Consider the following 144179-nt stretch of genomic DNA (forward strand, 5'->3'; position numbering starts at 1 on the left):
CGACTCCCACAGCTACCTGGATTACACCTCTTCCCAACCTACCTCTTGCAAAAATGCCACCCCGTATTCCCAATTCCTCCGCCTCCGCCGAATCTGCTCCCAGGAGGACCAGTTCCACCACAGAACACACCAGATGGCCTCCTTCTTTAGAGACCGCAATTTCCCTTCCCACGTAGTTAAAGATGCCCTCCAACGCATCTCGTCCACATTCCACACCTCCGCCCTCAGACCCCACCCCTCCAACCGTAACAAGGACAGAACGTCCCTGGTGCTCACCTTCCACCCTACCAACTTTCGCAAAAACCAAATTATCCACCGACATTTCCGCCAGCTCCAAACAGACCCCACCACCAGGGATCTATTTCCCTCCCCACCCCTTTCCACCTTCCGCAAAGACCGTTCCCTCCGTGACTACCTGGTCAGGTCCATGCCCCCCTACAACCCATCCTCCCATCCTGGCACTTTCCCCTGCCACCGCAGGAACTGTAAAACCTGCGCCCACACCTCCTCCCTCACCTCTATCCAAGGCCCTAAAGGAACCTTCCACTTCCATCAAAGTTTTACTTGCATATCCACTAATATCATTTATTGCATCCGTTGCGCCCGATGCGGTCTCCTCTACATTGGGGAGACTGGGCGCCTCCTAGCAGAGCGCTTTAGGGAACATCTCCGGGACACCCGCACCAATCAACCACACCGCCCCGTGGCCCAACATTTCAACTCCCCCTCCCACTCTGCCGAGGACATGGAGGTCCTCGGCCTCCTTCACCGCTGCTCCCTCACCACCAGACGCCTGGAGGAAGAACGCCTCATCTTCCGCCTCGGAGCATTTCAACCGCAGGGCATCAGTGTGGACTTCAACAGTTTCCTCATTTCCCCTTCCCCCACCTCACCCTAGTTCTAAACTTCCAGCTCAGCACTGTCCCCATGACTTGTCCGACCTGCCTATCTCCTTTTCCACCTATCCACTCCACCCTCTCCTCCCTGACTTATCACCTTCATCCCCTCCCCCACTCACCCATTGTACTCTATGCTACTCTCTCCCCACCCCCACCCTCCTCTAGCTTATCTCTCCACGCTTCAGGCTCACTGCCTTTATTCCTGATGAAGGGCTTTTGCCCGAAACATTGATTTTGAAGCTCCTTGGATGCTGCCTGAACTGTTGTGCTCTTCCAGCACCACTAATCCAGAATCTGAATTTAACTGTTCCAAGTGCACTATTACAAAACAGATTGTGATGTTTCGAATTGAACTCAGTTATTGCGAAGGACAAATTTTCACTCCAACATTTTTTGGTTTAAGCTAATCACACTAGCTGGCAGACTTCACTCAAGGATTTGTCTTTTTGATCACACATTTCCACACGATTTCCTTCACCCAGCCTCTCCTGTCAACCTAGCACGTACACGAGTTGATTTTGTCATTCCCCCAAGATTAGAAAGCTGCCACAAGGGCCATGTTTTGAGCCAGCTACTCACCAGCGAAAAACAAATGAGACTGTGCAATCAATCTGATATGCCTTATTGCCAGCCTCATTACACAGCTAGTGCTCTTGGATCACATCCCAACTCACCTGCAGTCGAATTTCTAGGCCAAGGGTAAAGCTTTATGTCACATTTTGTTTGCTTCAACCCTCCACCCCCAGCATTTCCTGAAGCATCCAAGGAGCAGGAGACTCGACGTTTCGGGCATAAGCTCTTCTTCAGGAATGAGGCTGGTGTGCCAGGCGGGCTGAGATAAAAGGTAGGGGGGAGGGGATTTGGGGGAGGGCCGCTGGGAATATGATAGGTGGAAGGAGGTGAGGGTGAGGGTGATAGGCCAGAGAGGGTGTGGGTGCAGAGAGGTCAGGAAGAAGATTGTAGGTCAAGAGGGCAGTGCTGAATCTGGGGGTTGGGACTGAGATAAGGTGAGGGGAGGGGAACTGAGGAAGCTGGAGAAATCTACATTCATTCCGTGTGGTTGGACGTCCCTCACCACATTTTCATAACGTGGTTCCATTTCTATGATCTAGAAGGATCCAGAGAACTGATTTGAAAAATGTGATGCTGGAAAAACACAGCAGGCCAGGAAGCATCCAAGGAGCAGGAGACTCGACGTTTCGGGCATAAGCTCTTCTTCAGGAATGAGGCTGGTGTGCCAGGCGGGCTGAGATAAAAGGTAGGGGGGAGGGGATTTGGGGGAGGGCCGCTGGGAATATGATAGGTGGAAGGAGGTGAGGGTGAGGGTGATAGGCCAGAGAGGGTGTGGGTGCAGAGAGGTCAGGAAGAAGATTGTAGGTCAAGAGGGCAGTGCTGAATCTGGGGGTTGGGACTGAGATAAGGTGAGGGGAGGGGAACTGAGGAAGCTGGAGAAATCTACATTCATTCCGTGTGGTTGGAGAGTTCCTAGGCAGAAGATGAGGTACTGTTCCTCCAGGCGTCGTGTGGTCAGGGTCTGGCGATGGAGGAGGCCAAGGACCTGAATGTCCTTGGCGGAGTGGGAGGGGGAGTTAAACTGTTCAGCCACGGGACAGTTGGGTTGGTTGGTGCGGGTGTCCCAGGGGTGTTCCCTGAAACGTTCCACAAGTAGGCGGCCTGTCTCCCCAATGTAGAGGAGACTACATCGGGTGCAACGGATACAGTAAGTGATGTGTGTGGAGGTGCAGGTGAATTTGCGACGGATATGGAAGGATCCATTGGGGCCTTGGAGGGAGGTGAGGGGGGAGGTGTGGGTGCAAGTTTTGCACTTCTTGTGGTTGCAGAGGAAGATGCCGGGAGTGGAGATTGGGTTGGTGGAGGGTGTGGGCCTGACAAGGGAGTCATGGAGGGAGTGGTCTCTCCAGTACGCTGATAGGGGTGGGGAGGGAAATACATCCCTGGTGGTGGGGTCTGTTTGGAGGTGGTGGAAATGAGGGAGGATGATACGATGTATCCAGAGGTTGGTGGGGTGGAAGGTGAGGACCAGTGGGGTTCTGTCCTGGTGGCGATTGGAGGGGCGGGGTTCAAGGGCGGAGGTGCGGGAAGTGGAGAAGATGCGGTGGAGAGCATCGTCGACCACGTCGGAGGGGAAAGTGCATCTCCTCCTGTGGTCGACGATACTCTCCACTGCATCACCTCCACTTCTTGAACCCCGCCCCTCCAATCACCACCAGGACAGAACCCCACTGGTCCTCACCTTCCACCCCACCAACCTCTGGATACATCATATCATCCTCCCTCATTTCCGCCACCTCCAAACAGACCCCACCACCCTCCCCACCCCTATCAGCGTACCAGAGAGACCACTCCCTCTGTGACTCCCTCGTCAGGTCCACACCACCCACCAACCCAACCTCCACTCCTGGCACCTTCCTCTGCAACCACAAGAAGTGCAAACCTTGCGCCCACACCTCCCCCTCACCTCCCTCCAAGGCCCCAATGGATCCTTCCATGTCCATCGCAAATTCACCTGCACCTCCACACACATCATTTACTGTATCCATTGCACCCGATGTGGTCTCCTCTATATTGGGGAGACAGGCTGCCTACTTGTGGAACGTTTCAGGGAACACCTCTGGGACACCCGCACCAACCAACCCAACCACCCCGTGGCTTAACATTTTAACTCCCCTTCTCACTCCTTGGCCTCCTCCATTGCCAGACCCTGACCACATGACGGCTGGAGGAAGAGCGCCTCATCTTCTGCCTAGGAACCCTCCAACCACACGGGATGAATTTAGATTTCTCCAGCTTCCTCATTTCCCCTCCCCCCATCTTATCTCAGTCCCAACCCCCGGATTCAGCGCCGCCCTCTTGACCTACAATCTTCTTCCTGACCTCTCCGCCCCCACCCCCTCTCCAGCCTATCACCCTCACCCTCACTTCTTTCCCCCTAAGGTATTCCCAGCGCCCCTCCCCCCTACTTTTACCTCAGCCCGCTTGGCACACCAGCCTCATTCCTGAAGAAGGGCTTATGCCCGAATCGTCGATTCTCCTGCTCTCGGATGCTGCCTGACCTGCTGTGTTTTTCTAGCATCACATTTTTCAGCTCTGGTCTCCAGCATCTGCAGTCGTCACTTTCTCCTAGGAACCAACAAACTTTCCATTTCATATCTGGTAATGAGGAATGAGGCTAAGTTTATTCTTGATTTCATAGTAAAGGATCCTTTTAGTAAGAATGATCAAAACAAATTCATGAGCAGGTTATCTCAACAAGAGCTCTGTTCAATTGCTGTTGACTTTGCTTGATTGACGTCTTTAAGTTATTAGAAGAAAGTGAGGACTGAAGATGCTGGAGATCAGAGTCAAGATTAGAGTGGTGCTGGAAAAGCACAGCAGGTCAAGCAGCATCCGAGGAGCAGGAGAATCAACATTTCAGGCATAAGCCCTTCATCAGGAATGTGTTCATCCATTCCTGATGAAGGGCTTATGCCCAAAACGTTGATTCTCCTGCTCCTCGGATGCTGCCTGACCTGCTGTGCTTTCCCAGCACCACGCTCTTGTCTTTAAGTTATTGTAATAAAGTATTCCTATGGTGCTGCAATACTGCTCTGATTCTGTAAATCTGTTCGCACCAATTTGGATCTCTTTTTTTTTCATTTGATGACCGATTCCATGAGAATATTTGTAGACCTTACCTCGGTGCAGCATCTATTGATCCATGTCTCAGCTTCCATTTCAGCATTGGCAGATACCCATCAAATATCTGAGTGGAAGTTCAGACTAGGTCTGCAAAATTGGTGCATATTGCCACACAAGCCCAGATTGGTGGAATTCAGTTCCAGATACTACCATCATGGATGTGAATAAAAGGTCTCAAGGGGCTCTCACGTGTTCTAAGATTTGTCTTCCAGCAGATTATTAGGATTGTTGAAGTGCTACACCATGGAAGAAGAATTGACTGCCATCTCTCAGGATTAAAAGTCACACAACACCAGGTTATAGTCCAACAAGTTTATTTGGAAGCACTAGCTTTCGGAGCTCTGCTCCTTCAGCAGGTGGTTCACAACCACCTGCTGAAGGAGCAGCACTCCGAAAGCTAGTGCTTCCAAATAAACATTTTGGACAGTACCCCAGTGTTGTGTGATTTTTAACTTTGTACACCCCAGTCCAACACCAGCATCTCCAAATCATCTGTCAGGATGACTGCATTTTGGGCTCCAACCATTGCCATTCCTTCGGTACCCTCGCTGATCAGCCAGCCATTTTACTGCAAATATGTTGAGTTTGCAAGTTCCACTGGATCAAGGGCACCCTGCAGTGCCACCTATAGTTTCTCCAACCATCAGCAGCCTCCCTCTGACCATCTTGCAGCCATGGAATAACACTAAATAAAAACCGACAGAACTGCAAATTCTTTAAATCAGAAACAAAACTAGAAATTGCTGGAAAAGCTCTGGCAGCATCTGTGGAGAGAAATCAGAGTTAACGTTTTTGGCCGAGTGACCCTTCCTCAGTTCTGACCCATGACCTCCAGGAATATAATAGAAATATTGACGGTATTTTCTTGAGCATAGATTAAAAACTCGAAATGTGGAAGCCAACTTTAAATCTAGGCAGATTCTGCAATTTGCAAACTGCAGAGTGGAACAGACGGTGTTTTTGTAGCCAGGTCTTGAATAATCAAAACCAGACAGGACTGACACTACCTGGCCAGTGCTAATGGCCACATTGTTTCAGAACAAACTGTTGTTTACATCTCCAGTGAACCTCTTATGTTCAAAAAATGTTAAACAGATTTGTGGCATCAGGTCAGGGGGTGTCCAAAGGCTTGATAAGGCTTGACAGTTGAAGGTTCAAAACCATGTTTCGTGACCTCTAAATATGGAAAATATTCACCTCAATGGATCTTCCAGTCCCCACTCAATGGCTACAGAATCTTTGAGAAAGGTGTGAAGAGAGGGATAAAAGGGATAACCTGCAGCCTCAGCTCACTCTGCTTTTTCCACTTTCTTCAACAGTATCGCCAGAGAGCACCTTCAACTGGCAGCTGAGCCGCACAGGATCTCCACCTCCTGACCAGGCCCAGAAGAACACCTCAGTGAGATCACCTTGGTGAGATCACCTGAAGACCAGGACCAGCCCTGGACCAGAGAGGAAGCACAAATCAACAACTGGATATCCTGAAAATTCATCCTCAAAGACCAAGGAGCAGCCTATCCCAACCTTATCTAATGATTATTACTAATATTTTCAGATGAACAATTTAGATACAGTGGTAGGGACCTGTAGATAGAATATAGCAAATCCACAAAACCACATAACAGACCTTTCAGTCCAACTTGTCCATGTCGACTGGATATCCCAACCCAATCTAGTCCCACCTGCCAGCAATTGGCCCATATCCCTCCAAACCCTTCCTATTCATATTCCCATCCAAATGCCCCTAAAATGTTGCAATTGTACCAGCCTCCATCACTTCCTCTGGCAGTTCATTCTAAACACATACCACCCACTGCGTGAAAACATTGCCCCTTAGGTCTCTGCTATATCTTCCCCCCCTCACCCTAAACCTATGACTCTAGTTCTGGACTCCCCCACCCCACAGAAGAGACATGGTCTATTTATGCTATCCATGCCACTCATGATTGTATAAACCTCTATAGGTCACCTCTCAGCCTCCGATAGCTAGTATAGATTTGAAACTGTTTACTTTGAGATTTAAGATTTAAGATTTAAGATGAAAAATCCTGTGAAGAAATTCATTGAGTTTAATTAAAGTACAATAGTACAGACTGACAGATATAGTTTTTCATTGATAAAGTGTTTAATAAAGTTGTGTTGGACCTTTCCCTGCCTCTTGTCCCCTTCATCTATCTCACTGAGTAAACAGTTGCTCCTGAGAAAGAGAGAAGGCAGCTTAGAGTTGTTCAATGAGGATTACCTCAGAAGAAGGAGTTTAGTAGTAATTTCAGAATAGAAGCAGTTGAGCATAGGGGTTATTTAAAGCTGGGAAATTGTTAATGTCAATTTTAATGAAGACTCCAGGAAAGAGGCTATCAGATACTCAAGACTGGGGTTTAAGCCACAGTTAAATTAAACTCCACTGGATACAGCCTGTTACCACTATTAGTCTGTAATCTTCCCTAAACTGTTTCCAACACATTTGCATCCTTCCTTAAATATGGTGACTAGAACTCCAGATGTGGCTCCGTATAACCAACGTAGAGCTTCTCTACCATTGTATCCAATTGCCCTCATAACAAGTTATAATATTCTGTTAATTTTCCTAATTACTTGCCTTACCTGCAATTCCTCAGCCTCCGCCGTATCTGATCCAAGGAGGACCAGTTCCACCACAGAACACACCAGATGGCCTCCTTCTTTAGAGACCGCAATTTCCCTTCCCACGTGGTTAAAAATGCCCTCCAATGCATCTCGTCCACATCCCGCACCTCCGCCCTCAGATCCCACCCCTCCAACCGTAACAACAGAATGCCCCTGGTGCTCACCTTCCACCCTACCAACCTCGGCATAAACCAAATCATCCGCCAACATTTCCGCCACCTCCAAAAAGACCCCACCACCAGGGATATATTTCCTTCCCCACCCCTTTCCATCTTCCGCAAAGACCGTTCCCTCCGTGACTACCTGGTCAGGTCCACGCCCCCCTACAACCCACCCTCCCATCCTGGCACCTTCCCCTGCCACTGCAGGAACTGTAAAACCTGCGCCCACACTTCCTCCCTCACCTCTATCCAAGGCCCTAAAGGAGCCTTCCACATCCATCAAAGTTTTACTTGCACATCCACTAATATCATTTATTGCATCCATTGCTCCCGATGCGGTCTCCTCTACATTGGGGAGACTGGGCGCCTCCTAGCAGAGCGCTTTAGGGAACATCTCCGGGACACCCGCACCAATCAACCACACCGCCCCGTGGCCCAACATTTCAACTCCCCCTCCCACTCTGCCGAGGACATGGAGGTCCTGGGCCTCCTTCACTGCTGCTCCCTCACCACCAGACGTCTGGAGGAAGAACGCCTCATCTTCCGCCTCGGAACACTTCAACCCCAGGGCATCAGTGTGGATTTCAACAGTTTCCTCATTTCCCCTTCCCCCACCTCACCCTAGTTCCAAACTTCCAGCTCAGCACTGTCCCCATGACTTGTCCGGACTTGTCCGACCGGCCTATCTCCTTTTCCACCTATCCACTCCACCCTCTCCTCCCTGACCTATCACCTTCATCCCCTCCCCCACTCACCCATTGTACCCAATGCTACTTTCTCCCCACCCCCACCCTCTTCTAGCTTATCTCTCCACGCTTCAGGCTCACTGCCTTTATTCCTGATGAAGGGCTTTTGCCCGAAACGTCGATTTCGCTGCTCCTTGGATGCTGCCTGAACTGCTGTGCTCTTCCAGCACCACTAATCCAGAATCTGGTTTACAGCATCTGCAGTCATTGTTTTTACCTGAATACTAACCTTCTGCAACTTATCACTATGACATCAAAGAAAGCTCAGCACAGGCTGGGAGAACCACACCTCATTTCCCACTTGTGGGACCCTGCAACCTTCTGGGCTCAATATTGAGTTCAACAATTTTAGGGCCTGAACATCCTCTTCCATGTCCTTATCCCAAGCCCCACACACCACACCTTTACATCACATGGGTTGCTACCATAAACAATCCATTATTCGCTAGTTATGGTCCCCATTAGCAACTATACATTCTCCCAGGCTGACCCTTATCCATCCTTTTGTCTTCCCAGAGACAGAACAAAACTGCAGATGCTGGAATTCAAAACAGACAAACAGAAAGTTGGAAGAACACAGCAAACCAGGCAGCAGCTCAAGGTGGAGAAGTCAGTGTCTCGGATATTAACCCTTCTTCAGGACTAGATGTGAGGTAGGGGGAGTTACAATAATTGGGGGGGGGGGATTAGGGTGGGGAGAGTAGTGGGATGGTAAGATAGTGATAGGTGGACACAGGTAGTGGGTACAACCTGGTTGGTCGATGGGAGGGATGAATCCAGCTGGTGGCTAGAAGGAAGGGTTGTTCAGAGGAATAGAAGGGAGGCGAGTCTAGAAAGGGCGACAGGGGATGGGTGAGAAGGTTATTTGAAATTAGAGAACTCAACATTAAGCCCTCCAGGCTGAGGCCTACAGCAATTTCTGAATTATATATACTTTTTATTTATGTGTGGGTAACCAGGAGATTGCACGTTTGTCACCTGTGGAGGTCTGGAATGACCTGATGATGCAGCAGCTCAATGCTGAAGGAAGTGTTAAGGTCACTGGAATAGATTCCAGTTCCATGTGGGGATGTGGCTTTTCCTGTCATTGCATCCTGAGTCATCTTTGTTATTGCCTTTCTAACATTCACAGATGGTTATACTGCCTGTAGTATTTCCAATTAATTTTGGTGTCACACTGGCCTCAGTTGGTAGCATCCTCAGTTGCATCCTCTGCCCGATTATTACACTGGAACATTGACGTTAGGGACAGGGATAGGCCAATTGATTTTTCAAACCTCCTGCACCATTCAATAAAATCATGGTTGATTTGATTATGAATTTAACTTCACTTTCCCACCTGCCCCCTAACCCTTAATCCCCTCGTTTATCAAGAAGCTACCTAACTAAGCCTTGAATAAATTCAAAGTCCCATCCTCTCTCAAGGGAAGAGAATTCTACACACTGTGTCCCTGAGTTTTAGACTGGTCCTTCAGAGGAAACATCCACACTCTTAAGTCCCCTCAGGGTCTTATACACTTCAGTATGTTAATCCATCATTCTTCTAAATCCTAATGGTTATAGGCTCAGCCTATACAAACATTTGTCTGAAGCTCAGCTCTTCATCTGGCCTAGATTATCCTGATGCTCCCAACCCCCATCATTAAACTGCCATCAGTACTCTATTATGCTTGATCTGCTTTTGGTAGGATCTGATCTTCCATGTTGTTCAGCTCCCCCTTTCTATCTCCCATGACTCCTTCTTAGCACTCTCATGAACTGACCTCCCTCCCTCGGTCATGCATTCTCTAACCTCACAAGCAGCAGATACCCTCACTCCAAGATGTCTCAATCTCCCTGGACATCCCTGTCAAACCAGCTCAGCATCCTCATCATTGGTCCAAAAATAAATGCCCTTAAAACAAAGCCAACTTCTACTCAGTCCAGGAAGACTACCTCACATATTGCACACTACTTTTAACCAGCCATGAACCTGAAAATTTACATTTTTCATGTGCTGCTGATTTGATAGCAAAGCAATCATTTAATGTGGTGACCGTGTGTTTTAATGAGTGCGCATTACATGTTAATGTCTTAAAACTAGGTTCCTAGTGACTGCAATTAAGAACCATGATTTCCTATTAATATGTTGCCAACTTCATTCCCAACTTTCATCCTGCCATTGGAAAACTGATATTTTGCTTTTCACAAAATTAAGTGCCCCTACCCACTTTTGTTTCCTGCTCCCAGATTCAGCATTGCATTTAGCCTAATGTGTTTGAAATAATTAACTAAATGGAGGCGAATACCGACCTTTAGCCATTTTTCCACATGAAATTAGATTCACGGCACGGTGGCACAGTGGTTAGCACTGCTGCCTCACTGCGCCGGAGACCCGGGTTCAATTCCTGCCTCAGGCGACTGACTGTGTGGAGTTTGCACGTTCTCCCCGTGTCTGCGTGGGTTTCCTCCGGGTGCTCCGGTTTCCTCCCACAGTCCAAAGATGTGCAGGTCAGGTGAATTGGCCATGCTAAATTGCCCGTAGTGTTAGGTAAGGGGTCGATGTAGATGTAGGGGTATGGGTGGGTACGCTTCGGCGGGGCGGTGTGGACTTGTTGGGCCGAAGGGCCTGTTTCCACACTGTAAGTAATCTAATCTAATCTAATCTAAATAAGTACACTTTAAGAGTTCACATTCAGTTGAGCCTGCAGAAAACCGTTGTTACTGAACCACATAGAGGCTGAATCCTATGCCTGCAGAATAGTATTTAGAAAGTAAAATTACTGTATTTGTTCAAATTGCTTTTGATATATGATGAAAGGTGTGGTTTTTGGGATTCACAAAAGGATATTGCTTGTTCATTTTCATTTCTATTTATGATAATAAAATTTCAAAAGTTCATTCTAAAATCTGTAAATTCCAAAATGTATATCCCTTACCAAAGAAGAGATAGCATGATATCTTTTTCTTGAGACAGGTCAACGATCCAAAGGCAAATAGCAGATATTTCCAGGAAAGTTTTCTGTGCATCTTAGCTGTGAGTGTGAACAATGTGCTGCTCATTTTCATCTGAAAGATGCTTGGCAGCTGAATATCGATGTATTTTAATTCTACATTGAAATATTGAGAACGTTAAACAGATACATATGTAAACAAAGGTTATTTTATGGAACATTGGTGGAGTGTAATTTTTATTTCTCGGAGTTCAGGTCAATTTCCCAAACAAATAAAAGTCATAATTCACATTCCCTTTTTGGCATGTGATCCTCTGAGTGATATGTTATAATGAATGCTTTCTAAAAGAGATAGTTTCCAAGCTGTTCTAATGTGAAGAAATCCTGACTGGAACTTAACATTTACTGAGTGAGCCTTTGTGAAGTTATGCTTGTGAACAGTGCAATCTATGATATGACTGAATTTTCCATCTGAAAAGTAATTAAGGACAATTAGTAAAGATAATCCCTTAATCTACTAAAAAACAGATCACAATGCATTTACACCTCAAAATTAACATCTTGCCATATTTTTTGTAATTGGCCTCTTTTATTCCATTCTGTTTTCATTTCTTTTTAAATTTCTGGTTTTAACACAGATCTGATTTCCATTTTCCAAGTTTTATTTTCATATGGGCTGGTCCTCTGTTTGAACATGAATAGGGAAGGCTTCTACAGACTAGTTAATGATGCGGGAGAGAAATTATCCCTGATTATTATATTTACCAATAAAAATGCTTCCAGATGAGATATATCAGATGTAAAAATTCAGTTTGCCATTACAATTTTGCTGAACTGTCCATTAATTATAGTGATTACCAGTGATTTCATTTACTTTAAAAAGATATAAAATTACTTAAAATACTGTGAAAAGTTATGAAGAAAATTGCAAGCAACTTGCCTTGCTGACTTCCTAGTACCATATTACCAGCCAAATCTCTTTGTAACACAGCAGCATATGGCTCAGAACAATGAGACTTCACCCAGCTAATAGGGTTAAATTTAATTTTAAGATTTTTTTTATTCTAATGCATTCTTAATAAGGGTGATTACAATGTAGAGGGCACTTTACTCCTCGCCATATATAACACCCAAATGTATTCACTTTCGTGTGGAGATAACAGAGACATGCTGTCTCACTGAAAGACCCAGTAATCACCATCTCCCTCTTGATTTCAATTCCCACAGTATTCTGTGTAACCACTGAGCCTGCTCAAACTCATTTGTGAAACCAACAGGACCATTGTATAATTAAGGCCCATAAATGGAACATGGACAAGACTATTAGATCTTTTTTAAGGGGGTCAAAAAGGAAAGCTGGATAATCAACTAATGGAGTTGAACACTGCCATCTTGTGGGCAAACTTTAATTTCTATGATGCTGAGTAGTTTTTTTCATTGATTAAGGAATTTTCAAGGTTCACATTTAATACAGAAATTTCCTCTCAATTTTTAAATGCATACAGACATTATAAATCTTCTCAGTTTCTTCTTGTCACATTATTCAAGTTAATAAGCATATTTTTGTATTTTTTGTCATTACACTGAATGTCTTACTAAATTCTAAATTGAATACATTTAATCCCTTTGCCCATTTTATTCTAATATTCTAAAATGTCTCTTTCTGCTTCCTTCTACCTCTTAGGTACGCTAAGTTTAATCCAATTCCCCAATTCAGCAGGCATGTCCTTATTTTACAGCGGAGTAAATTGCTGTGCTTAACTTACTTGCTCTTAGCTAAGGATATGAACATACAAACACATGAATTAAGAGCTTGAGTAGGCCACTTGGCCCCTTGAGCCTGCTGTGTTATCCAGTAAGATCATGATTGATCTGATTATTCCATGCCCTTCACTCCCTTGCTTATTGAGAATCTACATACCTTGTTCAAAGATTCTGCACCTTCAATGCCTTTTAAGGAAGTCTGCTCAAGAAACTATATGAAAAAAATTCTCCCCACTTCTATCTTAAATGGGTGACCTATTATTTTCAAATAGTGACCGCTAATTCCAGATTCTCTCACAACAGGAAGTAGTCTTCTATTCTTCCACAAAAATGCTGGAAAAACTCAGCAAGTCTGGCAGCATCTATAGTGTGAGAAAGAGAGGTAACATTTCAAGTCCAATTGTCTTACTTTCACCTAGTCCATCCTTGACTCTTTCCTTCCTTTCATTCCCTTCTCTGGTTTCATTTCTGGGAATGAGCTAACTCCACAGTTGCCTAAACTACATTTCTTCACACTCTGCTTCCTGCAAGGACTCCATTCGATTCTCCCAGTTTCTCCATCTCCACCGCATCTGTCCAGACGATACAGTCTACCACAGGGTTATTTCCAATATACCTTTGATTTTTTCTCAACTGAGGATTGCTCCCAGTATGGCTGACTGGGCCCTCAGCTATATCCAACCTATTTCCAGTTTTAATCCTCACCCCTTTCCCTCCCCACAAAGAATCAAAAGAGTTCCCTTTTTCCTCACTTTCACACAGCCCCCAGAGGAAAAACACAATTCAGAAAAAGGTCATATTACTGTACTTGTTAGTTTTACGGCATATGAGTCAGACCAGTACATGTCATTTGCAGATTTTCCTCTGTTTTCCCACCTGGGCAACATCTGCTTTCAAAGGAACATTCTCCACCATTTCAGGCACCTCCAGCAGTGTACCAGCACCAAATGCGTTCCCACCCCCCCGCCACTCCCCTGACAGAATTTCACAAGGACTGCTCCCTTCATGATACCCTTGCTTACTGCTCATGACTTCCAGCACTTTTTCACCCATCTTATCAATCAAAAGGTATAAAACATCCTCCATCGTCCTTTATATCTTCCATCCTCATTCTTAAGGCCCCAAATATAACTCTTGGTGAAGGGCATTTTACTACTTTTAATCTAGTCTACTATATTAGCTGTTCACAATGCAGTCTACACATTGGTGAGATCAAATGCAGACTGGGTAAATGCTTTGCAGAATACCTCTGCTCTGCCTGCAAGAATGATACTGACCATCCAGTTTCTTGCCATTTCAATACACCATTTTGCTTTCATGGTAACATTTCTATCCAGGTCTGCCATAGCGTTCCAATAAAGCCCAAAATACAACCTAGAGAAACAGCACCTTTCCTTCTGCTTCGGCACTTTACACCCTTTGGGACTTAGTATTGAGTTTGACAACTTCATACTATTGAACTATGACATGATTTTGACAAATATGGGGGCAAATACATGGCAGGACTTCAGTGTAATTGGGACAAGTTAAATAAGGGGGCAAATACATGGCAGAAGCAGTAATAATGTGGATAAATGTGAGGTTATCTACTTCGGCAGCAGAAACAGGCAGGCAGATTATAACTTAGATTGTGAACGAGGGAGGTGCAATGAGACCTGGCTATCCTGAAAGTAAGGAGAAAGTGAGGACTACAGATGCTGGAGATCCTGATAAAGGGCTTATGCCCAAAACATCAATTCTCCTGCTCCTTGGATGCTGCATGACCTGCTGTGCTCTTCCAGCACCACATTCTCTATCCTGAAAGTAAGCATGCCAATGCACCCGGAGGTGAAGAAGGAAAATTATATGTTAGCCTTCATAGTGAAAGGATTTGACTACAGGAGCAAGGATGTCTTGCTGCAACTGTAGGGCACTGATAAGACCACACCTGAAATGTTCTGTGCAGTTTTAGTCTCCTTACCTGAAGGAGGATGTTCTGGCTATTGAGGGAGTGCAAAGAAGGTTAACCAGAGTGATGCCTGGGATGGTGGGATTGACATATGAAGAGAGGCTGAATCAGTTATAACTATATTCACGAGGGAAGATCGCATAAAAAAAATACAATTCTGACAGGTTTAGACAGGAAAGATGCAGGAAGGATATTGTCAATGACCGGGGAGTCCAGAACCAGGGGTTAAGGACAACTGGTAGGCCTTCTGTGACTGAGATGAGAAGGAATTTCTTCACCCAGACAGAGCTGAGCCTGTGGAATTCTGAACCACAGAAAATTGTTGAGGCCAAAACATTGAAAATCTTCAGGAAAGGTGTAGATAAAGTTCTTAGGACTAAAGGGACCAAAAGGATATTGGGAGAAAGTGAAATAGGGTACTGAGTTGGATGACCGGCCATGATTATATTGAATGGTACAGCAAGCTCAGTGGGTTGAATGGCCTCCTCCTATTTTCTATGTTTCCATGAGGTCTGTCCTCCGTTTTGATTAACCACTTCCCCCAACCCTGTGCCTTGTTTACATTAATTTACTTTCAATAGAGCTGACCCATTTTCTATTAATACCAGTCATATATATCAACTTTTGGTTCTCATTTTTCTCTACTAACATAAGCATTCACTGTTTTTTCTTTGCTCTGACGCTCCTTTACCATCTGTTCCAATTGCCTCTCCTCCTCGATTCCACAGACTAGAAACCAAAACTTTACCACTCCCTTCATTTTTGAAGAAAAGTTATATTAGCCTCAAAACATTAACTCTGCTGTCTCTGCACAGATGCTGCACAGTCTCTCCAGAACTTGCAGTTTTAAAAAGTCTAGTAATCACTTTCTAAACTGTTTCCAGTGCATTTACATTCTTCTTTAAGGAGATTAATCCAGATATGGCCACATCAATGTCCTGTGTAACTTAAGCTAAATCTCCCTTCTTTCATTTTTTTATAGGTTTCCTAATTGTTTACTGTACCTTCATGCTGAAGTTTTGTGATTCGTGTACTAACACACTTAGATCTCAGACTTCAGAGCTCTGCAATCTTTCACTATTTAGATAATATACTTATTTTTTATTCTTCCTTCTCAAATGGACATATTTCACATTTTCCTACATTATATTCCACTTTTCAGGCTTTGGTCCATTCACCCAACCTACCTATATCCCTTTATAGCTTCCTTCTGTCCTCTCCACAACATACTTTCCAGACTATCTTTGTATCATCAGCAACACCAATTTAAATTCAATTCAATTAGGGAAGGGAATTCTTGGGTTCATTTCTTAAGGCAATGTCTTGGCCAATTAGATTTAACTTTCTTGATTTAAAATTTAACCAAAGCTTGGCAGTTAACCGTCAGTCATCATTAACTAGTGAATTACCAATGGCAAAATCTTCTGTAGAATCCACTTGTCAACCAGTCAGACCATTCCTCCTGTACAGTACAAATGCTGCTTTCCATTTACTTAGTAATTCTTATGAATTGCCCTGAGTACAAATTGAAAAGTCTCAACAAAGTGGGTTTATTTTTCAGCAAACCAACAACTATTTGCAACTAATATTAGTATTCAACGCATATGCAGAAAACTAGCTTGCAGGTAAAACAGGTAGTAAGGAGGGCAAGTGAAAATTATTGCTAAAGGAATGCAATCTAAGAGCAAGGGAGTATTGTTGCAATTGTGCAAGGCATTAGTGAGACTGCATCTGGAGTACTAAGTAGTTTTGGTCCCCTTACTTGAGGAAGGATGTAATTGTATTGGAGGCAGCTTAGAGGAGGCCCATCAGAATAATTCCAGAGATGAAAGGCTTATTTTATGAGGAGAGTTTAAGCAGTTGAGGCCTATACTTGCTAAAGTTTAGAAGACGAGGAGAAATCTACTTGAAGTATGCTAAAGGGGATTGAAAATGTCGACGTAAAGTGGATGTTTCCTATGGTGGAGAGTATGGTGCTTGGAAAAGCACAACAGCTCAGGCAGCATCCGAGGAGCAGGAGAATCAACATTTCAGGCAGAGGCCCTTCATCAGAAATTACTCCTGATGAAGGGCTTTTGCCCAAAAGTTTGATTCTCTTGCTCCTCAGATGCTGCCTGACCTGCTTGGCTTTTCTAGCACCACAGTCTTGACTCTAATCTCCAGCATCTGCAGTCCTCACATTCGCCTAGTTTCCTATGGTGAGACAATTTAGAATGAGAGATCATAGTTTTAGGATAAGGGGTGACAGATGTAAAACAGAGATGAGGAGGAATTACTTCTGTCAAAGGGTTGTGAATCTGTGGGATTTACTACTCCAGAGTATGCTGGACACCAGCATGCTGCAAAAATTTAAGGAGGACATAAACAGATTTTTATTAATAATGAGTTATAGGGTGGTAGGGAGTGGGCAGGAAAATGAACTGAGATGAGATCAGCTCTGATAGTATTAAATGGCAGAGCAGGCTCGAGCTTTGCTTCTAGTTGTTATGTTAATATTCTTTAGTAGCCTCATTATTTCCTCCTCACAACTTGCTTTCATAGCTCTCTTTGTGTTATCGACAAATTTAGCTACCACTCATCTAAGTTATTTACATAATGTGTAAAACATTGGAGCCCCAGCAGTGACTGCTGCAGCATATCATTTTTTGCATCCTGCCAGAAAATAATATATTTATGCCGGTTCTCTGTTTCCCGTTAATTAGACAATCTCTATCCATGCAATTGTGTCACCTCCCTAACTATGATCATTTACTTGCCACAATAAAATTTGATGTGGCACCTTATCCAATTATTTCTGAAAGTCTAGGTACAATATCCCCTGCTTTCCTGTTTAAAGCATGCTACTTCCTCAAAGAACTCAAACAGATTATTGAAACATGATTTCCCTTTCACAAAGTCACATTGACTCTGCCTGATTACTTAGAAGTTTTGAATTTTCCTGATGACAATTTAAATAATAGTATCTGGTATCTCTCTTCTGATAGACATTAAGCAGGTTGGCCTGTGTTTCCAACATTTTGCCTATCTCCCCTTTTGAATAAAGGAGTTATATCCACCATCTACCAATCTACTGAAACCTTCCCCAAAACTAGGGAATTTTGGAAAACTAAAACATTGATTATTCCCCTAGCCACCTCCTGTAAGACTCTAGGTGAGCTCTATCAGGGCTTGAGGACTTGTCAGTCTGCAGTTCCAACAATTTACGCAGTATCACCTGCCTGTTGGTTGTACTTTTCTTGAGTTCCTCCATCCCATCCATTTCCTGAGTTATAGTTATTTCTGCAATGTTGCTAATACACTCTAGAGAGAAAACCATTGCAAAATACTATTCAATTCATCTACTATATCTCCTTACCTTCCATTATCAGTTTCCCACACCCACTTTCTATAGAATCAATGCTCACTTTGTTAACACTGTTTTTTAAAAAATATTTATGAAAACTTATTATTTGTTATTATATTTCCTGCTGGCTTTCTCTCATAATCAATGTTTTGCTTAAATTTTAATCTTTTAGTTTTTTAATATATTTTATCCATGATACATTGTGATCATATTCTTTACTGTAATAACACAAATGGTTGCGACTTTATAAAACCCTTTGATTATGTTCCTACACTGATCTTTATTGTACTGATAAACTGATCCACTGTTATAAATGAATTTCTCCTATTGGGTACAAACTCTTGCTATACATAACAATTCCAGTATAATTATACCAGACTTTAGTACTTCAACAGTAGTCATGATTTGGAGATGCCGGTGTTGGACTGGGGTGTACAAAGTTAAAAATCACACAACACCAGGTTATAGTCCAACAGGTTTAACAGGAAGCACCAGCTTTCGAAGTGCTGCTCCTTCATCCACCTGATGAATCACTATCACCTGATGAAGGAGCGGCGCTCTGAAAGCTAGTGCTTCCAATTAAACCTGTTGGACTATAACCTGGTGTTGTGTGATTTTTAACTTTGAACTTCAATAGAGCATTAAATTTTGATGGTGCATTTTGAAACCACAACCTTTTAATATCTGGAATGGCAAGAATCTGAGATACTTTCCTAAAGTATTTAAGCAATGATGTTCTCTCTGCTAGCTCCTGTGTTCATAAATTAAACAAGTTTGGGAAATCTAAACCTCGTTTCAATTGGATGTAAACCTGCAGCACAAAATGCAATGTAACCTATCTCTGTCATTTGTTAGGTTCTTGTTTAGGACAGTAGACAGGAATGGCAGTTGGGAAATAATAAGGCAATCTGGTTGTGGAATCATAAACCTAGTGCATTATACTTGCATGTTGTGGATCTGAATTAGATTGTTCAATTATCATTGCAATAGCCCCATTATTGAAGCAACACTAAACTTTGCTAGATTGAGATGCAGATATTACGTTATGTGGCTATAAAAGTGGCTGCTTTTTGAGATAAGAATTAGACTGAGAAATCTTGATTAAAACAGAAATTTCCAAAAATTGATAATCCCAAATCAAAATGTGTAGTATGGACATAAATGGAGTAAGAGAACTTTCCTGATGCACAAATATGATGCACTGTTGAGATAAAGTAGAGGCAATGTTTTTGCACTTCCGGCTTACATTGTGTTCCTAAACTCAGACTACCTCCCACTAATATTGTACCTTCCAAATCTGCTGGCCCACCACATCTCATTTATAGTGACTCACAACAAAACACAAAACTTTCTGAATGTTCAAACAGAATATCAGAACAGTGCAGCTCGGAGATGAGTCTAGTCATCATAGATCCTCCCCAGTATTACAATTATATTATATAGAACACTAAAACGAACACAGAAAAAGCTGGAGAAACATAGCAGGTCTAGAAGTATCTACAGAGAGAGAGAAACAGAGTAAACATTTCAAATCTACTCCGGAACTTTTTTTTAAGTAATACTGCACAATTTATGACACAGATACGCCTGTTTAAGGTGTATTCTCATATCATACTTTGTTTCAGCTCAGTTTGTAAATTAGGGAAATTCCCTGAATAACACTCCCTGCATTTTTTTTTCTTTTAGTGTGTAACTGAACATGCCCATTCCTTTTTAAAACAAATCATCACTGTGTTCACCATCGCTCCCAATCTGCTTGCTCTATCACGTTCACTAGTTTCCTCTCAAAAACCTTCACTGCTTCCGGTTCATTGCTTTTGTCTGCTGAGCCCTTACTACTCATGAGAGCTGGGTAGTGGGTTGGAGAAATTGGTTTGGTTAGAAGAAGGAAGCAGGAAGCTGGATGGTCAGGCCATAGAGGCAGTAAGTGAGAGGATTAAGAAAGGAAAGTGATGTGTTCAGAGAGGGAGGCAGTGAGGAGAAGGGATGGGCAAGATGGTGAGTTCAGTGAGAGGGTCAATGAGCGGGAGGGAAGAAACAGCAAACAGGAGGTAAGTTACTAAGAATTAATGAGAAGACTTTTGAGCCTGTTAAGTTCCAGACAACTAATATTATTTTAATGTAAAAGTTGAAGTCTGGAACATAACCCATCTTTATTACATGTTTTATCATGGGAAAATGATTTTTATTTTAGCAAGATATTATTTAGCGCATTTTTTTTTAATGAACACATTGGGAATGTTTAACAAAGGATATCTGTAATTCAAGGATATTTATACTGTTTAGACTCTGTTAGTTCATGAATAATGAGGTGTTCCAGTGACCCATTTAAATGAACAATTAACAGTTCAGCAGCATCTGCAAAGGTAACAATTACAGCTATTAATCTCTATCTGAAATCAAAATAAACATTCTCTGGCAAAGAAAATCTTCACCTGTACGTGTGTGAATTGATTTGAATGGACACTTACAGGGCCTAGGAGCTAAAGCAGAAGCTATTTTCAAGGCCTTTTACAAATGCATATCACTGACCAGAAACACTTACAGTATGATAACTGACTAACTACTGGTACTTCCGTGAAGTTGCTTACATTAAGTGAGATGAGTTGTTGTGTTGGGCACCTAAAAAGTAAGAGCATAATTAGGCCATTTGGCCTTTCGATCATGCTTTGTCATTGAATATGACCTTGGCTCATCCTCTCAGTTCACAATTCCACCTGCCTCCAATAACCTTTGATTCTCTTCCCAACAAGAACTTATTTGCCTTCAACATATTTAATGACCCCTCCTTCCACTGCCTTCTGAAGCAGACAGTTGCAAAGTCGCACAATGCTATGAGAGAAAAACACTATCTTCATCTCTGGCCTTAAAGAATGAGCTTAATTTTAAAAACTTGCCTCCTAGCTCTGACTTCACTCACAAGAAGAAACATTGACCTTGTTGAGAGCGTTCAAGATCTTACACACGTCAGTCAGGTCATTAGTGTTCCCTGTAATATTTTTTCCATTGAGGTCCATGCACAGGAACAGTTTCTACAAATGGAAGCTAATTGTTCAGCACATGAACGAGCATGTGCAGAACCTCTCAGCAGCTGAGCAGCTTGACGGGCACATTCCCCCTCACTCTTAGAAACAGCTGGGAAAACAAACCCAGTCTGTCTAACCTATCCCCAAAAGACAACCCTTTCATTCTGGATATCAATTTACTAAACCTTCCCTGAATCACCTCTAATGCATTTGGATCATTCCATAAATACTGCACACCGTGTTTGAGATGTACTCTCACCAATGTCCTATATAACTGAAGCAATACATCTTTACTTTTATGTTCAACTCATCTTGTAATACATTGCAACACCACACTAGCCTTCTTGATTAAGTACTGGACCTACATACTAACGTATTGTGACTCATGCACTAGAACACCTCAGTCCCTCTGCAGCCTGGAAGTCCACAGTCATTTTGTAAGGTCAGCAGCATTTTTAAAGATCAAAAAACTCATTTTATATTTTTTCACAAAGAGAAAGTGTCATCAAATTTTATTTTGAAGTTCCAGTAGAAATCTCTGAATCCCAGGCAAAGGAGAGAATTTACCTTACTCAGTCCAAAGGTCCCAAAATCTTTGGAACAGTAAACACTTTGCATATCATATGTAAGGCTATGGGTTTTCCATATTCACAGAAAAAGAGATTAAATGCTGACATATGATTCCCAAACACCAGTGATGTTTTTAAACATCCCTGCAGCACAACAGAAAGCTGATTATTCAGTCAAAATGGAACAATATGGAAAATGTGAGGTTTTTCACTTTGGTTGGAAAAATATTTGTGTAGGGTACTTCTTAACTAGGAAGAGTTTGTAAAGTATACACAAACAGGGATACCAGGAGTCTTTGTCAATAAATAACCAAAAACTAATATTCAAGTGTAGCAAGGTATTAGGAAGTTGAAAGAAATGTTGATTTTGGTCATAAGAGATTCGAGTACAGGAGCAGTGAAGACCTGCTTCAATTGTATGGACCATGCTGGAATACTCTAAAAGTTTTGGTTCCTTATCTTAGAAGGATGTTATTCCCACTGAGGGAGTGTTACAAAGGTTCAGCAAAATTGTTCCCGGAATAGTGGGACTGTTCTATGAAGAGAGATTGTGCAAACTGGATATGTGTTCTCTAAAGTTTCTAAGAATAAGAGGTTATTTCATTGAAACCAACAAAATACTTTAATGGAGTGAGTAAATGCAGTTAAGATAGGTCCCATTGGTCAGGGAGTATAGAACCAGGATGCATAATTCAATAATGAGGGGATGCCACTCCAATCCAAAATAAGTAGGGAGTTTTTCACTCAGAGGGTTGTGAACCTTTTGGAATTCTCTATTATAGAGAATAGCAGGATGATGCTGTTTTATTTTACATGCATGTACACCTTCACCAGGTCAGTGTGGGAGTGGAAGGATGGGGATTGTGCAAGGGTGAGGTGGCAGGGTCGGGGTGGGCTGGACGGGGAGAACGTGATGGGTGGGGGTAATGTGGAGGAATGCATAAAATTCTCCTCACAATCACAAAAGTTCAGCAATTCCAACTCGCTTTGTATTGAGGCGTGTTTCAGCAATTCTCTGTTGGGTCACTAGATGGCGCAGTACACTGTGACTAATGTTACCTCTAAATGTTACTTCCCTGCTCTGTTTGAAGATTGTTTCTGTTTCTTTTGGAATACAGGTGAGCAGAAAATAAATTAAATAGATCCTTGAAAAACAGGATCTTACAAGTAGTGTCCCATAAGGCATCTTGAATCAGTGACCTGATTGGGATCAGGGGATGAGGGGGTTGGTTTGCTCAATGTGGCTGAATAAGAGCCATAATAGCACAGGTTAAATTCCTGCCCCAACTGAGGCTACTGTGAAAGTCCTGGCTTCTCAAACTCAGTCTATGCCCAAGGCTTAATGAGCCCCAGATTAGGCTCGTTACTCACTCAACCCAGTTGTCTCTCTCTGTCAAATTGGAGAGTGGTTTTCTGGATAAGGGGAGTAAAGGCATTAAATCTCTCTAGGAGACAAAGAACATGGACAATTTGTTGTGAAGAAGGCACAAGAAGTTTGTGGATGAGTACAGCTATGTTGAGTGGGCAAAAATTGAGCAGACACTTTGGCAAGAGAAACGAAAAAGCAGAGTATTATTTAACAGAGAACAACTGAGGAATCCCAAGTTGCGGAGAGATCATGATTTTCTCGCAAATGAGTCCTAAAAGGCTAGCTTGCAGGAGCAGTACATAACCAAGATTAATGGGATGCTAACCTTTATTATGAGAGGAATTGAACACCAAGGTGAAAATGTTATGCTTCAGTTTACAGGGTGTTGATGAGATCACATCTCGTGTACTATGTGCAGTGTTTCTGCCTCCCTATTTAAGGAAGGATGCAGATACACTGGAGGTGCTTCAGAGGACGTTCACCAGATTGATGCCTGGAATGAATGGGTTGTCTTATGGGAAAAGTTTAGACAAACTGGACGTGTTTCCAATGGAGTTTGGAAGAGTTGTGGATGACTTAATTGAAGTGTATAAGATCCTGAATGGTTTTGACGAGGTGGAGCATGGGAAGAATGTTTCCTCTTGAGTCCACAACCATGGGGTACTGTTTTGAAATTAGGGATGACTCTTTAAGGATGGAGACAAGATAATTTTTTTGCACTTAGTGAGTTATGTGACTTTAGAACTGCCTGCCACAGAAGACCAAAGTGGGATCATTGAATATATTTAAGGTCGAGGTAGATTAATTCTTGTTGGGCAGGGGAATCAATAGTTACGTTGTGTTCCAAACTAAAAGTTTCCAGATTTCTCTAATCTACCTCCAGAGGTTTGAGTACCAGTACTAGAAAAGATAGCAGCTCTCAAGGGAGTCCATTGTCCATGTGCGTGCAATATTTAAGGTGACTTGTGGCTCATGGAATTGTGCTGAAAATGTGTTGCTGGAAAAGCGCAGCAGATCAGGCATCATCCAAGGAACAGGAGAATCAACGTTTCGGGCATCAGCTGATTCTCTGATCTCCAGCATCTGCAGTCCTCACTTTCTGCTCATGGAATTGTGTCAATATCCAATGACATTGGCACTGATCACTATAGTATTGGCTTTCTATATATCCAGGGCGAAAGCGAGTACTGTAGATGTTGAAGATCAGAGTCAAGATTAGAGTGGTGCTGGAAAAGCACAGCAGGTCAGGCAGCATCCGAAGAGCAGGAAAAACGACGTTTCGGGCAAAAGCCCTTTCTGTATATCCAACTCTTTTCAGGAATCCAGTTGAGACATCTACAGGATATTTCAGGCAGTTGGTCACTGCTGCCTTCAGGACGTTACCAATGCCTAGTTCAAAGGGCTAGAAATTTCTTGTAGCTGATAGCTCGGCAGAGAGGTCTGTTAGCCTCAGGGCTATTGCCAACTTCCAACAGGAGTAATCATTTATGCTCACGTACTCAAAGCTCTCTTGGAGCAGCCTGTAGCCTTTGTAACCAGTAAAGGTACTACTCAATCATTGTCCACGTGGTCATCAACTCTCCACACAGTCATCCTAGAGATTTGGGAGGAAAAGTCTTCCCCACTCCCCCTGACATCAGGAAGGCTATCATCTTCAAGAATGGAGAAAAATCATGTTGTGGGTGAATATAAACGTTGCCATTTCTGACAGAAAAAAAAGCTGCATTCTATTTAAATGGAGAGCATTAGATTACTTACAGTGTGGAAACAGGCCCTTCGGCCCAACAAGTCCACACCGACCCGCTGAAGCGTAACCCACCCATTCCCGTACATTTACCCCTTTTACCTAACACTACAGGCAATTTAGCATGGCCAATTCACCTGACGTGCACATCTTTGGACTGTGGGAGGAAACCGGAGCACCCGGAGGAAACCCACGCAGACACGGGGAGAATGTGCAAACTCCACACAGTCAGTCGCCTAAGGTGGGAATTGAACCCAGGTCTCTGGCGCTGTGAGGCAGCAGTGCTAACCACTGTGCCGCCCACATTAGTATACCTTGAGGGATCTGGGTGTCCTTGTACATGAATAACAAGACTTTAGAGTGCAGGCACAACCAGTGATTATGACAGCAAATGTAATTTTATTGTTTATTGCAAGGGGATTGAAAATATAGGAGTGGGGAAGCTTTACAACAGACGTACAGGGTGTTGATGATAACACATATGGAGTACTATGTATCATTTTTGTCTCCTTATTTGAAAAATGCTTTCGAAGCAGTTTGGGAAAGTTCATTTTAGGAATTCTTGGAATGAAGGACTTATATTGTGAAGAAAGGTTGATTGGGGTAGGGGTATCCATTGGAGTTGAGAAAAATGAGAGATGATTTAACTGAAACATACAATAACTTAAGGGGGCTGATGGATACCTAGAGGATTTTTCCTCTTGTGAGGGAACTTGAAATTAGAGCACATAGTATAAGGTATAGATTAGGAGAGTTTTGTTTTCTCTGAGAAGGTTGGTAGAATGTGAAATTATCTTCCCAGAAGATAGGGAGACAGAAACTTTAGATTATTGATAAGACAATGGGGTCAATGTTTATGAAACTGAGAGCACCAGCCAGATCAGCCATGGTTTTCTTGAATGGTGGAGCAAGCTGAAGGTGCTAAATGGTCTACTTCTGCTCCAACGTACTTTGTTGTAATGGAAACTATTGAGGTTTTTCCCTCATGTCCATAGTAGGGAGAATCCTGACATACATTTGCTTGATCAGCCTACTTCCTCTGTCTGAGGAAATCCTCCTAGAGAGACAGTATGGTTTTTGACCTTCCAGAGGTTTTGTGGATTGAGCTGTAACAATATGGATGACCAAGAACTTTATCCTGTGAATGCTTCATGATGGTATACTTGCAAATGTTTCGAGTAAGAGATCTGAAAAAGATGCCTTCTAATTCAGGCTCAGGGTCAAGCAAAGCTGCATGAAAGCCCCCACACTACTTACAATCTACATGACAAAGGCTATTCGCCCAACCAAAGATTGTTCTCAAAACTGTTCTCAGGAGTGATAACTTTTGATTAGCTGAAAATAATACTCATGGAAGAAACAGTGCTTGTCACTCCTGGCTTCACTAAATCTTTCAAAATGGCGATTGATGCTCGTTCTTGGGTTTGGATACAGTCTTACTACAGAATGAATTGCAAAGCAAGAAACCAGTATGGGACCTTCCTAAGAAATTAAACTCATATTAGAAAATGTAAACTACTGTGGAAAAGGAGAAATTATGATTATTATTGGCTCTTCAACATTTTAAAATCTATGTTTGTCCCTGGTGCCAAGAACCACCAATTGACACTGACTAGAACCCATTAGATTTGTTAAAAAATGTGAAACTTGCATACATGATTGGTTTGATGGAACTCATTAATTAATGGATTTCATATAAAAACAATTCACATTGTGGGAAAAGATAATATATAATTATCAAGATTGTAGTTGTGCTGGATATCTTAAGAATTTGAAAGGAAAGCTCAGAGGTAATTGTATAAATCCTGCATAAGGAATGACTGAGGATGACAATAAATGCAATTATCTTGTGTCTTTTTGTCTTTATTCACTCATGGGATATGGGTGTCACAGGCTGGGCCAGCGTTTATTATCTATCTCTAGTTGCTCCTAGTGGTGAGCAGCCTTCTTGAACTTTTGCAATCTATTTGAATTAAGTACCCCCACACTGCAGTTAGTAATTGTATTTCAGGATTTGATCCACTGACACTGAAGGAGTGGTGATAAATTTATAAGTCAAGATGGTGAGTAGCTTGGGGTGGAAGTTTGTGGATGATTGTATTCCCATATGTCTGCTGCCATCATGTCCTGCTCATCTGACAAATGTCACTGGACTTTAGCTCAAGTTTCCCTATGGCTCCCTCTCTTGGACCAGTCCCTTTTTTTTAGTAAAAGACCAGACAGCGCCTCCTGCAAGGGTTAAGAACTTGGCTTTACTGCACTCAGGTAAAGCTGCAAGATTCTGCCAATCCATCTGTACGCTGCTAAAACTCGTGTATTTATACTAGTTGAAATTCCAATCTTCTGAGTAAGCTACTGCTGGCTGAGGAACCAATTCTAACTGTCACTACCTATCAGCGGGTAGGTTGTATCACTGACTAAAAGTGAAATGAACTACAATTTAATGTTTCAGTTAAATGTTAAATGCAAATGTGTCTAAATTCCGGAAAAACCAAACCCGACAATTTCCTCACTTACCAAAGTTGCAGAGTTAACAACTCTGCCTCATTGCACTCAGTCAAAGTTGACAAATGCTTATTGGCAAGGTCTACACACTTGACATGGCTGCTGATGCCAGTGAGGAACTCTCACCCTGCAGCTGAAGAAAACTGCAATGTCTGCCACACATCAATCTGATTCACAATAGAACAGATAACCAGCCTTCTAAAAACGAAATTCTATAGTCCAGACCACACTGCCGGAGCTTGATAATAGGGACAGGATGCCCCAATAAGGGTTTCTAAGTCATTCATTGTTTTCTGCCCAAGCTAACACAGTAAAGGGGGGAGGCCTTGCAGCCTTGCATATCAAGGAGGAACATCACTTCTCATCCGACAAGTTGTTATATGTGCAATCACTTTTAGATTTTATTGCCTAATCTGCAGAGGAACCATAAGATACAGGAGCAGAATTAGGCCATTTAGCCCAACAAGTCTGCGGAACCAACAACTGCCCAACAACTCGTGGCTGATATGTTTTTCAACCCCATTCTCCTCCCTTCTGCTCATAACCCTTGATTCCCTTAGTTCACGCCTCTATTCTTCCTACTAAAATGCATATCCTCACACTTGCTTACATATATTCCATACCACTTCTTTGCCCACTGTCATAGGCCTGGCCCAGATGCCTGCATGGAGTCAAGACTTAAGAGTCAATCATAGAATCCCTACAGTGTGGAAGCAGGCCATTTGGCCCATCGAGTCTACACTGACCCTCTGAAAAGCATCCCTCTCTGGCCCACCCTATCCCTGTAACCCTGCATTTTCCATGGCTAACTCAATTAATCCACACATCCCTGGTCACTATGGGCAATTTGGCATGGTCTGCACATTTTTGGACTCTGTGAGGAAACTGGAGTACCTGGAGGAAACTCATGCAGATAATATGCAAACACCACACAGACAGAGGTTGGAATCAAATGCGGGTTCCTACCACTGTGAGGCAGCAGTACTAACCACTGGGCCACCGTGTCATCCCATTTAGTCCCATTTGCCAGCATTTGGCATAATTTCCTCTAAATTCATGTAATCATTCATGTACCCATCCAGATGCCTTGTAAATGTTATAATTGTAGTAGCCTCCACAACCTACCTCCGGCAGCTCATTCCAAACATGCACCACCCTCAGTGTGAAAATGTTGCTGTTTGGTCCCTTTTAAATCTTTCCCCTTTCATCTTAAACCTATGCCCTCGAGTTTTGGACTCCCTCACCCTGAGGAAAAGACCTTGGCTATTCAACCTATCCAACTCCTTCATGGTTTTATAGACTTCTATAAGGTCACCCCTCAGCCTTTGACACTCCAGGGAAATTAGCCTCAGCTCAAATCCTCCACCTCTGGCAATATCCTTGTAAATCTTTTCTGAAACCTTTCAGTATTCACAATATCTTTCCTATAGCGGAGAGACCAGAATTGAATGCAGCATTCCAAAAACAGCCTAACCAATGTCCTGCACAGCTGCAACATGACCTCCCAACTCTTTTATTCAATACACTAACCATTAAAGGAAAGCATACCACACACTTTCTCTACTATCCTGACTACCTACCAACTTTCAAGGAACTGTGATCCTGCACTCCAAGGTCTTTTTGTTCAGCAACACTCCCCAGGACCTTATTATTAAGTGAATAAGTTCTGCCCTGGTTTCCAAAATGCAGCATCTCACATTTATCTAAGTCAAACTCCATCTGCCAATTCCTTGGCCCATCTGATCAAGGTCCTGTTGTACTCTGAGGTAACTTTCTTCACTGTCCACTTCACCATCCATTTTGGTGTCATCTGCAAACTTACTAACTCTACCTCCTACGTTCACATTCAAATCACTTATGAGAATGACAAAAAGCAGTGAACCCAGCACTAATTCTTGTGGCAAACTGCTGGTCACAAGCCTCCAGTCTGTAAAGCAACACTCCACCATCACCCTCTGTTTCCTATCTTTAAGTGTGTTGTTCTTAGCTGTCAAATCTCAGTTTTCCCATTAGTAAAACATTGTGCAGTTGCAGAACACCTTTCCTTTAGAAAACATTTTGATTTCAATTTTCAGGAAAGAGCTTCTGGTTTGTGTGAGCAGGCTGATGTTACTCTATGGTTCAGTAACAATCTTCAATTCAGATTTATGAGTATGGGCTCATTTCTCACCCTCTTCTTGATCTGATTCAGTGAGTCAATTTATTTGTTTTGGGTACTGCCATTTTATGTAGGTTTAAGTTTTTTATGTCGATGTGTTCTCAAATTGATCGACATGTTCCAGGATATGGATATTTTGCTTTCTTTCCCTTCTCATCTCTATCCCTGACAACTCATTTATTATCCTCATTCATTGTTGGGTACATCCTTCATCCACAAGCTCTGTAGTTTCATTCATTAAAAGGATATTTCTATCTGACTGTGAACTCTTGTGCTCATCCACAACTTCACATGTCTTTTTCTCTGTTTGTTGTGCATTTGTTAGTTGTTCTTCATCAATCCTGCTACCTTTATTTTGCCTTAGTTGAATACCCACTTAGGCAGCCAGAATTTTCAGCTGTCTACTCATAGCTTCATGTGTTCTGGCAGTGTCTACAGCCTGCTATATTGTGAACTTGTCCTTTCCAATCAATTTTTTTTTTATACTTCAGAATGTGTAGAACCCCAAATGAGCTGATCTATCAGCCTTTCGTCTGTTTCCAAAAATTAACATTTTCATGCTACATTTTTCAATGTGGCTCCTGCCTTCGGCTCTGAAATTTATATTGTAGGATCTATTGATTTGACTTTGGCTGGTGATGCATGCTGAAATTTTTAAACATTTTGTCTCGGTTCTAACTGTAATCTTCACTCAGTTCACAACTGTTAAAAGAATATTAACTCTTTCTATCCTGCCCACACAAAGATACAGTTGACACTTTCTTCTTCACTGGCAAATGGGATTAGATTAATTTAGGACATCTGGTCGGCATGGACTAGTTGGACTGAAGGGTCTGTTTCCGTGCTGTAAATCTCCATGGTTCTATGACTCTATGGTGACTTTTAAAAATTTCTCAAATGCTTCTTTCATATCGTCAGCTTCCCAATTCTTTATGACCTGGATTTGTGTGTTCATTTCTGCAAAGGCAAATGTTGATTTCATACAGTTCATTATGTTTTTTTTCCTCTCTGGCACTAATATGGGTTAATCATTTGTATAATCATGTTATTATTAGTAAATCCATCTGAATTCTTGCTTTTATTCACAAACATCCAACATCACCATTACCATCTTCTGGTTCTCTTAAGTTCAAAATAATCAGAGCTTTACTTCAAAATGGTGGAACTTCATCATTACCTGTCTTTTAGCTCTCTATGTGGCTGGTGAACTGATAAACTGTTGCTCAACGCCTGACTGCAGTGCAGTAGTAAACATGACATCACAGATGTATATTCAGTGATGAAATCTGTAGTTTCAAAGGCAAACTGAAATATAGAACAGAGAAAAGAAACTAAGCCTCCAGCTTCAAAGTAAACTGAGACTGAAACAGAGATTGGAAATCAAACTTTCTGATAAGTTTGGAAATGGTGGAAACCATGTAGAAGGAGAGCTTCTATAATAGAGTTTAGATGGCGATTCCAGTGTTTCAATGCAGGCAAGCTGAAGAAGCAAAAGGTGTGAACAAGAGGCTGCAAACAGGAAAACATTCAGATTCTGCTGCTGTTCTTGTTAACTGAAGATAAAATTGGTGACTACACCATCCAGACCATCACAAGCAATATTAAGTACATTCTGCAGAGATATGTATTTCTGGTGAAAACTCTGCCTGTGGAACTTGGGTTGTTGTGCATTGCTCTTGCCTCAGGATTGGAAGAAGTACTGAATTATTTGTGAGTAAGAGAGAATTTTGAAAGACTTTGGCTGAGATTGCTAACATATATGCTGAGCAGATTGCCAGGTCTGATCTTAGTAAGATCTATCTTATTTACATCTGCTACTTCATGTAAAACTTATAATTTATAATTGACCACAATTTGCCTGTTAGTATGTGTTTCACTCACATGAACTCTGGGTTTTAAGATACGGGTGGTTACCCATCATAGTAGTTAATGCTTATTTTGTTTGACTCTTGCACTATTAAAGATCTTTGTTTTGAACTATGGAATCTTGTGGCTTCATCATTTCAGTAACTAACTGGGATTTCAGATTGCCTATTTTTAAAAAAAGTTACCAGTCTTTACCAAGATTATAACAATTTGTATAACAATTAGTTTCTTGCTCTTTATGAATTATATTACAGTATAATACTATTTCATATTGATAGCCTCTAGTTTTCCTGTTTCCCTCAGGTGGAAACTGTTTCTCTAGCTACTCTATCAAAACATTTTATAATTCTGAAGACGTATCCTAAGTTTCCCCTCAGCTTTTTATTTCTAAATGAAAACAGACCTATCCTGTTAATCGATTCCTTAAAACTTTATAGTCGATTCCATTCTCATAAATCTTTATTTGCATTCTCTCTAGTGTCCCTACATCCCTTTTATAGAATGAAAGCCAGACTGCAGACAGTACACCAAGTGCAAGATAGTTAATTAAATAAGCCTGAATTAATGTTTTTATTTTGACTATATACTACACATTAATGTCAAGGCCACAATGAACATTGCTTAAAAGCACAAACATTCTCTGAAAGCATACCTGGTTATAAAGAACACACTGAGACATGTAGAAGTATTACATGAAAACTTGTTTGTGCATTTGAAACCCATTGAGATTAAAGGGGCAACAGTAACATGGATACAAAATTGCATAAGGGACAGAAAGTAGAAAATTATGCTGAATAATTGTTTTTCAGACTGGAGAAAATTACACAGTAGTTTGCTCAGCATCAGTACCACTGCTGTATAAAATATATGTTAATGATCTGGAGTTGGGTATACAAGGCACAATTGCCAATATTCAAAACTTGCAGATGGTAAGATGACAACATATTCTGGGAGTGGATATGCACAAATCTTTGAAGGTGGCAGGCCAAATTCTTTTTTTTAAAAAAGTGCTTTGAATCCTAGGTAAATAGTACTTAAAAACTATTACAACACAGGAGATGGCAATTAGGCAACTCCATGAGTACCACTACCTGCAGCCCTGTGAATATTTTCTCTTCCAATTCCTTTTCCAAAGCTAGGATTGAATCTGCCTCCACCATAGTTTCAGACAGTGTATTCCAGATCCTAGCCATTTGCTATATGAAACAGTTTTTCCTCAGTTTACTTTGATAACCATATCAAAACAATATCCTGTGGTTCTTGACACTTGTACCAACAAAAATAGTTTCTATTAACTCTGTTCAGTTCTATTGTTTTGGAAACATAGGCATGAACAAGGAAATCATGTACTAAATAAATCACTGATTAGGCCTTAACTGGAGTATTGTATACATTTTTGACCAACACAATTTAGGAAAGATATTAATTTTTTTTTAAAAATCACAAGGATACTGAATAAACTGGGGTGAGAAAGGTGGCAGTTGTAGGTGAAACAAGAGAATCCGGTGCAATCTCCTGAGAACTGTGAGGTTGATGACAGAATTAATAAAGGTGTTCAATGTTTTGAAAGGGGTTGACAAAATAAAGAAGAAACTGTTTGCAGTGACAGAAGGCTCCGTAATCACAACACATATATTTAAAGTAGCATTTTTTGTCTAGTTTTACACAATGAATTGCCAAATTCTGGAAATCACTGCTTGAAAGTGTGGTAGAAGTAGATTTGACATTACCTTGCAAAGGGTAAAAACAAGGACTGCAGATGCTGGAAACCAGAGTCTAGATTAGAGTGGTACTGGAAAAGCACAGCAGGTCAGGCAGCATCCGAGCAGTAGGAAAATCGATGTTTTAGGCAAAAGCCCTTCATCAGGAATAAAGCTCTATTCCTGATGAAGGGCTTTTGCCCGAAATGTTGATTTTCCTGTTCCTCAGATGCTGCCTGACCTGCTGTGCCTTTCCAGTACCACTCTAATCTAGACCCATTACCTTGCAAAGTTGAATTGTAAAATTTTTGGAGGGAGAAAATATGCAGGACTAGAGAAAGTGCAGACTGGGACTAACACAAAATGAGAATATTGCAGGTTGAGGAAAGGAGTACCAAAAAGGCTAGAAATGGAGTTAGTGCCTCAGGTTAATAAGAATCCTTGAGTCCAGTTCTGATGAAAGGTCATCATTGACACAAAGCATTAACTGCTTTTCTCTCCACAGAAGCTGCCTAACCTGCTGAGTATTTCCAGCATTTTCTGTTGTTATATAAGGGAGTGGGACAGTTGAATGGATCTTTCAAAGTACTAGCACAGGCATGGTTTCTTTTGAGCTAAACCATTCTATGGCTTGTCTGGTTTGTGATCACACTTTTATCTGATAAAATACAAACATGAAGAAGGTACTCAGGTAGTCCAATTAATGCATCACATCCAGCCCATTTAGATATGGCTTAATCAAATATGCCATTTTCCTTACCCACTAATCTTGTGATTTCCCAGAAAGATATCTGCAAGATATGTATTGATTTTCTCCTTTTTTTAGATTCACATAAAATTGAACTCTTACAAAAGGTGGTATGCCACAACTAGAGTTCTCTTGAGCAACTTTAATATCATTCCACAATTTCTCTTGTCTCTGAGAAACACTTGAGTCTGATGCTCCAACTCAGTCTTCCATTTCCTGAGGAGTTAGTAAGTTGGAAATCAAAGGTGGGAAGGAAGAATAGATGGTCAGATTAAAGTTTTTTTCTGAAGGAGGAATATATTACTTTCTTTTCATCAAAACTGCCCACGTATTCTTGGAGTGCCACACTGGAATACAAAGAAGGCTGGCCTTTGTTGTATTAAGCACTTTAGATGAGAACAAATATATTCTAGGTAGCTCTAGCCAATTTATCTAGAAAACAATTTTTAGTAAAAATATAAGGATAACTGCAAAGATATCTGTAAACAGAATGTTCTTTGATTTGTTTTTGAGGTTATAACACCACAAAAAGCACTACAAATCACCTCATCGGTGTCTGTAGACAAGTCCAACATGACACAAATCACGAATTAAAATGGAATAAATGTAACACATCTTAGCATGTGCATCTTGAATTCTGTGCTCTACTTCCTATTCATCAAGAGGCAGACGCAAAAAAAAGAATTCTGTTGCAGGTAAAACATGACAGATACTCGAAGCAGGAACTTGCGCATATTCATTCTCCCAAAAAGTGGGAGACTAATGAGTTAACTAATGAGTTAACATTAAAACTGAACAAAAATGGCATTTTGAAACAAGAATCATATAAAATGAATGTTGTACTCAATGGATTGAGAATATAGCTAGTTCTGCTATGACGCATTTTTCATTAACGCGAATTGGCTGTAATGTGATTAGATAAATGCGAAATGTTTGTATTAAAACGCGAACTTTTAAAGCGTGAGTTGGCTATAAGGTGATTACATCACCAACACTTTAAGTGTATTTGTATTGTGCAATTTTTGTATAGCGTGGGGTTGCACAAGACTGCAACTACCGCGTAATAGCAGAACCACCTGTTTTGGAAATATGTTATCTGTAAATCTGCAAATAGTCTATTCTTTATCATTGGGAGTTCCTCAAAACACAACCCAAAACATATGTTATCTGCAGTTCATGAAGTTGGTCTTCAATTTCTTCATGTTGTTTTGTTATACTACTCATGGAATTGCTATCCCATAAAAACTGATGACCTGATTCACGGAATTGCTATCCCATAGAACTGATGACCTGATTCATTAAAACATTTGTACGAACAAAGCAAGGCTCGGATGGGAACAACGTGAACAGGACTAGTTATGCTAATTTTCTGAAAGATAAAAATGGAATATAAATCACAAAACAATAAATCACAAAACAATAAATCTCCAGAGAAAAGAAACTTCTTATATTAAATCCAAAGTATATATTACAGGAAATTTTCCCTTGAATTATTAAAACACTTGTTATGAAGTAGTCAAACATTATTTGGTGAGAAAGACTCATATTATGTTGGCAATAATGAATAGAGTTGTTAAAATTTGCACATTTTGCTACATTCTCATTCGGTTTCCATTTCTCACACCCAGGCATATATCTACAAACAATGTTATCATTATGTAAACATCTAAAAAAGATGTAAATTGACTAATGGCCGAGAAACACATTGACTCTGAATTTCTCCAGACCAATCATTCAGTCCTAAGTTCCAAATGTAGCTGTTGGTTACCTTCAGTGCTAAACCATTTAAAGTATGTCAAATGAGGGGCATATTACCGAAAGATAATAGTTTAATACCTGAAGTAATACTGGCAAATAATGAATGCTGGTGTTACTATTCTGTATGTATTTCCTTGAGATTCCTAGCAAATGATCCCAAATCAGAAATACTGTTTAAATAGCTTATCAGCGCTTATTAATAGGGCAAGAAATTATGTTAATAGCTTATTATATTAATATTAAATCTGCAGAGATTTAAATCTATCAACTTCATGACCGAGGCCAGTACTCCAAGGTGGCCTCAACATCAACTCGGCACCAAATTTATCTTCATTCAGAGTCTGTGCTGCCTTTGATATGAAATTCATGTTAGGGTAGGAGGCCATTTTACCAAAAGAAAAGTGTAAATGGAAATTTATGGAGGAAATCAAGACTCACAGGAATTTTGTTAGTTCCAAAAAATGCAAAGATTGGCTGATTTGAGTGTCAGCTACGTGGCAGCCAGAATTTGGGATGGACAGAAGACAATCAGAAGGGATGTAAGCAATGATTGGTATTGGCTCCAAGTTAATTCAAAGCTTTAAGAAGTATTACTACTCATTCCAACTCCTCAATAATATAAGCAAAAAAACCCACTTATCTTTAGAGGGAAACCTCTAGCAGTAACTTAAAAATACTGAATTTACTGCCACACATCTAAGAATACTGACACATGCTGCAGTCAGTAAATAATAAATGTTTAGTTGAGGCTTCACCAAATCCCCTATTTTCACGTTTAAAGATCTAATATCTATTTCATAGATGACCCCCGAATGCTTATTCAAAGAAGTATTTGCAGTACAGAAAGTGGTGCACTTCCAGGACGTATCACATACAAATATAAGATCTGCCATATTGAATGCATAGTTAATGTCTCTTGGAATTTTTGTAAGCTTCTACTCTGTATTCAGTTGGCTGAATGGCTGATTTGTGATGCAGAGTAATGCAACAACTTAGGTTCAGCTTCCCATGGTAGCTGAGGTTACCATGAAGGACCTCTCCCCTTTCCTAATGTGTAGTGACTTTCTGGTTAAAACCATTACCAGTTGTCTTTCTCTAATGAGAGAAGAGCCCTATAGTCTGGTAGGACTATAACAACTTTATCTTAATTGTAGTTTTTTAATCCTTGCATTCATCCAAATACTGTTCATTTAATTCTATATACGTATACATTATGTATTAATTTCAACAAAATATTTACCTTTGCTAGATCAACAAAGCTCACACATTCAAGCCAGGTGTTCAGAAAGCTACGTTTACATACAGCGCACAAACTTGCATGAGCCAATATTTTTCTTGCTTCTGGATAATGTTCAAGAGATTCAGTGAGTGAATTACCATTCAGTCCATTCAAGATATACCGTGCTGTAATTTCCTTCAATTTCAAAAGAGAATACAGTTAGATAAGCAACTAGGAATGACATACTGATACTTTGCTAAAAAGACCAACATCAGAACCCAAGTCAAATTCCATAAGTGCTAGTTTTAATTCATGGTTCAAGCTCATAACTGTGAGAAATGGAAATGCTACATTAAGAATAAAGCTCTCTGCTGATTTCATCAAATAGCAAATGAGGTAAAATAGATTGGATAGATGAGACAGTATGAAGCATTTCCTCTAGGTTAGGTACGGGAGTAAAATCAACCAGAGTATATATCCTCAATTGTTACCTAATAATTTTTAGTCTGAATTCTTAGTGTTGATGTTGGAGTGAAAGGACCAGGCTTTATATGATGCCTATCAGGTAACCCATCAATTATGTTTAACTAGGCAGATGCTGGAAACCAGAGTCTAGATTAGAGTGGTACTGGAAAAGCCCTTCATCAGGAAGGGCTTTTGCCCGAAACATTGATTTTCCTGCTCCTCGAATGCTGCCTGACCTGCTGTGCTTTTCCAGCACCACTCTAACCTAGACATCAATTATGTTTGCCAACTTTCTTCATATATATTCTTTGAAACAGTCAAACATCTTGCTAGTCAAATACCATTTTATCCATGAGCTCAATTCTTTTTAACAAACAGCCAAAAATATTTTGAAAAATAATAAAACATTTATCCACTTGAGTTACATTTCAGTAGTGTCTTGACTTTCTAGAGATGAGGCGCTGACTACATTAACTAAAAAAAAACCCCACTTTACCGAGGTACAGTATAGTAGTCAACACTGGTGGCAGTATACTTGCACCTCAGTCAGGCTGCCACAGTGGCAAGGACACAAAATATGGTCTGGGTGAGGGACTCCAGTGTCCATCACCAAGAGTAGCTTGATAGCACCACCATACAGAGCTAATCTAATCCAAAAGGACATAGATACTAAACCTGGTTTGAGCAGGTGGAAAATCATGCTTGACCTTGTTCTCCCAAAATCTGCAACAGATGTGACCAATGGTATCATTAGGATTGATTGCCGCCAATTATTGTGAAGACTTAAAAATGAGATGTAAGTTAGAACACAAGACTATCTGTAGGTCAAACAGAATAAGTAGCGTGTGAAAGACGGAGGTAAAAGATCTCACAGCCAACAGATCAGATCTTCTATCGCCAATTAGTTATATAAATAGTAAAGGTCAATTAGGGATGGGAAACAAATATTAGATGAGCCAGCCATGTTCATATCATGTGAATGAATAAATATAAATGAGTCTAGTTGTTAAGGTGAGCAGGGAAGTGAGCCCTGTGTGTCAGTGCAGACTACAAATTTGTTTGAATCTAAATTTCACAAATTCATGATCATACAATCAGAATGCAAATAAAAGCATATTTTCATGTTAACAGAGTTAGCTTCTTAAGTCCAGTATGATTCTTTTGCAAGATTAGGCATATTGGACTTGAAATGATAATTCTATTGTTTGTTTTACAGATGCTGATAGACTAGATAAATTTATCCATTTTTTTTGTTCACCTTCAAAGCCTTGGACTGAAACTTAGAATATTATAGTTGTGTCATTTTCATCAAGTTTCATTGAATGTTTCTCTAGTGATAAGATCTAGTGACTTGTCTCACATTATTTTTGCAAACTCTCATTTACTTCCGACCATGCCATTGGCATCTACCAGACAATGTGGAAAATTGCCCAGGTATGTCCTGTACATAAAAAGCAAGACAACTCCAACCCAGCCTATTACGACCCTATCAGTCGACTCTCGTTCACCAATAAAGTGATGGAAGGTGTCATCAATAGTGCTATCAAACAGCACCTGCTCAGCAATAACCTGGTCAGTGATGCCTAGTGTGGGTTGCACCAGGGCAACTCAGCTCCTGACCTCATTACAGCCCAATGTTTTCACAGAGGGTGGTGCATGTGTGGAATGAGCCGCCAGAGGAAGTGGTGGAGGCTGGTATAATTACAACATATAAAAGGTTATATGAATAGGAAGGTTTAGAGAGATATGGGCCAAGTGGTGGCAGATGGGATTAGATTAGGTTAGGATACCTGGTCAGCATGAACGAGTTGAACTGAAGGGTCTGTTTCCATGCTGCACATCTCTGTGACTCAATAACTCTATGACTCTATGGACAAAAGAGCTGAATTCCAGAGGTGAGGTGAGAGTGTCAGTCCTTCACTTCAAGGCTCCCGAGCAAAACTGGAATCAATGGGTATCAGGGGGCAAATCTCTATTGGTTGGAGCCATTCCTAGCACATAGAAAGATATTCATGGGTGTTGGAGTTCAGTTATCTTAGCTCCAGAACATCTCTGCAGGAATTCCTCAGGGTAGTGTCCAATATCCAACTACCTTCACCAAAGCTTTATCAAATACCTTACCTCCATCCTAAGGTTAGAAATGGGAATGTTCACAGATGATTACACAATGTTCAATACCATACTCAACTCCTAAAATACTGAAACAGTCCATGTTCAAATGCAACAAGATCTAGACAATATCCAGACTTGGGCTGAGAAGTGGAAGTAACATTTGAGACGCACAAATGCCAAGTAACAACCATCTCCAATAAGAGATGATCTAACAACCATCTCTTGATATTTAATGGGATACCATCAATGAGTCCCTTACTATCAACATCTTGGGGGTAACCATTGGTCAGAAACTCAACTAGACCCAACTCAAAAAAAAGTATCTACAACAGCAGGCCAGAGAATAGGAATTATGCAGCATGTAGCTCACCTGACTTCCCAAAGCCATCTACCATCTACAAGGCACAAGTCAGGAGTGTAGGGGGCCATGATTTGAAGGCTGACACTCTTTTGTCTGAATCAAGGCTATAATGAGATCAGGAGGTGAGTGGCCCTAGTGGAACCCAAACTGGGCAGAAGTCTCTGGAATACTCCCCATTTGCCTTGATGATGCAGCTTCAACATCACTCAAGAAGGTTGACACTACTCAGGCCAAAGCAGTCTGCTTGACTGGCACCACACTCATAAGCATCCTTTCCCTCCACCACTAACATTCAGTAGCAGCAGCGTATAGTGTCTACAAGATGCACTGCAGAAATTCACCAAAGATCCTTAACCATCATCTTTCAAACCCACAATCACTTCCACCAAAATAGACAAAGGCAGAAGAAACATGGGAATATCACCACCTGCAACACCATTCCTTCATTCTCAATGGGTAAAATTCCTGGAATTCCCTTCCTCAGGACATTGTGGGTCAAACTACAGTACATGGAGTTCAGCAATTGAAGAATGCAGCTCCTCACCACCTTCTCAATGGTAAATAGGGACAAGCAATAAATGCTGGCCAGCCAGCATCCCACAGTGAATAAACAAAAACTGCATTACTTTCATCTCACTTACTCCTTCTTTTCCTCTCGGTCCAGAAAAAAACAATCTACAATAGAGTAGAAAGAGCCAAGATGAGTAGTAGGATGCCCAGCATTCAGCACTTCCACCCTTAGGAGAACAGGTTACTGACTGCCCAGAGTGACCATTTGGCAGTGACCAAGTAGCCGGACTGATTGTGGAGACTTTCCCGTGATTTGTTATGTTGGGACCCTCTGAGTGATAGATGTCTCCATGGACTTCACTGAGATTCTCTTCCCTTAGACTTTGAGATATGGCTGTCTGCTTGCTCCATATGCATGTTTACTATACATTAGCTTCTGGGACATGGTGACATTGTGGGATTAAGGCAGAAATGTAGCACATAGCAAGATGTCCACCCTCTTGACTGATGACTGCCAACTGACATGACAAGCTGTCTGGTTTTGTGTCTAGAATAAAATGTATAGAATATTGTTACAATGCTGGGTTGGAACCCCAAAAACTGCAGTGAGCTTTGCCCTTAGTTCCAAAATGTGTCTTTTGAAAAGAGGAGTGTATTAGACACAAAATTACTGTAGGTGTAAATTCAGTGGCTAACCACTCAGCCAATTCTAGATTCAATTAGCCAAATTTCCTTGGATGTCATGTACTCACTATCAGTTTCCCAAGTGGGACCTTATCAAAAGCCTTGTTGAAGTCATAATCATATAGTTATACAGCATGAAAACAGACCCTTCGGTCCAGCCAGTCCACGCTGAACATAATCTCAAAGTAAACTAGTCCCACTTGCCTCCTCCTGGCCCATATTCTTCCAAACTTTTCCTTACTAATGCAAAAGTCTTTTAGAAGTTGTAATTGTACCCACATCCACAACTTTCTCAGGAAGTTCATTCCACATGTGAGCCACTCTCTGTGTAAAACATTTGCCTCTCATGTCTTTTTTAAATCTCTCTCCTCTCTATGTCAAATATATTGCCCTCATTTACACACCTAGTCACCTCTTCGAGAAATTCCATCAAGTTGGTCACACAAGATCACTCTTACCAAAACAATGCCGGTTTTGATAAATCCTGCTATTTTCTCTGCCTCACTCAATGTGTCAAGAAAACTTCAAATAGAAGTGAGTGACTTGAGAGACCTAAGGTCTAACAATCCCCTACTCAGCAGCAAAGCCACCCTTTGTGGATTTTGACTTAAATTTCAGACATAGTTCCTGGTTTCTCTCTAAAGAATACATAAGGATAGGGGTTAAAAAGTCAGTTTAAACTTGACTGGAGTGTGCTGTTACGATTGAATGTTCTCATAGGTACCATTTGGATTTGAGTGTTAGTGAGCTATGAAGGCCAAATTTAAAGAACTATCTCCTATTCACTGCATGTTGCAGGAAACGAAGACCTCTCTCACTTTAAGTGCTGCAAATCAGAAAAAAAGAAACAAAGCAACAAGAGGACGCTCAGCCTGAATGCTGATATTCAATTACATATTAAGAGAATAAGAACTACAGAATCTCACCAAACTGCAAAATAAAGGTAATGAAACTGACTGTTTAACTACAGATGTCAAAGCTATTGGTGGCCTCCACTGCAATGGCCACAGCATTCAATTATCAGCTCTTCACAAACAACTCAGACAGAGTTCCGTGTAACCTTCTATTTACTTTTACCATTTTGATCCACCTCTTATTTTTAATCTCCATGTATGTGTGTTACATTAATAGTTATTCTTGTATATGGTAATTAATTAGTGTAACTCACTTGTTTTATTCATTCAAGCAAGACTATCTACATTAGCTCCTTTTTAAGTTTCATTTGGTCTGAGAGAAAGGCATACACAAGCGAAGGGATCCAACAACCAAGGGGGTTAATGACCAAGAAGCAGTGCCAGTTCATCCCTATTCACCCAAGAGCTTAATAGTTTGTGATGTCCTATCTAGAGCTGTAATGAATTGGAGAATCTCGCCCTGACATAATCATAACATTATACAGAGGAACCTCAATTACCCGAACATCAATTATCCGAAAATTGGATTATCTGAATAAGATCTGAAGGTCCCAGAAAACTGTTACAGCAAAGAAGTGTTACCGACAATGGTACAACAATTGCATCTTTTGTTTAAATGAGTTGTGAATTCGGATGACCTGCACATCAAAGAGGTGTTAATGACACTGGTGCAACAAACTCAGTCGGTCAATTGTGGCAGTGTTAAAATAATTTTAACACATTAAAATGACTGACATGCTGAAGGATTCAAATGCATGACAAAATCAGTGCTGTCTTCATTCCGTCTACGACTTTGCTCTGAGTGCATATCTGTTATAAGTGATTGAGTTTGTTGCACTGACCGTGTCTGTGAAGATAAAGCAGACAGCAGTGACAATTGAACAGAAATGCGAGATTTTACACCGTCTGGATTGTGGTGAAAAGGCATCAAAGATTGCACAAGAGTACAGCATCAGGACATCAGGAAAGCAAGACTGGCGATTGAGAAATTTATCAGCCAAAGCGACAGTTCAAATGCTTTAAAAAGAAAATCCATGAAGCCAGCGAAAAATGACCAACTCAATCAAAATATATTTTTGTGGTTTTCACAGCAGCGTGAAAAGGGGATTCCCGTATCTGGCCCGATGATACTAGAAAAAGCTGCCAGTTTCCATAGCGGTCACAGCGTATCATTGAGCTGGTTACAGCGTTTCAAACATTGTCATGGCATTATGCAACTCAGCATTCTTGGACAGCAGAAGTCCGTGGTTGACAGCACCATGGAAGCCTACTGACAGAAACTACAATCCATCATCTGTGACGGAAATTACGAACATGAGCAATTTACAATGCCGATGAAAGTAGGTTGTCTTGGCGTCACTGCCAGACAAAACACTTGCATCCAGCGCAGAAAAACTGGTGTCAGGACATAAAGTGCAGAAGGATTGCATTACAATTTTCCCTTGTGTCAACGCCACCGGCACTTATAAATTACTGCTTGTCTGCATCGGGCGTTAATCTAATTCACATTGCTTCAAGAACTGTGACAAGAAGTCATTTCCCGTGAAGTACAAATCACAAAATCCAATTTTTTCATCCTGGTTTCAAGAAGAATTTGTACCTGCCATTACTTAGCAAGCGCTGGGTTCCAGCAATATGTCCTTCTGCTTGTTGACAATGCAAGTTCATACATTATGAAAGGCAGCCAATTAGAATCACCAGACGAAGTTGTCAAGTGTTTGTTTTTACCACCAAACACCACCTCAAAGTTACAGCCGCTCGATCAGAGAATCATCGCAATAATAAAAAAAATTATCACCGTCACATGTTATGTGCCGTCCTTGGAGAAGACAATGCAGACAAAGGAGTGCAGGAAATTATGAAGGTATTCACAGTCAAGGAAACATTGTTTATGATTGCTGAATCTTGGGACTGCATCAAGCCATCGACAGTTGCGGAGTGTTGGTACAATGGCTTGCGTGTTGGTAGCCGTGACAGTGAAAAGGACACGCATCCAGATCAAAGGCAACCCACTGACATCACCAAAAACTGCAGACAGCTGGGATTACGAGTCTTCGTAGAGGCTGAGATCGATGCTTGGGTTAACTGTGACAAAGACATTAGCACAGAGACGCTCAGCAGTGATCAGATTATCAATGTAGTTACTGAAGAACAGCGGGAAAGTATGGACGCAGTGGATGGTAAGGAAAATCAGAAACTGATATCGTTTGCAGTGCCCATTAACGAAGCTATTGACAGTTTGCAACTTTTCACAGAGTGGTATGAAGCATAAGACAAAGTCGATGCCGTTAAGTTGATGCATCTTCGTCAAATGTTATTGTTCGCTAAAAAAGAGACAGCAGCACCTCAAGCAACAGCGGCTGGATATTTTCTTTGAAAAGTAATAACCGACCTCCACCTCAACAAATTTTATTTACACAAAAAGTGCTTTGATTTGTGAAATAACATGAATTTTTAAGTGATATCCAGTGTTTGTACAAATTTTAGCGATTGAATGAAATAAAAACTCAGTAAACATACTTTTTAACGCAATTATGCTCAGTATGGCTTCCTTTTATTATTCTAATAATCAATTATCCGAACAAAACACTGCCTGCCCATCGCCTTCGGATAATCGTATATTGGAAAGAAATATTTCTTGAATTTTGAGGCTTGAATTTATGTGAACCACCTGCCTTGTGTCTTTCTTCACATAATGGGCTCTATTTTTGTGCTATCAAATTAGATTTTAATGACAATGACTCAAATATGCTCTTGACAACCTAAAGGAAGAATGTGTGGGGCTATGGTAGCCATGATGTGGAAGAGCCGGTATTGGACTGGGCTGGACAAAGTTAAAAATCACACCACACCAGATTATAGTCCAACAGGTTTATTTGGAGCACTGGTCGTTCAGCAGGTAGCTGTGGAACAGGATCATAAGACAGAATTTATAGCAAAATATTACAGTGTCATGCAAGTGAAATGATATATTGAACAAACTTTCAGTTGCATGACACTGTAATCTTTGGCTATAAATTCTGTGTCTTATGATCCTGTTCCACAGCTACCTGATGAAACAGCAGCGGTCTGAAAGCTAGTGGTTCCAAATAAACCTGTTGGACTGTAACCTGGTGTTGTGTGATTTTTAACCTGGATCTATGGTGACAGGCTTTATAAAACCAACAAACCAAGTTGTCAGATGTGCAGAATAATTACAGCACAAATTCAGCCTATGGTGTCTGTGCTGTCCCTCCAAAGGAACTACTCACCAAGTGCCACTCCAACCCATGTCATCATGGCCCCACACATTCTTCCTTTTCAGATAATAATTTAATTCCCTCCTGCATCCACCATTCTTTCAGGAAGTTCATTCCACATCCTATCCACTCATTGCATGAAAACATTCACATGTTGCAATTGTTCCTTTCACTAAGGACCTTAAACCTGTGTTCTCTCATTTTCAATCATTCCACCAGTGGGAGTGGAACCAGTTTTTCCCTATTTACTCTGTCCAGACCACTCTTGATGTTGAATGAGTCTATCAGATCTCCTCTCAACACTCCCTTCTCCAAAAAATAACAGTGCCAATTTCTCCAATCTATCTACATGACTGAAGCCAAAAACAAAATACTGCAGATCCTGGAAATCACATTACCACTTTTAGATCAATGATCTTTCTGAAGAATTGATACCGACATACAGTTCTGGTGCAAGGTCACCAATTGGAAGCAGGAATTCATTTTCTGCCACAGATGTTTCCTAATTCCCAATATTTTGGTTTTAAATGAAAGTATCTGTTGAACAGATTTGTGCACCATTGTCCTTTTTCTCAGTGGCAACTTAAGATGAAAATTTGAAAGCAAATTGAACAGATGAAAAGTATCTAACTTAACAACTGCAATACAAAAAAAAGGTACAATTAAAGCAGAATGACAACATTGCAACTGTTGACTAACACACACAACTTATTTTAAAATTTGGCAGCTCATTAATAACTTTAAGTGGAACAAAATAAGAAACAGAAGCATTAAGGGTGAATCAATACATTAGGCAGGAAAATCATTTTGAATTCATGGTACATCTGTGAAAGGCAATAATAAAATAACAGATGTTGCAGCAAATTTCACTGCCAGCTGCCCACAATTCCTAACATATACTCTTGCCAGCTCACCAGTTGTACAGGAATTTTGCATTTAGGATGTCAGAAATGAGACCAGCTGATATAATGTTCTTTCGCTCTGTGAGGCAATAATATTATGGCATGTCTGCATTTACTCATAACACGTGCACTCGATTTAAAACAGCTGATAACACAAATATTATTGCCAGCTATTCGGCTACATACAAGTCCACGTTTCATTTATTCAAGATCTGCTTTTGTTGGCTGAATTCAAATCTATAATAGAAGAGCTGTAAGGCCTTTGGCTTTATTACAAGTTCCTACATTCAAAATGCTGCAATTTGTATCCAGTTTAGGCAAACATCAAAGGAGGATAGCCATAAGACTGACACCTGTATTGACTCATGCTGATATCTGTATGTACAATCAAAATAGTGAGGCATGATGAGTAACCATTTTATAAAGACATGAGGCCTTAGAAAAATCAAGGATGTTACATGTATTTGAATGCTGTGAAGCATCAAATATGCAACTTCTGTACATACATTTTGCGAGGTAATGCAGCTCTCATCATATTGCTTTGCACTGTATTTTGCATGCTTCCGCTGCTTGCCATGCAAGCATTTCTGTATTTTAGTTTTGCCAGGTGTACAGGAAGGAAGGGTTTCTGGACCTGAACTATTAACTCTGATTTTTCTTCACAGATGCTACCAGACCTGCTGAGCTTTCAAGCAATTTCTGTTTTTGTTTCTGATTTCCAGCATCTGCAGTTATTTCGGTTTTCATTTCTAGGTGTGTCTGGTGCTGCTCCTGGCATGTCCACCTGCATTCCTCACCAAACTAAGATCAATCTCCTGGTTTAATTATATTAGTAGAGTGAGAGATAACCTAGTTGTGAGGTTACAGATTGTGGTTGAATATAATGCCGTGTTGGTGGACTATAGTGCCTCATTGATATCCAGTTTTGAATTCAAAATCTGTCTGAAAATCAGGATCTGCCTGATTTAGCAAGCTGATAATATCACACAACATAGTGGAGGGCATCCTCAATATGAAGCTGGGACTTCTTCTCCACAAATACTTTGTGGTCCTTACTCTCACTGATAAAGTCAAGGACAGACACATCTGATGGACAGATTAATATGGAAAGCATACTTGGCATTTCCTTCAGACCAATAGGATATATGAGCAGAATCAAGCCATTCAGCCCATCAAGTTTGCTCTGCCATTCGATCACGATCCTTATGTGCCTTAACCTTACCTTCTCCCTGTAATGCTTTATCTACTTAATAAGCAACAAGCTATCTGTCTCTGTTTTAAATACTTGTTGTTCCTTCACCACCTGCCCCAGACCCAGAATTTGAGGAACGTCCTTTCTAACATAGCCTGCTCAATCAGTACTGATACTAGTGAGCTGCTCTTGATACTGACATGCCCCACATGAAGTACATTCCTCACTCAGTGCTTCCTGAAAGTGGTGTCTGACATCGAGGATTGCTGAGGGGGAGCAAGAGGTTATAGCCAGTAAGATGTTTACTTATCCACAGCATCTGGAGCCAATGTTGTGCACTTCCTGGGCAACTGTACGCCACTGTATCACCGACACTGGTGGGACTGTCCAACAGGTAGCATGGTCATTGAATGGTCAACAAGGCCGTGTTTGCTGTTGCCATTCAATCCATTCAGTTTTATTCCATTGTTTAGGATTCACTGTGGCTGTGTGGCTGGTTATACTGTCGCAGAGGGCAGTTAAGAGTCAACCATATTGCTGTGGCTCTTCAGTCACATATATGTCTGGCCAAGTAAGGCTGGCAGAATTCCTTCAGGGGAATTAGTGAACTAGATAGGTTTTATGATAATCAACTGTGGTCTTATTTTTGTCATTAGATAGGCATTTAATGGAGGGTTGATTAAACTCCTATCTCACCATTTGCTATGGTGGGATTTGAACCACAACGTTAGTCAGTGGTTCTGGATTACTACTCCAGTGACATTACCACTATGCCCATCGCCTCCCTCAATGGGTTGAGATGGTGTGAGTGGGGTGAGGGCACATTGGCATGGATAAAACTAAATTGTCTAACTAATAGGAGATAGTATGGAGGCAAAATAGGCATTTTTCTTCTGGTTTACAAGATGTAATGAGTAGTCTGCCACCAAGATTAGTGTTGGGCTCTCCTTTCAACAATACATATTGGATTTGGATGAATGAACAAAGGTATGGCTACTAACTTTTCTGAAGAAACAAAGATAGGTTGAAAAGTAAATTGTGAAGGAGACCAGAAAGTGATAGAGGTTGGTTAAGTGAGTGAGTAAAATTTGGAAAGTGGAGCATAATATGGGCAATTGTGAAATTGTCCACTTAGGTGGATGAATAAAAGTGCTTTCTACTTAAATGGTAAGAGATTGCAGAGCTCTGAGATGAACAGGGTCCTGGATTTATGATTCAATTATACATGACACTGAACATTTGAAATACTGAGTGTGTTATGTTGGCCTTCTTATTTAAAGAGGGATGTAACTACACAGGAAGCAGTTCAAAGATGGCATACTATACCAATACCTGGAATGGGCAGGTTGTCTTATTTAGAAAGGTTGGACAATCTGGGCTTAAATCTGCAGGAGTTTAGAAGAGTAAGAGGCAACTAGAGAGCTCTTGACAGGGTAAATGTGGAGAGAATGCTTCCTCTTGTGACAGAATCGAGAACTGGGGTCACTGTCTAAAAGTCAAACATTGCTCATTTAAGAAAAAGATATGACCTTTCTTTCTCTCATAAGGTCATAAGTCTGTAGAACTTTCTTCCAAACGTTTGGTGGAAACAGATTTGTTAAATATTTTTCACATGGGGCAGATAAATTCTTGGTAAGCAAAGGGGCAAAAGATTATCAGTGGAAAGTGGGGAATGTGGAATTGAGTTTACAACTGATCAAGCATCAGGCCCTCGTAACCAGGTGAGATTGGCATCAAAAAGAATAAATAAAATATTAAATCAATTGCTGCAATATTTTAATTACTTTGATCTCCTGTAATAAACATAATTCTTAAAATGCATTTTTGGTAAGTAAGCAGTAGCTAGCTCATATGTGACCAGCAAAGAAACAAAATTCCATTTCAATATTGGGCAAAATTTTGTATTTTGGGCTGCAATTTGTCAGGAACAGGTTCCTGACATCACTTTTGCCTTGATTGGCCAATTGGTGACCAGGGGTCCACTCACCACCCAAATCAGTATGGCAGTTGAACTCTCAAAGCTGGAAGGTCAATAGAAGGCCCTCTAGCACACAGGGGGTTGCAGGTTGAGACATTGCCCCAGCAATTGTAACATATGTGAACTATAGAAGTGGCCATTTGTGCCAGACCACAACTGTACCTGCTACAATGTCAACCACTACCAGCTTTTGGTTGGGGTAGATGGCTGCCACTATCCTCTTTCTTTAATGGGGTCTATCATTGATAGAAGAAAACTACTAATGAGACTTAATGAAATTAGGCTCTCAAAACCAAGATGTAGTTTATTGCATATTCGCAATCAAGAACAAGGTACATTACAAAGTTAGACATTTATACTAAGAGATGTGTGGATATAGTTTATTTAACCTACAAGATCCTTAGATATTCTGCCTTTTTCCACCAAGACTTCATGACATCATCTGATTGGGTAAAGTCTCCAACATTTATCCTTTCAGAACCGTTACTTTATACAACTTCGCCCTTTATCCATTTCTGTATATAATTACACTTACTAATATTCCTAGCTTCCCCAAGTCTGACTTGACAAATTCAGGCAATCTGGAAGTTTCACAATTCTTCCAGAATATAATCTCTTTGGATTAAGAAAATTCTGTGGCTTGATTGTTGACCTTGACTCTGTTCTTGACTAAGTCTATGAAGTCACGTTACGCAAATGTTCTTTTGTAGGTACTTCACTGAGGACTCCATTCCTGCTAAACCACATAGCCCATTAGCTTCTGTAGATATTTCTTAAAATCCTGAATTTATTTTGCATAGGAATTCTTCATCGCTGAATCAGGTAGCTAGGAGAAAGTGAGGACTGCAGATACTGGAGATCAGCATTGCGAGTGTGGTGCTGGAAAAACACAGCAGGTCAGGCAGCATCCAAGGATCAGAAGAATCAGCTTTTCGGGCATCAGGAATGAGGCTTGTGGGCCAGGACCACATTCTCGACTCTGATTAAGGTAGCTGCCCATCACATCAACTGAGGGACATTTAAGACACCTGCTCTGTTGAAATAGATTTTTTTTTGCATTATCCCACAATCCTTGAAAATTCATCTTGATTGTATCCTGAATCTGTGGATGTTGATCACCCCACCTCAGCACTGGCTCCTATGGAAATGTTTATAGCGCATCTTTAATCTGTGTCAAGGAATCTTATTCTCAATCTGTTGATACATCTGAGTTAAAGCATGTAAATTTTACTTCAACTATAGGTTAGGCTGAATGTCTTAATTTGCCGACTGTGGTTCTCTTATTCATGAACCAACATGTTCATAATCTCATTTATGTTACACTTCAATTGGGTAGCTTGCTGGAAACCAAGCTTCACTACTCCTGAAATCATCACAAAAGTTAAAAATTTCATAGAAGTAAGCAAGATATCCTAAGTAACTTATAGACCTGGGTTGATAGACAGTATTGACCAGGTTTATGTACTTAATAAGGATTACTATCGACTTATTCATGAATTTATGGTAGATTCATAGATTCCAGCCATAGATAAACAATTATGAACCATCAACATAAACTCTATTCGTTAAAACTCTAACCTCCCCCACTGTTTGAATAAGCAGCAGTATAAACAGCATTACAATGAGTTTTGGGTAACTTGGTTTTAGATGGCAATAATCATTTCCAAAATCTTTGCTTTTTTTTAAATACCTTTTCTCATTGAAGCAAAAATTCAAATCTTCTATTACGTTTTGTTCACCATGTTTTGTTCATTTGTTGGCTATAAATTACAAATAAATTTTCCACATTACACCCTTGTGTTGCTGTATGCTTACATCTTTAATTTCAGCAGGACCAAGTGGTTTCAGCTCAGTAAGTTGTCTCTGGTCAAAATAGAGGGTTAAGTTTCTAGCCTGCACATCCTTGGACACTATGGGCAATTCAGCATGGCCAATCCACCTAACCTGCACATCTTTAGATTGTGGGAGGAAACCATGCAGACACGGGAGAAATGCAAACTCCATACAGACAGTCGCCCAAGGGTGGAACCGAGTCTCTAGTGCTATAAGGAAGCAGTGCTAACCACTGAATCATTGTGCCACCCAAGTGATCCAGGAATGCAGATTCTTAGATCTTCAAAAGGTGCAAGGAGTAAAAACCATGAAACAAATTTTTTTTAAATTATAAAAAATATTAATTGAGCAAAGGTGAAGTATTGCATATAGTTCTGATACCCTACAGCAGGAAAAATATTACAGCCAATGGAAAGTTACGATGAAGATTTATCTGGAATAATATCAGAAAAAAATGTTAAAGCTCTGAAGAAAGACTCAAAAAATTGAGCTTTTCTCCATTAGAAGCCAGGTTAAGAGGATATTTAAAAGATGCACTTAAGATTCTCAAATGTTTTGAGAGGGTAAGTATTGAAGCATTGTTTTTATTAATTGAGGAATTAGCAACTCGGGGCATACAAGTGAGATAAAATTAGAAATATAAACATTATCTCAGGATGATCACCAGGAAAGGGAGGTTGGGGGCATAGTTTTTGCATAAAATTAGAACATAAAATGCTTCATCACAATTTATTATTGAGGCAAAAAATTGTAACTTAATAAGAATTTGGATAAGCATTTGTAAAGAGAAAATATAAAAGGATAGGATTGAAAGTGAGGAAGTAGGGTTAGGATTTAGAACGCCAGTTGAAGAATTATTAAAGATATTACAACTTAATCAATTAAAAAGTTTTAATCATAATTAGGTGGATTTTTATTTGGTAAAGATATTAAAGCTTACAGAATACATGGAAAATGGAATTAAGATATAGATCAACCAGGATCTAATTGAAAGGCGGTCAGGTTCAATAGTTTGAATGTTGACCTCTTGCTCCTATGCTTCGGTACATTATAAGCACAACAGATCAAATGAATACCATACGTGCCAATGTTCTAGCATTGGGTCTCGGAAGCAGTAGAAGCAAAAGTTAGCAGATGGATTTTGGGCCATCTCCCATCAGTATTTGCATGCAGCAAAGCAAGAGTAGAGCATACTGCTCACTTTTACCTCCTGTTCCTTTGCAGTCCAATCAATTTTAGGTGGAGTAATAGAAGAAAACTCATCTCTTAAACTCTTCTGTTCAATTTTATTTGTTATACTTAAAATGATCAGACGAAGGAGAAGTCCATTGTAATATAAATTGGACATAATCTGTTAGGATGAGGTTCACTATAACAAATGACCATTTCTAATTTGCTGACAGATATTTTTCTTACTTTGTGCTAGGAATGTAATCATGCCTCTGATAAACTAATTATTACTTTTCTATAACTAATGAAATCCTGTCAATAATTTGCACCAAGGTGAATAAACCATTGAAACTGAACATAAGTTCTGTAGTCATTTTCAGATTCCATTTTATTTAACACATTCAGTGGTACACATTTACAATTCATCTATAAACGTTTCAACAGAATTATTTCAGAAATCTTAATGTTGATGATCTTAGTCATTAAAGAATAAGCACTCACTAAAGAAAGGCAATGATTATATAAATCTGAAAATTGTTAAGGCTATTGTCAACTATACTGCTGCTTTTGTATCAGTGAATGGTGACTTTTGATTCATGGTAATACAAAGCTGGTTTTGTACTCAGATGCCAGGTCCTAAAAAGGTTCCCAGGAAAATGACTGCAAAACAATGTAAAACCCTTTCCAAGAAACAAGTTCACATTGCTTCAGCTTTACAGCCTAGAACTGAAAAATATTCTGCTTAATCCATTAGATCTCTTCAGCCCTTTTTATGCAGTTTTGAGCCATTTAAGATGATGAGCGAGCAGTTTCTTTCATGATGGCTTAATCAGAAAAGCAGCCAATGAAGAATCAGGCCTCCCTTTCGCTCTAATACCCTGTCTCTAGCCTGTATTCCATGACATAAACCCTAGCTCTAACCCTAATCCTAACCACCTTCCTTGGCCTCAATGGAAGTTTCTTACCTTCTATGAGTAAAATGATGATTTCCTGCTTTCTCACAGAGAAAACAAATGATTTCCTGCTTTTCGCAGCCCGGTTAACAATGCCTGTCCATTTCCATGGCTTTCTCAAATAAAGACTGGAGTATGCAGCCTTAAGTATGTTATTCCCACCTGAACTGCAGTTTAAGTTATGGATCTGCCATCATCCTCTTTCCTTGACTGTGACCATGGGCATATTGTACTTGGTTTATAGTAGTAGAAGAAAATCAGCAGTAAGTCATAAGAAAAGGAAGTTGTTCTCTTTAACAAGCTTTCGATTCCATGGGATCTTTTATGCATATCTGAGAGAGCATAAAACATGACCTCACTTGTAAAGGTGAAATATTCATTCAATACTGTACTTAACAATAAGGCTCAAGTTTTATGCTCAAGTCCTGGAGTAAGGTTGAATCCACAAACTTCTGACCCAAGAACAAGTATTAGTAATTGGTCCATAGTTGACACAACATGCTTAAATATTCATTAACATCCTTTGGTACATTGCTTTACATAATAGGTAACAAAAGAAGTCTTGTGGCACCCTGTTTCTGAGCCAGAAGCTCTAGTTGAAGTCCCACTCCATCACTTGATGGCCAAGGAAGTTGCTTTTAGAACTTAGCCAAATTGATTGAGCATCAACTGGCAACACTGGCAGCCATTAGGAGTGGGAGAAATTCTTCGTCAGCCATACAATGGAAAGAAATTAGAGATTCTACTATTACTAGCTATAGCTCCAGGCTACAACATACATGTGAAAGTATATATTGCCAGAGCAACTTGGCTTCCTTGGAGGGCTGCAGTTTGCTCAGTTAGCTGGGCAGCTGCAGTGAATCAAATTGTTCCCAACAGCATGGGATTGATTCTGGTTCTGGCTGGAATGGATTTGGAACCTGTCTCCTTGCCCTACTTTGTGGCACTTCTTAAAAAATGTTAATAGGACCTAACTTGTGCAGATATTTGAATATGAACACACACCAGTCTCAATTACTCTGCACATCTTAAAGATTTTCATTTCTTATAACACTAATATTTTAAAAAATGCAATTTCATTTTCAATCAATAATTGATGCAACTACTTGACTATTATTATACTCAATAAAAGTTTGATTTTGTAAAATATTTAAGTGGCATATCTATAACTTCTGAGTCGTAGTCAATGACATAGTATGCCTATTCTGTTCTATCCACTAGCCACCCAAAATACTATAGTTGTGAAGTTAAATTTACCACTGAATGACCAGCTGTAATCAGGATGATATGAAATCATGTGAAATACTGACCACTCGACATTATTCTTTAGCTAAGCTGCATTAACATTTGGAGTCATACAACAGCAATGATGGTTAAATGCAGTTTATATTTACATCACATTTGAAATGAAAAATGATAACATGGTAAATCACTCTTACAAATACATACATTCTGTGCAACACAATGCTCAGCCTCCTTTCAAGAACATATTTTGAAATTACAAGTTAAAAATGTCCACAGTAATTTGAGGCTCTGAACCATGGTCATGACAGGGTCAGAGTCGAGAGTGTGGTGCTGGAAAAGCACAGCAGGTCAGGCAGCTGTGAGCAGGAGAATCAACATTTTGGGCATAAGTTCTTCATCAGGGTCAGGGGTCTGAACTCAAAGGATAACAAAAAAGGGACATTTCTCATGGCCCAATCAATTTCCCGTCATTGAAATTACAGCAGCCGTGCAATATATGGGACATATTTACATCAGACCACAGTTTAAATGAGAGTGGATTAGAAACAATAGGTCAGCATTCAGAGTTTATGAGAGAGATAAATATACTGATATCTGGAGCTTTCTGTAGTTCCCACAGTTATGCCTCTAAGAGGTCTAGGCAGCTTGTTCTGCTGTGGTGTTTCTTATTTTCTAGAAGAAAGAGATATCTTTATTTTTACTGACAGCTTCTTGAAGGTGTGTTCCTTCAACAAAGTGTGTGCTGAAGCAGCAACTTTACTTCTGAGGGTGTTGCTAGGCAAGCTTCAGGACAATTGTTGGCCTTAAATCCATCATTTCTCTCTATCAAAAGATTTACTTTGCTTTCTTTGCACAAAGTAAATTGACTTTTTATGAACAGTAGCCAAACCACAGCACATCTCCAATTTTGACTGTTTAGTAAGTATGGGTAATCACCACTTCTAGAAGTCACTTGTCCCATCAAAACACTTTCAATTCCCAAAACAGTTCCATATCACAGGCATTCCTGATGAAGCGCTTATGCTCGAAACGTCAACTCTCCTGTTCCTTGGATGCTGCCTGACCGGCTGTGCTTCTCCAGTACCACACCTTTGACTCTGATCTCCAATGCTTGCAGTCCTGACTTTCTCCTAGTTCCGTATTACAGTTCTTTATAGTCCTTAAATATAAATTTCTAACAAAAGGCAACAAGTAAGTTTTTCCTTCTGCTATTAAATTACATTGGATATGCATATGCCGTGTTAAAACTAGGAACTAGTTAAAGAAAATTAACTTCAATCCTATCAACCATCTTGAAAACAGATATTTAAAATCAGAATGTTAGGTATTCCACCTCACTGCGATAGCACAGTGGAAATCACGTTCCACTATCCCCAGTATCATCATAAAGTTAAAGATTTTATACAAGTATGCAAAATCCCTTAATCCATGTGTCTTTTAGTACAAGTTGACATAAGTTATGGACCAAGTTTCTGTACTTAAGTATGATTATTGTTTATTACAAATATATACATGCAACTTCTCTCACACACACACACAAACACACACACACAAACACAAACACAATTGTCCACAGGATTCACTGAAATGAACAAAATCAAAAATGGATTTAAAAAAAGAGCATCTATGGACAGAAAACAGAGCTAACTCTTTGGATCCAATGATCTATTCAGAATTTCAGAACTTGTCTGAAAAAGGGTCACTGACCCCAAAACACCAACCCTGTTTCTCTACACAGATGCTGCCAGACCTGCTGAGTTTTTAAAGTCATTTCTGACTTTGTATTTGATTTCCAGCATCTACAGTTCTTTGGTTTTTTTTGTCTACTGAAATTAACTTTCTGGCTTGTTAGAACCTGATGCTTCTAAATCTTCCTACTCCAGGTACTTTCACATGCTAATAGGAAGCACTGGGTGAGTGGTTCACCCTTATGACATTCCTAACTTATTGCTTAAGAGCCACTGCTTATTCCAACTGAGGTGGTAACATAAACTGGCTTTCTTCAGACTTCAAGATTAATTCCTTCCTTTCTGAATGTCCAATGTTTTCTGAACAAATATTCAAATCCTCAAGCTGTTCAGTTCCTGGAAGCCATCACACAAGTTGTTGGCAAGCAAAAAACCTTTGTCATCTACGACTGGTCACTGTTCCTCAGACAAATCAGATACCCATTCCGGGCAGAATTTCTATTCATATACAATCCTTGGATCCAGCTCATCTGCAACTAACTTTCTCCTCCACTTCTCGAACAAACAGTATTGTAAGGTAACTTGCTTTCCACAATCCTTGGTTTTTGAAACTGTCCCTTTCCCTTTTCAGTCCAGAAGGCTTCTTCATTACAGAATAAAAAGATATTGTCATTACACAAGTTCCAGTAAACTGACACCAATATCTTATACCATTGTCTCACCATTGTCAGAATAATGGATACCTCAAGTGTGGAAAGAGGCCATTTGGCACATTGAGTCTACACTGACACTCCAAAGTGCATTTTACCCAGACACAGCTTATCAGCGTAACCCCACATTTATCGTGGCTAATCCACCTAGCCTACATATCCCTGGACACTACGGACACTTAACCTTCCATATCTTGTGGGAGGAAACTGGAGCACCTGAAGGAAATCAATGCACATGGGGAGAATATGCAAACTTTATACAGAGAGAGACACCTAAGGCTGGATTTGAACTCGATTTCCTGGTGCTATTAGGCAGCAATGTTAACCACTGAGCTACTACACTGCCCACTGCTGTCTGCTTCAGCTGGTCTCACATGATAACTAAAATATGATGCACTATAAATTGATAATTAAATTTCAAACATATTCAACGTTCCAACATTAATGCTGCACTAATTGAAAGTTGGACCACAACAGAATTCTTCATAATATAATCTCAGTGATTATAAAGGTAATGAGTTATGATAGACATGTGAGGTTTGTAAATAGCACTAACCATTTAATATATAAATACTATCAATGGCATATTAATCATTAGCCTCTTACTATTGTTGAATAGAAATTTATTTCTTTCACATTATTAATCATTATCACATTAAAAGGCTTATGTTTAAACATATGTTAAAGGTGTTAAATCAGGAATTGTTGGTAAATTGTTGAGTGCAGGATATCCAAACTTCAGTCACTATGACTTACACCAACATAAATGATACAGCTTACAGTCTCTGATTTCTCTCTCGCTTTTTGTCCTCATAGGAGAAACAAATGTAATCATTTATTGTATCTGTTGCTCCCGATGCGGTCTCCTTTACATTGGGGAGACTGGACGCCTTCTCGCAGAGCACTTTAGGGAACATCATGGGGCCACTCACACCAATCAACCCCACCGCCCCATGGCCCAACATTTCAACTCCCTCTCCCACTCTGCCGAGGACATGCAAGTCCTGGGTCTCCTAAAGAGGTCCTAAATTCAGATTAGAGTGGTACTGGAAAAGCACAGCAGGTCGTGCAGCATCCGAGGAGCAGGAAAATCGACATTATGGGCAAAAAACCCTTCATCAGGAATGTAAGCAGGGAGTCTCTGGGGTGGGGAGATAAGTGGGAGGGGGATGGGGCTGGGGAGAAGGTAGCCAAGAGTACAATAGGTGGATGGAGGTGGGGATGAAGGTGATAGGTCAAAGAGGAGGGTGGAGCAGATAGGTGGGAAGGAAGATTGACAGGTAGGACAGGTCATGAAGATGGTGCTGTGCTGGAAGGCTGGAACTGGGGTAAGTGGGGGGAGGGGAAATGAGGAAACTGGTGATCAGGGAGTGGCGCTGGAGGAGACCCAGGACTTGCATGTCCTCGGCAGAGTGGGAGAGGGAGTTGAAATGTTGGGCCATGGGGCGGTGGGGTTGATTGGTGTGAGTGGCCCCATGATGTTCCCTAAAGTGCTCTGCGAGAAGGCGTCCAGTCTCCCCAATGTAAAGGAGACCGCATCGGGAGCAACAGATACAATAAATGACATTGATGGATGTGCAGGTGAAACTTTGATGGATGTGGAAGGCTCCTTTGGGGCCTTGGATGGAGGTGAGGGGGAAGGTCTGGGCGCAGGTTTTGCAATTCCAGCAGTAGCAGGGGAAGATGCCAGGAGGGCAGCGTGGGTTGTTGGGAGGCATGGACCTGACCAGGTAGTCACAGAGGGAACGGTCTTTGCAGAAAGCGGAAAGGGGTGGGGAGGGAAATATATCCCTGGTGGTGGAGTCCATTTGGAGGTGACCAAAATGTCGGCGGATGATGTGATTTATGCAAAGGTTGGTATGGTGGAAGGTGAGGACCAGGGGGTTCTGTCCTTGTTGCGGTTGAAGGGGTGGGTTTTGAGGGCAGAGGTGTGGGATGCATTGGAGGGCATCTTCAACCATGTGGGAAGGGAAACTGCGGTCTTTGAAGTAGGAGGCCATCTGGTGTGTTCTGTGGTGGAACTGGTCCTCCTGGGAGCAGATATGGCAGAGGCAGAGGTAAGAGGTCCTAAGACCATTAAGACCCATGGAAAAGGTAGCTAATATGTTAGTCACATGAGAGGCAGTTGACATTTACAAGACAGTCATTTCAGCTGCACATCATAGCTAAACAGTCAATACATACTTTGTGGAGGTGAGCATACCTCATCCAAAAGGTCCTACTCCTCGACTGCTGCCTGACCTACTGTGCTTTTCCAGCACCACACTCTTGACTCATCCAAAAGCATGTCAAACATTCGGTGGCATATTAGACCTCGGCACTTTGGAGGCTTCAAATGTCCCAGGCTACCTCTCAGTAGTTATTTTTGTCTCTCCCGAGGCATGAGTATAAATTTCCTTCTCCACTGACATCCCTAGGACAAGGGGGCAAATCATGGCCAAAGTGTCACATCATACTTGCACACCATTCACCAGCACAGAGACAGAAATCTCAGTAGATTAATGCACATGTTTGGATAGAATGGGACTGGATGAAGAGCACAGCACTAATGTGCAGGAAGTAGTGTCAGAAACGCTGGCTAGCGAAGGTACTAGCTGCATCTCAGTAAAAGCCCTTTATATGCCATCAGAATGTAATCAAAGACGATGAGGATGTCACATCATTTACAGCACCACCATCATCCTGGTCTCCTCAAACCATCTGACAGAAGGACCATGTGTACATCAGAACATGATGAAGGCCATCTTTTCAGTTTTGCAAGTACAGCAGTCCCATTAAAGCGGCCCAGCTACATTCAGGATGGCAATACTTTGAGACAGCATTGAAGTATGGATGCATGAATTTTATCGCCTCCTTCTGGGCTTCCATTACAGCACTCAAGACATTGGTTAGCTTTCACTTGTGCTATAGTGGTAATTGAGACAGAGGCAATCAGACACCCCATTACAGCTGAGTCTACAAATGCCATCATGGAATTCACTCCGGATTGCACGATAGAAAGGATGCTCCAAGCTCTGCTTAATACCTTTATGTTATGTTGGAGTCAGACTTGTTCATATTCTTTTCTAGTAATAAAAGGTGGTCTGGTAGGCCAGCTGGTGCACCAAGGCATATTATTATGCATGCTCATCAATTTTCTGCTTTATGTTGCCCCATTAAAGTCCTCATCTGAGTTCCCTGCTGCAGAATTCATCTGAGATCTTGTGTTCTGGTGAGCTTGTACATGGGCCACTCTTTCCCTTGTGTTTGCCTGCAGCTCATACATATATGATGATTTACCACATGCAGATTATAATTCTATAATAACCTCTAAAGTACATGCAGTTACAATATACGCACCAATGGCTGCAAATATTATATCAAATGACTGACCTTCCTCTTCATAAGTGCAGAGTTTTTCTTTCTCTTTCTTGTTGGGGTGCATCAGCTGTCCAATTGACAATGTTAAAATCATACAATCATAATGGGAGTGTTCAAGGGAGGGATGGGTGCAGGATCCATGGTTGCACAATATACAGCTTTTACTGTATCTTAGGATAAGAGATTTGAGATGATACATTAGGCAGTAATTTTTTTGTAATCCTTAAAGGCATTGGCAAAATCAAATGCTTTGAGATCTTTTGCAATCAGTACACACTCTCCAATATGTGAACTTTATCACAGATTTAAATTAGAAACAGGAGGTATGTGGCTTTCTATATCTCCTGGGGTTGGGAGTTTTGAGGTGAAAGATGACAAGTTCCTTTTGATAAAACATCAGTTAAAGCTCAGTTGACTGTTAACTAAGGTCTGTTCCCTGAGGTGGGGGAGTCCAGAACTAGACGGTGTAGATTTAGGGTGAGAGGGCAGAAATTTAAAAGGGACCTAAGGAGCAACCTTTTCACGCAGAAGGTAGTGAGTGTATGGCATGAGCTGGGAGACAGAATGGTGGAAGCTGGTACAATTACAACATTTTAAAGGTATCTGTATAGGTATATGAATAGGAAGGGTTTAGATGGATACGGACCAAGTGCTGGCAAATGGGACTAGATTAGATTAGGATATCTGGTCAGCATGGACGAGTTGGATGGAAGGGTCTGTTTCCATGCTGTACATCCCCATGACTCTATGATTAATCCATTTGTGGTGAGGTGATGCTTGCGATCATTTTAAGTCAAGTGTTTTTCTTTACGGTTATGACCCAATGGAAGTCCCAGGTACGAAATTGGTCAGTGTGATTTAAAAATTATTAGTCCATACTCTTATGAACTAGTCAAAACATTTCAAGAAGACAACTCAGACCCTAATTTTTCTAGCTGCTTTAAGCAAGTGTAAAGTGGATTTTCCAGGAGTGATGTAGCTAGTCAATCCTCCTTAATTTTTAACAAAACATAATGTATTTACAGAATACTGAATGAAACACAAACAAAAGAGAATACAGAATAACTTAATTTATCCGAAAACCCAATAGACTACCCCAACTTAATGATGCTGTTCCAAGTTCCTTCAACAATTCCCATAAACAACCCTTGGCAAAAAAAAGGGAAAATGAAACACAGGGTCTTACAGGAGAGAGATGGCAAAGAGATTCAGTATGGAAAACCTTCTTCCATGTAACTGATTCTTTGACAAGCAGCCTCAAAGAACTGACTGCTTGCTAAAACCAAACCAAACCAAATCAAAGAAAAACTGAGCTAGGAGAACTGGCCACCTACTTCCAGCTCAGCACTGTCTCCTTGACTTGTCCGGACTTGTCCAACCTGCCTATCTCCTTTTCCACCTATCCACTCCACCCTCTCCTCCTTGACCTATCACCTTCATCCTCTCCCCCACTCACCCATTGTACTCTATGCTACTCTGTCCCCACCCCCACCCCCACCCTCCTCTAGCTTATCTCTCCACGCTTCAGGCTCACTGCCTTTATTCCTGATGAAGGGCTTTTGCCCGAAACGTCGATTTCGAAGTTACTTGGATGCTGCCTGAACTGCTGTGCTCCTCCAGCACCACTAATCCAGTACTCTCTTTTCATTGTACAAGTGCTCATTTAAAAACTTAAAAAGCTTCTTCAAGTAGATAAACACAAACAAAATGAAACCTCTGTCTTTACGATCCCTCTGAAAAAAATCCAAGGACAACCTAACCTTGTTAAAGGAGCAGCATCATCACACTTCCTCCCCCTTAAAAAAACTGAACCATCAATATTCAAAGATGGCTTCATTTTAAAACCCCCTTAATCTTACACTGTTAGTACACACAACATATGTACACACTACATTGACAATAATCATGCAAACATACACACTAAATTCTATTACAATCTGTATTACTCCTGCCACTGAATTCTTCCGTTTCTCATTCAAGTCTCGACAATGCATCAGCAATCATGTTTCCTCATCCTGCCCCATGTACAGTTTTCGAATTGAATGGCTGTAACAACAAGCTCCATCTAAACAGTCAAATTTCTCTACAACCTTCAATGGGTTATGATCAGTGTATGTATTTGTCACAGATACATTACTGGTAACATAAACATTGAAATGTTGCAATGCCAACATCAAGCTCAAAGTCTCCTTCTCAACTGTTGAATATTTCTGCTAATTAATGTTCAATTTCCTGGAGAAATACCTGATGGGTCTTCCTATTTCCTCGTTACGCACTGCACCAACATCCACATCACTTGCATCGATAGCCACCTAGAATGGCTTTGTGTAATTAACTGTGGCTAACATTGGGGCAGTGGTTAACACAGCTTTCAGGCGTCAAATGCCTTCTGACAGTCCACTTCCACTGAAACTCCTTGCCTTTCTTTAGCAATTCAGTGAGTGGAGCAGCCACACTGCTAAAAGTTGGTATAAATTTCCGATAAAATCCACTCAATCCCAGGAATCATAGTACTGCTTGTTTTATTGATGATCTGGGAAACTCCCCAGTTACTTTTGTTTTTCCATTCCGTGGGGTTATTTGTCTATGTCTAATAACATGGCCCGGGAAGGTGACTTGCGCTTTGGCAAATGCACTTTTAGCTTGGTTTATCACTAAGTCTGCCTTCAGAAGTTGATTGAACAATTCCGATAAATGTTGCAAATGTTCCTTCTATGTGTGATTAAAAATCACCAGGTCATCTACCTATACGATACAACTGGGTAATCCAGAAATGACCTATTTGTTTGGTCTTTGAAATGTGGTTGGTGCATTAACTGATACAGTCCAATCAGCCTTACGAAAGCTGAAATTGTCTTCACTGCCAGGATCCTCTGAGCAAATCCAACTTAGAAGTAAAAGTTATTTGCCCAACCTTTTCAATATAGTCTTCCAAACATGGAAACATAATATGCATCAGTCTTTGTAACTGCACTGACTTTGCGATAGTCTACACATAACCGTTGGGTACCATCTGGTTTTGGTACCATTACCATGGGTGAGCTCCAGTCACTGTAACTCATTCAAATTATGTCATCTTGGAGCATGCATTCAATCTCCTTTTGAACCTGTGCCAACTTTGGAGGGTTATGCCTACAAGGATGTTGCTTAATTGGAACAGCATCTCCTGTATCTACATTATGCATAATTAGGTTAGTACTTCCCAGCTTATTTCCACATATCTCCCCATGCAATAGCAATAACTCTTTCAGGTCATTTTGATTTTTCTCTGGAAGGTAACTCCTCAATAAGTTATCCCAATTTTTGACAACATCCCCATTGTCGAATTTAATTTAAGGAATGTCCGATTCAGAATCCTCTGAGCTTAGTTCGTCATTCTGTGTTGTAACCAATAACACAGTCTCCCTTTGTTTTCCTTCCCTGTCAAAATACCTTTTAAGCATATCCCACAACACACCCTGTGAGATTTCTTTCTGTTTGGAGTTCTTACCAAATTGTTCAATCACCTTTCAACTTGATAAGGTCCACTAAACCTTGCTTTTAAAGGTTCACCTACTGCTGGAAGTAACACAACACCTTATCTCCAATAGCAAATTGCAAGTTTTTGATTTCTTGTCTGCTTCCTGTTTCACTGTATGCTGTGATACTTTTAAATGCTGTCTAGCCAACTTCCTCACTCTAATTAATCATTCCCTGAAATCTGACACAATTTCCAAATATGTGGTCTCTGAATTCTGACTTACCAATTTCTCCTTAAACAGTTTTAGTGATCCTCTCACTTCATGCCCAAAAACTAATTCAAATGGATTGAATTTAGTCGATTCATTTGGTGCATATCTGATCGCAAAAAGTACAAACAGAATTCCCTTATCCCAATCATCTGGATAGTCCTGACTATAAGCCCTCAACATGATCTTTAATGTCTGATGCCACCTTTCTAGCGCTCCCTGCAATTCTGGATGGTAGTAGATTTGAGTTGTTTTATTCATAAGCTGCCCATAGCTTACTTGAATAATTTCGATGTGAAGTTTGACCCTTGATCTGATTGTATCTCTGAGGGTAGTCCATATCTAGTGATAATTTTGAGTAACTCCTCTACATCCTTTTGGCTGTGATAGTGCATAATGGAATGGCCTCTGGAAATCTACTAGGCACATATTATTGTTAACAAATACTGATTGCCACTTTTTGTTTTAGGTAGGGGTTCTACGCAATCAATTAAGACTTTTGTAAAAGGTTCCTCAAATGCAGGAATAGGTATCTAAGATGCAGGTTTTATTACTACCTGTGCTTTTCCAATTATCTGACATATGTGACATATCTGGCAAAATTCAACTACACCTTTGTGCAGTCCAGGCCAAAAAAACTGTTTTTGTATTTCAGCTTGGGTTTTTCTTACTCATAAATGATCCCATTCTGGTAGTTTGTGTGCTACCCGCAACACCTCCTTTCTGTAGCCCACTGGCAATACGACTTGATGAACTTCTGCCCATTTCTCATCTGGAGACCTGTGATGGTCTCCATTTCCTCATTAACACATCATTTTTAAGATAGCAGCATTCAGGGATATATCTAGATTATTCTTCCACGTATGCTTTTTGATACAATTGATTTAGTTTCTCATCTTTCTGCTGTAATTTAGTTAATTTCTCTGAATTAAAGATGTCTGCTTTGACATCTATTTGCTCCTGGTTTGTCTCAACCATTTGATCAAACAGGGTCTCTGCTAATTCCATTTCAACTTTCTTATCTGTACTCTTTGATCTCTCTTGGTTCAACTGGTGACATTGTGGCCTCATTAGCACACAGTCAGGAAAAATCCCAGGATATGCGTCTTTTAATAGTTCAGTTGCCTGAGTTTCCAATGGCTTTCCAAACACAGTAGGCAGCACACCTACCTGTTAAGCAGCTAAATCATTAGCAAGGACAAATTGTATTCCTGGAGCTGAGAGTTTGCCCAGTACTCCTACCACAATTTCTCCACTCTTCACTGGACACTCGAACCTCACTTTACATAATTCAGCACTTCTTGATAATAATATTTTTTATTGATGTGACAATTGACCTTGCATGTGTTAAACAACCTCTGGCAATGCTACCAAGTTCACAGAGTTAAACTCCTCACATTATTTGCTCTTGGCACCTACTCCCACCTACACCTCTTAGATGTCTGACATGTCTCCCTCCAAAGAAACTCCAAAGAAAAATAGCCTTCCTCGTTCCTCATTCAGACCACCTGTACACTACTACCTCCAAAACAGTATGATGATCTTACTGGAGTCCTCTCTCTGCCTGGTGTACCATGTTCCTTTGACTGTATCAATATCAGTTATTTGCAGCTTTCACATATCAACTGAAGCCTCCTCTTCAAGGGGAAAGACTTTCTTAAAGAACCAGAGTCTAGTTTAAACACCTATTAACCTTATATACACTTTAAGTTATGGCAACAACAGGGTTGTGAATGCAAAAATAGAGATTATTTGATGCATTAAATTCATGCTGGCATTGGAACAATCCATTGAGATTTATTACCCCACGGCGTATTTCCCTCAAATGTTCATTGAATTTATTTTCAAGTTATCAATCAAACTCCTTCCAGCACTTTTGTAGGTAGCAAGATCTAGGTCAATACAAATCAATACAAATCACTGCATTAAAAAAAATTCTATCACATAATCCCCATTGCATTGCATGAAGAAAACCGTAAATCTACATTCCAAAGTTCTTCATCAGTTAATGAGAACAGCTTTCCTTTACCTACCTTAACTAAACTTGCTATAATGTTGTATATGTTTATCAAATATCTCCTTAATCACTTTGCTCCGAAGAGAATACCATCAGCTTTTCCAACGTCACCTTGTTACCAAAATTTCTAAGACTTGGGACCAATCTGGTAAATTTCCTCTACACTCATTCAAGGACCCTCACATCATTCCTAACTCTATAGACTTCTTGTGGTGCATGCAGCCATCAGCAATGTGGATCATATCGAGCTACATGCAATGATTATTTAAATGAAGCAGCACAAAATTTAACTGGTGATGAGGGGTCTCAATCTTAGACATTATACACCACTAGTCAGAATCTGCTAACAATGACCTATTTATTCTGACTCGCTGTTTTCTGTCTGTTAGCAATCTTTAATCCATGCCAGCATATCACCTCTAATACCACATGCATTAATTTTGCTAACTAACCTCCTGTGGGGAACCTTACCAAAATGCTTCTGAAAATCCAAATATATTACATTCATCAACTCCATGTTATCTATCTTGCAATTTTGATACTAACATTCTCAAAGAACACAAGAAAGTTTGTCCAATATGTTTTTCCACTCACAATCCATGCTGCCAATGCCCAATCAGATAATTTTTAAAATCCAAATGTCCATTTATCATGTCTTTCATGACAGATTCTAGCATTTCCCCTACTACTTATGTCAGGCTGATGTGTCTGTAGTTCCTTGCATTTGCCCTTGCTCTCTTCTTAAATAATGGAGTGATATTTCCATGCTTCTAATCTGCAAGAATCAATCCAGAATGTATGGAATTTTCAAAAACTGTCTCCATTAAAACAGCCCTCAACACTCTGGATTGTAGATTACTAGGTGCTGGGGACTTAAATACTTCCAACCTTGTTGATTTCTCTAATATATCCTTCTTACTAATATTAATTTCCTTCAACTCGTCATTATCCCTCATCACTTGAATCCATAACTCTGGGAGGTTTCTCCAATTTTTCTTAGCAGTAACCATTTAACTTCTTTGCCAGTAAAGTTCATTTTTTGAATGCAGACCAAGAAACACAATTCCAGATTCCAGAAAATTTATTTAATTATAACAGGGTTGAATAGAGTCCCCTCCAATAAACACAGCGAAAGCTATTTAGAATAACTACACTTATCATTCACTTATGAAAAAGAAAATGCAAGGTTCTACACTTACTGCTTAGATGAAAATTTATTGTTTAAGGAATTTATCTGCACAACATATTGATTTCTGTAGCCACAAAACTCTAATTTTACTTTAAAAAGTAAACTTCAAGCTGGCTTTAATTTATCTTTTCATATTTAACAGAAACCAGATGAGTATTAAAGAGGTGAATAAGAAAAGCATTCACCAACATTAAATCAAATGCATTTTGCATCACAATATGTTCAAAATTCAGAGGTCAATCAGCATCTGTCCACAAAAAGGATGGGTTATAAAGTTTCAGATTTAAGACCTTCATCACACCAAGAACACAACCTGACTGTTCTGCTTACAGCTGCAGTGCATTTTATTTTATTAATTCAAAGAAAGACAGCTTTCATCATTGGGTTGTTTTCAATATAATAATGCTCCAGAACTCCTTCAGAATCAGCTTCAAAGCAAGCAGACTGTACTAACTTATTTAAATCTCGATCTGTTTCATGTGCCACAGATTTCTTTTGAACAGTTCTCATCGTTAAATTGCATTTGGCTCTCTTAACATATGCTTGAAGTATTAAAAGTGACCTTTCATTATGGACTTTGTTCGGCCATTGCTCTGGTCAGTACAAATGATGGAAAAATACCCAGAATCTGTTCATGCAATTTTTCCACCTCTTTAGCCTCCCTCTGACTTTCTGTGATTATAGGCGAAATTATAACTTCAACTAAAACATTCTCCAGGAGTAAAGCAACTCTGTCCACACGCAACCTCTTAAACCTAATTACTAATAATTTACACAATGGAACCCGGATATTTTCCCCACTTACTACATTTATGAACATATTGGCCTTCTTTGATCTCTCTGAAGGATAACTTTAATCCCGGCTTGGGCTGACAACAGGCAAGTAGAATTCATCCACAAGTACCAAACAATAACCATTTTGAACAATAAAAAGTCAATTAATGACATCACCATCATTGAATTCTCCACTATTCTGTGGGGATCCTTTTGCTAGAAACTGAATTAGACTAGTCATGTAAGTATTTTTGGCTACAAGAGCAGGTCAGAGGTGAGGAATCCTACAGCAAGTAACTCACGTCCTGACTCTCCAAAGCCCATCCAATATCTCCAAAGCAAAGATCAGGAGTATAATGGAATAGTGCTCACTTGCCTGGAAAAGTGCAGCTCCAACAACATTCTAGAAGCTTGATGCCAGCTCAGATAAAGCAGCCTGTTTGATTGGCACAAACTTACAAATATTCAGTCCCTCCACCACCAACACTCAGCAACAATAGTTTGCACCATCTATAAGACAAACCACAGAAATTCACCATTGCTCCCTCGACAGCACCTTTTACTACTAATATCTAAGACAAGGGCAGCAGATACGTGGAAACCCCACCACTTGCATGTTCCCCTCCAAACCTCTGTCCATCATGACTTGAAAATATAGGGCTTGACACTGTATCAAAATCCTAGAACTCTCTCCTTAATGGCATTGTGGGTGTACCTACATCAAATGGACTGCAGTGGTTCAAGGAAGCAACTCACCACCATGAGGCAACTCAAGAAGGTAACACACCATCACCAACTCACTTGGATGGGCAATAAATGAAGTCACAGCCAGCGACCCCTACATCCCATGAATGAATGGAAAATATGTTGCCATTAGCCATAACATTGAATTACAATTGGCAAAACCCACACTGCTGGCACACCTATGTTATGGTGTGACTAAATCATCTTGGATGCCTTGTGTAGATTTGCCGCAACCAATCCTTCTTAATGGTGTTAGCCTAATCTGCTGACACCAAGTGGAGAATGATATCACAAAGTTATTGGCAGAAGATAGGCTCAATCTTGATCAACAGCAAAGGAATTTTTCCATAGTTTTTATTATATACGGTGGTATTTCTTATGAGGCATCAGGTTCAGTTAAAGAGAAAGCACACATTACTGTTTCTACATTTACTGAGCATTAGAACAATTTGGACCAAACACTGCTACTTCTCACTGGACAGATATGTTGATGTTAGAAACATAGCTACTTTTATATACCTTGTGATTTTGAGAAGTGGAATTTCAAGGGCTCAGGGTCACTGTACTAACAAGTTTATTTTTTGACTCGGGTCAATATCATGCAGGCTTATTTGATACAATCATGTATGTTGAACTGAAGTGCCTAATTTGAAGTTGAACTGTTAATTTACATGTCACTTTATCATTTGAATTGCATAATCTCAGAATCAACTAAATTTTGTTCATTCAAAAAATTCTGAAGCAGTTTAAGTACAAATTAATAGCTCATTTACTTATTTTAGTGAAAAAGTAGACTAGCTTACTACTGTTTTACCTTTCTAAATGAAAACATGGTCTAACCAAAATGAGTCTCAGAAATATCTCTAGCAATCTTTAATAATTACCTGAAGAGTTAAAACTTCATTCATTTGTGTTGACGTTATAAGATCTTTTTCCAAAAGAGGATTCTGTTCATAGTAGAATTCTTCCAGTTTAAGGTGCAGTAACTTCAAAAGTACAAAATAAAAAGCATCTTTGTTAAGCGTATATATTTACTTTGCTATATTTATATATTATAACTCTTGCATCAACGTACATTTCTTTTGGTCACATGGACAACTTTTGTCAACAGCTTGACAGTGTAGTGGGAAGTGTTTTGCTCTCTTGCTTTTACACATTTCCTATAAAAGTACAATTAAAACAAAATATATAAAAGTTTAAAGTTCTGGCAGCATCCACAGTAAACAGTGATTTCATGGCAGGGAATGCTTTACAGTGATGAATACCACCACAACAATATTCAGCAAGAGATGAGCTATGAAAGAGCCTCCTGGTTAAACAATGAGATTCTGCAACACAACCAAACATTTTCTGCACAATTCCATTGCCATTAATAGAGTTAAACAGCATGGAAACAGGTCCCTCAGTGCAACTTGTCCTTGACGACAAGACATCTCAATCTGACCTAGTCCCATTTACCAGCATTTAGCCTATCTAACCCTCTAAATCCTTCCTATTCACATAACCATCCAGATGACTTTTAAAAGTTGAAATAGTATCTGCCTCCACCACTTCTTCTGGCAGCTTGTTCCATATGTGCACTACCTTCTGAGTGAAAAAGTTACTTATCCGATCCTTTTTAAATCTTTCCATTCTTACCTTCAACCTATGCCCTCTACTTTGGACTCCCCCACTCAATGAAAAAGACCTTGTTTATTCATGCCTCTCATGATTTTATAAAGCTCTATAAGTTCACTCCTCAGTCTCCAACACACCAGGGGAGAAAATGCTCCAGTCTATTCAGCTTCGCCCTATAACACAAACCCTCCAGGCCCAGCAAAACCCTTGGAAATCTTTTCTGCACCCTCCCAAGCTTAACAACATCCTTCCTAAAGAAGAGCAACCAAAATTGTATGGTCCTCATCAATGACCTGTACCGCCACAACATGATATTCCAACTCCTACACTTATTGTTTTGACCAATGAAGGCGGGTATGCCAAACTCCTCCTTCGCCATCTATCTACCTGTGACTCCACATCCAAGAAACTATGCACCTGTGCCTCTAAGTCTGTTTATTTGGCAACACTCCCCAGGGCCTGACCATTAAATGTATAAGTCTTGCCCTGATTTGCCTTACAGAGATGCAATACCTCACATTTATCTAAATTAAACTCCATCTGCTACTTCCCAGCCCATTGATCAAGGTCCCGTTGTATTCTAAGATAATGTTTTTCGCTGTCCACTACACCACCTGTTTTGGTGTCATCTGCAAACTTATTAAACATACGTCCTATATTCACATCCAAATCATTTGTATAAATGACAAAAGCAATGGACCCATCATCGATCCTTGGGGCACACCATTGAAAAGCAAACCTCCACCAGCACCACACCCTCTGTCCCCTACCTTCAAGCCAATTTTGTATCCAATTGTCTAGCTCCCCCAGATCCCATGTGATTTAGCCTTGCTAACCAGTCTACCACACAGAACCTTATCGATAGCTTTGCTTTCCATATAGACAACATCCACCACTCTGCCTTCATCAATCATTTTTGTTACCTCTTCAAAAAACTCAATCAAGTTAGTGAGAGACAATTTTCCATGCACTGAGCCATGTTGACTATCCCTAATCAGTCTTTGCCTTTCCAAATGCATGCAAATCCCATCCCTCAGAATCCCCTCCAACAACTTACCCACTACGGATGTAAAGCTGACCTTTCTACAGTCCCTGGGCTTTTCCTTGCTACCTTTCTTAAATAATGGCACCACATTAGCCAGCCTCCACTCTTCCCACATCTCACCCTTGACTGTCGATGAGACAAATATTGTAGAAAGGGGCCCAGTAATGTCTTCCATAGCTGCCCAGAAAGTTCTGGGAAATACCTGATCAGGTCCCAGGAATTTATCTTAACTGCCTTTGTGCATTTTAAGATCTCCAGCAACTCCCATTCTGTAATAAAGATAATTCAAGAATAACAGCAGAAAGGTAGTATGGGTGTTTTTTTCAAAATTAAATTTTAGAGCAAATATTTCACGTTACGTTGGTTACATTTTATTTATATACACATCGTTGTTATTTGTTAAGACAAGCTTAGACAGAGAGCTGAATACACCGGAAAACCTTACGGTTATCACATATTGATGGTTACAGGGGAGTTACAAACATTTATTAATATGGAAGAAACAACATTAAGTTTTTATTTACTCTTTATTGAATGCTCATGTTACAACCAAGTATTGTGCTCATCCTCCTACTGACACAGTATATCCAAGCCTTCTCAGCAGGATAATTGAAATGTTGAGATGAATTCAAAGTCATCATTTACATCATTCTTACCATGACTGACACCATCCTTGCCCAGTATAACCAGGCTCTTATAACTTCACTCCTCCATGTCCCTAACCTTGTAATATTGTGCATCTCATTATGCTGTTAAAGAATATTAATAGTATTTTAAAAATCTTAAATTTATCTGTAAGTTTAAATATGGGCTGAAATATGAAAAGGGCTGTTTGAGAAACTACGGTCTGTGGGTAAGGTAGCTGCATTCTTATAAAGAAACTTACCATACCTGATAGTAAATGGTGTTTAAATTTCTGCTTGGTTCAAGCAATGGGACAGGCTGGTTGCAGGCAGGCTGGCATGAGTGGGTGCATCCAAAGTGAGAGTTGGCCAGCAACAAGTAGCTGATTGGTTTGTGGAGTGATGACCAATTGTTGAATATAGAACATAACATATAGGAGCAGAAGTAAGCTGTTCTGCTTATTGAGCCTGCTGTGCCATTCAGTATGATCATTAAAGATCATCAAACCCAGTAACCTGTTCCTTTTTATTCCATAATTCGGAGATGCCGGTGTTGGACTGGGGTGTACAAAGTTAAAAATCACCTATAACCTGGTGTTGTGTGATTTTTAACTTTTTCTTCCAAATAGCTTTGATCCCTTTAGTGCCAAAAACTATATCTTGAAAACATTCAATATTTTGGCCTCAGTCACTTTCTGTGACAAAGAATTCCACAGACCCACCCTCTCTGGGTGTCTCTTCATTTCTGTCCTAAAAGGCTGGCCTACTCCATATCACTGTGATCCCTGGTTCTGGACTCCACATTCGACAGTGGCAGCCTCACAGTAACATCATCCACATATGCTCAGACACAGCATGTCAACTGCTCATGGAAATCTTTCATCTGACATGCCCAACAATATCAAATTTTGCACAAATCCTTCAGTGAGCTAAGTTAGCATTAGTGCAAAAGAGTGGGCGTAAGTGTAGCTCTACCACATTTCAAGCAGCTGGTTACAAGACTCTGAATTTCAGGACTTGTGCTTTCAGAAGTTGAGGAAATATTTAATGCATCTTAACAGTAAAACAGATTAGATTCATAAAATAACACTGACCTTTGTTGGGAAAATATGTAATTGATTTCCAGCAACATCTAATACTTTCAAGTTTCTTAGTACACACAGTTCCTAGAAAGTAGATAAGAGATTAAAAATATTTTACCTGGACCATGCATGATATATCACTACTATTGCATTCTTTCCCTCTTTATAAAGAAACGTCTTTTCAAATACAATTAGCAAAACTTAGAGACCAATTTGATAAGAAGTACAGAGAAAATTCAGCTTTAATTAAATCCTTGGTTTCAGGGCTCTAGAAATTAATGCCAAATAATTGTCTACATATTTGAAAAGCAATTTTATTGAGCTGCCTTAGCTCATCTCTCTGTGTATGAGGAGAGAACACAGATGGTACTTAATGACAAGCTTTGCTTCTAGTTATGTTAGATTTGTAAATGATATCCAACCAAGTGAACTAAAATAATTTCTCAAGGGTGGTACTAAGCAAAAGGAGGACAAGGAAGTATAATAAACAAACCTAGACCTCACATCAGCTACAATATAAAATGAAGGCAACTTGAACAGCCTAGGTAAGAGGACAGCAAACATGGACGAGGAAACCTTCTCCAGATTATCACAAACCATCCTCCCTCAGCTGATCCTCCTCCATGTTGAAAAACACCTGAAACACTGATGATGGCAAGGGTGCAAAATGTACTCTAGATGGGGAATTTCAACGTACCACAAAGAGTGGCTTGGCAGCAGTAGTACTGATCAACTGGTCAGGTCATAAAGGACATAGCTGCTAGATTGAGTCTGCGGCAGATGGTGATGAAATGAACAAGATGGAAAAACAGACTTGATCCTATCCTTAACAATCTACCGGTTGCAGATATATTTATCCAAGACACTATCATTAAGAAAAACCACCGCACAGTCTTTGTGGAGATGAAGCCCTGCCTTCATATTGAGAATAACCTCCATTATGTTGTGTAACATTATCACCATGCTAAATGGGATAGACTTCAAACAGATCTAGAAACTCAAGACTGTGCATCGATGAGGCCCTATAGGCCATCAACAGCAGCAGAATTGTACTCCAGCACAATGTGCAATCTCATGGCCTAGCATTTCACCTATTCGACCATCACCATCAAGCCAGGAGATCAACCCTGATTCAATGGAGAGTGTACGTGGGCATGTCAGGAGCAGCACCACGCATACTGGAAAATGAGGTTTCAACCTGGTAAAGCTAACAAATAGGACCATTTGCATGCCAAACAGCATTGGGACCAAGTGATAGATGGAGCTAGGTGATCTCACAATCAATGAATTAGATCTGAGGTCTGCAGTTCTGCCACATCCAGTTGAAACTGGTGATGGACAATTAAACAACTCACTGGATGAGGAGGCTGCACAAATATCCCCAGATGAATAATGGAAGAACCCAGTACAGCAGTGCAAAAGTTGAAGCTGAAACATTCACAACAATCTTCAGCCAGAAGCGCCGAATAGATGATGCATCATGTCCTCTTCCACTGGTCCCCAGCATTATAGGTACAGGTCATTATGTTATAACACGCATTTCATCAACATGAATTTGCTGAAACACGATTGAAGAATTAGGCTCACTGTTTCTACAGCGTGAGCTTTTAAAATGTCTGTTGGCTATAACACAATTACATAGCAACACTTTATGTGCTGTTTCTAAAGCATGATATTTCTATAATGCAGGGTTTCACAAGAATGCAACCATCACATTATAGAAGAACTGGCTGTACCAGTCTTCAGCCAGTTTGATTCACTCCATATGATATCAACAAACAGTTGGAGACTTTGGATACTGCAAAGGCTATGGGCCCTAATAGTATTCTAGCATTAGTACTGAAGCCTTGTGCTCCAGAACTTGCTGCTGTCCTAGCCAAGCTGTTCCAGTACAGTTATAACACTGGTATCTACCCGACAATGTGAAAAATTGCTCAGGTTATGTCCTATTCATAAAAAGCAGGACAAATCCAACCTAGCTAATTACTGCCCTAGCTACTCTCAATCATCAGTAAAGTGACAGATGGTGTCATCATGAGTAACAATAACCCACTCAGTGATGCCCAGTTTGGGTTCTGTGAGGGCCATACAGCACCTGACCTCATAAGAACTTGGGTTCAAACATGAACAAAAGAGTTGAATTCTAGAGGTCAGGTGATTGTGACAGCCCTCGACATCAGGTCAAGTTTGACCAAGTGTGGCATCAAGGAGCCCAAGCAAAACTGGAACCAATGGGTATTAGGGTTGGTTGGAGTCAACTTGGCATATATGAAGATGGTCTTGATTGTTAGAGGTCAGTCATCTCAGGTCCAGGACATTTCTGAAGGAGTTCCACGGTAGCATCCTAGGCCCAAACATCTTCAACTGCTTCATCGATGTCCTTCCTACCATCAAGTCAGTAGTTGGGATATAACTCATCTGGGCCTGGAAATTTGTCCACTTTTAAGACTGCTAATATCTCCAATACCTTCTTACCCCATGCCAATCTGTTGACAGGCTCACAATCTGTCTGCCCTACAGCCTCCTCACCTGAGTGAAGACAGAAGTGAATTACTTGTTTAACCCCTTACCAATATCTTCTAACTCCACACACAGATTTCTGAGTAGACTCTACTCTTTCCCTTGTTATTCTCTTCCCTATAATATACTCAGAGAATATGTTTGGATTCTCCCTAAATTTACTCATCATTGCTTTTTTCTCACCCACTCTTTGTTCTCCTAATTGCTGTCTTAAGTTCCTCCCTGCACTTTCTATACTCCACTAAGGCCTCCATTGATTTCCTCACTTTGCACCTTCTAAAAGCCTGTCTGCTATCAACAATCATTTCAAACTTGTCACTTGTCTCTGAATTTCTTGGAAATAGTCCACCTCAAAGCTTGCAGTTCAACTTTCTTACAGATGCAATTCTCCATATTCTCCTCATTCAGTTTGAGAATCTGAATGGCACAGTTGATAGCCACTCTTTTCCGCCCTTGAACCTGTAATAGTGTCACTTTTAGATGAAGCAAACTGGCATTTGTTTCTAGTGTGAAAGGGATTTGGAAATCTTGGTAGCCAAATACAGGTGATGAGACAAGTTTCTGCTTCAGGGTGCAAAAGGAATCCTCACATGCTAGAGTCCAAATCCTGCAATGATCTGTGATGTAATACAGCTCATACATCCTTTCCCAACTACAACTGCAGCATTCTCCAATTTCCTCTGTAAATTGCAAAATAAGGTCGCCAGACTTACATAAATCTCTTTTAATAAGCAGCTATTCCAGGGAACCCACATAGTTCCCTCTCTACCTTAGGTCAGAATCACTCCTTTATCACTCAGATTTCCTCATCATCAGGAGTAATGTTTTCCCTTCATAATAAAGTGCCCCAGGTGCTCATCCAGAAAAGTTGGCATCTCAATTGGTGCAGCTCCCACTGAACTGCTCAGATTCTTTGCTCAGTGCCTTCTATCACCATTTAGCACTCATTGCTGGAGATCCCATTACACAGAGATACTGAAAGGCACAAAATAAATTTGAGTGGATAATTCAGGGATATACTGCTCCACAAAAAAAGGTTCCTAATTGCCATTTCAGTATTTGCAGGTTAGTACCAGCTATACAAGACCTTGATTTTGAAAGATGGAATGATATCCTTTATTCTATACATAATGAAAGAAAAATGCTGCAACAAAACAGTTCAATATACAAGTAAGAGTTACACCTTTTCCATTTTGATACAAATCATTATACAGCTCTCTAGGAAATTCTGATGAAAAGTTACTTTAAAAAGCTGATAAAATTAAAAGCATTATTATATTGTTTTTAAGGTCTCAGAAATGAACAAACATCCTTTTCTTTTGTCCATGCCAATGATGTTTGTGGAATTTCACACTCAGAATGCTCTCCCATGCATACCTGTTGCATACTATTAATATTTAAATGAATCCAGGCAGCACACTTGTCATAAGATTTTTTAGATATTCATTCCTTTTTCACTTTTTCTTCATAAAATTTCATTTGACACTAAATCAAACTGACTTATTTCCTCTTAACATAGCTCATAATCCTTTTCAGTTAGCTACGCTTCCTATGTTTTCATTATCTATAAATTTTGATACTGCAACCTCTATAACCTGGGTCCAAATCATTTAAATATATTGAGAAAAACAATATTTAAAACCCTGACATTTTGTGATCCTACTGTTTACATCCTGCTTGTCTCACAAGCATCCATTACTCGCTTTTCTATTCTTTATTCAGCTGTCACACTTACTTTAATAACATATGCCCATCATATAATCATGTGTCTCCCATGTTTATCAAACAACTTAAATATCTATATACATATTACCTACTGCAATTTTTCATTAAATATATCTTATTTGCTCAAAAACCTCTTACAATTTGTCTGTCATAACTCACCTTTTATAAACAAAATTTCCTAAACATTTATTATTTTTTACTTACATTGCTCATTAGATGACAAAAAATTTACAGATGTTAGAAAATCAGCCAAATGGGCACAGCCAATATTCCTTGTGGAGTTCCACAATTGTACACAGCAAACCAGTAGTTTGTGAATCATAGTTTTCCACAATTGGGGTTTTAGATAAGTAGTTTCTCCAATCTTCTTATTCAGAAAATTTTATGGTTACAGTTTGCGATGTGGCTTCAAACTGCCAAAGCTCCAATTACCCATATGTAGTTCCAAGTATGCAGGAAACAAAAGCAAGCATTTTAACTGTTCTTTGCCACTATAAACATAGCAAAACATTTAACATCAAAGCCACCAGTTTTAAGTGAGTACATAAGTCGAATTCAATTTTTATTAAATAGCTTTCTTGGATATACCCTAGTATTTGGGATTAAATTTCAGAGAATTAATACTTACTCTGTAAAAGTATTTCATGCACATTTCTTAATCTAGATTAAAATTGTAATCATTGGTAATAAAGATGTGAGACCTGAGTTTCCATAAAGGTCATCATCATCTTCTATCCTAGCTTTGGTAGAAGACCTGCAGAAGCCCCAGATAAATGCATAAATTGACATTTCACTAGAATTTCTGCCCGTTTCGTGCTGGATTTATGTAAAGGGACTTGAGAGGTTTAACAGTGTGTTAGAAGAAATGAAATTAGTTGCTCTTGTGGTAAGTAGTACATTTAGTAGGACTCTAGTGCCCATTCTAGCATTTGACAATATTGATGCAGGCCAAGTAGAAATATCAATTAATCTGGCATCAGTGGGAAGGAGAAACCTCATATTCAGCATAACAAAAGTCTGTGGTTTGACCTAGCAGTGAATTATTTGTGTTCTTTAGCAGGAAACATAGGACATGGACTTCACAGAATGGGGATATTTCCACGTTTGGCAGGAGTATTTAAGTGACTTTCTGAAAATACTAAATCTTATGCATTACATATATATCAATATTGCTTTCATAATGCACAGTTGTAAAAATATCTACACATATTAATTTTTAACTCTCTACAAATTGCAGATGATCATTGGAGCTTTCAAAATTCAACATATTTGGACTTTTTGAATACAATTAGGACAAATGGAGAGGTCATTAATCAAGAGAGTCAGATAATGCTTTGGGGACCTGGGTGGAAACCCACCACAGCTGACAGTGAAATTTGAATTAAAGAAAAATCTGGAATTAAGAGTCTAATGATGTCAATTGTTAGAAAAATCAATCTAGGTTCACTAAATACCCTTTAGGGAAGAAAGTTTTTTTTAAATTCATTCATGAGATGTGGGCATCACTGGCTAGACAAGCATTCATTGCCCAGAGGGCAGTTAAGAGTCAACCACATTGCTGTGGGTCTGGAGTCACATGTAAGCCAGACTACGTAAGGACAAAAATACTGCAGATGCTGGAATCCAAAGCAGATAGGTCGGAGATGGAAGAACACAACAAACCAGGCAGCATCAGGAGGTGTAGAAGTCGACGTTTCAGGTGTAACTCTTCTTCAGTCCTGACAAAGGGTTAGACCAGGTAAGGACGGCAGTTTACTTCCTGAAAAAGACATTAGCAAACTACTTTGATTTCTGATAAGCCACAATGATTTTGGGGTCACCATTAAACACTTCACCATCCACCTTGGTGGGATTCATAAGAACATAAGAACTAGGAGTAGGAGTAGGCCATCTGGCCCTTCAAGCCTGTTCCGCTATTCAATAAGATCATGGATGATCTTTTTGTGGACTCAGATCCAGTTACCCACACTCTCACTGTATCCCTTAATTTCTTTATTCTTCAAAAAAAACCTATCTTAGCTTTAAAAATATTTACTGAAGTAGCATCAACTAATGCACTGGGCAAGAAATCCCATTGACTTACAACCCTCTGGGTGAAGAATTTCCTTCTCAATTGAGTCCTAAATCTGCTCCCTCTAATCTTGAGGCTATGCCCTCTTGTCCTAGTTTCATCTGCCAGTGGAAAAGTCCTCTCTACATCTATCTTACCTATTCCCTTCACAATTTTATGTTTCTATAAGATGTCCCCTCATTTTTCTGAATTCCAATGAATATAATCCCAGTCTACTCAGTCTCTCCTTAAAAGCCAACCTCCAACTTTAGAATCAACCTAGTGAACCTCCTCTGCACCTCCTCCAGTACCAGTACATCCTTTCTCAAGTAAGGAGACCAAAACTGCACACAGTACTCCAGGTGTGGCCTCAACAGTGCCCTGTACAGCTGCAACATAACATCCCTGCTTTTAAACTCAATCCCTTTAGCAATGAAGGACAAAATTCTACCTGCCTTCCTAATTACTTGTTGTACCTGCAGACCAACCTTCTGTGATTCATGCACAAGGACACTCAGGTCTCTTTGCATAGCAGCATGCTGCAACTTTTTACTATTCAAAATCTAAAAAAAAGTAATAATCCTTTTAACTGTTACTCTGACCAAAATGGATGACTTCACATTTATTAACATTGTATTCCATCTCTCAGACCTTTTCCCACTCTCTCAAAGTATCCATGTTTCTCTGCAAAGTTTTGCAGTCCTCTGAATACTTTGCTCTGCCACTGGGGACAACATTCCATCCTCACTAACACTCAACACTGGAGCCCCCCCAAGGGGTGCGTACTCAGCCCCCTACTGTACTCACTGTACACCCATGACTGTGTTGCCAAATACCAAACTAATGCCATTTACAAAGTTCGCTAATGACACCACCATAGTCGGTCAAATCTCAGATGACGACGAAACAGAATACAGACAGGAGGTGGAAGATTTGGAAAAATGGTGCACTGAAAATAACCTAGCTCTCAATGCCGGCAAAACCAAGGAACTCATTATTAACTTTTGGCAGGATGTTACTTGTCCCCCAACACATTAACAGCACAGAGATGGAACAAGTGGAGAGCGTCAAGCTCCTGGGAGTGGTCATCAACAACAAGCTTTTTTGGGCTCTTCATGTGGACGCACTGGTTGCAAAGGCCCAACAACATCTCTTCCACAGGCAGCTGAAAATTTGGCATGACGGCAAATACCTTTGCCAATGTTTATAGGCGCGCCATCGAGAGCATTCTTGTCTGGATGTATCACTACCTAGTATGGCAACTGTACCATTCAAGATCAGAGACGGTTATAGAGAGTGGTGAACTCAGTCCGGACGATCACAAAGGCCAACATCCCATCTACAGAATCGATCTACCAGTCTGCTGTCAAAGATCCATCCCACCCTGGCAGTGCTTTTCTACAACTTCTACCATTGGAAGAAGGTACAGAAGCCTGAACACACTCACCAGCTGATTTTGAAACAGTTTCTACCCTACTGTTGTTAGAATACTGAATGGACTCACAAACTCTTATCATTTGCCTGTGCCTGTGTTTTGGTCTTTGCCGCTGTTTACCTATTATTTACTTATCTATGCTATTTAACAATGTGATCTGCCTGTATTGCTTGCAAGACAAAGCTTTTCACTGTGCCTCGGTACACGTGACAATAAATTCAATTCAATTCAATTCATCTTAGTGTCATCTGCAAACTTTGACACATTACAAGCAGTCCCCAACTCCTAATCATCCATGCCAATTGTGAATAATTGCAGTCCCAACACCGATCTCTGAGGCACACCACAAGTCACTGACTGCCAACCAGAATAACACTCATTTATCCCCACTCTTTGCTTCCTGTTAGTCAACCAATCATCTATCCATGCCAATACTTTACACATAATGCCATGCATCCTTATCTGATGCTGCAGCCTCTTGTGCAGCACCTTGTTGAAGTCCTTTTGGAAATCTAGGTACACCAAATCCAATGGGTCCCTGTTGTCTACCTTGCACCTAATTTCTTCATAGAATTCCAAAAAAATTTATTAAGCACGACCCGCCCTTCAAGAATCCAGACTGCATCTGCCCAACAGGGCAATTTTTATCAAGATGTCTTGCAATTTCTTCCTTGATAATAGATCCCACTACAAAGGTTAAGCTAACCACTCTATAATTCACTTTTTTTGTCTACCTCACTTTTTAAACAGTGGCATCACATTCACTGTTTTCCAATTTGTTGGGACTGCTCCAGAGTCCAGCGAATTTTGGAAAATTAATATCAGTGCACCTGCTATTTCTCCCACCATCTCTTTTAGTACCCTGAGATGCATTCCATCAGTGCTTGTCTATCGTTAGCTGCATTAGCTTGCCTAGCCCTACCTCTTCTGTAATAATGATTGCTTCCAGGTCCTCATCTATCTTTGTCTCTTTTCCAACTACTGAATCACTTCAATCCCAGATCCTCAGAACATTATCTGGTACTCTGGATTAACAGTCCAGCAATAATACCAGCAATAATACTAGACCTCCCCTCATGAAATCAGCCTTCCTTACCTGGTCCAGTCTACATGTGACTTCAGATGCATAGCAATGTGGTTGTTTGACTCTTAACTATCTCTGAAATTACCCATGCAAGCCATTCAATTGTATCAATTGCTACAAAGTCTGCAAAAAGAAACCAAAACAGATGGTTGCTGTGTGGTCGTAGTCTTATCAGACCATAGGGCCTGTTCTCTTATTAGAGAGAGAAGAGACTGGTGGTGATTTAACCTGAGGGCATCAAAGACACTGGAAAGGACAACAGCAAAAGAACAGCCCTCTCAATTTTCAATGTCCTCCTTCCTAACATTTGGGGGCTTATTCCAAAATTGGGAGACTCTCAGACTAGCAACAGCATGACATATTCGTGGAATCAAACCTTACCGTGTCCCAGACATCACCATCACCATCCCTGGATATTTCCTTTCCCGTCAGCAGGATAGGTTGCAAAGCAGTGGCACTACAATGGTGGATAGTTGGGACACAGTTGCCTGGGAGTCCTCAACATTCACTCCAGACACTAGGAAGTCTCATGGCTTCAGGTCAAACATGGAGAAGGAAACATTCTGCTGGTTACCATATACTATACTCCCTCAGCTGATTAATCAATACTCATGCATGTTGAAGAACACTTGGAGGAAACACTGAGGGTAGCAAGGGCATAGAATGTGCTATGGATTTCAATATCTATCACAGACTGTTATGACAGCAGCACTAATGATCAAACTGGTCAGGTTCTAAAGATCATGGCTGCTGGACTAGGTATGTAGCAGGTAACCAACAAAAAGGATAAACTTACTAGACTTCATCCTCACCAGTGTGCCTGCTAATGTATCTGCTCATGACAGCACTGTAAAAATGATCATCACAACTCAGTGGTTAGCACTGCTACCTCACAGCACTAGGGTCCCAGGTTCAATTCCAGCCTCGGGCGACTGTCTGTGTGGAGTTTGCACATTCTCCTCGTGTCTGCGTGGGTTTCCTCCGGGTGCTCTGGTTTCATCCCACAGTCCAAAGATATGCAGGTCAGGTGAATTGGCCATGCTAAATTGCCCATGGTGTTAGCTGCATTAGTCAGAGGGAAACGGGTCTGGGTGGGTTTCTCTTCAGAGGCTCAGTGTGGACTTGGTGGGCGAAAGGACCTGTTTCTACACTGTAGGAAATCTAATCTGGTAAATAACATCCTTGTGGAGATGAAGTCCAGTCTCACATGATAATACCTTACATCATGCTGTGTGGCACGATCTGGTTGGCATGTGGTCATGCTGAATGGGATCGACTTTGAACAGATGTAGCAATTTGAGAGTAGGTATCCATGAGATGTTGTGGACTGTGAGTGGCAGAATCATGTTCCAACACAAGGTTCTGGCATATCCCCCACTCAACCATTACAATCAAGCCAGGGATCATTCCCTGGTCCAACAAAGAATGTTGGAGTTATGCCAGGAGCAGCATCAGACATACCTAAAAGAGAGTAGTCAATCTGGTGAAGCTACAAAACAGGAATATTTGCATCAGTGCAAAAGCTGAGGCTGAAGTGCTAAGTGGATGTTGTCCAAAATTATGCATGGGGAAAGATCTTACAATTAAATCTTATTGCACAACATGAACAATACTCTGGTGTATTGGTCACGTGTTGTATCATCCCCATTTTGCTAAGTACATCAGAAAGCGTAACAAATTCAAGCCACTTCTTGCTCAGAACAAAGATTCCATTGTACATGGAATGTCCCCATTTTCTAATCAGAGCCTCTGTCTATTAACAGACCGATGAATAAATAGTTTGATCTGGGAGCCAAAATAACTTGTGACAAGAGTAAAGCCAAGTTTTTTCGACACAGAGCCAACTAATCCTTCGTCACTTTATCAATAGGTTAGATTATCAGAAAGTGCTGAGGACTCAAAATATTAACTCTGTTTCTTTCTCCACAGATGATGTCAGACCTGTTGAATCTCTCCAACACATTCTGCTCTTGTTGCAGATCTCTAGCACCCATAGTGTTTTGCTTTTATCAGAATATTATTTAAATAGAGAGAGACTTTAGAAGGCTATGGAACAGGATCTGTGTGCCCTTAGACACCAATCAGAAAACATAAGCAGATACAATGGGTAATTAGTGTCAAAAAGTGTGGCACTAGAAAAGCACAGCCAGTCAGGCAGCATCCAAGGAGCAGGAGAGTTGACGTTTTGAACAATGGGTAATGAGGAAGGTAAATGGAATGTTGGTCTTTATCATAAAGAAGATTAAACATAAAAGAAGGGAAGTAATTGTGACTTATTGGTGAGACCATGCCACTGTGTATAGTTTCAAACTCCTTAATTAAGGAAGGATGTACTTGCTTTGAAGGCAGTTCACGGAAGGGTCACCAGGTTGCTTCCTGAGATGAAGGGGTTGTCTTATGAGGAAAGATTTAACAGGTTGGGCCTCTACTCATTGGAGTTTAGAAGAATGGAAGTTGATCTTTGGAAACAGATAAAATTCTATGGAGTTTGACATGTTGAATATTGTGAGAATGTTCATGGAGCAATCAAGTAGAGGGAACAGTGGACCTCCCATTTAAGATAGAGATCTTTCTTCTCTCAGAGGGTTGTTCAGTTTTGGAATGATGTAATGCAGACAGCAGCAAAGACGAGTCACTGCAAATGCCCATGACTGAGTTAGACAGGCTTTGATCTTGAAGAGTTTCTGGGGGTTGGGGAAGATGACAAGCAGAAAAAGGAGTTGTAACCATAAACAGATCAGCCATGATCTATTTGCATAGTGGAACCATCTTAAGATGCCAAATGACTTACTCCTATTGATATTTTGTTCTTATGAAGAGGGTCAAAATTATTTGGTAGGGTACCTTATTGCTTGCAAATATTACTAAAGTGTAGCTTGAATGGTGGGAAAAACAGCCCCTGCATCCCCTTTATGCACAGTCATATTCATAGCACCACTATATAGAGCCTGCTAGCTGCAGTTGTTTGGGAAATATCTGACATCTACCTTGATACTGTTAATACCTATCCTCTATGGGATATTCCCTGGAACTCTACCAAAACAAACATTAGCTCTCTTGGAGGACCATCAACTTGGTGCAAGAAAATTATTTGTTGTTCACAATAGTGATGCAGACTACCACTGTCCAAGAATGACCAGAACCTAAGTACATTCCCTTGAGCTATACACATCAAAGAATATGTGACATGAAATCGAAGTACATATTGTAAGTAAAATCTGTAATTGCAAGTGCAACTTGCTGTCATAGGGCCATCACCTATATGTCTGAGGACCATCACCGATATGAACTTTTGAAAGATATTCAGTTAACAAGTTATCTCTGTATTCAACATTCCATTAAAGACAATGGACAACTGCAAAGACTGGAGGTGTAATTATCAGAGACTGTTGCCAACTGACACTTCCATAAGCACTGACGAGTATTACTGATGTAGGTGGAGGATGATGAGGGTTCACAGATATTGTTTCCCTCCAAAAATGATTTAATATTTTAAAAATCCAAAGTGTACACATCTGTCAGGGTTCCTGATGAAGGGCGTATGCCCAAAACATAAATTCTCCTGCTTCTCAGATGCTGCCTGAACGGCTGTGCTTTTCCAGCACTGCATTTTTTAAAGGTTGTAAGGTTTCTGGCCTCCACTACCTTCTCGGGTAGTGCAATTCAGATTTGCACTACCCTCTGAGAGAAAAATCTTTTCCTTAAATCCCCCTGAATCTCCTGGCCCTTATTCTAAAATTATGCCACATTTATGGCTGAACCCTTAACCAAGGGAAACAGCTGCTCCCTACTCACCCTGTCCATACCCCTTATAATCTTATACACCTTAATCATGTCCCCCCTCAGTCTTCTCTGCTCTAAAGAAAACAATCCAAGCCTATCTAGTCAAACCTTGTAGCTTATTTGCTCCAACCAAAGCAACCTACTGGTGAACCTTCCTCTGTATCCCCTCTAGTACTATTGAATTCTTCCTGTAGTGAGGTGGCCAGAACTGCACACTGTACTCCAGTACTTTCCAACACTCTATACAACTCCAACATTACCTCCTTGCTCTTACACTCCATGCCACAACTGATGAAAGCAAGTGCCCTATACGCCTCTTAATTATCACGTTCACGCGTCTGTGACTTCAGGGATCTGTGAATAATTACTCATCTCAGCGGGGTAACTTTCCATCTACCATCAAGATGATATTGACGCCATCACCAATTTGTGCTCAAGTTGGTGCTTAACTGATCCTAACGAACTTTCCATTACTATATGTAGATAAAAGTTAAAAATCACACAACATCAGGTTATAGTTCATTAGGTTTATTTGGAAGTACTAGCTTTCGGAGTCATGCAGATTTCAATACTTGGAATATCATCTAAACAAAGCACATACTGATGATTTCAAAATAATTACACATCATTTGAAAAAATAGTGATAGTTAAGTCTACAGTGAATGGATTAGAATTAGCACAATGTGCCTTGGGGAAAAAAAAGAGCTGGGATAATCATATCAAGGCCAATCCATGTAAGATTTTATAAATTCCTACTTTGGAAATAGAACTGGTCTGACTCAAGATTGAGATACAGACAGACTCTAATCTCACACCTTTAACGCATTGTCTGAGCTGGGATGTCACTTTTTTTTTAATAGACCTTATGCTATCTTGAGACTGTGAGTTGAAGGAAGTTCTGGGAGTTACATATTAATGAACCAAAACCTGCAACCCATTCTAAAAGATGAAAGACTTAGCTTTCTAGGTTTATTCAATATATCATATCAGTTGTATGACACTGTGATCTTTTGCTATACATTTTGTGTCTTATGATCCTGCTCGACAGCCACCTGATGAAGGAGCAAAGCTCCAAAAGCTAGTAATTCCAAATAAATCTCTTGGACTATAACCTGGTGCTGTGTTTTTTAACTTTGTCCATTCCAGTCCAACACCGGCACCTCCACATCATAATGTCAAAGCCAGTCTGCCCTGTCTCCAGCAAAAACACTCTTGGGGATGGGAATGTATCAGAAATTTGGAATTCCCATCTACAAGAGGAGACGGAGATACAACTTAATTAGGGATGGTGGTGGTGTCCCTGAGCTTTGCTAGTTTCTAAACTGTACCTACATTAAGTTCTGGGCAGAAAGGCTAAGTTTCCATCTTCCTATCAGCTGATGGATTGAGGCCCTTAATTGGTCAATTGATGATACTTAAGGACCACTTAATGAAATATTCTCACCAGGCAGCAATTATTTCAACAGTGCAGGCAGGCAGGCTGTGGATTGAGGATTGGGTTTCTTGAGGTGAGGCCCTCAGTCTACAGTAAATTGTGTATGATCAAGGGACTGGACAGTGAAGAGTTGGGTGGAAATGATACCAATGTAAAAAATCTAACCTATAATTGATAGTTGATCCAATTGTTACCTCTAGGATTTTGTGGCTGACAAATTGGATGCCATGTTCAATGCTGATCATAATTTCAAGAATTGTTTGGTTGGTTTAAAAAAAAGAGGAAAGGAATCTGTTCTAAGGGTCAGGCTGGAGGGTAAAACATTAATTCAAGAAACAACCAGTATAATTTACAAGTTGAAGATTCTGGCTGATAAACTTCCATAACCTATTTGCGAATGCTGCAAAAATTATGTAAACGGTAACACTTCTAATAATATAATTAAGTTAGATTAATGGAAGTTTTAAAATAAAATTCTTTTTAAAAATTAAGAATTAAACTAAAAGCCACAAGAACTTAGCTTAAAATGAGGGTATTGTCTTAAAAATAGTGTTCTTTAAACAAATTATTCAGCACAGTTATGAGCATGTTTCCAACATAGGACCTGACTTAATGTGGTAATGAATCAGAAATTCAAACATGGAGGTCAGTATCCCAATTGTTTTTCCACTTGGTTAAACTTTGTACCAAAGAGAAAATTCTGAAAATCTACTCAATACTGTCAAGCCCAGGGAAAATATCAAATGGAGTCATGCAGATGTCAATACTTGGACAATCATTTAAACAAGCACATACTGATGTTTATAAAATAATTACACAACATTCGAAACAAAAAGCAAGCGTAAGCATACAGTGAATGAATCAGAATTAGCACAAGGAGCCTTGGGGAAAAAAGAGCTGGGAGTAATCACAGACACATTCCTCTCTTTGCCAAGACAATTTTGCAAAGCTATTAAGAAAAAATGCTTCCATATATAGCTAGAATAGGAATCTGCAGAAGGTGTGCTAATACTTCATAATAAAGTAGTGAAATTGCAGTTAAAGTTTCATAATAGTCATTGTACCATACTATAATACTTAGACAAAACTACATAACAATTACATGGAACAAAATTGAACCTCAATATAAAAGGGGACCACTTGGAACTAAGAATTAGAGAAATTTAAGCATTACAGTCTTGAATGAACGTGGACTAGAAGGAACCTCACTGACATACATAAAATAATAAAGAATTCAAATAAAGTAAATTTATGATTTCAAAATATCTGAAGAAAGCAGTTCCAGACCATGTAAATATTAATTAAATTTAGATCTGATAAAGAAGAAACAGGAACTGATAATATTAGCAGTAATCTCAGAAACTCAACAGGTCTGGCAGCAGAGTCACTATGGACTTGAAACACTCTGTTTCTTTCTCCACAGACTTGCTCAGTTTTCCCATCATTGTTTTTATTTCAGATTTCTAGCATCCACAATATTTTGCTTATAGTTAGGAATAATCTAGTTAGCAAGTTAATCAGAGACAAAAAAACTGGTCAGATCGTTCAACATATAATTATTTGCTACATTGATTGGTGTATTAATAGACTAGAAAAATAAACAGCTTTGCACTAAACAGTCTTTTCTCAGCTGTGCATTTCTTAAATTTTTCAAATAAGTAAATGTTTCTAATATACCTAAATGAGATGTCAAAAAGATATGTTGATCACCCTCAATTACACAGAAATTAAGAATATCCTTACTTGAACCATGACTTTAAAATATGAAATCCACTATCCTCTGTACTAAAATCTCCTGAATATTGCTCTTTTTGTTTCTTGACATTGTTATTATCAAAGTAGATTGTTTCCTCCTGCAAACAATTAAGCCATAATACATGGGTTGATCATTAAGGTCATCTTAGCCCTCTAACTGAGACAATAACAAATTCCAACTATCTACAGAACAGCTTTCTTTACTAATCCATCATGGTCTGGAATAAATTGATAACAGTGATTTTCACAAGTGAGCCAAATGTTTTGTTAGTACAAATTTTCACTCAGACATTTTATAACATCTTATTCAATTATGTGCAGATCGTTAACATACCATCATTTTGGGATGACAGCACACATCTACATATGAACTCAATTAATAATATTCACCCAAGTCAGAAAACTGAAAATTCAAGCTTCACTGTAAATTCAAACATATAACCGAAACAGACAGCACCAAGAGACTGCTGCATTGTCTAGAAATATAATCTTTCAAATAAGTTGTTACTTTAAGGTCCTGCCTGCCTGCTCAGATTAATGCAATGATTTTCCATGATACTATTTGAAAAAGAGTGAGAGCTTTTCTTTGCATCGACCTTCATCCTTCTCTCACAAAATACCACTAAAACCATTTTTTCTAGACATTTGTCTCACTACTTTCTGAGTATTCTGTACACAAAAGTGCTTATCATCTTTATCTACAAAACAAACACCAATAATTAATTAGTCCATTAACTGTAGAGCACTTTGTGACTTCTGAAAGATGACATATTATATAAATGCAAGTTAAGTTACACAATTTCAACTGAATATCCACAAAAGATTAGATTAGATTAGATTACTTACAGTGTGGAAACAGGCCCTTCGGCCCAACAAGTCCACACCGAACCGCCGAAGTGCAACCCACCCATTCCCCTACATTAACCCCTTTTGTCTAACACTATGGGCAATTTAGCATGGCCAATTCACCTGACCTGCACATTTTTGGACTGTGGGAGGAAACCGGAGCACCCGGAGGAAACCCACGCAGACACGGGGAGAATGTGCAAACTCCACACAGTCAGTCGCCTGAGTCGGGAAATGGACCCGGGTCTCTGGCGCTGTGAGGCAGTAGTGCTAACCACTGTGCCACCATGCCACCCACTTAAGCACAGGAAATTATTTTTACATGATTTCCCAGGATTTTATGGATCTCTCACTAAGGTCACAGGAGATGAATGGGAGAATCCCTCCGAAAATCAATGGACAATACTTTTAAAGTATATATTTAATTTAATATAATGAAAAATTCTATTTCATGATAACTTACTTCAGGGAGCACCTGGATTTCATTCCTTGGCACAGAAAGCTTCTTGAGATTAGTCAAATATCCAATGTCATGTGGAAGTGATTTGAGTTTATTGTGTGCTAAATGTAGTTCACAAAGATGTTGTAGGAGACAAAGTTTGCTTGGAACAGTCTCCAGTTGGTTGTTGTTCACAGTAAGATATTTGAGCTGTGCCAGCCTGCAAAGCAACATTCATTATTTGTAATGATATAGTGGTCCCCTTTACAGATCATGTCCTTTTTACCAAAAGAAAATCTTAAACTGGTCCTAATTTACCAGACCGTCCTAGGATTCTGTTATTGGTTAAACACTTGTAAACTGTAGAAACTTGTAAACACTATTAACATAATACTGTTTGTTAAAGTATACTCTATTGCATTTTTATATAATTTCAGGCTCAAAAATTATCCATCACAAGGAATGTGTCTTACACCTAATTTAATAGCACTCAATTTAAACAAATTATTGTTCTGCACATTTCTACATATCCATATCATAAATACATTGTCTGACAATGTTGGTACATTAATCCAAAAAAATGGGGTCAAAGTTAATGAGTTAATATCCAGAGTTCCTAATTATTATGGACTATTTGGAGTTTCAAGAATTGGCTAAAAACACTATTTAGACATCCCTGCCTACCATTTGTATGTAAACACACATGTGGTACTGAACCATGTAAACCAGAAGCTTCAGATTTAATTTACAGTAGGTGCTGAGTTACTTAATCTAAGCCAGGATTTAGTTCATCACTTGTTTGAGAGTAGCCATGTGAGATGTCAGGTGAGGACAGGAAAAGGCTTGCCTGTAATTCTACTATCATTGTCAAACAATTATCAATGGTCACTTCTGGAAACATACAAGATGATTGGATGTGGCATTCAATAGATAATAGACAATAAGTGCAGGAGTAGGCCATTCAGCCGTTCGAGTCTACATCACCATTGATTATGATCATGGCTGATCATCTACAATCAGTAACCTGTTCCTGCCTTATCCCCATAACGCTTAATTCCACTATCTTTAAGAGCTCTATCCGTCTCTTTCTTGAAAATATCCAGACACATGGCCTCCACTGCCTTCTGGGGCAGAGCATTCCATATATCTACCACTCTCTGGGTGAAGAAGTTTCAAATGCAGAACAGTGCTGTATCACATTTGGAATAGATGGAGAGGTGACTGTGGAAATAAACAATTTTTACTTGATGTAACAAATAACAATGTAATAGAAGAATTATTTTACCTGCATATCTCTTCAGGCAAGGTTGTCAACTTGTTTTTATTCAAGTTCAAGAAAGTTAGGTTTTCTAAACATTCTGAAATGACAGAAAGTGTGCATTTTGTAAATGAGAGGAGTATTAAACAAAAGAAAATAGCAAATGATACCAAATCATAGAAACAAAAATGATAGCATAAAATACAGCAAATTTTTTTAAGGTCTTGAAACATTTGTGAAGAAAAAAGTGTTATCAAATATTTCCAAGAGGATTACGTTTCATCAGAACTCTCTTCACATGTGCTATCAGACCTGCTGAATGTTTGCAGATTTTTTGGTTTTAGGTTTCCAACATCTGCAATGTTTTCTTTTATCTCAAAAACACATATAAGGTTAATCTCCTCTACTCTTGTATCTTCTCTATCTCTACCATGTTGCTCCATATGAAATTGCAAAGAGAGAGATTTAAAACAGGAGGAATTGATGTCCAGAGAAAGGTTAATTCCAAGCTGTTTCTACAGCCTTACAATATTTAGATCAGAGTATTCCTGATAAAGTTAAAAGCCTGGGAAACAAATTATCCAAACAACGCACTTGATCAAGGAGTACATTGCCCTGAGAGGGAAAATTAACTTTTAAAATGGGCACATAATCAGTCTCCAAAACAATATCAATAACTACAGTAGGAAGAAGGTTTAATGAATAAATGAATTTGGAAAATAATTAACTGATATATATTCATCCTGAGTTTCTTTGCATTTTTCTCCTAGTTCTTTTTACCATGCATACAGTCCTTCCATCTCTCACACAATACAGAAGTAATGAGAGAAGTTAATCACAAGATTGTGTCATTTTGTATAGTATAAAACCAGTGCAGGAAATGTGAAAAAGCATTCCATCAAGTTGCTGAAAATTTTTTACAATTCTAAAAACTGTAGAAATTCAGAAGAGACTATCATAATACATTCCATATCTTAAAAATAAGCTCCCAACTTTCTCATACTTTTAAGATATTCACTCCTCTATGCTAGTGAAGTGCACTTTTTCCCAGTGTAATGCCGCATCTGATCCTTCTCTACTTGACCCCTCCCTGTTATCAACAAATCCTATCTTCTCTCAGCTTCATACTTCCACCTTACCTTCTTTGCACCGTGCCAAACCTACTTTGTGAAAGCAAGTTGTTTCCCTCCACTTACACTTGGGATAACTTCATCAAATAAAACTCCCAATCCTTGTTAATAATGGGCAATGTTTGGTGGAATGGAAGAAAGGTGTAATGGAACAAAGGTAAAAGTCAGGAGGTGGGTGAAAAGAAGGGCAAAGGTTTGAGGCTGATGATAAAGGGGCTAAGAAATTAATTTTGAGAAAAACACAGGAATATTGCAGTACGAGTGTTTTAATCTGGCACAGCATGGACTGAAAGGGGGGGGGGGGGGGGAAATCGATTGAGGTTGTTACTATTTAAAACTGTTGGCTACACTTTGGTATAAAAGATTAACTTTTGTTTTGTAAAAGACTTGTGAGACTAATTTCCAGAAAAAAAATCCCAAAGAACTGAGGACATTAGTAATCAGAAATAAAATCAAAAACCGCTGGAAAAACTCAGCATGTCTGGCAACAGCTGTTAAGCGAAAGCAGAGTTAACATTTTGGATCCAGTGACCCTTCTTCATGTTCTGAAACATTAACCTGAAGTATTAACTCTGCTTTCTTCTGAGGATGACAGAACTGTTCTATGAAGAATGGGATCATGGAAATTAATAGTAGACATTGTATCTTTCAATGTTCCATACTTTCCTATCCTTAGTCTTGATAATTTATGAATATATACTGAAATGTTGAGAATATATAAACCAGGTCGTCAATATTAATGAAAGCAAAAGCAGACAGGTCAGGTGTGCATGCTTATATATTATTTCAGTTTTAGAGCACTTGTATTTCTTTCCTTCTATTTTCATATTTGTCTCATTGCTCAAGACAGTCAACAGAGTATGAAACTGCAACATTAGAAGGAAAAAAAATCAATCATGGCTACTTGTGATAAACCACCCAAACCACTGGGCTCCAATCATTGACCTTTCTTTATTTCTGCAAGTAGAAGTATTTCCATCAGTTCAAACTCATAGATTAGAAAGGAAAACATCTTGAAATTACATTTGGCTCTGAAATGAAATGAACAAGAATTGCAATACGATCTAATATTCACCTCACTTGCACACAAATTGAACAACATTCATAGTTAATTACAAATCAGAAGAGAATATTTGGCTTAAATAATTGCAAGTGACAGTGTAATGACAGTGGAAAGTTTTTTCAAAAACTGGAAACCATGTTACCTAATATATTGTTGATATTACCTGTCTTTTGCTATCTTTCACTGCAAAATGGGAGTATAACTCTTCTAAGGCCACCCAAGCCAGACAAGTAGAAAGGATTCAGATTAAAGATTCACTGGTCCTCCAGATAGGAGGCTCCAAATCAGACTGACAATGTCTGGGTAGAATAACTTTTATTGCAGATCCAAACAGACATGCAATTAAAATAACATTTGGAAAACTGTAATCTGCCAGTTGTTAGGCAAGATAATACTCTTGACTAAACAGAGATATATTATTCTCAATGGTGATGGAAAAATTATTTGCCTTCAGCCGAAAGGTACAAGTGACTCTAATTTTGAGTCTCACACTATCCTGTAGCCCTGTACAACTTAACTCAGATTTAGAAATAACGGAATAAGGCAAGTGATAATGTTAAATACTTTAATATGTTGAATACTGTCAGCGATAGTGTGCAGTTCAAGAGCTACTATTGAATAATTATTTAATTGCATGAATTTCTATCTTTTTCATGTGTAGATCAGGTAAAGCATGGAAACCTATTGTACTCCACACACATTTTCACCACTGAGGTAAAAGGGGATCAGAGTATCTCTCTGAAAAAGAGCTTCAATAAAACATTAAAACGAGGCCAGAAATAACCTGCACACAATTATCTGCTTATAGATGACAGTGACCTTAAGTTCCTAAGAACAGTGAAGAAATTAAAACTTATTGAATGATCACTGGAAAGTGCTTGGAACAAGTTGCAAGTCATTTCAGCACTTTTTTTTTGTTTTGTCTATCTGTTGACATTTATTTTGTGAATTTGGTGTGTTAATTGTCATTAGTGCTGTGGAACTAACCACTCCCAGCTAATGGTTGGGATAGTGTGCTGCCACCAAACTCACTTTCTACGTTTTTAAATAAAACTTTAAACAAGTTAGAAGGACTCTAGTGGGCATTATGACAAACACAAAATGAAATGGTCAATGGAAACTTTGAAAGTTGTGACAGAAGCTTATCAAAATTAAATCAAAATATTATTGCTGTGGGTGATGATGCATCCTATCCCCTGCGGTGCCCAACATTGTACCAGTCGACAGTCCATGCTCCCTCTCAGTGACAACCCCCTCCACATCCTGCTACTTGAACCTATTTGGCCAATCCCAGAAACAGGTCACGGAGGAAGCTGTCCGTCTGTCTACTCCTCACTACACATGGTGCCCATCTACTGGAAGTGCAGGACTGAAGTGCAAATAAAGTTTTTAAAGTAGCCCCTTTAGGAAGCCAAATAGGGGCTAAAAACAAAACGTAATTCCAAATAAATATGGTATTTTTTACCAGGCCACAAAGCTACATGTGGAGATCTACTTAACCTTTTATTATATAAGACTGCCATAAGGAACAGGAGAAAGTGAGGACTGCAGGTGCTGAAGACCAGAATTGAGAGTGTGGTGCTGGAAAAGGTCAGGCAGCATCCAAGGAGCAGGAGTATCGACATTTTGGGCGTAAGCTCTTCATCAGGAATGAGGCCCATAGTCCAAATGCAACAGTGTACAACCCAAGTCTCCAACGGAAAAGACTCCTTTCTAGTGGGCTCTCCATGGCATATTTCTGCTGCTGAAAGGTAGGATATAAGGCGTAGCCAAGTAATGGACAAATGTGAGGAAATGGCAAGTTTGTAGCTGCAGCAGCCTATTTTATACAGTTACCATTGGAGTACCATTTTGAAGGACACAGAATGAATTTCACCGACAGAACTCAAATTGTGGGGCATGTGTAGAGTCTCCCACCAACCCTCCTCCTCTAAAAAGAAAGGACCAAGTGTGGAGGCTTGGTGAGGTAAGGCTTTTGTGTTTTTTCCATTTATTCAATCTTTCTTGGTAACTTAAAGCAAACAGGATGGAGGCTAGGGCAGCTGCATGCTCCTCTTGCTGGAGGTGGTACGGGTCACCAATGGTGTCCCTGCTGACTTCACCTGCAAGAAGTGGACCCAACTCCAGCTCCACATAGACCGCATTAGGGAACCTGAGCTGGAGCTGGATGAACTTCGAATCATTTGGGATGCTGAGGGGGTGAAAGAGAAGAGTTATATGGAGGTAGTCACACCTACGTTACAGGACAAATATAGCTGGGTGACTGTCAGGAGAGGGGAAGGAAAGGGTCAGACAGTGCAGGGAGCCCCTCTGATGGTCTTCCCCTCAATAATAATAAGTCTACCACTTCGGATAGTGTTGGGGGGAGCCTACCAGGGGAATGCCACAGCGTCCAGGTGTCTGGCACTAAACCTGGCTATGTGGCTCAGTAGGAAAGCGGGGGGGGGGTGGAAATAGGAGAGCAATAGTAATAGGAGAACCAATCGTGAGAGGAACAGGCAGGAGATTCTGTGGTCGCAAGTGAGACTCCGAGGTGGTGTGTTGCCTCCCATTTGCCAGAGTCAGAGATGTCTCAGATCGAGTCTACAGGCTTCTTTAGTGGGAGGTGGAACAACCAAAAGTAGTGGTACACATTGGTATCAATGACATAGGTACAGAAAGGGAGGAGGACTTGAAAGGAGAATATAGGGAGTTAGGTTGGAAGCTGGAAGGCAGGTGAGTAATCCTAGCAGTAAAGCTAGGAATAGAGTGAGTGCAGATGCACACATGGCTATAGGGTTGGTGTAGCGGGGAGGGCTTCAGATATTGGGATATTTTCTGAGGAAGGTGGGATCTGTACAAGAAGGACGGGTTGCACTTGAACTAGAGGGGCACAAATATTCTGGGTGGGAGGTTTGGTAGACTTCTTCAGAAGGGTTTTAAATGAGATTGGCCAGGGGGTGGGGAGTGATGGGAACCTGAGCTACGGATCAGATGATGGTGTAGGTTGTGAACAGATAGATACAGTGTGCAGAAAGTCTGTGAGGAGGGATAGGCACTTGATAGCACAATGTGCAGTCAGTGTGATTGGTTGAAGTGTGTCTATTTTAATGCAAAAAGTATCAGGAATAAGGTTGACAAACTCAGAGAACGGATCAGTACTTGGAACTATGATGTTGCAGCCTTTGCAGAGACTTGGATATCACAGGGGCAGGAATGGTTGTTGGATGTTCCGGGATTTAGATGTTTCAAAAGGAATAGCATGGAGAAGGTAAAAGAGGTGGAGGAGTGACATTGCTTATTAGGGAAGGTATCATAGTTGCAGAAAGGGAGATCATCAAGGAGGGTTTGTGTACTGAGTTAGTATGGGTGGAAGTCAGAAACAGGAAAGGAGCAGTCACTTTATTGGGAGCTTTCTACAGGCCCCCCAATAGCAACAGAGACACGGAAGAGCAGATTGGGAGTCAGAGTTTGGAAATGTGCAGAAGTAGCAGGGTTGTTGTCATGGGTGACTTTAACTTTCTAATATTGATTAGAACCTACCTAATTCAAATAGTTTGGATGGAGCAGTTTTTGTCAGGTGTATCCAGGAAGGGTTCCTGCCACAATCTGTAGAAAGGCCGACTAGAGTGGAAGCCATACTAGATTTGGTGCTTGGCAATGAATCATGCCACATGTCAGATTTCTTGATGGGAAAGCATTTCAGTGATCGTGATCGCAGTTCCATGACCTTCAGCATACTCATGGAGAGGGATAGGAGCAGACAGTATGGGAAAGCATTTAACTGGAGGAGGAGGAATTACAATTCTATTAGGCAGGAACTGGGGAGCCTAGATTGGGAACAAATGTTCTCAGGGAAATGCACAACAGAAATGTGGAGGCTGTTTACGAAACATCCGCTGGTAGTGCTGGAGAGGTTTATCCCACTGAGGCAACGAAGGCATGGTAGGTTGAAAAAACCTTAGGTGACAAGGAATGTGGAACATCTCGTCATCAGGAAGAAGTGATTTTAAAGTTGAGGAGGCGAGGATTGGACAGGAATTTAGAGGGTTACAAAATAGCAAGGAAGGAATTAAAGAATGGACTTAGAAGTACTAGAAGCAGGCATGAAAATGTTTTAGCGGGTCAGATTAAGGAAAACCCTCAGGTGTTCTACACTTATGTGAGGAACAAGAGGATGGCCAGAGTGAGGATAGGACCAGTCAGGGATAGTGGAGGGAACCTGTGCCTGGAGTCAGAGGAAGTAGGAGAAGTCCTGAATGCATACGTTGCATCAGTATTCACGACTGAGAGGGACTTTGACGCTTCTTAGGAAACACTGATATGCTGGAACAGGTTGATGTTTGGAAGGATGATATGCTGAAAATTTTTGAAAAACGTAAGGATAGATAAATCTCCGGGCCAGATGGAATATACTCTACTGCACCTTTTGGCGATGATCTTTGCGTCCTCACTATCCACTGGAGTATTGCCAGATGATTGGAGGGTGGGAAATGTTATTCCCTTGTTCAAGAAAGTGAATAGGGATAATCCTGGGAGTTATAGACCAGTCAGTCTTATGTCAGTGGTGGGCAAAGTATTGGAGAGGATTCTGAGAGACAGGATTTATAATTACTTAGAAAACTACAGTTTGAGTAGAGGTAATCAGCATGGCTTTGCAAGGGGGCAAGTTATGCCTTACAAACCTTATTCAATTCTTTGAGGATGTGACAAAACACATTGATGATGGTAGAGCAGTGGATGTGATGTACAATTGATAAGGGTCCCATGGTAGGTCATTCAGAAAATAAGGATGCATGGGGATACAGGGAAGCCAGTCTGTCTGGATACAGAATTGGCTATCCCATAGAAGACAGAGAGTGGTGATAGAAAGTGTTTAGCCTGGAGCTCAGTGACCAGTGGTGTTCAACAGGGATCGGTTCTGGGACCTCTGCTCTTTGTGATTTTTATAAATGACTTGGATGAGAAAGTGGACGGTTGGGTTAGTAAGTATGCCGATGACATGAAGCGTGGTAGAGTTGTGGATAGTGTGGAGGGCTGTTGTAGGTTGCATCGAGACATTGACAAGTGTTGATAAGTGGTAGATGGAGTTCAACTTGGAAAAGTGTGAAATCATTCACTTTGGATGGTATAAATTGAATGCAGAATACAGAGTTAAAGGCAGGAGCCTTGGCAGTGTGAAGGAACAGAGGGGTCTCTTAGTCCATGTCTGTAGATCCCTCAAAGTTGCCACGCAGGTTGATAGGGTTGTTAGGAAGATGTATGGTGGGTTGGCTTTCATGAACAGGGGGATTGAGATTAAGAGCCGCAAGGTTATGCTGCAGCTCTACAGAGTCCTAGTTACACTACACTTGGAATATTGTGTTCAGTTCTGGTTGCTTCATTATAGGAAAGATGTGGAAGCTTTAAAGAGGGTGCAAAGGAGATTTACCAGGATACTGCCTTGACTGGAGGGCATGTCTTATGAAGAAAGGTTGAGGGAGCACGGGCTTTTCTCATGACAGCGAAGAAGGATGAGAGGTGACTTGATAGAGGTGTATAAGATGTTGAGAGTCGTAGAGTAGATAGCCAGACATTTTTCCCAAGGTGGAAATGTCCATCACGAGGGGGCATAATTTTAAGGTAATTGGAGGAAGGTTTACAGGAGATGTCAGAGGCAGGTTATTTACTCAGAGTGGTGGGTACATGGAATGCACTGCCTGTAGTGGTAGTAGAGTCAGATACATTCAGGACATTTAAGCAACTGTTGGATAAGCACATGGAAGTTAATACAATGAAGGGTATGTTGGTTATTCTGATCTTAGAGTAGGATAAAAGGTCAGCACAACATTGAGGGGCTGAAGGACCTGTATTGTGCTGTATTGTTCTATGTAGATCCTGAGGGATCTGGAGTTAATGTTAATGTTAATTCCAAAACTAACAGGAGTCAAATCCTCTGGAAGCTCACCGCATTTCAGAATTACCTCGATTCTGTTTGTGTTTGGTGTTGTATAACAGTCATGAGGCTCGGAATGGCGAGGGTTGCATACTGAACATTGCCCACTGTTTGAACAGCCAATTGTACAGGCATCATCCTGAGCCCTCTCCTCCAACAGCTACCTAATATTTCACTGACAGAGGAACCAGTCCCTAAACAACGGTTCACTAGAGAGAGCGCTCCAGTGTGAGGCTCAAACCTTGGTCAGTTCAGATAAAAGACTTGAAATTCCTGGAGGAAGTTCCGAGGACACATCCACTCCACAAACAGGAAATATATGAAGTAATTGAAGCCACACACGATGTCAGCATGTTGCACCATCTTAGAGAAGGTTCATCATAAAGGTAACACTGCAGAGTCTGAAGATGGAAAATTGCTATCTGGGTGCAGATACAAATCAACGTCTGGCCTCTGTTCCCAAACCGGAAGTTCAGTGTCTCAGCAGTGACCTAATGTTGCTTCATGTCCCAGAAAAACACAATTAGTTTACTCTATGTTTATGACAAACTCTGGGGGAGGGAATAAAGTGACTAGCCAGTACCACAACATGGTAACAATCAACTCATTTTTGACCACCTCTCAACTCCTGAAAAGGAAACACTTGGAGTAGTCCTGACTAGCATCCTAAGTGAGTTGCCACCTTGGTTTCCAATTCATGCTAATTTGCAGGCCAGGGTTCATAAAAACTAGGAGTAGGCCATTTGAGCCAGCTGCACCATTCATTTGGCCATAGCAGATCCTCAATTTCAATGCCATATCCCACTTTCTCCCCATAACCCTTCAGGACTTTAAAATATGAAAAAGTCTCTCTCTCTTCCTTGAATATATTCAGTGACTTGGCCTCCATAGTCTTCTCTGGTACAGAATTCGACAGAATTCTTTTGAGTGAAGAACCTCTTCCTTGTCTCAGCCCTAAGTGGTCTCCCACATATCCTGAGAGTGTGTTCCCTGGTTTTAGACTTCCCAGCTAGAAAAAACATCCTCTTTGCACTGAGTCTGGCCAGCCCAGTTCAAATTTTATACATTTCAATCAGATCCCCTTTCATCCTGCTGAACTTTAGTGAACACTGGACCAGTCAAACAAACCTCTCCTCACAGAACAGTCCTGCCATCCCCAATAACAGCTGAATGAACCTTTGCTGCACTTCCTTTCTTAGGTAAGGAAAGCAAACCTTAGGTGTGGTCCTGTGTAACTGCAGCAAGACATTCCTACTTCTGAACTCAAACCCTCTTGCAATCAAAGCCAATATACATTTGGCTTTCTAATTGTTTGCTCTACGTGCCGTCTCCTTTCATGAACTTGTGTGCAAGGAGACCCAGATCCCTTAGTATTATCCACATTTCCTTATATATCACCATTTATCTTTGTCTTTCTGTTTATCACACCAGTACATAACATCACATTTAGCCACATTGTACTGTGTCTACCATGTGCTTGTCTACTCACTCAACAATTCCTTTCTGAGCCCATGACCATTTCACAATGCTGATGGTTCCAATATTTTAACAACTTAACAATTTCAATCCAAACTCTCCTGGCTTGGAAGCTTCATAAACTAAAACACTTCAGATAAAGTAACTGGTTTCCCTTGAACTAAAAGCTTGATTCGCTCTTATGAACTGAGACCTCGAGCTTTCTGTTCTGAAGTCAAAACTAAAACTAATAGCTTAGATGAATCTTTCATAAACTCAATGATGTAAACATTTATCCATTAATACCACATGGGGTTTTGCCAGGAATTTGGCTGAAGTCACATGCCTTCTCGGAATTGATACAATTTGTTAATTGTTTCCAATAGCTTTCAAGTCTGTTATGACCAGAGCCCAGGCAAGACAATTTGGTTCTAGATGAAACATCACAAACTGTTACACTCTCAGATGAGAAGCAAAGAACTGGCTCCCCTTCTTTATTTACTTATCCCATTGGTTGGATGCAATAAAGTTAACTTAAAAAGGTTCCCTTCCTGTGAATATCTTTCTTCCAGACCTAAAAGCAGCCAATATAACTGTGCTTTCTTCAGTTAATAAAGAGAGAGATGGTTTTAAAATTACTACAGCAGAAGAAGAATCAGTAACACAAAACAGGTAATAAATAAAGACATCCAAAAAGAAAGAGGTTTAGAAAAAATTACATACATACAGAGTGGTTACAAGGAGATAGTTCTTTGACTGTAACCTTCATGGCACACTAATACTTGATCCAGGCAGATACCCACAAGAGTCCTAATAACACACTCCAGTAGAGGTGAAACTGTCTTTAAAACCCTGTCCTGGTATCTTCTTCAAAGGAAAAAAGACAATCTGTGTCTACAATTTGGACATAATCCACAGAGGGTCATTTTTCTATTGAGCATCAGCCTCTCTTTATCATTGTAATCTCAAGAGATTTCAGTAATGATCACAAGGTGTTTTGAAATGCCCCTTCTCCTTTCTTTGGAAAACCTTTTGTTTAAAGTTCCATTCACATCACGAATATGGCATCCAAATAATCTCTCTCTCTCTCCAGAAACCAAATTATTTACATCTGTACCATTATGGGCTGTATCAAACCTTTTTTGTAAAAACGTTTATGGACAGACCTGTTTAGAAAATGATCATCTTCATGGAACTAACCCATTTCTATCAGTATCTACCTTCAAATCCAAATCACTACACACATTATACACCTTTCAATATAAGGGAACTGAAGATCATTGAGCTAAAGAAATAGCTATTGCCAAATTGAAGGAAGGGGAATGAACGAGAAGTCAGAGATCAAAAGAATTATGAGATTAAGGATTAGCTGTAAGGCTAGGGGAAGTTACAGAGAAAGTTAAATATGAAGTCAAGTAGGGATTCGGAGTCATAGAATCATAGAGATGTACAACATGGAAACAGACCCTTCGGTTCAACCTGTCCATGCCGACCAGATATCCCAACCCAATCTAGTCCCACCTGCTAGCACCTGGCCCATATCCCTCCAAAGCCTTCCTATTCATATACCCATCCAAATGACGACTAAATGTTGCAATTGTACCAGCCACCACTTCCTCTGGCAGCTCATTCCATACACGTACCACCCTCTGTGAAAAGGTTGCCCCTCAGGACTCTTTTATATCTTTCCCCTCTCATCCTAAACCTATGCCCTCTAGTTCTGGACTCTCTGACCCCAGGGATAAGACTTTGTCTATTTACCCTATCCATGCCCCTCATAATTTTGTAAAACCTCTATAAGGTCACCTCTCAGCCTCCGACGCTCTAGGGAAAACAGCCCCAGCCTGTTCAGCCTCTTCCTATAGCTCAAATCTACCAACCCTGGCAATATCCTTGTAAATTTTTTCTGAACCCGTTCTGTTTCACAACATCTCTCCTGTAGGAAGGAGACCAGAATTGCATGCAATATTCCAACAGTGGCCTAATCAATGTCCTGTACAGCCGCAACATGACCTCCCAACTCCTGTACTCAATACTCTGACCAATAAACGAAAGCATACCAAATACCTTCTTCACTATCCTATCTACCTGCAACTCCACTTTCAAGGAGCTATGAACCTGCACTCCAAGGTCTCTTTGTTCTGCAACAATCCCTAGGACCTTACCATTAAGTGCATAAATCCTGCTAAGATTTGCTTTCCCAAAATGCAGCACCTTGCATTTATCTGAATTAAACTCCATCTGCCACTTCTCAGCCCATTGGCCCATCTGGTCAAGATCCTGTTGTAATCTGAGGTAACCCTCTTCGCTGTCCACGACACCTCCAATCTTAGTGTCATCTGCAAACTTACTAACTGTACCTCTTATGCTCGCATCCAAATCATTTATGTAAATGTCCCAGCACTGATCCTTGTGGCACTCCACTGGTCACAGACCTCCAGTCTGAAAAACAACCCTCCACCACCACCCTCTGTCTTCTACCTTTGAGCCAGTTCTGTATCCAAATGGCTAGTTCTCCCTATATTCCATGAGATCTAACATTGCTAATTAGTCTCCCATGGGGAACCTTGTTGAACGCCTTACTGAAGTCCATACAGATTACATCTACCACTCTGCCCTCATTAATCCTCTTTGCTACTTCTTCAAAAAACTCAATCAAGTTTGTGAGACATGATTTCCCATGCACAAAGTCATGTTGACTATCCATAATCTGTCCTAGCCTTTCCAAATACATGTACATACTGTCCCTCAGGATTCCCTCCAACAACTTGCCCACCACCGACATAAGACTCACTGGTCTATAGTTCCCTGGCTTGTCCTTACCACCCTTCTTAAATAGTGGCACCACGTTAGCCAACCTCCAGTCTTCATCCAAGATGGAGGATGGGAAAAAATTCTGGCTGTAACAGCTGCTCCTTTTTTGAGGTATTTTAGGTGCTGGAGGTGATTTCCTAGAATTCCAGGAGCAGCAATTACTGTTTTATATGCTGTTGCATTGTTTTGGAACTTTGGAAAAAAAAAGTCAAAACAAAAGCAGTTTTAAAAGAGAGAAGAACAGACAAAGGAAGTACATAGTGAGGTCAATGCAGGAGAGAAAGAGAGAGAACCTGCACAGCTACTGCCTTTGCCGTTTGAATTCATGTATTGCTGGAAATCGGATTGCATCTTGGAAAATTAACAAATAGTGAAATTCACAACTGATCTTGGAGGAACTGTTGGGCGAAGTTCACAGCACAGAATCAAAGAAGTTAATCGTTGTTTTAAATGTGGCCAACAGAGAATCTGCAGTAGTGAGTAGAGTGGGTTCTTTCTTGATTTTATGATTTTGGAGATATGTCTCTTGATTAAACTTAAAATATAAGCTGTAACTATTAATTTAACCTGGGGTAGTATTTATAGAGGAATAAGATGGTGTTATTTTCTGGGTCAATAGATTGTGAAGGAGCAAAAATGGCCTTTAATAGAGTGATATGTACTTCTTGTCAGATGTGGAGTTTAAAGAGAGTTTAAGGGTTACTGTGGATTATATCTGCCATAAATGCTGTTGGGTGTGAATCTTACCAGATCAAATGGATCAGTTGGAGAGACAGTTAGAAGTGATGAGGAATTTGCAACAATACATCATGGACAGCAGTTATGGGGGGGCGGGGGGAGTCTCAGATATAGTCACATAGACGGGTTAACTCCAGGAAAGGTAAGAGAGGTAGGAAGCTCATGCAGGAGTCTTTTGTGAATATACCCATCTCAAACAGGTATGCTGTTTTGGAAAATGTAGGTGGTGATTTATTCTTAGGGAAACGTAGCAAGTACAGCCAAGTTTCTGGTATTGAGACTGGCTCTAATGCAACGAGGGGTATGTCAGCTTCCAAGAGCTCAATTGTGTTAGGGGATTCTGTAGTCCGAAGTACAGACAGACGTTTCTGTGGCCAGCAGCGAGAAAGCAGAATGGTGTGTTGCTTCCCTGGTGCCAGGATCAAGGATGTCTCAGAGAGGGTGCAGCAGAATGTTCTCAAGGGGGAGAGGGGCCAGCAAGAGGTCATTGTCCACATTGGAACCAACGACATAGGAAGAGAAAAGGTTGAGATTCTGAAGGGAGATTACAGAGAGTTAGGCAGAAATTTAAAAAGGAGGTCCTCGAGAGTAGTAATATCTGGTTTACTCCTGGTGTTACAAGCTAGTGACGGCAGGAATAGAGCAGATGAATGGTGTATGGGAGAAGGATTCACATTTTTAGATTATTGGAATCTCTTTTCGGGTAGAAGTGACCTGTACAAGAAGGACGGATTGCACCTAAATTGGAAGGGGACTATATACTGACAGGGAAATTTGCTCAAGCTGCTCGGGAGGATTTAAACTAGTCAGGTGGGGGGATGGAACCCAGGGAGATAGTGAAGAAAGACATCAATCTGAGACTGGTACAGTTGAGAACAGAAGCGAGTCAAACAGTCAGGGCAAGCAGCGACAAGGTAGGACTAATAAATTAAACTGCATTTATTTCAATGCAAGGGGCCTAACAGGGAAGGCAGACAAACTCAGGGCATGGTTAGCAACATGGGACTGGGATATCATAGCAAATACTGAAACTTGGCTCAGGGATGGGCAGGACTGGCAGCTTAATGTTCCAGGATACAAATGCTATAGGAAGGATAGAAAGGGAAGCAAGAGAGGAGGGGGAGTGGTGTTTTTGATAAGGGATAGTATTACAGCTGTGCTGAGGGAGGATATTCCCAGAAATACATCCAGGGAAGTTATTTGGGTGGAACTGAGAAATAAGAAAGGGATGATAACCTTATTTGGATTGTATTATAGACCCCCCAATACTCAGAGGAAAATTGAGAAACAAACTTGTAAGGAGATCTCAGCTATCTGTAAGAATATTAGGGTAGTTATGGTCAGGGATTTTAACTTTCCAAACATAGGCTGAGACTGCCATAGTGTTAAGGGTTTAGATGAAGAGGAATTTGTTAAGTGTGTACAAGACAATTTTCTGATTCAGTATGTGGATGCACCTACTACAGAAGGTGCAAAACTTGACCTATTCTTGGGAAATAAGGTAGGGCAGGTGACTGAGGTGTCAGTGGGAAGTACTTTGGGGCCAGTGACCATAATTCTATTAGATTTAAAATAATGATGGAAAAGGATAGACCAGGTCTAATGGTTGAAGTTCTAAATTGGAGAAAGGCCAATTTTGATGGTATTAGGCAAGAACTTTCGAAAGCTGATTGGGGGCAGATGTTCGCAGGTAAAGGGATGGCTGGAAAATGGGAAGCCTTCAGAAATGAGATAACGAGAATCCAGAGAAAGTATATTCCTGTTAGGGTGAATGGAAAGGGCTGGTAGGTATAAGGAATGCTGGATGACTAAAGAAATTGAGGATTTGGTTAAGAAAAAGAAGGAAGCATATGTAAGGTATAGACAGGATAGATCGAGTGAATCATAAGAAGAGTGTAAAGGAAGTAGGAGTATACTTAAGAGGGAAATCAAGAGGGCAAAAAGGGGACATAATATAGCCTTGGCAAATAGAATTAACGAGAATCCAAAGAGTTTTTACAAATACATAAAGGACAAAAGGGCAACTAGGGAGAGAATAGGGCCCCTCAAAGATCAGCAAGGCGGCCTTTGTGTGGAGCCTCAGAAAATAGGTGAGATACTAAATGAGTATTTTGCATCATTATTTATTGTGGGAAAGGATATGGAAGATATAGACTGTCATGAAATAGATGGTGACATCTTGCAAAATGTCCTTATTACAGAGGAGGAAGTGCTGGATGTCTTGAAATGGGTAAAGGTGTATAAATCCCCAGGACCTAATCAGGTGTACCCTAAAACTCTGTGGGAAGCTGGAGAAGCAATTGCTGGGCCTCTTGCTGAGATATTTGTATCATCGATAGTCACAGGTGTTAAAGATGAGAATTAGAATATTAAACTTAAGGCACTTGTACTAAGGGTCAAGGTTGGTTGGTGAGGACAAAGGTAGTGAATGCACAGGAATTAATGTGAAAAAGGATACAAGCAACAATATTTTGGATGAGCTAGCCTCATATAACATGCTGGATGGAAGATTGATCAGAATAAACCTTCAGAATAGTCAGGCCCACACTGGAAAAGAAATCAATGAAAGTTTTAGGGGCATTTTGGCCAAGGTGAGGCACAGGTGGGTAATACTGCAAAGTTGAAAGTTGGCAAGGCTTTAATGAAGTACATTAATTGGAGAGGATGCTAAGGTTGCAAAGTGTGGTTCAGCTTGAAACAGTAATCATAAAGACAGATAGTACTGTTGGCTAGAGTATGGAGTTTATGGTTTGTGGTCAGAGTCTTAATGTTCCAAAATTTTTCGCTTGAAAAAACCATCCCTCACCCAAAAATGTTTGGCAAACGTAATCAGAAATACATGATAGTTGAGGCATTGACAGACATTGTAGAGAGGCAGTATCCATTGTCATATGCAAACTGACTCCATAACGGTGACTGAGATTGTTAAGCAGCAGCATTTAGATAAGTAAGGTGGTAAAGGATAGCTCTATGAAAAATTCCAGATGCAATGGTCTATGGGCAGGACCAGAAATTATTGCCACAGATGTTTCAACAGCAATTAGATTGGTAAAAAGAACCACCAAGTAAAAGGCAATTCTAGTAAGTTGAACAATGGAGAGGACTAAGAGAAGAATAAGTGAAAATTATATATTATGGAGACATCTTGAGACACAAGCAGATATAATGCATCATGACTGGTCACATGAAATGTCATTCTATATTTTGTATTAGGCTTTTTCACTGTTGCTACAGGAGCAAACATCTGACTAGAAAGAATAAAATATGAAATTGTGGGAGATAAACACTTTTGGGAGGCAACAGTGGAAGAGGAAAGGATATTGGAGACAGGACAACAGTTTCCAAGGATGTTGGTGGTGAAGATTATTTTTGAGTTGGAGAATGATGACAACTGTGTGAAAAAAAAGCTGCATAGTATTTGAGACGAAAAACATTTACATGATTAGCTAGCATTTGTGCCAGGAAGATAACTAGGAATTGAGGTAAAGGATAAAGCATCAGATTATATGAATGAAATAATATGCACTGAAGAGGACATAAGGAAGATGAGAGAGAAACAAGAAACAGCAAGGCAAAGCCCTAAGCATGCAAAGTTTCTATACTTATCATATTACAATTGTTGGTATTCAATTTGTTGAGGCATGTGGATAAATATGACATGGTAGTCTAATACTGAACAGGAGAAAGTGAGATGCAGATGCTGGAGAGTCAGAGTTGAAAAGTGTGGCACTAGAAAAGCACAGCAGTTCAGGCAGCATCCGAGGAGTAGAACTGTGCCTGAAATATCGACTCTCCTCAGATGCTGCTTGACCTGCTGTGCTTTTCCACTCTAATATAGTACAGGTCACATTCCACTTACTGAGAGGGTAAAAATATTAAGATATCATTGCAATATAATATAGACTCCAATGTTGTACCTTCATTTAACCCAGCAATCAAGGCACGTTTTAAAAAATTCATTCAAGGAATGATGGCATTGATATCACTGGGTAGGCCAGCATTTATTGGCCATCCTTAATTGCTCATCGGTGTACATCTGGCATCTCATGTAGGACAGACTAGGTAAAGAAAGCAGTTTCCTTCCTTAGACATCAGTGAACCAGATGGGTTTTTCTGACAATCAACAATAGTTTCATGGTCATCGTTAGACTGTTAATTCCAGATTTTTATTGAATTCAAATTCTACCTTCTGCTGCTGGAGGATTCAAACCCAGGTCCATTTTACTTGGGTCTCCAGTGATAATACCACTAAGCCATCGCCTCTCCTCCTGACATGTCAAAATGTTACGATCTTTTTTGAAACACCATCATTTATTTGAAATAAATATCTGTACATGACTGACCACACCATTCCCTAAATATATCTGCATCCATAAAGTGTTTTAAAAATGTGCAACCAAGCAAAATGAAGCACAAATACTAAGTATACCAATTTATTTATAAATTCAGCACATTGCAAGTACCTTCATGCAATATCATTACAGAATGTTTAGAAATAAATTGGAACACCTGCATCTCAAGGAGGCATTAACGTACAAACTTAAAACAGATCCTGATTAATGAGTCTCACTCAAATTAAATAAATAAGACAAATTCCAGATGTGAGTTATTGCATTAGAGTGCCCTCTAAAGGCTAAATTGAAGTTTGTTTTCTAGACTCTAAATGTAGTAATAATGATTTACAGCATCACTTTTTTATCGTGCCCTGTCTTTTCTGATATTAAATTAATTTTCTTTTAATATGAAACTTTCCTTTGGGTCAAGCTTTCTTTTCAAACATTGCTTGATTTATGGTCAGAATTTTACTGTAGGATGGTTTAAGTGTCATAATTGCAAGTTACGTGACATCCCATAATCACAAATTAATCTTGGAAAATTATGGAACAAAATGTTCAGACTTGAATGAAAACAAAAATCAAGAAACAGTTAATACCCAAGTTATATTGTAAAATCTTGCAGCTATGCATAACTCATCTCTGCAAGACATTATTTACTTAATGCTACATGTTTGCATCAGATTTTTTTCCAGGCAGACATTCACCACGCCAAAATAGGCTGTGATTTCTGACTCACTGTTGAGAATATCACAGAATATCAAATAGTGATTATAGAATAATCCAAAGATTACTTGTTCGTCCTCCAAAGGATTTGGTCAAAGTGCTATTACGGCTAATTACAAATTCTATATTTACAACCAGAGCACAGAAACAGAGGCCTCTGCTGCCAACAACATCATGATATTCTCTAATCTTAATAAATGTGGAAAACCAGGTGTAAAGAACCTTGGTTGTGGCTACTAATTATTGTTTATAACTTCTCACTGTAATGTGATTAAATAAAAATAGTATAATAAAGGTTAAGTGATTAAACTGACAATAACGTTGGCCCTGAAAGTTGAAGGATTTATTTCAGCATTGTTCCAAAATATAAATCTGATATGGTAGTTAAAGCACAAATGCAAAAACTACAAAAAGTAATACAGATAATAATTTTATAATACACTCGTGTTCAATTTTAGTCTGTTATCTCTTCCCAAGTTATTGATCTGTACAGAGCAGTTAACAAATCTAAAATGAATGTAACCAGCTTCCATAAGTAAATAATTGACTTTAAAAATGCAAGCAAGAATTAACAGCATAATTATATTTACCCAATACATTTGGAGATAATGCTTCGAGTTTGTTATCAAACAAGTGGAGCTTCCTTAATTGTCTTAGATGTTTCAGAACTTCTGGAAGTGCTTCAAAGGAATTATTTCCCAAATTGAGTTCTGTCAACTACAAAATAATTCAAAAGATTTCTATATACAGTACTGTGAAACACAGTCATCCATATTTATACAAAAGCTGCTGCTAGCAAATTAAGAATGTCCAAACTGTTTAGCTTGTAGTCATAAGCAGTTCGTGTGTGTAGGCTTGTAATTTACACATAAAGTTTGAATGTAAAAATAAGAAAAAACGCTATAAATGTTGGAAGTCTGAATCCAAATAATGTTGATAACAAATATTATTTCAGACAGTTAGAAAATTTAAATCTGCATTCTTGTTATTTGTAGGTATCTCTGGTTGGGGGGTGGGGGTGGGGGGGTTAACCACCAAAGCGAAGTATTCTAATTTAGCAATTATCGACTAAAGGTCAAGAGAACAATGTGCTGTTTTAAACATCTACATTCAGGGATGTTTTGAAAGAAACAAAACAGGGAATAAAGAATAAGCACACAAAAAAATTGGAACTCTAAACTTATTGAAGAAGATTGCAGGGCCTACAATGATGCACTTTCTAATTTTGATATCCCTACAATAATTAACAGCAGCATAAAATCACTTACTTTCATCACTGACAGCTCTATTGTGCATCCAAAAGAAAGACATAATCAGGTAGTCAAGGATGTAGATTTTAAATGGGCAAAGAGATTTAGGTAAGGCCGTACACAACATAGGGTTTAGATGGCTGAAGATGCTGCCACCAATGGTAGACCAACAGGAGGGTATAGCAACATTTTAGATTAGATTAGATTGGATTACTTACAGTGTGGAAAACAGGCCCTTCGGCCCAACAAGTCCACACCGCCCCGCCGAAGCGTAACCCACCCATACCCTTACCCCTACATAGATTGTACATAAGAGATCAATGCCAGTGGAAAGGAGATTTTGATGGGGTGGCTGTAGGAGGTTACAAAGAAAGTAAGTAGCAAGATCACAAAAGGATTTAAAACATGAGAATTTATAATTTGAGGCCAAGGGAGATGAGCAGCAGAGGTTTCAATGAACAGAAATTGTCAGAAGATAAAGAATGGGAGGCTAGACAAGACAGCATTGAAATAGAAATGACAAAAGACATGCATAAAGACTGCAGGGCAGATAGATTAAGGTTGCAAAGCAATGCAACGTTATGGAGTTGAAATAAGGCTTCTTAATGATAAAGAGGGTTTGTGAGTGGAAGATCAACATAGACTGTGGCTTTTGCATATGACTGAACCTATTTTCATCTGAGTGGCAAGGTAGAAAATTGAACCAATGTTACAGATAAAATAGTTTGTGGCACAGACCAAGTAATAACTTCGCTTTTCTTAGAAGTCAGGCTTCAGTGAATTAACCATTTAATAAAATACAAGAAACCTACCAGCACAAGATGGATGTTAACTGATGTTGGATTAGATTTACAGGAAATGGCATCAGCATGGGTACAGCTCGGTTGGGGCAGTAGTGTTGTTTGAGAGTCGGGGCACAAGCAGAGAACAGACAGGTCAAGTGTCATGGTGAATTTGAGATGAGGTTTACAATGAGTAGAAACAGGGGTTACAGTCAGTGGGAGTAATTGTGAATGGGATAAACATCACAATCAGTAGAGATGGTCGGAGAGTTAAGGCGATGGTGAGGAAGCTGTAGGACAGAGTTTTGGGATTTGGAGTGAGGCATGAGGATGGGAATCATGAAAGGCCAGCATAAAGGCAGTTTTTCAGTAATTAGGGAGAAGAGTAAGTGAACTAGGGTGCCTGTATATCCATGATTAGGATGGTTGAACAGAAAGTATGCATTTATATAGCATGATCACAAGACATCTCAATATAGTCAACATTCAATGAAGTAATTTTTAAATTTAGCCATTGTAATGAAAGAAATGCACAGGCTCCCACAAACATGGTAATGAGTAGATAACCCGTTTTGTGATGTGAATTGCAGGAATAAACATTGGCCAGGAGTAACTATCAGGCTTTTCTTCAACGTGAGATATTTTCCATCTATGTGAGAAATCATATATGACGTCATACAAGTCACTGCGGCCCCACTGCAGGATCTGGGGCATTTACAGGGCAGAAGTTGGCTTGAAAGTGGGGCTGCATTCAGAATGTTTTGTCAGGTATTTAGGGCAGGTGATGGAGGATCTGAGCAAGGATAGCGTTGATGTGGAGGGAAGTCGGGTTGAGAAAGCTGGGCAGTTCAGCTCGGCAGCTGGAGGTATCAGATTGGTGGGAGGGCTGAGGGTGTCAGGTGGGCCAGTGTGTCAAACTAGGGAGAGGAGGCGGGGTTAGGGAGGGGACAGGGGTCATGTGGAGGTGGGGCTGCGGGGGTGATGTGTGGAGAGGACGTCAGGTCGGAGGATGAGCTTGAGGCGTTAGATGGGGGAGGGGCTGAGGGCGTCAGGTGGGGGAGGGAGCGTCGGGTGGGGGTGGGGGTGGGGGGTGGGGGCGGGGGTGGGGGCGGGGGTGGGGGTGGGGGTGGGGGCGGGGGGCGTCGGGTGGGGGTGGGGGTGGGGGGTGGGGGCGGGGGCGTCAGGTGGGGGTGGGGGTGGGGGTGGGGGTGGGGGTGGGGGTGGGGGCGTCAGGTGGGGGTGGGGGCGTCAGGTGGGGAGGGGGGTTGGGGGCGTCAGGTGGGGAGGGGGTTGGGGGCGTCAGGTGGGGAGGGGGTTGGGGGCGTCAGGTGGGGAGGGGGTTGGGGGCGTCAGGTGGGGGAGGGGTTGGGGGCGTCAGGTGGGGAGGGGGTTGGGGGCGTCAGGTGGGGAGGGGGTTGGGGGCGTCAGGTGGGGGAGGGGGTTGGGGGCGTCAGGTGGGGGAGGGGTTGGGGGCGTCAGGTGGGGGAGGGGTTGGGGGCGTCAGGTGGGGAGGGGGTTGGGGGCGTCAGGTGGGGGAGGGGGTTGGGGGCGTCAGGTGGGGAGGGGGTTGGGGGCGTCAGGTGGGGAGGGGGTTGGGGGCGTCAGGTGGGGAGGGGGTTGGGGGCGTCAGGTGGGGAGGGGGTTGGGGGCGTCAGGTGGGGAGGGGGTTGGGGGCGTCAGGTGGGGAGGGGGTTGGGGGCGTCAGGTGGGGAGGGGGTTGGGGGCGTCAGGTGGGGAGGGGGTTGGGGGCGTCAGGTGGGGAGGGGGTTGGGGGCGTCAGGTGGGGAGGGGGTTGGGGGCGTCAGGTGGGGAGGGGGTTGGGGGCGTCAGGTGGGGGAGGGGTTGGGGGCGTCAGGTGGGGAGGGGGTTGGGGGCGTCAGGTGGGGAGGGGGTTGGGGGCGTCAGGTGGGGGAGGGGTTGGGGGCGTCAGGTGGGGGAGGGGTTGGGGGCGTCAGGTGGTGAGGGGGTTGGGGGCGTCAGGTGGGGAGGGGGTTGGGGGCGTCAGGTGGGGAGGGGCTGGGGGCGTCAGGTGGGGGCGTGGCTTGTGTTGGGGTGGTGGGGGGGGGGGTTGTCGGGTGAGTGGTCCGTCCTGTTCTCGCTGCCTCCCGCCCCCTTACATTGTTGAGCGCCTGTAACTCCGCCGGCAGGTCGCTGATCAGGTTATTTTTCAGCTGGAGGCGGTTCAGTTCGAATAACCTCCCCACCGCCTTTGGAACCCGCCTCAGTTTCTTGCCGCTCAGGTCCAGATGCTTTGCGTTTCCCCGAAGAGCCCGCAGCACCAGCGCATCCGCCATCTCCCCGGCACGGCGACCCGTCTCCAGGGAAACGCTGCCAGTGCGCATGTGCGGGAATCACGCGCGCCCTCTAACGACCGGCCGAGTGAAACACAACCAACGTTCAAAGTTAAAAATCACACAACACCAGGTTATAGTCCAACAGGTTTAATTGGAAGCGTCGCTCCTTCATCAGGTGAGAGTGGAGGACACAATTATAAGGCACAGAATTTATAGCAAAAATTTGCAGTGTGATGTAACTGAAATTATACATGGAAAAACACCTTGATTGTCTGTTGAGTCTTTCCTCTGTTCGAACACCATGATAGTTTCACTTCTTTCATGTGTAAATCACAAAACATTTTTTTAAAAAGTTGCATTCTCAGGTTAGCTGTAACAATGGGTGTTAGCTAGACAATATGTTGAAGGTGTTAGCCCCCTGTGTTCTCTGTCTATGCCATGATGTCAAGATTGATTCTAATCTAAAAAGTGAGATAACCGAGTTTTTACATGGATTCATGCAGTTTTTGAGCAAAGTACAATGTAACTCTACAAGTACAGAATCACCCCACAAAATATATGTGTGCATGTGGGGCTTTGTCTGTGTATGTGTCTGTCTGTGTTGGGGGTATGAGAGAGAGTGTATATGTGTGTGTAGTGAGTGTAGAGTGTCGTAAGTCTGTGAGGGGGGTGCATGTGAGTGTGTGTGCGTGTCTGGGTTGGGGGGGGTTGTGAGTGTCTGTGTGAGAGAGTGTATATGTGTGTGCATGAGTGTAGAGTGGTCTGAGTCTCTGAGAGGATGTCTGTGTGGGAGTGTGTGTATCTGTAAGGGTGTGTGAGAGTGCCTGTGTATGTTTGCCTGTGTGTGTGTATGTATATAGTGCAATGGTAGTCACCTGTAATGTGACATCAATGCAAGGTCCCAGTTGAGGCACTCCCTATGGGTACCGAACTTAGCTATCAGCCTCTGCTCGGCCACTTTTCGCTGCTGCCTGTCATGAAGTCCCCCTTGGAAGATGGTCACACGAAGGCCTGAGGTCGAATGTCCTGGACCACTGAAGTGTTCCCCAACTCCTGTCTGTTGATTGTTGTGCAGTGCCATTCATCCATTGGCGTAGCCTTTGCTCAGTTTCCCCAATGTACCATGCCTCAGGGCATCCTTGCCTACAACGTATAGGATTAGACAACGTTGGCTGAGTCATATGAGTACGTGCCACGAACAAGGTGGGAGGTGTCCCCACGTGTAATGGTGGTATCTATGTATGTGGCAGGTACTCATGTGACTCAGCCAACGTTGTCTATTTTATACGTTGTAGGAAAGGATGCCCTGAGGAGAAAGTGAGGACCGCAGATACTGGAGACCAGAGTTGAAAAATGTGGTGCTGGAAAAACACAGCAGGCCAGGCAGCATCCAAGGAGCAGGAGAATCGACATTTCAGGTATAACCCCTTCTTCAGGAATGAGGCTAGTGTGCCAAGCAGGCTGAGATAAAGGGTAGGGGGGAGGGAATTTGGGTGAGGGAGATAGGCGGGAGAGGGGGTGGAGGCGGAGAGGTCGGGAAGAAGATCGCAGGTCAAGAAGGTGGTGCTGAATCCGGGGGTTGGGACTGAGATAAGGTGAGGGGAGGGGAAATGAGGAAGCTGGAGAAATCTACATTCATCCTGTGTGGTTGGAGGGTTCCTAGGCTGAAGATGAGGTGCTCTTCCTCCAGGCGTCGTGTGGTCAGGGTCTAGCAATGGAGGAGGCCAAGGACCTGCATGTTAAAGTGCTCAGCCACGGGGCAGTTGGGTTGGTTGGTGCAGGTGTTACCTGGAACATTCCGCAAGTAGGCGGCCTGTCTTCCCCCCCCCCCCCCCCCCTCCCCGTAGAGGAGACCACATCGGGTGCAGCGGATACAGTAAATGATGTGTGTGGAGGTGCAGGTGAATTTGCGACGGATATGGAAGGATCCAATGGGGCCTTGGAGGGAGGTGTGGACGCAAGTTTTGCGCTTCTTGTGGTTGCAGGGGAAGGTGCCGGGAGTGGAGGTTGGGTTGGTGAGGGGGGACCTGAGGAGGGATTCGCGGAGGGAGTGATCTCTCCGGAACGCTGATAGGGGTGGGGAGGGAAATACATCCTGGCGGTGGGGTCTGTTTGGAGGTGGCGGGAATGAGGGAGGATGATACGATGTATCCGGAGGTTGGTGGGGTGGAAGGTGAGGACCGGTGGGTTCTGTCCTGGTGGAAATTGAAGGGGCAGGATTCAAGGCGGAGGTGCAGGAAGTGGAGGAGATGCATTGTCGACCACGTCAGAGGGGAAATTGCGGCCTTTGAAGAAGGAGGCCATTTGAGTTGTTCGGTAGTGGAATTGGACCTCCTGGGAATAGATGCAGCGTAGGCGAAGGAATTGAGAATATGGGATGGCGTTTATACAGGGGCAGGGTGGGAGTTGGTCGGCTTGTAGTAAATGTCTGTGTTGAGTCGGTCGCCTGAGACAGAAATGGAGAGGTCTAGGAAGGGGAGGGAGGAGTCTGAGATGGTCCAGATAAATTTGAGGTCGGGGTGGAAGGTGTTAATAAAGTGGATGAACTGTTCAACCTCCTCGTGGGAGCACGAGGTAGCGCCAATATAATCATCAATGTAGCGGAGGAAAAGGTGGGGGGTGGTGCCAGTAGCTGCAGAAGATGGACTGTTCCACATATCTGACGAAGAAGCAGGTATAGCTGGGGCCCATGTGGGTGCCTATGGCTACTCCTTTGGTTTGGAGGAAGTGGGAGGATTGGAAGGAGTTGTTGTTAAGAGGGAGGACCAGTTCAGTCAGTCGAAGGAGGGTGTCAGTGGAAGGGTACTGGTTAGGTCGGCGGGAAAGAAAGAAGCGGAAGGCTTGGAGGCCTTCGTGATGGGGGATGGAAGTGTATAGGGACTGGATGTCCATCATGAAGATAAGGCATTGGGGGCCGGGGAAGCGAAAATCATGGAGGAGGTGGAAGGCGTGGATAGTGTCCCGAACGTAGGTGGGGATTTCTTGGACTAAGAGGGACAGGATGGTGTCGCGGTAAGCAGAGATGAGTTCGGTGGGGCAGGAGCAGACTGAGACAATGGGTCAGCCAGGGCAGTCTGGTTTGTGGACTTTGGGCAGGAGCTAGAAATGGGCGGTGCGGGGTTGGAGGTGGTGAATGGTCTGGGAGATGATGGTTTGGTGGTGGGAGGTGGGGTCATGGTCAAGGGGGCAGTGGGACCGGGACCAGTGCAGTTTCTGCCTGGCGCGCCACTTCCGCCCCTCGAGCTGCCATCACCGCAGCCACTTCCACCCCCAGTGACGTCACTCACCTGCTCAAGGACCACACCGCATGTTACATCACTCCCACGTCGATCTCCAGCCCCATGTCAATCTCTGCCCCCACGTTGATCTCTGTTCTCACGACCAATTCCACCCCCACTCCCAGCTCCTGCCCCACACCAGGTCCCAGGTCCTAGCTCCCAGCCCAGCCATATTTCACCATCCCTCCCAACCTTCCCCTCTCTGAGAATGAACGATCAGTCCTCAGCTGAGGCCTCACCTTCATACCCCTACGTTCCCGGATCAATGAGTTCGACCCGTGGCTACACATCGAGCATTTCTTCCACTGCCTTCGTGCCTATTTCTTCAACCAGGACTCTTGCCCACCCTCTAACGACCCCTTCTCCCGCCTCCAACACACTCCATCCACCTGGACACCCCGTGCTGGCCTCTTACTCGCCCTTGATCTCTTCATATCCAACTGCTGCCGCAACATTGACCGCCTCAACCTGTCCACCCCTCTCACCCACTCCAACCTCTCACCCTCGCAACACGCAGTCCTCCACTCCCTCCGCTCTAATCCCAACCTCACCATCAAACCGGCAGACAAGGGAGGCACCGTGGTAGTTTGGCGCACTGATCTTTACACCGCTGATGCTAAACGCCAACTCGCGGACACCACCTCCTACTGCTCCCTTGACCATGACCCCATCTGCTCCCAGGAGGACCAATTCCACTACCGAACAACCCAAATGGCCTCCTTCTTCAAAGACTGCAATTTCCCCTCCGACGTGGTCGACGATGCTCTCCACTGCATCTCCTCCACTTCCCGCACCTCCGCCCTTGCACCCCGCCTCTCCAATCGCCACCAGGACAGAACCCCACTGGTCCTCACCTGACCACACGACGGCTGGAGGAAGAGCGCCTCATCTTCCGCCTAGGAACCCTCCAACCACACAGGATGAATATAGATTTCTCCAGCTTCGTCATTTCCCCTCCCCTCACCTTATCTCAGTCCCAACCCCCGGATTCAGCACCGCCTTCTTGACCTGCAATCTTCTTCCCGACCTCTTCACCTCCACCCCCTCTCCAGCCTATCACCCTCACCCAAATTCCCTACCCCTACCCTTTATCTCGGCCTGCTTGGCATACCAGCCTCATTCCTGAAGAAGGGCCTATGCCCGAAACGTCGATTCTCCTACTCCTCGGATGCTGCCTGACCTGCTGTGTTTTTCCAGCACCACATTTTTCAACTCGTCTCCAGCATCTGCAGTCCTCACTTTCTCCTCAGGGCATCCTTGCCTACAACGTATAAGGTAGACAACGTTGGCTGAGTCACATGAGTACCTGCCACATACATAGATACCACCATTACACGTGGGGACACCTCCCACCTTGTACATGGCAGGTACTCATGTGACTCAGCCAACGTTGTCTAATCCTATATGTTGCAGGCAAGGATGCCCTGAGGCATGGTACATTGGGGAAACCGAGCAAAGGCTACGACAACGGATGAATGGGCACCGCACAACAATCAACAGACAGGAGGGTTCCCTCCCAGGGGAGGGGAAACACTTCAGCGGTCCAGGACATTCGACCTCAGGCTTTCGTGTGACCATCTTCCAAAGTGGACTTCAGGACAGGCAGCAGCGAAAAGTGGCCAAGCAGAGGCTGATAGCTAAGTTCGGTACCCATAGGGAGGGCCTCAACCGGGACCTTGTGTTGATGTCACACTACAGGTGACTACCAGTGCACTACACACACACACAGTCACACATATACACAGACACACACACTTCCGCACAGGCATCCTCTCAGAGACTCAGACCGCTCTACACTCATGCACACACATATACACTCTCTCCCATGGACACTCAGAACCCAGACACGTGCACACACGCTCTCACATGCACCCCCCTCACAGACTTAAGACACTCTACACTCACTACACATACATATACACTCTCTCTCACACTCCCAACCCCCAACCCAAACAGACACATACACAGACAAAGCCCCACATGCACACATATATTTTGTGGGGTGAATCTGTACTTGTAGAGTTACATTGTACTTTGCTCAAAAACTGCATGAATCCATGTAAAACTCTGTTATCTCACTTTTTAGATTAAGAATCAATCTAAACATCATGGCATAAACAGAGAACACAGGGGGCTAACACCTCCAACATATTGTCTAGCTAACACCCATTGTTACAGCTAACCTGAGAATGCAACTTTTTGTTAAAATGTTTTGTGATTTACACATGAAAGAAGTGAAACTATCATGGTGTTCGAACAGAGGAAAGACCCAACAGACAATCAAGGTATTTTTCCATGTATAATTTCAGTTACATCACACTGCAAATTTTTGCTATAAAACTGTGCCTTAGAATTATGTCCTCCACTCTCACCTGATGAAGGAGCAGCGCTCTGAAAGCTAGTATGCTTCCAATTAAACCTGTTGGACTATAACCTGGTGCTGTGTGATTTTTAACTTTGTACACCCCAGTCCAATATTTGTATCTCCAAATCACACCAAAGTTCAGCCAGGTACAGTCTCACCATGTCCCCATGTCTGTCCCACTCCAAAAGTCCCATTCAAACTGATCCCAGGAAATACTGTCAACTTGATACAAAAATAGCTCATCACTCCTCTCTTTTTCCAATGGGTACAGTAAGTCCGAAACAATTTATGGGATAAATTTTAAGGAAAGAAACATGGTTAGGTATAAACTGATAAGGAAGCACTCTTGTGATAATGTTCCTGCCTCTTAGGGAGAGGGAGGAGACAATCTCAAAACATAATTGGGTCTCACAGGAATGATGGTCAGGTGACTAATAAACAAAGCAGAGTTGGACATGTTTTCCAGCCACTAGTACTACAAGGAGCATTGCTTGTCCCTCTACTATTAACAACCTGCCAATAAAGTGAGTACATAATCTTTAACCTCAATGTTAGAATATCTAAACACAAGTCTGTGATCTGAAAAATATTATAAATATTTGCTAAAGCATAAAACAGTGATTAATCTACATAAGGTAATACTACTGTATTTTCCATGTTGCTACCACTAAAGTACTGTACAACAAATGGTAATGTGTTGTTTGGGTCTGCTTAAAGGCTATTGATGTTAATGCACAATAAATTCCAGATTATTGGAATTATATGTTTTAATTTTTTAAAAATTCAATCAGAAGATCTAGGCATGTCTAGTAAGGCCAGCATATTACTAATCACGAATTACTCTTGAACTGATTGGCTTGCTGGGCCATTTCAGAGAGCAGTTTAGAGTCAACCATATTATTGTGAATCCAAGGTCATGTGCATATCAGATCAGACAAAGGCAGCAGCTTTCCCTCCCAAAGGACATTAGTAAACCAAATGGATATTTATGACAATCAACAATTATTACTTGGTCACCATTAGGTTAACCTTTAATTCTACATTTTGTTTAAAATGTAAATTTTACCATCAGCCATGATTTAAACCCAGATTATTAGTGTACTGGTAATGTCATTGAGCTATCTCCCTTGCTTTTACTGACAATACAAAGATAGGTAGCAAAGCAAGCTGTAAGGAGACAGGTTGTCTGAGCAGGCAAGAATGTGACAGACAGATATCTAGGGAAATGTGAAATTATCTGCTTGGGTATGTAGACAAACATTTATTTTTCTTTAAGAAAGGGAGATACCAGAAAATATTGGTATGTAGTGAAATTTGACTATCCTTGCACACAAATCACAGCAAGCAATTAATAATACAAGTACTGGAAATTGATTACAATAAGAGGAAGGAAGTTTTACTGTTATAATGTAGGGCTTTGGTGAGGCAGCACCTAGAGTACTGTTGTTTTGATCTCTCTGGCACAAGGATACGCCTGGAGCAGAGGAGATACATTCACTGACTAACTAAACAAAAACAACTTTTGATACAGCACCTTTAACATAGTATCCATGAGACTTCATGGCAGCAATAGAGAAAAATGACATCAAACCAAAGAGATATAATAAGTCAGGGGTCCAAAATTTGATCAAATATGTAGTTTTTAAGGTGTCTTCAAGGAAGGAAGCAAGATGCTTCCAAAGCTTGGAACCAATGGTGGAGCTTAAATTGAGAACTCTACAAGAGGTTTGAGTTAGGGGCACTTCCGAAGTTAAGTCCATTCTTCCACGTGAAGAGGTTGAATGGAATGTGTGTATAATCACTGGAGTTTAGACTAGAATATAATTGTAATGTTTAACATTCTGAGAAAGCATTACAGGGTAGATACAGAGAGGTTGTTTCCACTGCTAGAAATTACAGAACAATGGGGATAGTCTCAAGATTAGAGGCCAATCATTTAAAACTGGGATGATGAGAATTTTTTTTACTCAGAACATAGACTGGTGTGAATCTTTAGAACTCTCTACACTAGAAAGTTGTGGATGCTCAATCATTGTTCTTTTCCATGAATATTCACAAGTAAGCTTTTAGTGCTAAGGGGATTAAGACACAATTGTAAATAAAGGTGTATTAGCCATGATCTTACTGAATGGCAGAGCAAGGTCCTAGTATATTATGGCTCCGATTTTTTTTGTACTTGAAATAATCATATAATGGCTTCTACCACTTATAATGACCAGGTCACATCCTCAGCCCTCCATCCAGAAATGCTCATCGAAATCTTACATCATCTCCAACCACATGCAATTTATGATTCTGAATTTTCCACCTAATCGTCTCTCTCCTGGTCTTCAAAAGTCTATCAAAACTGCCTTTTTTGTTCCTGAGAGTGTTTCTAACTAGGCCAGCATTTATTGCCTGGAGTTCAGTTAAGAGTTTGTTACATTGCTGTGTGTCTGCAATCACAAAGGATAGACCAAGTAAGGACGGCAGATTATCTTCACTACAGAATATCAGCAACCCAGATGAGTTTTTAATGATACTAATGGTTACATGGTAGCCTTGTAATTTATTCCAGATTTTCCTTAGATTAAATGCAAATTTCGCCAAGTGCCAAGGTGGAATTCAAATCCATATTCCCTAAACTTTAGTCTTGATTTCTGAATTACCTGTCAAGTGACATGCGCTGTTATCAGCTCCCTTACCTCAACATTTATCACGTTGTCCTGCCCATGTCACTCAGCTTCCTGTGAAACATCTTGGAACAATTTGTTAGGAAAAAGACACTAAAGATGTGCAAATTACTGTTTCTTACTTTGTCCAAAAATAGAACCAACAAGTGTTCATCACCGTAGAACAAACATTACTCATGTTCTGTAAAAAGAATTTGTTTTGATGTATCTCATTATTCAATAAATAGATACCAAAGTTTCAACATTAAAGAAAAACTGAAAGAACTGCGGATGCTGTAAATCAGAAACAACAACAAATTGCTGGAAAAGCTCAGCAGGTCTGGCAGCATCTGTGGAGAGAAATCAGGAGTTAGCATTTCAGGTTAAGTGATCCTTCCTCAGAAAGGTTCAGAGGAATTCCAGCAATTTCTGTTTTTGGTTCTGATTTACAGCATCTGCAGTTCTTATTTTTATTTAGTTTTTATTTAGTATTTAACTCACTGCCACTTCTCTTTTAAGTATGCCCACCTTGAAGAAAATCTGTTCCTTCTCTGATGGAATTTCCATTCCAATCTATTTTCTTGTCCATTCTAAGGAAGGGTCACTCAATGGGCGGCACAGTGGTTAGCACTGCTGCCTCACAGCACCAGAGACCCGGGTTCAATTCCCACCTCAGGCAACTGACTGTGTGGAGTTTGCACGTTCTCCCTGTGTTTGCGTGGGTTTCCTCTGGGTGCTCCGGTTTGCACCCACAGTCAAAAATGTGCAGGTTAGGTGAATTGGCCATGGTACATTGCCCGTAGTGTTAGGTGAAGGGCTAAATGTAAGGGAATGGGTCTAGGTGGGATGCACTTCGGCGGGTCGGTGTGGACTTGTTGGGCTGAAGGGCTTGTTTCCACACTGTAAATAAGTAATCTAATCTAATTTGTGGGCCGCACAGTGGTTAGCACTGCTGCCTCAAAGCGCCAGAGACCCGGGTTCAGTTCCCACCTCAGGTGACTGACTGTGTGGAGTTTGCACATTCTCCCCGTGTCTGCTTGGGTTTCCTCCCACAGTCCAAAAATGTGCAGGTTAGATGAATTGGCCATGCTAAATTGCCCGTAGTGTTAGGTGTCGGCAGGTCGGTGTGGATTTGTTGGGCCGAAGGGACTGTTTCCACACTAAGTAATTTAAGTAATCTAATCTAATTGGGCTGCACAGTGGCACAGTCGTTAGCACTGCTGCCTCACAGCGCCAGAGACCCGGGTTCAATTCCCGCTTCAGGCGACTGACTGTGTGGAGTTTGCACATTCTCCCTGTGTCTGCATGGGTTTCCTCCAGGTGCTCCGGTTTCCTCCCACAGTCCAAAGATGTGCAGGTTAGGTGAATTGGCCATACTAAATTGCCCGTAGTGTTAGGTAAGGGGTAAATGTAGGGCTATGGGTGGGCTGCGCTTCGGCCGGTCAGTGTGGACTTATTGGGCCGAAGGGCCTGTTTCCACACTGTAAGTAATCTAATCTCAACTCGAGACATGAACACTGATTTTTCTCCACAGATGCTGCCAGACCTGCTGAACTTTTACAGCAATTCCTGCTTTTGTTTCAACATTAAAGTGTTTGTAACTGCTTCAGTCTTAATTATCATAAAACTTGTATACGATATTGTTGGTTTATTCATGATGGTTGGTGATAAGGTCTTGATAAATTACAATGCAGAACTCCAAATGTATCTGACATATTGAGGCATCTCGTCTTCAAGCAGTATCAAACATTTCTTTGCCCTTGACTCCTAAACAGTATATCGAAGTACTTTTAGTTCTGCATTGGAATATACATTTCCCTCAGAAGTGCATGTTCATCACTTTAAAAGCTACAAACGGCATTTATGTTTATTCAGGAAAGTTCAAAGGATTTAAGAATTTTTTTTACTGCCTTCTGAAGGTCAAACTCCTGATATTTACATGCGTGTTTCTTGCACATGTGGATACAAAAAAGATTGGAACACACATGACAATGCTGTCTGTCAACACTCAAACTGTGGGTTAATATTCAACAACCGTCAATTTGGCTGAAGCAGTAAACAGTATCTATATTCCATTTATATGTTGATAAAGGAGAAACTGGATAGGCAATCTTCTGCGATTGAAAGAAAGCTGTTTCTGATTCCACTTCAAAACACAAATAAATAAATTAATTAATGATCTCAATGTATTTTATCTAATCCACATGCTGCATGTAGTGTTATTTTCAGCAGTTAAGAAAAATATTCAAATGTATAAATCTTTGCAACCTGAATTACATTTGTTGCAAAACTGAATGGCATAAAATCTGTAATATGCATTACATGTTTGAACTACAACACTGAATGATAGGTAAAAGTGAAATGCCAGAGAACAGCAATTTTGTTTTTACAGAACACTTCATGGATCTCTGATTGAGACAACCTACAGGGTTCATTTCCATTATTATTCATACCTGAAATTTTTATTTGTCTCACTATGCACAGCATATACTGAACAGCAGGATCATTGACATTATTTAACCTCAATGAACATATGCAGTCTTAATTCAGCTTTTATTACTGATCTTCACACCACTGAATGGTTTATCAAGAAAAAAAGAGTGGAATACGCATCATTATCAAATTCTCCACATGAACTTGTGCACACAGCACAATTTTTAGCTCAACATGAAAATTACAACAGAGAAATTCTAATACTTTGATGTAAGAAATAGAATGTAAATACTGATCAATATTTAGCACACATCTTCTGTAGGTAGGTCAGTTAATTGTTCTATAGAGTTATAGTGTTCTCCTAAACCATATGCATGCCTCATGTACCTGTAAACAAGAATAAAGTATTCAATATCAAAAAAAAGTAAGAAACAGTTTTTACAAAAAAACAAGCAACGTTAGCATAATTAGTTCCAATTTTATAACAGCCCCAAGAGTGGGTGGACTGCCGACTCACTTCTTTTTTACATTAGCAACCCAATTATTACAAGATAGCAAACCTTTGAACTACACTGACAAGGAATTCATTCTTCATAATTAAAAAGTTATTGCTAGCTATTCAGATGTTTCCTGGTTTAATCCAATGTTTAATATTTGATCTGTGTTTATCTTAAAATAATATCATTATCCATTATACTAAAGTGTTGTACCCTCCAAAAATAAAGTATTTAGGTGGTTTCGCAGCTGGAGGTACATAAGTCTTGATATATCTGACTTCTGATTCATTAAATTGAGGAACTTATGACAGCATTTCTCATGCAATTACTGTTTCATTTTCCTCCCCTGAGAAATGTTCATTGCCAACTTAGGAAATGTCAGAACACACTGGGCTTTTGTCAGCTCTTGTTAACTTGTCAACAACTTGTCCAACCTACAACATACAGCCAAATTACATCCACAGCAAGGGGTATGCGCTCAATGTGTAGGTGACATTGGGTTTTATTGAGGTCAAATTTATAAAGGAGCAGTAGATAAGAAATCAGAGGTGTGCAGCAGGAACAGGACAACCAGGACTGAAACATTAAATGAAGAAAGAAAAGGACTTAAAAGTTCAATGCCTGATAACTGAGACCAGTGATGTTGAAATCAAAAATTGATCTGGGGGGGCAACCTATGCTAAAGAAATTTGAAAAATAAATTTTCTAATAGGATATTGGCCTTTAATCATTTCTATGTTTTGGTTTCTTTCCCCCTCAAGTTTTACTGATTCCTATACAAAATAGCATTACAGGGTTATTTAACTTTTAGATAACAACATCAAGAGTTATGCGTTTCCAACTGCAACAATCATCTAAACACCTATTATGTAATCTTCAAGCCAGGAAATCTTCCTGATGAAGGGCTTATGCCCAAAACATCAATTCTCCTGCTCCTCGGATGCTGCCAGCACCACACACTAGGCTAGGAAGTATGACAGGTAAATCTAAAATGAAATCAATCATCACCCAAAGTTAATATAGGGACTCAAATATGAAATGGGAAGTTTGATCCACCTACCCTATAGATATCAGATGTAAGCAAGTATGTTATGCAAGTGAGAAACGCAAGTAAAATTTTGTTCCTGTTCTGAATAATACTGTTCAAAGCAGAGTCTTAAAGCCATCCGGCGCTGCAGGTGCAACAGTTCATTCATAGCAGTACTTGTACAACCATGAGAAAAGGCCTTAGTACTGATGCATGACCAGGAAAGACCACTTTGTAAATAGGAATATTTGCCCCGGTCAACTTCTCTCAATCTGATGGAAAGATACTTGCCAAGTATTATGGTAGTTTGTAGTGAAAAATTGTACAGAGTTTCTACTTACACTAGAATTATTGGTTTCTTTCCATACTCTTCACCTACAGTGATTGGAGTAGAGTCTGCCTGTATCACCTCCACTGGCATTTTCAGAATGTGAGACAAAGCCCTCAACTGCAAGGAATTAAACAAATATTGTATATGAGAAACAAATCAGATATTATTACCATTTTGAACTAAACCTAAAAGTGTAAGATATATCAAGATAGTATATGCAGTTAATACAGTCCCGCATCTTTGGGATAGCAAGTTGATTCAATCTAAAAAGATTATATCGCACGAAACACAGAGCTGGTTTAAAAATAAATTCTTTATTGATATCTGCTCGAAATTAATCATGTCAAAAGCATTAAAGGTTTGAAAGATAGGTCTCCTTCCTATCGGAAAGATGTTGTGAAATTTGAAAGGGTTCAGAAAAATTTACAAGGATGTTTCCAGGATTGGAGGATTTGAGCTACAGGGAGAGGTTGAATAGACTGGGGCTGTTTTCCCTGGAGCAAAGGCGGAGGAGGTGACCTTATAGAGGTTTATAAAATCACGAGGGGCAATGATAGGATAAATAGACAAAGTCTCTTCCCTGGCTTGGGGGAGTCCAGAACTAGAGGGCACAAGTTTAGGGTGAGAGGGGAAAAGATATAAAAACGACCTAAGGGCCAACCTTTTTCACACAGAGGGTTGTACGTGTATGGAATGAGCTGTCAGAGGAAGTGATGAAGGCTAATACAATTGCAACATTAAAAAGGATGGGTATGTGAATAGGAAGGGCTTGGAGGGATATGGGCTGGGTGCTGGCAGGTGGGACTAGCTTGAGTTGGGATATCTGGTCGGCATGAACAAGTGGACCGAAGAGTCTGTTTCTGTGCTGTACATCTCGATGACTCAATGACTCAAGAAAGGTACTTAATTTCAATTAAATGATTACAGTTTTTCCAAATGAAATGAACTTTTTCATGCATTTATTTTAAGAGGACAAACAATGCCTGTGGTATCACTACAAAAGATAAAATAGCATTGAAGTTGAATTGACTAGCTGAAGAAATCTAATAAAGACTATCACTGGCACAAAGGTTCGAGAATTTTTGCCTGATTTTCAATATTGTACTTGGAAAGCAAAACTGATTTTGTAAAGAATGAAATCAGACCAAGAATACCCTTGGCAACTTCCCCTTTGAGGTGGTTGCTGGAGTTCAAGGATATTTAAATCAACTTGACTTCCCACCACACTTGTGCAAAGATACTATTACAAACCACAAAACTATGGTATGGTCATACAAACAAAACTTACTGGAATCTGGGAAGGCTTCCTTCACTGTTGTTCAGATCATCTATGTGATAAGTCAACATTAACTGAAAACCGGGAAATCCTGCCTAATGTGTTGTAATACCATAAGAAGTAACAGCAGAAATAGGCTGTTCAGCCTTTCAAGTCTGTTGCACCATTCAATAGGATCGTGTCCAGTAGTTTCCCCATAACTCTTGATTCCTTTATGGTCAAGCATTCAAATATCCATCGATCTAACTCAGCTTTAAACAGTTCTCTTAGCAAAGAGGTCCAAAGACACTCAATTCTCTTCACTTCAATCTTCAATTAGCACCACTTTATTCTGAGCCTATGTCCCCTGGATCTAGACTCTCCCACAAGGGTGAACCATCATCTTAGCTGTTACCCTGTTAAACCTCTTAATCATCCTAAACTGCATCTATGGGATCAACTTTCATTCTACTAAACCCGAGTAGACTTCAGCATGTTTAGCCTTTGCTCAGAAGACAATCTCTTAATAGTCAGGATCATCTGAGTGAACCCTGTCTGAACTGCCTCCAATGAAACAATATCTTTCTGAGAAGATTTATAGCTCAGGTTGAGGTTCTGGATGTAGGTTTGCGCACTGAGCTGCCAGGCTCGTTTTCAGATGTTGTGTCACCACACTAGGTAACATCTTCAGTGAGCCTCCGAATGAAGCACCAGAGTATAGCCCGCTTTCTATTTGTATGTTTGAGTTTCCTTGGGTTGGTGATGTCATTTCCTGAAGTGATGTCATTTCCTGTTCTTTTTGTAAATGAACACAGTCAGCTGATTTCTGAGCAAGAAACCCAAACACGCAGACAAAACATATCCAGAAACCCTAGCCACTCTCCCCTACATCAAAAGACATCTTGGAAATGACTACCAGACTACTCAGACCCCTTGGCATCATGGCACAAACCCACCAACACACTAAAACAGCAGCTAATGAACTTGAAACACCCTATACAGACAACAAGCAAAATTAATGCCATTTACAAAATACCTTACAAGAACTGTAACAAACACTACATGGACAAAAAGGCAGAAAACTAGCCACCAGGATACATGAACACCAAGTTGCCACAAAACAACATGACTCACTCTCACTAGTATCCTTACATATGGATGAGGAAGGACACCTCTTCGAGTGGGTCAACACATCCATCCTTGGACAAGCCAAAAAGAGACATGCACAAGAACTGCAAGAAGCATAGAGTTCCAGTTGGAATGCTATCAACAAACACATTGACTTGGATCCCATTTAACACCCTCTGAGAAAAAGAACAGGAAATGACATCACCATAGGAAATTATGTCACCGACCCAAGGAAACTCTAACATCAATAGAAAGTGGGCTACATCACCGATGCTTTATTTGGAGGCTCGCTGAAGATGTTACCTAGTATGGTGACGAAACGTCTGAAATTGAACCTTCCAACTCAGCATGCAAATCTACATCCAGAATATCTACATCTAGAATACCAAAACTGCTCACTGCAGTCCAGATGTGGTCTCACAACACCTTGTACAGATGCAGTAACATTTCCCTACTCTTATAATCCAAGCCCCTTGAAATAAGGGCCAACATTCCATTAGTCTTCCTGCAGCATCCATGTGCTAGCTTTCTCTGCACAAATGTTCCCAAGTTAGTTCATGTTGTAGTTTTCTGCAGTGTTTATACATTTAAAATCTTGTCCTTTTGCTTCCCTTCCAACATGAACAACTTCACATTTTTCCACATTGTACTCCGATTGCCAACATTTTGCCCACTGACCTAACCTATCAAAATTTCTCTGTAAATCCCTCTTCCTGCCCTTCCACCTATCTCGGTTCATGGCACCTGCTCCATCATGTCTTAGAATAACCTCTCTAACACAACCTTTTGTTCTTCACGTTGTTTACTATGCAACTGTTTTCCTTGTGAAATGGCGCAGCAAAAAAGGCAGAAGAACTCACTATTGACAGGATCTTCTGGCAATCACACCATTGGCATTTTATTTGAAACCAGTTGCATACGGTTTCAGATGTTGCAAGCCAAGACCTGCCCCTCACATTGTGAGGCTGGACCATTAACATGCAGAAGGGAAAGCTCACACCCTGCTTCACAGGCAGGGAACTGGAGATGTTGGTGAATAGGGTGCTGAAGAGGAAGACCATCCTTTTCAATCTCACGGCTGTTGAAGGCTATGACACCAGACCCACCCACTCTGGAGCCAGTTAGCAACCTGGTCAGTGCTGAAGTCAGGTGAAGCAGGAGTCCCAACAGAGCTGGAAGAAGGTCAATAATCCTGTGTTCCACAAGGGAGTGTGCCACCATTTTCATTCTGCTACATTACACTCACAGGGTCACCAATTTTTTTAACTCCATTCACATATCTCACCAATAGTTATGGAATAAAACTCTCATATTTGCATCCATCATCTCAATTAATGGTTCTCACCAATGTAATCTCCAAAATTACTAATCATTCCTGCCCGCAAGGCTTCCTACACTCATTATGAACTGCCTTACCATTTCTCTTGCTCATACATCATCACTACCGGCTCTTCCATCATCTTCAATCCATTCCTTTGTCACAGAACAAGAAAAATTGGCCCATAACTTCCCGTGGGAATGAGGACATCTCAAAGGCCAATCACTGTCGTAAGCATTATTGTGCTGTAGGGCACTGCTCTTCCATTAACACCAGCATTACCGCATGCCTAATGTGCTTTTACTCAGACAACTAATTCTCTCCTCTTATGCAGGCAATACCAGAACAAACCTTTGCAAAGCGACCAACGCTGGAGTCCCTCAGCTCCAGTTTTACCTCCATCTCCAAGGAGGAACCTAAGGAGGATTTATTGGCAAGGCTTCCACTTTATCCTCCACCAGCTCAGAGACTTACCCCTCAGTGAGAACTCTATTTAGATTAGACTCGGTAGCACACTCTGGTGAGACATCATGTCAACCGGTCAAAGAACAAATGCATCAGGGTCTCCGGCACTCAGGACTGCCAGAGGCTAGCCCCTTGTAGATAATGATCCCAAGGTCTCAGGCAGAACTGGCTTGGTAAAAATGCACAAACAGGCACAGGAACACTTGCAAATTTGTCAGAAGAGGGTAGTAAACTGAATTGAAAGATGAATGAGTCTACCGACATTTATCAATATGACACTGGTTCTGGCATGTGTAAATATCTGTACACGAGTCTGCAATCACAGAGACAGCATTACAGTGTAGCCAAGGCTGAGCACCAAACATCTAAAAGTTATTCAAACCTTAGATGGACAGGCAAAATGCTCAAAGAGTTGGGGGGGGGGGGGGGGTGGGGGGGGGGGGGGGGTGGTGGCATTGTTATTGAAAATGAAACCAATGCAATGTTGTGAAATATTGTCACAGGAAATCTCGATGTGGAATCAGTCTGGGTGTAATAAGGAAGCTATAACATTAGGAGTTGTCTAAAAGCCTCCGAACAGAGTGGTGGATGAGGAATGGCATTAAACAGGAAATTAGAGATGCATTTAATGAAGTACTACAGCAAGCATGGGAGATTTTAATCTACATTTGACTGGGCAAATCACATGTGCATTAATTGCGTAGCGGATTATTCCACTTCATTGGGGTAGCAAACGGAGAAATCATGCCCACTATTCTCAGAGTCATCACAAAAGTTCAAGATTTTAAAAAAGTAGTAAAATATGCTCAGAATACTGCAGCAAGTAATTCACCCCCTGCCACCATCTACAAAGTACAAGTCAAGAGTGTGATGGAATATTCCCCACTTTCCTCCATGAGTGCAGCTCCAACAACACTCAAGAAGCTTGACACCAGTTACGACGAGGCAGCCGAAAGGATTAGCACCACATCCGCAAATATTCACCCCTCCTCGAGCGACACTCAATACCAATACTGTATACCATTTATAAGGTGCACCCAGAAATTCACCAAGACTTCTTAGACAGCACCTTCCAAACCCACAACCACTACCATCTCAAGGCAAGAGCAGCAGGTATATGATAACAACACAAACTGCAACACCCCCTCCAAGTTTCCCACCATTCTGACTTGGAAATATATTATATCATCATTCCTTCAGTGTTGTTGGGTTAAAATCTAGAAACTCTCTTCCTAACAGCAATATGGGTGTGACTACAGCACACACTGCTGCGCATCATCAACTTCTCATGGAGAACAAGGATAGGTAACAAATGTTGGCCAAGTAACACCTACATGCCATGATGAATTAACAAAAATACATAACCCATTTATTCCTTTTCTGTTTTATTTCCAGAATGGAAGAGAATGACAAGTGGGATTCCGCAATGTGAAACTTGAAAGGGTTCAGAAAAGATTTACAAGGATGTTGCCAGGGTTGGGGGATTTGAGCTATAGGGAGAGGTTGAATAGGCTGGGGCTGTTTTCCCTGGAGCATTGGAGGCTGAAGGGTAACCTTATAGAGGTTACAAAATCATGAGAGGCATGGATAGGATAAATAGACAAAGACTCTTCCCTTGGGTGGGTGAATCCAGAACTAGAGGGCATAGGTTAAGGGTGAGAGAGTAAAGATATGAAAGAGACCTGAGGGGCAACCTTTTCATGCAGAGGGTGGTACATGTATGGAATGAGCTGCGAGAGGAAGTAGTGGAGGCTAGTACAATTGCAACATTTAAAAGGCATCTGGATGGGTATATGAATAGGAAGGGTTTAGAGGGAATGGGCCAGGTGTTGGCAGGTGGGACTAGATTGGGTTGGGATATCTGGTCGGCATGGACAAGTTGGACCGAAAGGTCTGTTTCTGTTCTATACACCTCTGTGACTCTATGACTCTATAAGGATCAGTGCTCATGTCATCACTTTTTTATCAATTAACAATGAGATAGAGGCAAAGAGTAATACAGCACAGAAACAGACCCTTCAGTCCAACCAGTCTATGCTGACCATAATTCCAAACTAAATCAGTCCCACCTGTTTGCACTTGGCCCATATCCTTCCAACCATTTCTTATTCATCTACTTATCTAAATGTCTTTTAAACATGGTATTTGTACCCACATCTAGCACTTCCTCTGGAAGTTCACTCCACACATGAACCACTCTCTATGTAAAAATATTGTTCCTCATGTCACTTTTAAATCTTTCTTCTTAAAAGTTTGTCCACTAGTCTTTATATCCCCACCCTAGGGAAAAGACACCCCCACATTCAACTCGTCCCTACCCCTCCTGATTTGATAAACCTCTATAAGGTCACCCCTCAACCTCCTACATTCCACTGAAAAAATCCCAGCTTATCCAGCCTCTCCCGATAACTCAAACCCTCCATTCCCAGTAACATACTGGTAAATCTCTTCTGAACCTTTTCCAGTGACCAGACCGGACAGAGCACTTCAGAAGAGGCATCATCAACGTCCCAACTCCTATACTCAAAGGTCTGAGCAATGAAGATAAGCGTACTCAAAGCCTTCTTCATCACTCTAGCTATATGTGATACAAACTTCAAAGAATTAGGACAGCAGTCTATAATTCTAACACCGTTTGTGCTGGGCGTGATTAGTTAAATTACAGTGTAAATACTAACTTTTGTATTATTGGACTGCTAATATTACTGATAAATTAGAATATAATCTAAGTATAGTTGCAGTAAAATAACAATTCCTTACCTCAAGTTGTCCACCCCAGGCTGCTGTGTTGGCTACCTCATCACAGTACTTTTCAAATTCCTCTGAAATGGAGATTTTTTAAAAAAGTAATACAGGAAAATATAGTTGCAGAGAATATCATATACTGTAAAGCATATTTGTTCAACCAAAAGACTCAGGTAACTATTTTTAACCCTCAGTTAGCAATTCAATACAGAGGAATATCATGAATAGACAGACATCTACATCTTACCAGTTTGCGGCATCCCAATGTAGTGCATCACCATCACAAAAATTGCATTCTTTAAAGCATAAGAACTTCAAATACAGCTACAGAGGAACCTGGATTATCTGAATACCAATTAGCTGGAAATTGGATTATCCAAAGGAAATCTCGAGGTCCCGATAGAAACATTACATCAAAGACATGTTTCCAAAAGTAATCGCGTCTTTTGTTTACAGCAATTAAACAGGCACCATCTCCAAATGAATGACCTCCCGCCCTCTCTCTCTCCCCACACACTTTCCCTGGAGTTCTACAGAGGGGTGTACCCTAAATCCCTTCTCCCGATAATCTGTCCAACATTGTCCTGTACACGGCAAACGTGGAACCTGTCAAAAGGCTGCAGTAAAAAGTTGTGTGTGTGGCTGTATGCGTACACGCGCTATTTGGAGACTTACCCAACAAAGGCTGCTGCAGCAGCAGCATTCTCAATGTAGATGTACAGTTCTGCTGCCCTGGAGGGGTGAGGGCGGACAGGAAGGGGTTTGGGGTCAGGGGATAGGTGTCGGATGGGTTTGGGGGGCAGGGGTTGGGGGCGAGGGGTCGGTGTTGGACGGGGTGGGGGGCAACGGATGGAGTTGGGGGTTGGGGTTGGATGGGGGGGCAGGGTCGGATGGGGGGCAGGGGCTTACGCTCTGTGGGTTGGTGCAGTCTCCCGAATGAGGAGCAGACTTTAAAAGCTCCGAGCCCCAGGGGAAAGGCATTTAATCAATTAACCGAATAATCCCACCAAAGATATATTTCCCTCCCCATCCTTATCAGCTTTCCACAGATACAATTCCTTCTGTGACTCCCTCGTTAGGAACACGCTCCCCACCAACCCACCCTCCACACCCAGCACTTTCCCTTTCCACCACACAAGGTGTAAAACCTATGCCAGCACCTCTGCCCTCATCTTCGTCCAAGGCCACAAAGGATCTTTTCACATCAGGTAGAGGTTTTGCTGCATACCACCTGCCTCATCTACTGTGTCCGTTGCTCTCAATGTGGTCTCCTCTACATCAGGGAGACAGGACGCCAACTCATGGAGTGTTTCAGGGAACATCTCTGGGTCACACGTACTGTCCTATGGCTGACCACTTCAACTCCCTGTCCCACTACCCAAGTACATGCAAGTTCTGGACCTCCTCCAGCACCAAATCAAAGTCACTTGACAAGCGGAGGAAGAATGCCTCACCTTCTGCCTTGGGAGCCTTCAAGCACACAGCATCAACATCGACTTCATTAGTTTCCAAATCTCCCCTCCCACCACCTTATCCTAGAACCAATCCTCCAATTCGGTACCACCCTCTTGACCTGTCCTACTGTCTATCTTCCTTCCCACCTATCAGTTCTACTGCATCCACCAACTTATCACAATTACCCCCCATCTGCATCTACCTATTACCTTCCTAGCTACAATACCCTAGTCCCAGCCCCACCCCCATTTATCTCTCAGTCCCCTTTCCCCTCCACATTCCTGATGAAGGGCTTATGCCCAAAACGTCAATCTTCTGTTCCTCAGATGCTGCCTGAGCTGCTGTGCTTTTCCAGCACCACAAGTTGACTCCAACTCCTTGAATAGTTGATGTGCACTACCTATCCCACCATACCCATCTCTAATTTTCTCTAAGGGGAATTCAAGTTTCAAGAATGAGAGAAATGGATATTAGTACACAAAAGGATACCACTCAACCCATAATATCGTGTTAAACTTTCAACTGGACTTACTTAGACTAATCCTTGTACTTCACCTTTTGATATCTAAAAGTTACCTATTTGATATAAACATCTCAGCATGAAATAGTGCATATTCTGCATTAACATACTTCCATAATATACTAAATAAAATAAATTAAAATATCATAGACTATATAAAAAATATCAAAATGGGAAATTTCTTATCAAAAGGAAATGTGTGACAATCAAATATAAAATTACTTATAGGGTCACTGTCACCTTTTAGCAATAATTATCAACTTAAAATGCTTCTAAAAAGTCCAGTTATGTATTTTTCAATAGAGTCTAACTTCTTCAAGGGTTTTTACAGAGAAAATTCTCATCAGTAGAAAAGACAGCAGTTTCTGAATATCCACTTTTAACCACACATCTGCCAAAAAGTGTGGAAAAAAAAGTTTACAGCTATCTTTAAATAATACATAATTTAGGGTAAAGTTCACTCATGTTCACTCTTGTATAGCTAATTTGGGAATGCCTTGTGAGCAGTGAATTGAAGATATGCTCATTAAGGTACACTATGGACTCTAATAGTACAAAAGAAAAACAGCATTTTTGCTTAAACATCACAGTAATGTTGCTCTTTGTGTAAAACTGTCATACTTTCAATCATATTTATAATTAATTGAACCAATAACTTCAAGCATTTGAAGCAGTACAGTAATACTTACCAGGTGTATACATGTCTCCTGTATTACAGTTGGTCAGAAAAGGCAAGAAATCATCTGCATGACTTCTCATGTATTCAGCTGCCTGTGTCCTTAGATCTGCAAGGGTCAATAGACTGCCCTGTTGTTTAAGTTGATCTTCAATAGCTTTATACATGCAGTGACCATCAGATGGGATCTGCTTGATCTGTAACTGCCTTTTAGCAAGGATTTCAGCAAGTTTTTGATTTTCCAGGTGCCTGGCTCCTTTCAAATTTTCAATTTCAGCTTCAGCTATTCTCTCTTCTCGTTCTCTGTCCTGAGCGGCTTTCTTCTCCTTGTATTGGAGTTTGAAAATATATATATATTTTTTAAATGATTAAAATTAAATAATAGAAAATGTCTTTGAACACTATTGTGTACTTAAAACAATGCATGTGCCACATGTTTTAGTTTAACACAATTCAAAAAGAAAAATATAACCACAATATTTCAGTCAAAAACGTACCCTTCTCTTTTGTGCCTTAGAAACGCGAGATGGCTTAATTGCTTTACCATTTTCAATCTCCAACTCTAAATTTGCAAATCCATTAGCACATGATCCAACCTAATGAAAAAGAATATTATCAAGACATAAAACATATCTCAGATACCTATTTCAATATATCTTTGCAGCATTTTTTCCACATTAAAATTATAGCCTTGTTTAGTCTGACTAAACTCCAAAAACAGTATACCAAGGTTTCCTGATGCCATAACAATTTGATATCCTATATGAATGAAATCAAATTGAGGATACTATAAGTCTTAAGTACATGCATCAAGTAAATTCAAACTAAACTGATATATAGAATTTATATTTCCCTCACAAGAAATAAAAATAATTTTTTTTCTTGTTACTATTGTGCAAGTAAATTATTTTATAAAGCAGCAGGACTTAAAAAGCACAACTTTAAAAAACTCTGAATAACTTGGTGATTGCAAAGAAATGAAGTTCCTTATACATGAAGAAAATACATAATAAATTACAACTTTTGATTAGTTACTCATGAATCTAAATATAAAACCATTTCCTCACCGTACTAGACTTATCAAGTGACCGAGTGAGCTGTTTAAGTTCCTCCTCATGCCTCAGTTCCAATTCAGCCTCAAATTTTGCAACTTCCTCTACCAGCTGTTTTCTTCTTTTCTTGTCGTTCTTAGCAACAGCGTTTTTCATTGCCTGTATTTTCGCTGCAATTCAAAGTGAAGGTGTAATGCTCAGCACTTTTTTTTGCACGTAAAAATAAAAACATTCTACGTAGACACAGAAAGAAGACATTCCTATCAAGATGTAATTTAATTAAGCAACTCATTTAAATCGTAAAAAGTAATGGTTTGGTGCAACTTAATGGCTTGTTCCTCTGTTTCACTGGTCAAAGGAGAATCATTTGTAACTCAAAGGTTGTGAGCTAACTGCTGGAAAACAGGATTGGAATAGGTTGATGCTTGTAGACTGACACAGTCTTTTCCATGCTGTAAGATATCTGTCACTCTATAACTAAAAATGTCAAACTTTTTTTCCTCTCCATTGATACTGTCAGACATGCTGAGTATTTCCATAACTTTATGTATTCACTTCAAAGGACAGTTAAAAGTCAACCACATCTTTGTCAGATGTCAGACGTCAGGCCAGCTAAAGATGGCAGATTCTCACCATAAAAATACATTGGTGAACCAGATAGGTTTTTACAACAAGCAATGATGGTTTCATTATCACATTTATTGTGACTAGATTTCAATTTCTTAATTATTAGTTGGTGTTTATTACTTAATGGCATTTTAATGGAGCTGAAGATGCTTTAATCTTCAAGTAATTGGGATAGGCAGCCATGAGGAAGAATTCATAGAGTGTATTTAAGATAATCTTTGAGAAGAATATGTTGCAGATTCAACCAGCAATCAGGCTATTTTTGATCTGGTGATGTGCGATGAGGTAAATTTAATAAATTTGTGTCTCACAAATTGGATGGAGTTTTTTTTGAAAGTGTGACCAAGAAAGTAGATGCTGGCAGTGCAGTAGACATTGTCTACATGGACTTTAGCAATGCCTTTAACAAGGTAGGATACTGCATGGTAGGTTGTTCAATAAGGTTAAATCTCACGGGATCCAGTGAGCGCTAGCCAACTGGATACAAAATTGCCTTGAAGGTAGAAGACAGAAGGTGGCGATAGAGGATTATTCTTCAAACTGGACACTTGTGATCGGTGGTATACCACAGGGATTGGTGAATCCACTATCATTCATTATTTATATAAATGACTTAGATGAGAACTTAGGAGGTATGGTTAATAAGTTTGTGGATGACATCAAGATTGGTGGCATGCAGAACAAAGAGAGGCTCAATAGCCTGGGACTCTTTTCCCTGGATCCTAAGAGACTAAGGCTCTATATAACCAAAACAGGCATAGATAAGGTAGATAACCAACAGCATTTTCCCATTGTAGGGCAGTCTAAAACTAGACGGCATCAGTATAAAATGAGAGGGAAGAAGAACAAGAGGGTTTAGAGGAACAATTTATTTCGCACAGAGGGTGGTGATTGTCTGGAACAGGCTAGCAGAGGTAGTCATGGAGGAGAGTACAATTTTGTCATTTAAGAAACATTTGGACACGTATATGGATGGGATAGTATGGAGGAATATGGACCTCCAAATGCAGGCAAATGAGACTAAATTAATGAGAAAACTGGGGCAGCATGGATAAATTGGGCTGAAGGGCCTGTTTCCATGTTGTAAAACTCTATGACTCTAAATGATGTCAGAGGAAAACATAGGAGCAAGTGATGAAGGGCTTATACCCGAAACGTCAATTCTCCTGCTTCTCGGATGCTGCCTGACCCACAGTGTTTTTCCAGCACCACACTTCTTGACTCTGAGGAAAACATCCTCTCAACCAGTGACCATAACATGGTCGAATTTAACATTCGACTGGAGTCAGAAATTTGGGTCAGAAACAACTGTGCCAAAGTTAAAAAAGGGTAATAACAAAGGGATGTAGGCATAGCTACACAAAGTAGACCAGGAAATAAATTTGCAGCAAAGACAGTCGAAGAACAATGGTTTATATTTAAGAAAATAACTGTGGCTCACAACAAAGATATATCCAATGAGGAAGTAGGACTCTTGGAAGGGGTTAAGCACAGGGAGGTTAAGGATAATATCAAATTTAAAAAGAACATACATTTTAAACAAAGATTAGTGGTAAGCAGAGAATTGAGGAAGTTTTAAAAACCAAAAGACAAACAAGAAAATGTGGGAGAAGATAAAGTTTAAGGGTAAACTTCCAAGTAACAGGCACAGCTTCTTGAAATCTATAAAAAGTAAAAAAAAGAGTTGCCAAAGTTAATGCAGGTCCACTAGAAAGCGAGGTTGGGGAAATAAAAACGGGGAACCAGGAAAGGCACAGGAGTTGAATAAACACTTTACATCAATCTTCATAGTAAAAAATCCTAATAGCATTGCAAAATTACTGAATTTTCAAGGGGCAAAGGGAGGATAGGAAATTAATTGCAATAACTATTAGTTATATCAGAAAAAATGTACCAGGGAAATTGATGGGGCTGAAGGCTGGACTTGATGGGATGCGTCTTAGAATATTAAAAGTAGTAGCTGCAGACTTCATGGATGTCTTACAGTAATCTTTCAAGAGTTCTCACATTTGGAAAACAACCCCAAGGGGATTAGAAAACTGTCCATATGACACCTTTATTTAAAAATAGAAGAAGGAGACAAGTAATACATAACTAGAGACCACTTAGCTTAACATTTACTGTTGGGAAAGTTTGAGAATCGATTAGAAATTATCAATAGCAAAGCATTTAGAAAGCTGTAACATGATCAAGCTGGTTCAATATTGACTCACAGTGAGGAAATCATGCCTGAAAAAATTTAATAGAACTCTTTGAGAATGTAACAAGCAGGATAGATGAGCTGCCAGAGGAAGTGGTGAAGGCTGGTACAACTGCAACATTTAAAAGGCATTGGATGGGTATATGAATAGGAAGGGTTTGGAGGGATATGGGCCAAGTGCTGACAGGTGAGACTAGATTGTGTTGGGATATCTGGTCGGCATGGACAGGTTGGACTGAAAGGTCTGTTTCCATGCTGTACATCTCTATGACTATGACTCTATAGATAAAGCAAAAGCAGTGAATGTAATATATATGGAGCTTCAAAAAGCATTAAATAAAAGGTACCACATGTTAGGCTATTTAATACAATAGCAGCCCACGGTGTTGCAGGTAGCATATTAGCGTGGATAGAAGTTTGGCTAACTAACAGAAGACAGAAAGTTGGGGTAAGGCAGGCATTTCAGAATGGCAACCTGTAACTAGTGGAGTGCCAAAAGGGGTAGTGCTGTGCCACAATTATTAGATGGGAAGGCAAATTCTGAGAATGACACAAAAAGTTCACAGATGGATACAGATAGACTAAGCAACTGGGCAAACACTTGGCAGCTGGAAGATAACAAGAGAATATGTGTCTGTATGCACTTTGCAGCAGCAATAGACTGAATATTATTTAAATGAAGAAAGAATACAGAAGCCTACAGTAAAGAGGGATTTGGGAATTCTCATGTGTGGATAACAAAAAGATAGCAGTCACATTCAGCAGGTAATAGGGACGGCAAATTGAACGTTAGCCTTTATTTCAAAGGGCATGAATCTAACAATAGGGAGTTCTTGTTAAAACTATGCGAGGTTCTGGTAAGACCACAGTTGGAATTCTATTAACAATTTTGGGTCCCCTAATTAAGGAAAGATTACCGGCATTGCAAGCAGTCCAGAGAAGGTTCAGTAGGTTGATCCTGGGAGGGACTGTCTTATGAGAAGATTGGGCCTACATTTAGTGGAATAAGAGGCACCTTATTGAAACATAGAAGATGCTTTCGGGACTTGGCAGGATAGATGCAGACTGTTTCTCCTGTAGGCCAACTGGAACCAAAGGCCATAATCTCAGAGGAAGAGGTCACCCATTTAAGGCAGAACAAGGAACAGCTGTTATGAATCTGTGGAATTCTTTACAAAAAATGCTGTTGAGTATAGTGGTTAAGTATATTCAAGGCTAAGACAGGCGGATGTTATCAGGAAGAGAATCAAAGGTCATGGAAAAAAGGCAGGAAAGTGGAGTCAAGGATTATCAGATCAGTCATGATTTCACCAAATTGTGGAGTAGACTTGACAGGCATCATCTGTGCCAACATTTTATGATCTTATACTCCATCAGCTGCAGTGATAGGATCTGAACCAATGTTAGCACAGATTGGCATCTGGATTACTAGTCCGGTGACAACACCAGAATCTTGTAACACACCAAACATTTTTGACATTTTTCAAACCAACAATCTCTACCACCTCAAAAGGAGAAGGGCAGCGAATGTCTGGAACTTATCCTCTAAACCACACACCTCCTGATTTGAAAATGTATTACCATTCTTTTATTATCAGGTCAAAATCCTGACACTCCCTTCCGAAGGAATGACTGCAGTGCTGTTCCTACACCCAACAAGTTAAAGTCATCCAAGGCATTGGCTCAATACCACCTTCTCAAAGGCAATTTGGGATAAGTAACAAATTTGGCTTCCTCATTGACATCAAGATCCAACCAAACCATAAAAAGTGAAAATAAAATCTCAAGATTAATTCAGTAATAATTCCAACTGCTGTATATTTCTCAGGCAAATGAACAAACAAAATTGATATAGCTCAGCATTCACAAAGTGTTATAAACAACTTTAAGACTTCTTCAAGGAGGAGACACAAGAAGCAAGTTTGCATGGTTAAATTTTCATAAATCTATACCCCCTTACTCTTAATTATTATAATAATAACAACCTGCTTACTAATCTGTCTCACAGCACATTGCAGTAAGGGAATTTGTTCTTAAAAAGGGCTTTCTGCCAAAATTTAAAATATAAAGAACACAAATGCTTACTACTTTAACAGCGTTATCTATTTTCATCAACTTCACAGTGTTTTAAATGACTTGGAGCCCTAACACCTATTTCTACAATGTTAGGTTTTTCCTTGCACTACTAAATCACAAATAGTTAAAATGTTTTAACTGTGTTCATGATGTAAACTCAGTACATACTCATTCAATTTCCCTATTTAGACCAAATGGTTGAACAAAAACAAAGTCTCTATCACAGTCTTTCCCTTGGTTTTGGTTGTAGGTCTTCATGGGACTCAACAGGCCAAATCTTGACCCATAAATCTTTGGGTAAATGGGGCAGATTGTCCCATGAGGTAGTGAGATAAGGAGAGCAGGGTTTGCTTCCTTTTCTTTCTTCTCAGCCACATCATCAAGGTTTTTGGGCTCAAAGTATAACATAGCTTGATGGACAAGTAGATGCCATTTTGAACAATTGATACCACTTTCAGTTACTGACGTCATTACTGCTGTACTTCAGGGGAGCTTCAGAATATCTGTAATGTTCTTTTTGTCCTTATTTGAAGCACTAGACATTTGAGAGTTGAGACAATATGAACTTGCAGGAAGAGGTACTTTATTCTTATTTGCAGGAAGAATGAAGGCTGGGGTTAGAGGTGCCACAGTATCAAGTTCATTGTAAGGAATTATGAGTGTTTATCTGAATGTTTGCAGAGCTGACTTCAAGAAGGACAGTAGCAAATGTTTAGCAGGTCCTTCCACTGAATCTGAGAAACCTCAGTATTGCACATACAACAAATGAAGAAAGGAAGGATAACAGAGAATTACTTATATATAATTATCCTTTTCTCCTTTGCTTTCATACAACACTTCTTTCCAATTAAACACATTCCGTCAGAATCTACATAAGTTCCAAAATAACTGTTGTACTGTTCCATTCCAAATCAATAACACAGTCTGTTCAGACTATCTGTATTTTGCTTTTTTCTCATTTTTGGTCTGGAACTGTGAGTTGTAGTCTGGAACTATGCACAGCAGCTTGTTTTAAGACAGATATTCACTGTTAAGACCTGGCCTGGAAAGATACTACAGGTTAAATATTGCTCAAAGAACACAGTCGATGATTTGCCACAAAGATGTTATGATGTTGAACTGATCAATCAAAGGAGGCCTGCTGCTGGCGAGCCAATCACAGTGTGTTAAAAGGAAAGAGAAACCAAAGAGTCAACTTGCTCTGATTGGGTTTTGGTACTAGCAGCTACCTGATTTTGTTTTCTGGTTTAGTTCTCTCTAGTTCTTAACTTGTTGAAGGTTCTGAGAAAAGAATCCCAGTTGTAAGAAATAAGTAAATCTCCAGAAGGTTTGCAGAAGTTGTTTATATTGATTGGTGACTTTGAAATTCAAGCAAGACGAAGTGCTCCATTCCTGTAATATAACCAAAGAATTTCACAAAGGCCTGGTATTCATTGTTGAAACTGTTATCAAACCCGCAAATTATTTTTCTTTTTATTAAACTTATCATTTGGTGACAGTGGGGGCTTCTGTTCAAAGAAGGGGTTGGTTTAGATCGTAGATACTAACCAGGTTATTTTTGTTTACATTATAAACTTGGTGTCCAAGCTCTGCTATTTGTAAAGTCTGGTTGGGAAAAGTTCAGGGTCATTGAATGTTTTTGGATCACAATCCAGAAGTATATTGTGAAACTTAGAAGGGTTCAGAAAAGATTTACAAGGATGTTGCCAGGGTTGGAGGATTTGAGCTATAGGGAGCAGCTGAATAGGCTGGGGTTTGTTTTCCCTGGAGCATTGGAGGCTGAGGGTGACCTTATAGAGGTTAATAAACACATGAGGGGCATGGATAGGATAAATAGAAAATATATTTTTCTTGGAGTGGGTGAGTCCAGAACCAGAGGGCACAGGTTTAGGGTGCGAGGGGAAAAATATAAAAGAGACTGAAGGGGTAACCTTTTCACACAGAGGATGGTTTATGTATGGAATAAACCATGATAGGAAATGGTGGAGCCTGATATAATTACAATATTTAAAAGGCATCTGGATGGGTATAGGAATAGGAAAGTGTTAGAGGGATATGAGTCAAGGCCTGGCAAATGAGACTAGGTTGCGTTAGGTTAGGCTCGGCTATATGGTCAGCATGGATGAGTTGGACTGAAGGGTCTGTTTCTGCGCTGTACATCTCAATCACTCTACAAATCTAGTAATTTGATACATCACAAACCAGCTGCCCTACCAACTGAGCTAACCAACCGCACAATTAATGTGGGAGTTGCCAATTGCAAGTGTCAATGTGAACGCCCAGTGGTGGGTGAAAAGCATGTTTCTGTGCAAAG

At 40.8% G+C, this 144179-nt stretch overlaps 2 protein-coding genes across 6 annotated transcripts in view; both read right to left on the reverse strand.

The window, feature by feature from the left end:
- Positions 1 to 33323: 33323 nt before the first annotated feature.
- lrrc69 (leucine rich repeat containing 69) lies at positions 33324 to 113780 on the reverse strand. Of its 4 annotated transcripts, none has more exons than XM_072570260.1 (8): positions 113590 to 113780; positions 110031 to 110157; positions 91294 to 91366; positions 90033 to 90228; positions 72949 to 73020; positions 69454 to 69555; positions 36823 to 36996; positions 33324 to 35193 (listed from the first exon to the last, which is right to left on the reverse strand). In XM_072570260.1, exons 1-8 carry the CDS (start codon positions 113764 to 113766, stop codon positions 35083 to 35085), a joined length of 1032 nt encoding a protein of 343 aa, XP_072426361.1. In that variant the 5' UTR covers positions 113767 to 113780; the 3' UTR covers positions 33324 to 35082. The 4 variants fall into 4 exon arrangements, with proteins under 4 accessions (XP_072426361.1, XP_072426362.1, XP_072426363.1 ...); XM_072570261.1 differs by lacking the exon at positions 113590 to 113780 and adding an exon at positions 111503 to 112486; XM_072570263.1 differs by lacking the exons at positions 33324 to 35193; positions 36823 to 36996 and adding an exon at positions 59187 to 60007.
- Positions 113781 to 124494: 10714 nt separating this feature from the next.
- The window catches only part of otud6b (OTU deubiquitinase 6B), a 20198-nt gene continuing 513 nt past the window's right edge, over positions 124495 to 144179 (reverse strand). Inside the window, exons 2-8 of one of the 2 annotated variants that reach the window (XM_072570266.1) lie at positions 143095 to 143257; positions 136978 to 137132; positions 136408 to 136506; positions 135924 to 136236; positions 133275 to 133336; positions 126359 to 126465; positions 124495 to 124880 (exon numbers count right to left, since the gene is read on the reverse strand). In XM_072570266.1, coding sequence (XP_072426367.1) covers positions 124796 to 124880; positions 126359 to 126465; positions 133275 to 133336; positions 135924 to 136236; positions 136408 to 136506; positions 136978 to 137118 — 807 coding nt within the window. In that variant the 5' untranslated portion in view covers positions 137119 to 137132; positions 143095 to 143257 and the 3' untranslated portion in view covers positions 124495 to 124795. The remainder of the gene's footprint in view (positions 124881 to 126358; positions 126466 to 133274; positions 133337 to 135923; positions 136237 to 136407; positions 136507 to 136977; positions 137133 to 143094; positions 143258 to 144179) is intronic. The other variant, XM_072570265.1, reaches the window with a different exon arrangement.

This window comes from Chiloscyllium punctatum, chromosome 5, assembly GCF_047496795.1.
Source record: "Chiloscyllium punctatum isolate Juve2018m chromosome 5, sChiPun1.3, whole genome shotgun sequence".
In the NCBI taxonomy this organism is placed as follows: Eukaryota; Metazoa; Chordata; class Chondrichthyes; order Orectolobiformes; family Hemiscylliidae; genus Chiloscyllium; species Chiloscyllium punctatum.

Coding starts and splice junctions, on each gene's coding strand:
- lrrc69 (XM_072570260.1), bottom strand. CDS start 113,766: ATGGCGGATGCGCTGGTGCTGCGGGCTCTTCGGGGAAACGCAAAGCAT. Junction 90,229..91,293: donor TTGCCTGAAGAGATATGCAG/GTAAAATAATTC, acceptor GTTGCTTTGCAG/GCTGGCACAGCTCAAATATC. Junction 36,997..69,453: donor ATGAAGTTTTAACTCTTCAG/GTAATTATTAAA, acceptor TTGAAATTGAAG/GAAATTACAGCACGGTATAT.